The 144,179-nt window shown below is 38.3% G+C and overlaps 3 protein-coding genes and 1 long non-coding RNA gene across 4 annotated transcripts in view; 3 read left to right on the top strand and 1 right to left on the bottom strand.

The window, feature by feature from the left end:
- LOC139725421 (stomatin-like protein 1) overlaps positions 1-1,823 on the top strand; it is a 12,799-nt gene extending 10,976 nt beyond the window's left edge. The window contains exon 9 of the mRNA XM_071636496.1: positions 1,431-1,823. Within this exon, the coding sequence (XP_071492597.1) occupies positions 1,431-1,636 (206 nt within the window). The 3' untranslated portion in view covers positions 1,637-1,823. The remainder of the gene's footprint in view (positions 1-1,430) is intronic.
- Positions 1,824-7,230: 5,407 nt separating this feature from the next.
- LOC139725420 (glutamate dehydrogenase, mitochondrial-like) lies at positions 7,231-32,394 on the top strand. Its single transcript, XM_071636495.1, has 12 exons — positions 7,231-7,508; positions 15,489-15,619; positions 16,708-16,849; positions 17,528-17,728; positions 18,793-18,932; positions 19,425-19,559; positions 20,376-20,513; positions 21,477-21,614; positions 22,680-22,760; positions 23,298-23,421; positions 24,221-24,375; positions 30,796-32,394. The coding sequence occupies exons 1-12, from the start codon at positions 7,376-7,378 to the stop codon at positions 30,913-30,915; spliced, it is 1,638 nt and encodes a 545-aa protein (XP_071492596.1). The 5' UTR covers positions 7,231-7,375; the 3' UTR covers positions 30,916-32,394.
- An 11,653-nt stretch (positions 32,395-44,047) lies between these two features.
- On the bottom strand, positions 44,048-53,278 carry LOC139725419 (uncharacterized). The gene is made up of 3 exons (XR_011710549.1): positions 53,180-53,278; positions 51,516-51,780; positions 44,048-44,141 (listed from the first exon to the last, which is right to left on the bottom strand). It is a non-coding gene; the product is annotated as an uncharacterized lncRNA (long non-coding RNA).
- An 8,931-nt stretch (positions 53,279-62,209) lies between these two features.
- On the top strand, positions 62,210-129,899 carry LOC139725430 (tetraspanin-17-like). The gene is made up of 9 exons (XM_071636504.1): positions 62,210-63,065; positions 82,063-82,113; positions 83,262-83,408; positions 105,020-105,094; positions 124,645-124,743; positions 125,440-125,571; positions 126,630-126,686; positions 128,014-128,130; positions 129,221-129,899. The coding sequence occupies exons 1-9, from the start codon at positions 62,679-62,681 to the stop codon at positions 129,293-129,295; spliced, it is 1,140 nt and encodes a 379-aa protein (XP_071492605.1). The 5' UTR covers positions 62,210-62,678; the 3' UTR covers positions 129,296-129,899.
- The last annotated feature ends 14,280 nt before the right edge of the window (positions 129,900-144,179 follow it).

Genomic DNA, 144,179 nt, shown 5'->3' with positions numbered 1-144,179 from the left:
TATATATATATATATATATATCAGTTTTCCCTTTCTTGTTTCAGTATGTATTACAAAAAGCTGCATCGCTTCGGCGATCCCTCGCATTTATTCCAAAGTTGATTCACATCCTTTGGGTTTATGTCAGGTTAACGTGTGTGTGTGTGGCACACATACACACACTATAGCTTCTGACCACACGAGCAAAGAGAGTTAAGGGTTTGGGACGAATACCGATCTAGGGCTTTCAATAGCTCAGTCGGTAGAGCACCGGTCTAGTAATCCGGAGGTCTTGGGTTCGAATCCCGATGAAAACCCATTTTCTTTGCTCAAAGTTTTCACTATTTATTATTTGATTCTGGTCAGTTTTCCCTTTCTTGTTTCAATATATATTACAAAAAGCTGCATCGCTTCGGCGATCCCTCACATTCATTCCAAAGTTGATTTGCATCCTTTGGGTTTATGTCAGGTTAACGTGTGTGTGTGTGGCACACATACACACACTATAGCTTCTGACCACACGAGCAAAGAGAGTTAAGGGTTTGGGACGAACACCGATCTAGGGCTTTCAATAGCTCAGACGGTAAAGCAACGGTCTAGTAATCCGGAGGTCTCGGGTTTGAATCCCGATGAAAACCCATTTTCTTTGCTCAAATTTTTCACTATTTATTATTTGATTCTGGTCAGTTTTCCCTTTCTTGTTTCAATATATATTACAAAAAGCTGCATCGCTTCGGCGATCCCTCACATTCATTCCAAAGTTGATTCACATCCTTTGGGTTTATGTCAGGTTGACGTGTGTGTGTGTGGCACACATACACACACTATAGCTTCTGACCACACGAGCAAAGAGAGTTAAGGGTTTGGGACGAACACCGATCTAGGGCTTTCAATAGCTCAGTCGGTAGAGCACCGGTCTAGTAATCAGGAGGTCTCGGGTTCGAATCCCGATGAAAACCCATTTTCTTTGCTCAAAGTTTTCACTATATATATATATATATATATATATATATATATATGTATATATATTTTTTTTTTTTTCTTCATGATTTACAAAAACTGACATTCTTCTTTTATTAGTGCCTCTTCTGTTATTCACTAGGAACTCATCCTTCTTTCACACTGTTACCACATGCAAACTTGCCTGTTGTTTCTCCTCGTATTGTAATGAAAAGAGGTATACTGTAAAAGCAGAAATGTTCATGTACATCAAACTTTTGTGAATTCACAAAAGTAGTATGCATGCAAATGTTTTTATCTGCACAATGTAGTATACATTTTTTATGATTGGTAATCTATGAAAGTTACATGCTGAAAAAAAAAGGGCTGTCAGTTCCAATTCATGAAAGTTTCATGCTAGGAATGTGTCTATTTTTACAGTATGTTAATATCTCCGGGTGTCATTAGTGACCACTGAACATTGCTTTTTCATATGACGTGTCCCACTATAGGCAGCGGCAGTGTTGGGGTAGGGGAACCACCACTGACCCCTGATGTCACCCTCACCCTGAGACTGGAGGACATGACCGCCATGTTTGAAGGTCAGTTGCGGCCGGCCATGGCCTACATGATGGGTCGTCTGCAGTTGGACGGCGACAGGAATGTGGCGCTGGCCTTGGAGAGTGTCTTTGCAAGAATTCAGGATGCTCCATCCTAAGCAAGAAGGAAAGATACTGTAACATTTGTGGGTCCATCTGAGTTTAGATGTCTTTACTCAGTGTAACTTGTCAGCTTTGGTCATATATTAAATTGATGCAAGGTTTTGACATTGCTCATAGTAAAAGGCTAAAGTTACCTTGTCTTGTTGACTTATATGGATGGGTCACATCCATATGCTTTCATAGACAGTATCAGGGGCGGAATTAGGAATTCCGCAAAGGGGAGGTGCCTTTATAAAAAGTTAAAGGGGGTGCACCCCCCCCCCATTTTTTTCTTTTTATTTCTTTTGTTTTAACAAAAAATAAAATAAGATACTGAGTATTACAGTTCTTCTCCACCCTTTCACCTAATGGTTCATTTTATTGAATTACTGTTTTAGCTGTTACAAGAACTCAAACTTTGACAGGGTACAATCAGTCTGTAGAAACAGTGCGCAATCACTATTCGTAACAAGAAAAACACTTGGAGCTGATGAAGAATGCTTAAGTTGACAAAAAATTCTGGATCCAGATGGTAATCAGATCATTACCAAAATTTAATGATCTATTCTGTATGTCATCATCAACTTTTCCAGAAAGTTTCATCCAAATCCGTGCATAACTTTTTGAGTTATTTTGCAGACACACAGACAAACGAACAAACCGATGCCTGCAGAAACATAACCCTCTTGGCAGAGGTAATCGGGCTGCTGACAGCACCAAGCAATAAAGAAGATACACTGAAACTAGGATAAATTATAGGATACACACAGAGATTGAATGTGCTGATTTAAAGAGAATACCAATTTATTATCCATGATTTGCTGGATAAGATGAATGTAGACAGCCATTCAGAAAGTACCTAATTGTAATGATCAAGGATATGTTCATATCACCTGCATAACCAACCTCTTGAGCTGTTTTTCACTCTCTGCCAGGAGTCAGCATAGAAACTGTTTAATCATTTACCAAAGAAAAAGAAACATGAATACACATATATAATGAAAAGCGAGGAAAAAGTTTACCAAATCATACATGTTCTTGTCTGGGCGAGAAAAAATAAAAGTGGAAATACGTGACTATAAGCAGAGGATGATACCCTTCGTGAAATCTGTGTCTAACCCTCAAAAGACACAATCTCGTCCCTGTCAGTACATCTCACAAAGTATTTATTTTGCATAAGAGTGCAATCTGTGTATATTGTGTATATAGTTTAGTGGAAGGTAGTGATTGCTGTGTACATAATATGAATTATTTATTGAACAGTGTACAGAAAAACTGGTGGATATGAATGTACAGTACCCAAGTACTACCCATCCTCGTGTAGTGTTACTGTGATGATGATTGAGTAAAACCTCATGCACAGAGAACATATTAACTTGTGCCAAAGAAACTGTTTGTAAATGAATATGAAGTAATGAATTTCCTTTTCTGCCTGTATTTGAGCTATATGTGTCCAACTCCCTATGGGAAATATGGATATTTTTGGTGACAAAAAAAAAAGAAAGAAAAAAGGAGAAGACAGCATGCCTTGATAAATACTGTTGTGCTCCAGTGTATCACTTAAACATCTTATTTCGCTGAATGCTGTATGTAAAGTGAAGTCTGGTTAGAAAGCATGCATGTCTCAGCCACACATGCTGGAGACTGTAATTGTGTTACAGCACTACAGTTAGAATACACAGTAATTGCAGTGAGTATAAACTCACCAGTAGGTAATCACTGGTGCTTGTTGAATCAATGTTGATGAGGAGTGAAAGAACTTAAGTGTGCTCAGATGAGAAATAAGTGAAGGCTTGAATGGGGTCATAGTTATATACATACAAGATTAATAATGTGGTTGCAGTATTTTTTACTTTATCATCATTCTTTATCGATGGCACGCATGCACAGTTGTATGTTAGTGAAGGAATTAAGAGATACATCACATGTCAGAGAGTTAGTCTCAATTCCCCAGACTTTCTCTGGCTATTTGTGTTCTTGTCTGTAGTAAATCCCCCCCCCCCCCATTGTTTTCTGTACAGTACTCTCTATACCGCATGCTACAGATGTAAAACTTACATTCAATGTACTGTTAGTGTTACCTCGCTGTTTTGTGTGTGTTGTTGAGGTGCTATGCACAGCACATACATGTATTTTGGGTATTTTTGTGCATGTAATGTGTACAAGTTACACGCCTAGATTTGCATTCTCGAAGGGTGTAATGGGAAGTCAAGCATTTTTTGCCCGTTCTTTTAATCTCGTTCTAAGGAAAAAGTAAGTAAGGGAAATTATGTCAGTTTAATTGATACAGTCCTCCTGTACTAACAAAATCTTGTCAGTATTTTTAAAATTATTGAGTATGTTGTGCCATATACATGCTTGTTTTAAAATCCATTCCGGGAAATTCTCCTTGTACCAATGTTCACTTTGAAGCTAGGATTGGCCTTTACATGAAATGTTTTTTGTATTCAATTCATAGTTAGCTATGCACCAAGTCAGATCCAACCAAGATTGACATTCATATTTGTGTCAGTGCTTTGTACAATCAACTTTTGTAAATGTGCCAGGAGTCGTGATTGATGCCTATTATGTGTTAGACGTTTTTTATTCACCCATGATTAATAGTTCTCTTGAACCTGCGCATATTTTTCTCTCTCTTAACAAAGAGTATGCAGAATTGTGAAACCTGACAAGGAAAACAATTGTTGAGAAGCAATAGAGTTGCTACTGGTTGGAAAAGATACATCACTCTGTAACATTCCAGCCAGGCTTCTAAGAAAATGATACAAAGGGATATATCATGTTGGTGCAAGAAATGACGATGCCACTCTGTCTGAGTTTCTCTTTGTCCCTCTTATTGTGTGGAACATTTCAAAAGATTTCATGTCTGGGATAATGCCATTGTGAATATGGATTATGATGTGCAAAGGTGAAAACAGCATCCTCTCTTACTGTCACTCTGCATTTAAGCTTGTCATTCATGAGAGCAGGATGACTCCTGCGGGATACTGTAGAAGTGGTTATTTTCATGTGAGTAATTTTTTTTTTGTGCTCGACCGGGTGAGATAAATTTTGCATTGTTTTGATTCCGCCGAATTGAATGATAATTACTGGAACATGTTGGGAAGCAAAAATATTTGTGTGCTTTTATTTTTGCACTAGTTTCTGGTTTCACGAAATGCACAAAAATGTCCACTCTGCGAAACTTTCCACTTTTACAGTAGATGAACAGATAGTTGTAATATGATAGATACAGTATACACAGGGTCTGCAACACGTCGTTCTCTGAGGCAAAGGTTTATGCGAACATTGAATACACCTTGCTCTTACCAGGCGGAGGCTAAATGATCAGGTTTGAAGGCATGAGTTGCATACCAGAAATAAATGTCTTATTGTTTCATGATGTTCTATTATTGTTACATCATGACCACACAGTACTTCTCCAAGCTGTGCATGTCTCTGAGCTAAAATTGGATTTTTATTGTGCTGTGTCTTCGAGAAATCTATGTAATCAAATTTGATGACATCCATGTTATATTGAAATCTAATTCTCAGTTTCATATATTTTTGCTTTTATTATTCTTTCTTTTATTTTAGATGTGTCCTGAGTGTGAATGTGTAAGTCTATTGAATTTGTAGTAGAGGATGTTATGTGATATATTTTTCATAAATTGATGGGTGAAATATGTTGTTATAATCAAGCAACTGTTTCTCGTGATTTTTCAAAAGAATTCAATGCTCTGGAAGTTAGGTATTTATGTAAGCAATGAAATATGTGAAAGGATGTGCTGGATGGAAGCAGTCATGATTGTGATGATAATCATACATAAAAATATTGGATAAATATGTATAGGAGGCGTGTATTCGAATTTGCTCAGATACCGGTATGCACATTTACTGTCTGGATATGTATGTTTTCATTATGGATATATGCAATCAATTCAACATTTTATTGCAGAATTGTAGAGGCCACTGGAGCTAGTGATGCAACAACATGCATAAAACAATACATGCATAGAAGGGGAAAAACGTGTGGCTTGAGTGCTTCTATTCATTATGAGTGGATTATGGAATTTGATGGCATGAGAAATTCAGTCTTGTCAAGACTACAATTCGTGTCTTAGAAAATAAAGTATAACTTTTTTATAAAGAGGATGGGACTGAGTTAAAATGAAATAAAGCCTCAGGAGAACTGCTGACTTTGGAGGGAAAATAAACATCAAAATAAGATATATATCTATATCTTTTTGCAAAATTTAAACACACACACACACAATGAAATGCACTAACACACACACACACAAATGATATGGATTTTGGTGATTCAATTTGTCAATTTTTAAATCAAATTTTATTTCATTAAAAAAAATAGACATTTCACTTTCTTTGTCAACAAAACAAAGAATAAGGTTTCATAAGCAAAACAAAGTAAACTGAGAAGAGTATAAAATAATTGTGGAACCTTGTAGTAATTATATGTTGTCATGAAAACTGAAGTGATGAAATTGAAATAGCATTACACAAACTTTGAAAAATGGAGGGACCAACTAAAAAGACAAAGCTTGTAGAATGTGGGCCCCTCAAGTACAGAATGTTGATAGAAAAAATAAGTTGATGCAAAAAGGAAAAAAACCAAAGGGCTGAAAAAAGGTCTGGAAGCCCACTAAGAAGACAGAGTAACAAACAGACACACATACATACAGACATGTGAATGAACATGAAACGAGACTGGAACAACAATGAAACTAATAAAGGGAAACTAAAAGATAAAGTAAGACGAGACTAACGTGACAGGAAGACAACACAATGAACAAAAAGGCACCACAGATCCAGCGATCCTAGACAGAAGTATTCATCCTTGACAGAACTTTGATTCATCAAAGTTGTTTGGTGAGATACATTCAATGAGTAATTTTGGTTCTGTAGGCACAAGAAAATATGCAACTTGTACATATTTTCAGAGCTCGTTTGAAAAACAGTTTTCTACATGTAATTGCATTTTGTATCACTATTAAAATTGGAAAGTGCTATAAATTAATTTGTGCAAAATGTGGTAGAAGAGTGCAACAACAACAACAAAGGTTGATCTTGCCCTACTGTTACATAATATGGATGAAAAGGGATATAACAGGATCAAACACAAACTGTGATAAACAGGTTCAGCAACACCAGTGAGAAATAATGAAATGAATCACCCGGGGATGTGGAAATGAGTCATAACTGCCAAATCTGACTTTCCACTTGATCTAGATATGAGTGAGATTCCAGAAGAATCATGCGCCATAAAGGCAACATTAACTCTTTGATAGTAATGATACTGTATGATGTATGCAGTCCTCCATTGATAGTAATACTTTGTGGTTTATGTTGAACAGCGACTTTGTGATCCTTCCAAGAAGTAAAGTGAAAAGCAAGAATCTAATAAATAGTGCAGTGACCCTAGCGTAAGGTCGTGAACCCCACGAACCCTCACCGACTTACGATAGTACTTCCGTGTGAACCAGTTGTGCCTATTTACTACGTCACAGTTGTCTTGCCGGAAAGTTCACAGTCATTGGACGCTCGTGACACACCCCCGACATGCCCTTATTTGCATACAAATCACGAAGTGACCTCTCTGTGACGCCATTGCGCTGCGCTGCAACTGCACTGCACTACTGCCGGTATTTTTTTGTGCTAACAAGTAACGGTGTCCTTACCTTGAAATTGTCCATGTGTGTCTTAATTTATCACTGAGAGTATTACCAGGCAGATAAGCTGACGTGTTGGCAACAACTATGCTACGAAATATTGCATCAGGAATTTACAGGGAGTGTTCCAGAGGAGCTGGAACGCAGTCATTTTTACGAGCAAGCCAACAGGCAGTTGGGACAACGCATCGTCATGCATACTGCACAGCCAATGGCGAAGGTACGTGAATGAGGTGTGACATGGGATGGTGGTGGTCGTGTTCAATTCCGACTGTTCCGGCATTTGCTCGTGCTCCGTAGAGAGTCATACCTGTAGCGTAGCACGTTTGTCGTTAGCACCGGTAGTCTAGTGGTTGATGAACGCATGCATGCTAATTTTGTCGGCTTCAAATCTAGGACGATACCCAACAGCAACACACATTCATCAAGTGTTCATACTCTAGAATCTACTTTCACTTGAATAAAAGTTGAAGTCATCTCGATCTACAATTATCTCCTTGATCCTAGCTATTCCTAGGTTTCGGTAAAATCTAACAATGTTAGCACCAGCAGATGAGCACCATGACGAGCCCCATTACATTGCCGTTTCCGGGATCGGGAGTCAGTTTGGTTTAACACCATGTCAAATCAATAAATGTTTCTTCCATTGACATTTGTACAATTGTAATTTGTAAACACAATTCACATCACACTTATTGTCTCTGTGACAGATACGGTGAATGTTTTAAAGTTTAAACATAAATTATAAACACATACATGTACATGTAGACTAAATAATAAACTACAATGTAGAAATGTTCCAGTATGACTGATAATACAGCGTAAATTACACTTTTACCTCTGCTGTCATCACTCACCATCACATATTTGCCATGCTTGCTCCATTGTATCAAGTAGGACTGTAAGGCAAGCAGCCCATAATTCAACCACAATGCCAACCCTAATTTGACCGCCTGCCAACCCAAATTTGACCGCCTGCCAACCCAAATTTGACCACTCACTATGTGTAGAACTAGAAATCTACTGTAGAACTTAGGATGTGTTTTTATGCTTGGTTGAACCTTGGCACAGGAGGTCAAACCTTTGTGCGGGTGCCGATACTCTTCTGAAATGGAAAGACTTTAACAAAAGAGGAAGTAGTTATTCTAATTTTCAAGCCCAAATAATGCAACATTGCTCATCTGGGATCCTGTACTGGCTGGTGATTCCAAGAGCACAATGAGCATACAATGTGGAAACTTCTATTCTAAGCCTAATAGCTATATCTACTGAATTATATAAGCATGCTGTCTACGAAGTTAAAGGACAAGTTCACCTTCATAGACATGTGGGTTGAGTAAATGCAGCAATATTAGTAGAACACATCAGTGAGAGTTTGAGCAAAATCAGACAATCCATTAAAAAGTTATGAATTTTTGAAGTTTGTGCTCAGTCACGGCTGGATAAGAAGACTACTATAGCTTGTGATGTCACATGAGTACAACGATATAAAGAAAGAATAAAGAAAATTCAACATATTTCCATTTTTCTCGCATAACAAAAGAACAATCGACTTCTCTCTTTCAGAAGGCAGGGGGAATAATATTACCCTTAACATACATCAGTAACAAGTCGAAGAAATGTGCACTTTATTCAAAAAGTAAAGTTTTGTGAAATTCTCCTTTTATTTTCCTTATAGAGTTGTACGCATGTGACATCATACACTGTAGTAGTCTTCTCTTCCAGCAGTGACTGCGCAGATACTTAAGATATTCGTTACTTTTGAACGGATTGTCCAATTTTCCTCAAACTTTCACTGATGTGTTCTACTAATATTGCTGCATCCTCTCAATCCTTATATATATGAAGGTGAACTTGTCCTTTAAGGTGTTTTTCTTTCTTTCTTTTTTCTTGCTGTCAACGTAGCACTAAAGCCCTTTAGCAGGGCTGCCAACTCTCACGCATTGAGCGTGAGACTCACGCATTTTGGTCCTTTCTCACTCTAAAACTTTATTTCATTTGCATGCATTTCTATTGATCTCACTCATTTTGACTCCTAAATTATAGCATTGGCCTATGGGAGTCTCACTCTCAACTAGTTTCCAGTATTGGCAGCCCTGCCTTTAGATGTCACGGTTGCTGAGGGTCGGGTAGAAGATTTCACCTGCTGTCAAGTCTATTCACTATATAATTGGGACAGGTGTACATGTTGTACATCTAAAGTGGATGATCGATGAAAGACACATTTAACTAACGTTTTCTTCTCTCCACAGGGATGAGATATTTTCCACACTTCCTCTTCTTCTTGCGTACGAGGCAGCGGCAGCTACAATAAGTAATGCCCCTCAGGTGTTCTAACAACTCTGTATTGTCTGGGAAATTAATAAAATACATGCCACGTTCACCTAGATTTTCAATGTGCATAATTATCTCTCATAATATGATCAAAACCTGCATTTCATTAAGATAATCTTAAAACTGATAAGTGTCTATATTTGGAGTGAACCTGGATACAATGCTTAAAGTGAAAACAAAGTTCTGGTAAGGGCTTGAGAACTCGTCTGGCACCATTTCATATTTGCTTGCAATATATCGATAGAGTCTACAAAGAAACTTACCTGGCTGACGCGGTTTGCCAGAATGATGAGTCGTTTTGGAGTATTTTGAGAAAAATAATAAAAGTAGGTTGACCGACTTTTATTCCAGAAGGCTCCAGACTAACTCGGTGTCAGGGAAAACTCGACCCTATTTCAGACAATTTACACACAGTTCGTGATCGCCATGTTCATCAGTACTCTATAATACTACGGGTACCAAACGAGGCCTTACTGAGCAGACAGGAAAGTGCGTGCTAATCCTGTACAAAACAAATGGACAGCGCGCGGTCCTCAAGCCTACTAGTATACGCACATCACCTCAATTGCTGAGACGCGCGGTCTTTGAAGTTTTTGTTGTTGTTTATCAAGCGTCTTTGATTGTTTTTAGAGGTGCTTGAGAGTCGCACACTAATTTTGCATGCGCGCCAAAGAGGTTTTTTATGCGCGCGTTTAACAACTCGGACCATTACTGCGAGTAGCCAGAACGCTACAATGTAGTTTATACAGGCCGCTCCCATATGCATAGTACAACACTGTACAATCCAGAGGGACAACCAATACAACTCATCCCGCCGTCAAGCAAAGCGAGGCCGAGTTATCCCCGAGTCTGAGTCTAGCCTGACCCCGTTCGGGTAAGTTCTGAGACTGAACGTTTTTGGTTAATATTTCCCATTTTCGTCGTTACCCATCGAATATCTTGTTATTTTGTCGCAGCGTTATTCCGCACATTTCCTAGGCATACGTTCACATTTTGGAGCAAAATTTGACAACTTTTGCAGGCGTACCAGAACTTTGTTTGGGCTTTAAATGTACTGTGTTCATGGAGCATTATACAACATGACATCATTTGCAAGCATGCAAGTCTGTTGAAATAGACTATTGAAATCCTGAAGAAAAAATACATTTCAACTTCTTTACGTTAGTAAAGTATAAAATGTATAAATTCCTTGAGTACAGCTGTACCAGGTACTACACTGTACAATGTAATTATAACAAGTAATACTGTCAGAGCCAAAGTCATGATTGTTACAGTGTACGTGTACCACAACACTTTAAATACTGAAGTTTCTGTACCAAGTTGTTGTATATTTCTGTAGGCCTACATCTACATTACTTTTATTGCATGGTTTATTTTATCCTAATGAAACAACAAAGACAAATTAATGATAAGCAAACATTCATCTATTAAACTGATCAATAGTTTTGTACATGTATGGGAAATTACGAAATGTCTTGTACCTACATATAAAATGTGATGTGAAGTATTCAGGCTCTACATTGTAAATTACAACAAAGTTTGAAGCTTTCATTTGGTACGTGTATGTGTACATTTCTTGTCCCGCTTTACAATTTTTTAAAAAATATTTCTTTTTTCAATTTTATCCATTAAAGCTACTGGAAGTAGTAATACTCCTAGTAATTTTTAGAGTTCAAATCTCCCTCCCTCAAAAAAAAAACCAAACCAAACCAAACAACAAAAACGGAAGAGGGAACTAAAGAAACAAGAGTCCTGAGCAGGGACTGTTATTCTTGTGCTCAGTGTTGAGAGTACTTGTACTTGCTATTCAGGGCCAAAAGTTCCTGGAATTTTTTGTTACACCATTTTTGATGTACCAGCAGAATTTCCATGCTGTAGTGGCAATACTTTGTCTCACTTCTCACAAGTATCAACTTTGTCTCTCGACACATATCATTGTCAATGAAATACCATAGTATTGTTTTAGTAGTGCCAGTGAGGTTTACCAGCATGTATCATGTTTGGTATTCTAGTACAGTCCGACCTCTCCTGTCCGGACATGCCAGAACCAGCGCTCATCCGGATAAGGGATTTGGCTGGATATAGGAGACTCACTGTTTAATACATACTACTGTAAAAGTGGTTTCTTTCGCGTACAGAAACTTTCGCGGTTTCCATCGTTGCCGACTTTTTAGCGTGTGTTTAAATTCGCGGTCGGTAATGATAGCATTGTAACAAGCGATGAGTTCAAAACATTTTCGCGTGATGTTAAATTTGCGGTTCAACCTCAAAGCGCGAAAAGTGCGAAAATAAAACCACCGCGAAAGAAGCCACTTTTACAGTATTATGCAGCGCCTACCCAGTGGTAGCTACATGCGCATATAATTATATTTGTGTGAACATGTCACATCCTCGCCAACTGGTCTTGCTTTCAGAATTTTCTGATAATTTGCTCAATGAACGATCACCTGTAACGTGCCCTGATTTACTGAAAATTTTTCTGTCAGTTGATGTTCTTGCTGTGATTTGGGGGTAGCAAATGTCTTTAATGCCTGCTATTTGGATGAAAATTTGATGTGAGTACGTATGTTAATTATGTTGGGAATAATATGTAATTAATGTGAGTTTGTGCAGGAGTTTTGTCTGAGTTTGGAATCCCCCTTTTCCCCGTGATTATGAGATTGGAAAAACAAAATCATAGTGAAATCACGTCCAGATAATAGAGAGATCCGGATAAAGGAAGGCCAGATAGGAGAGGTCGGACTGTATTTCTTTTAACTACAGTATATTCACATAAAGTCAGCATACAATTACAAGAACCCAACACAGACTGAATATGCAAAATACATGTATTAACAGTAACTACATGTGTTGTATGTTTCTCCCCCCTCAAAGAAAACAAAACAAACAAACACATACACACACACACACACACACACACACACACACATATTCAATCATGCATTTTAAGTGTATTACATTTGAGGACTAGTTTTAGTCTATATCTGGCATTGGTCTTTGTGCAATTTTTTTTTAACTCTTCCCTGTCAGTAAAGCTATGGCTTCTTTCTGATCAATAATCAATTACTGATTGTAGGAATAATGCAAGTGCTGCATTTTGGGGGGCATTTTCTAACTTGCTTATAAGCATATTTTAATCTCTCTTCCACCTCCCTGGTGATAATATTATGTACATAGCACTGTGTAGGGTTATTGCACCAGGACGGTGTGTACACATACTGAAGGATTATCTGATATTTCAGGAATCCACAATTGATTTAGTCTTAGTATTCATACACTACAAGATACCACAGGGGTTACCCTGTACAGTGTACAACTGAGGGGGATGTGTTATCTTCCTTGATTAACACGATGAATGAGTTTACCGATAAAATAATCAGACACAATATCATTCTAGATCCAGCCCTACAATGTATATCTCATCAATGAAATGTACTCTTGTGTCGAGAGGCATCATTTGATATTTAGGCCATACTATGAACCCTACAGCATACAGCATGTACAATGTAAGTTACAGGCATTTAATGAAACCATTGAAAGTGGGACACTGATACTGCCAATTAGTGTCATGACTGTGATACCTTTAAAGGGATGGTACAGTATTGGTGGAGATGAGAATTGAGCTTTTAACTTTTTGCGAGGTACCAAGAAAACACTTATGAAATACATGTAGTACAGAGCATACCATTTTGAGAGGAATTCTAAGTTTATTTGATGAAAAATCGGGTTTGGAATGGCTGAAACATCCACAAACAAAGTAAAACAAAGCGATCGCAATAAAAGGTGGGTCCCACACTTCATTAGAATTGCTCTGTTCTGGATATCTCGGCCATTTCAATACCAATTTTCATCAAATAAATGTTGAATTCCTCATGGAATTACATGCTCTTTCATATTTCATAAAAGGTTTCTCATTATCTCACCAAAAATGTTAGAAACCTGAAATTAGGTCTCAACCAAAACTATGATCCCTTTAATGTACAGTGTATGCCAGCATTGTACCAGTCAAAAGAATGGTGGAATCTGGATTTGCAGTTTGATTTTCTCACATTTGTATTACAGCTTGCACTGTAAACAGTAGCTACACTATAACCTCACATGAGTCTGAGTTTGTAGATTGATGCCCTAACTGTTGAAGTTGAAGTTAGCCAGACTTTTTAAATCATTTTCAATTCGAAACACATGTACACTGTAGCTACATGCATAGTGTTGTTTTTGGATATTTTTCAAGTATCGTTATTGATGCACATGTGCATGGCAGTTTGCCCAAAGTTGCAGCAATGCCCACTATCCTGAGAATTGACCCAGAATGTTGTGAAATGTGTACAGACATGTTTATATCTAATATGTACAATTGTAGCATGCTAAGTACAGAGTTTAACAATGAGCCCTCATACCTGTTGCTAACTCTTCCATTAAAGTTCCATTCTTGGCTATTCTTGAAACTTTACCTACAGAGCATCAGCATTACGAGTCCTTTATTATATTATGGTACATGCATGGCACTAAGATTCTGTGCTCAATTCTGTCTGAGGCCAAAAATAAACGCTATGATTAGTGACACAGATGTAAATTGTAGATCTGTGTGTCAATTATCCATTACACTGCCATGTGTAGGAAGTGAGACCATGCTGAATAAATCCTCTACCGCCTCTACCGTATCGCAATACGGAGTCATTATACCCATCATGAAAATTGAGTGCTGCTGATTGTGCCCTAGTGAAGGAGGGGGAAAAAAGACCCTACCAATTATCTCAGCAAATAAATCTACTTGTAATACTGATTAAAAAAGGTCAGGTAGGCCTACACCAGTCAGGTACGCTTGCTTCACAATCTCATAATGATGCATATATGTACAAATGTGTATTGGTCTTCTTGCACACACTGTGCCATAACTTGCAGGCAGCGCTTGTGTGAGTACGTGGAGAATGCATTAAGTGCTAATGAGGAACATACAGTGTATGTCAATGGTGATAATATCACAATACAGAAGAATGCATCTGTGTGACATTCAGCAATCATACCTCAGCCTTCTGCCTCGTAGAGTGAGAGAAAAAAAAAATGTCTCAGAAATAGTCTTAATGTCGCTTTGTATATTGTAAGCAAGTGTTCAAGGTTGGCTTGTGATATTGGTTTAGCAAAATTTATCAGGGCCAAAATTAGTGTGCCATGTACAATGTACATGTGAATTAAGAGGAACCTTTTAGAATGAATGTTGTAATAGAAACCTGGGAAGGTAAGAGTTACATTGTAAACTGTAGCATGACAAGAGAACTGCTATTGTGCAGTACAATTTTGCATTCTTTTTGAAAAGCTACGAAGAAAAGTGATAGCTTTTGAAATAAGACCACTGTATTATATGTGCTTCATTAAGATGGGGACGTACGTAGCTACTTTGTATGTCATTGGACAGTATGTCACTCCACTGCCTCTCCATCTGCAAACAGATTGTAAATCAATGTAAATGTTAGAATTATGCTGCAGATGCAATTTTGAATTTACTGTTACAGTAGAACTTTTGATACATGCAACCACCAGGGGCCCGTTTCATAAAACTTCTCATCAGTGACAAGTTGTCATAGATGCGACAAGCTACTGAAATCCTTGCATCTGATTGGCTGAGAGCAAATTTGTCATAGAAATGTGGCAGTTGTCATTGATAACAAGTTTTATGAAACGGGCCCCTGGTCTGTCTTTTAAGACATACTATTCATGTGTAACATTGAGCAGTATGAATTATGATGCAAAGGAATGCTTCGTATACAATGTGCCGAAAGGATTGTGTGAATTAATGAGAATTTTTGCTTTCCTGTTTTGTTTCTCTCAACAACAATGACATCATTAAAAAAAAATACACACTCGCTAGTAGAAGTTCAAGATGACCCAAACTTTTTCAAGATGGTGGAGCTGTTCTATGACCGTGGGGCAGCCTTGGTTGAGGACAAGCTTGTAGACACCTTGAAGGGACCTGAATCAGCAAACGAGAAGAGGCTAAGGGTAGGTCATAGGTCAAAAAATATTTGCATTAGTTTTGTTTTTGTTTTTGTTTTTGTTTTGTCTTTCTGTATCGTGGATTTGCTTGAAGCATACTTGCATTATACAATACTTGCCTGCTGGTATATTAGTAAGTCAATCAACAATATATTAGTTTCTCCCTTGGTTGTTGATTAGTCTTCAAGTTTTAATGTTATCAAATAGATACCACGACAGCAAACATAGCAGTGATGTTGACTGAAAATGTCAACACATGTACGTAACTGCAATCATCAGCATAGGAAGGAGGATGCAGTCTTACAAATGAATGATCACTTTGTTCCATTAAAGGTCCTGTTTACCTTTGGGAGCAGTGATTTCAAAAATTTTCAAGATATCAGTTTTGATGCATATATGTGTAGGTCAGTTGTATCATAAAACATCCTACCATATGAAATTTTTGCACTGAAACCTAAAATGTAAGGAGATATCACTATTTTTCTTATGAAACCATAACTGTAGACGATTTAGTCTGGAAACATTTCTATTATAACTATTGTTCACATTTTGTATATTTAACAATACTTAACATTGATTATACTGGTTCAAATTTTTACACTGGTTATTTCTATCCCTAACTCACATTTTAGAACTATTTTGAAGCAGTAATGCTGGGTTTTTGTTTCATCTGCAAATGGTCAATTATGCCTTTAAATGAGGTACTAGTAGTTTTGTACTTTATTCATGGCAAATTATTGTTCTCTGGTAGGATAAGAAATTTGTTTTTGTTTTTGCTTTCCTAAAAGACAATATTTAGAAGAATTAATGACTGAGGGATGGTTTGCTAGCTTGTGAACAAAGATTATGGTGTAACATGATTGTCTATCTGTCACTTTCACAGTAGAACCCATTACTTGTCAAACAGGAGAGTGGTTCCAAAAACAACTTTAGACTTATTTTGGAGTTCAGTAATTTTTTTTTCAATTTTTTTTTTTTAATAACCAGCATGCACTTTCCAAGAAAGCTCAAGTCTACCGTTCAGGGGTCAATAAAAATCCACTGGTCAGGTACTGTTATATGAACTTGATGATGGTTTTATTTTGAATTCTTAGGTTCAAGGAATCCTGAAGCTGCTGAAGCCATGCAATCATGTGATTGGCATCAACTTTCCCCTCCTGAGGGACGATGGGTCCTTTGAGATGATCGAGGCATACAGGGCCCAACACAGCCAGCATAGAACACCCTGCAAGGGAGGTGAGTTTAGTCCCAGACACAATGGATTGTGTGGAGTCAGCCACCACATTGACTGGCAGATGGGTCAGACTCTGCCTTGACTAACTTGGTAGTTCAGGCATCATCTGACTAATTGATGCGTCACATATTGCCTTGACGACTGTTTGACTCGGTTTCATATTTATGCATCAGAATCAGTAATGACTTTTAGGTGCATGTATATGCTGCAAACCCCTGATGTAATAATATGCCACTTTTAATTGAACCTAAACTGAATGACTTTCTTGTTTGGGCTTTGCCTTCTTATGTGTCTCTCAAGTCAAATATTTTGATCTTCATGTGTATGATTCTGCTACGTCCTATACACACACACACACACACAAGAAAAAAAAAATGTTTTCATTATCATAAGCCATGAGAATTCCAATTATTCCTTTGAACAAAACACAGTACACTTACTGAGCATATGATGATATTTGCATGGTTGTTCGTGAAATGTTTAGATTCATTATGGTAACTCAATGTTGCCTTTTAGATGGGTTTGATCAAATCATGGCTGACATTCGGTATTAGATGTAGAAGAAGATGAAGAAAAAAAAAGACAGATGGCAATATTAGGTCACATTGTCACATGTCATAAAACACTTTATGAATGCAAATGCTAACTGACCCCTGTTGTCATGGCAACTTTGCCTCTAGGTATCCGCTACAGTGAGGATGTCAGTGAGGATGAAGTGAAGGCCCTGGCATCGCTGATGACCTACAAGTGTGCAGTGGTGGACGTACCCTTTGGGGGAGCCAAGGGAGGCATCAAGATCAACCCCAAGAAGTACTCCCTGAAGGAGCTGGAAAAGATCACGAGGAGGTTTACCATCGAGCTTGCCAAAAAAGGATTCATTGGTAAAAAAAAAGAAATAATTGTTGTCATGAAACATCAATGGCTAGATCTCACATATCGTCGCTGGGGTGACAAGACCTCGTATCTGAAATTTTGGTGAAAATGACTTTTTAGGATTAATGGTCAGATAATTAGTTAAGTGATGTCCTGTCCAAATCCTAGCTGTGTTACCCCCAAAATAAAGCCACCACGGCATGTCAAAGGAAAGGCTCTGCCATTTGATACAGTGCTTTGGCAGCCATGTTTTTTTGCTCTCCTGAACATCTGGCATTTTGTAGATACAAGGTCTTCTCACCCTAGCGACGATATACTTATGATCTGCAGCTTGTGTTTATGATTTCACTAAAGTTCTTTGACTTACTTTGATTATATATAATTATTTGTACTATGGGATGACAGAAAAGAGAAAGTTCCAGTGCTGAGAATGTATATCTTCTACTATAATGAGTGATACAGTGGATGCAAAGTGAAAGAGCAACGATATTCAGGGTCATCGGGTTTCAAACATTGACTATTTTACCTTGCCAGTACATGTAGGTATCATTGATTGTTTTGTGCTAGAAAGAACAGTTGCGAGTCAAATGTCATGAAGCTAGATAGTAGCTGAAATATGACTGAAAAACCATAATCACTGTTACACAGTGTGTGATGGTGATGTATGGAAGCTGTTTGCAGGTAATTTTTTCAGTATTGATACTCATACTGCAGTTGCTGGCAGCAGCAGTATTTGTGCCTTCCTGTGAATTTATTTCATTTTAGATGAATTTCTAGTTATCTCTTGAGAACACTATCGGTACTGTCATTATCATCAGCTCATTCATCTTGCTCATCATGTCCAGTTTGTGTCTGCTTGTAAGGATGCAACTATAAATCATATGAAGTGGCTTTGACCGATTAACTTTTAATTTCTTGTATCACCTCGAATTCCACCTGTCTAAGTGGATTTGTAATAGTGCTCATCTTGTGGAAGGAAACTCAGTGTGCACTGTTTAGATTGTACATTTTCTGGAGTATTGCCAAGAATAGATTTAAAGTTCCCAGTTCTTTCTTCAATCACCAATGTCAGGGCCTGGAATTGACGTCCCTGCCCCCGACATGGGTACAGGTGAGCGTGAGATGAGCTGGATGGCTGACACCTACGCCACCACCCTGGGCTTCAAGGACATCAACGCCCATGCCTGCGTTACAGGGAAGCCAATTACACAGGTGGGACTTGCACTGTGGACACTAACACCAGCAAAGACTTGTAACACACACAAACATGCACATGCATCAGTATTTTGGGACTTACACTGACACTAACACCAGCAAAGACTCACAACACAAATCAACATCTGCACATATTGGTGTTTGTACTTTCAGTTACACTCTTGGGAAGATATGCTTTATTGAGAACATTGGTACAACACTGTTGTTACACCCGCAGTCATTATGTCCTATAATTTTGATATCTCATTCTGGCATAGAATTTCATTTTGTTTCATTTCTATATTCACACACGCAATCAGAAATCCTATGTGGCATTTGATTAACAAAAAGCAGAATACATATTGGATGAGCAATTGAAGCTTAGATTTAAAGCTTGATTTAAGCAAAATGGACTAGTGGTATGCCCCATGATGAAATATAGCTTTCAAGCAGTGTTGACTAATCTTCACATGATTCACTAAAGGTGAATATCTTAATCCCATTTCTCAGGGTGGTATACATGGACGTATCTCAGCCACTGGCCGCGGCGTCTACCACGGTGTGGAAAACTTTGTCAACGAGGCGTCCTACATGAGCGCCGTCGGGCTCACACCTGGCTTTGGGGACAAGACGTTCATTATACAGGTAATTTAGACTGTGTGAAGGCGGTGTCTTTCAGTATGTGTCAAAATCATTCAATTCATTCAAATGAATCACGTGGTTCCCCTCGAAGTTCTATCATGTAAGTACCCATTATTCTCATGTCGTCTACAAGTGAATATAAACTGGGATCAAATCAAGCTCTCAATTGTTGTGGTAGTGATTGCAAAGGCTATAGCCACCATGTCAATGTGCTCAAAGTGCATTTTGCTCTTAGCATGCAGGTGACTTTTTTGTTAGAAAGATTCCCATGTGCACCTAGATATATATATAATTGTGCGTCCACAGGCAATAATCTGAGAAGGAACCATATGAAATGTATGCATTTTGCTGTGTATTTGCATTTCCCCCTCCTTTTTTTTTGGGGGGGGGGGGGTAGTGGGATTGGTATTGGGATGGGGAATCTCTTTATCTGTGAATTCCTGTTTCATTTTACCATCAAACTTACTCGCATTTTATTGCAGACCTCTGGCTTTGTGGAGACAAATGATTGTTTGTTGATATTATGCAGGAAAAAAACTGAACAAAATCCACAAATAAATGAATAGATTTCTAAGCCTGTGGCAAGCTTCAGAGGTTTGTCAAGTGCTGCTAAATTGGTATGGAAGTGTCCGTAAAAATATGCAATAGATATACAGTGTATATGTCAAAGATAAATATATATGAAATAAACATGTATTGAATATAAGCATGTGAGATAAAGTGATGACAGACAGCTGTTGGCAAGATTATTAATGTCACAAGTTGAAAGTTATGTGTGTTTATGATTAATACATGCATGTTTTTTTAATGATTTTGTAGGGATTTGGTAATGTGGGGCTGCACTCGATGAGGTACCTCCACCGCTTTGGCGCCCGCTGTGTCGGTGTCATGGAGATTGACGGCAGCATCTACAACCCGAGTGGTATCCACCCCAAGGAACTGGAGGACTACAAGTTGGTGAGAGAGACAAACAAGATTAACATTTTTTTTTTTGCGAATTAGAAGAGACAGCCTTTTTCCTGGCACAATTTTTTTTTTTTTCGAATTGACTCTGGCATCCAACGCCTCTAGATATTAAGGTACGGTAATTTTTCCCAAATCTTGGCTCTTGTGAAATATGTGACATTTAAATGCAAGTTTAACGTTCCTTGTTTTGCAGCATAGTTTCTCATATCTGGATTTGGCTTATGTCAGCTGATGCAGCTGAGTAGATCAAGATTCGTTGGTAGAATGGATTTCCAAAGGGTGGTTGGGGGGGGGGGGAACCTAATTAGAGAACAAAATTGGCAGAAATGGTGGATATGAGAGGACAGGGAACTGCACAGTCAAACGGATCTTTGAAGAGTATTGAGTGCTGTGTACTAGTATATGATTCTTTGATTTGGCATTAAGCTCATGCAGTTTCTCCTCAAGTCGTTGCAACAACAATAACAACAAAATCATGCGAAGCTCACAGAAGGGCAGACTGGCCAAATGGCAAAAATCTGATGATAAATGTTTGTAGCCTACATATTTCAAACTGTCCCAGTTCCTGTATGAAAAATAGATTGCATTGGTAACCAAGAAAACCAACAAACAATCAAACAACTCTCTGTTATTGTCACAGTATACATGCAGTGATGATTTGATGGGCAAAATATTGTGTCTGTATGAGAAACAAGGCATTTTAATGAGGAATTGAATAGAAATGAAACACTTTAATAGGTTAAATGAGCAATGAAAATTTCTCATACAAAGTCATGAAGCATTTGACTCACTTTTATTTAGTGCTCTAGTGCAGTATGTAATAGCGGCATCTCAAGCTATGAAATTGTGCAACAAATCTCTGCTGTTGAAGGGAGATGGTCAAGCACCATCCTTCCAGTTGGCAAACATATTTGATGTATCAAAGTTTGTGCATCTACTTTTTCTTTTCCCCAGGAACATGGGACCATTGTGGGCTTCCCAGGGGCAGAGGCGTATGATGGGGATCTTCTGACGACACAGTGTGACATTCTGGTCCCCTGTGCTGGGGAGAAGCAGATCACTGCCAAAAATGCTCACAACATCAAGGCCAAGGTAGGTTTGTCATGCTCTATGGCCCAACACTCTGTTTTAATCTCATTCTGCCAGGACGAAAGGGGGGGGGGGGGGGGGGGAGGGGCAAAGAAAGTTATGCACAATATCAAACGTATTCTGTGTGATTCCTAACTCTCACCTTGTGCAGGGCATCACCCCCGATATTAGGTCTTCTTCCCACCAGCCGCCTATCTATCCAAGAATCATCTTCATCTCATCTAAGGAGTGTTCTGTTGTTGGAAGAACTAAAAGAACTATAAAAAAATCTGCAAATTTATGTAATAACAGGTGTCAAAAGGGTTTATTATGTTTCTTAGGCAAGGCAGCAAGTCCTGAGACGCTTACGGCTATTCTGTCAGAGATGTTTCCTGATTACATGGCATGTTCATTTATGAAAAGAAGGTATGGAACTTCCCTTGGCAAAACAAAGAAAGAAATAGTTTGGATAGTCGGCTGGTACTGGTATTCACCATGTAGATGTACATAGTAGTCTTGCACAAAGTATCATCAATGTTTAGTAAGCTTAAGTTTTCCTAACTTGTAGCTGGATGATAGACAGAAACAGGGAGGAACGTTTCCAAGGGGCTCTTAGGTAAGTTAGTAAGCAGAATGACCAGTATAGGCCACCGCACACTATGCGACTTTGCCATGATTTCCTGATTGTATGACCTTAAGACGGGAAGTTTGATGCCATCAGCCTTGCCAGTTTTCAGTCGTATGACTGGGTCTTAGTGCCAGTCGCCGAGACATGACGTGTCAAATTTTCACGACTGGTCATGGGCTTTCAGCCAATCACGATGGAGTATAATTAATGCAAAGAGTATAGCAGCGCATACAGAGTCCACTGTGTGCGCTTTTATTCTCTTTGGTATGATTTACCAAAGCAAGAATGGTCATAACGTAAGCCTTGCTGCGCAGTCTGATTGTATAGTGTGCGGTGTTGAGTTTTGTGACTAATTGTATGACCTGGCTTGCCTCTCTAGTCATGCGACCAGTCTGATCATGTAATGTGCTGTGGTGAGCTTTAGTCTCATGTGTTCCACTGTTCTCTCACCTGCACTCCAGATCATCGCAGAAGGTGCGAATGGCCCCACAACACCTGCAGCTGATCAAATCCTCCTGGAGAAGAATGTGCTTGTGATACCAGTAAGTGTTAATGTGTAGTGAGGACCTGTCTCTTTGCTCTGATGATGAGCACTGAATTCCAGAATTAGGAAAAAAAGAGATTTGTGTGATTAATTGCATTGGTAAAAAGACTCCTTTGGATTTGGATGTGTTGCTTTAATTATCAATAAATACCACCATCAATATGGGAGATATTGGACATTGAATGCCATACAAGTTTATGTGTTGTTTAACTTCATAGTTAATCGTTAGAACTCATCAATTCCTTTGTATGGTAAATATTTCTAAAATTGATGTAAATGCATGGAGCATGGTAGATTAGTTAACCTGTTTGATAAAGAATAACAGTGTCAATACTTATGTTATTCAAGTAGGAGGTGATAAATTGATTTCCCTTCAATTTATCATATCTTCAAAATGTTTTTGTCAAGCTTTCCTGTTCTGAGACAGAAAATAAAGGGATGCTCTGTAAAAGATTTTCTGTGGTTTCTCAAAGCTTTGAAGCTCATCTCTAACCTATATGTGCCCATCTGGTCACTTTACCCCTCGTCACACCAGGATATGTTCATCAACGCTGGTGGTGTCACTGTCTCATACTTTGAGTGGCTCAAGAACCTTAACCATGTCAGCTACGGTCGTCTAACCTTCAAATACGAGAGGGACTCTAATCAGTATCTTCTTGGTAAGTTGTACTTCCTCATGTTAGGGTACATCACTTTTCTCCTTTTTTTGTCTTTTCCTTTTTTTATCATTTTCTTTTGATAATCCTTAATGTGGAGGCATTTTACCTCAGTTGGTTCTTGCAGTAGTTTTTGCAATGTGACATGACGGGAAACTCTTATTAAATTTTTGAAAATTAAACAGTCTGTGAATTATTTTCAGTGAGATGTGATTGTGTGTAACAGAATACTGTATACGCCAAATATTTCACGAGGTTCATATTTTCAAGAATTTCACGAGTCAGGTGCTATTCGCGAAATTAAAAACACATGAAAATAATGACTCTGACCCCGATATGAATGTAACACACATGTATACATTTATCCATTCAGTACAGTACTCCACGTCGCGAATTTAACCACTCTCGAAATCGTCGGTAAGTCCCGTTTCGCGAAAACTTAGACTCGCTAAATATATGGCGTATACAGTATTAAATAGGTGCAAAGAGGAAAGTCGTTGCTGCAGCTGGGTTCATGCTTTCAGGCATGAATGGTGCTGAAATAATGCTGCTGATAGCTGAACACCCATCCCCTCTTGGATGGATAATCCAAACATATATGACTAATAGCATTCAGGAATTCTCTTCCGAATTACATTCAATGGCAGCAACTTACCCAGTCATTCCAAGGTGCAATAAGCCAATTGCCCTGTAAGAGAGAACTCTATTGAATTTGGAATCTGATGAATTGAGAAGGAGACCATTTATGCCAAAGGTACACAGGCCAACTGACTCGTGAAATTGTTGGTCCTTTTTCTTGCAGAGAGTGTCCAGGAGAGTTTGGAGAGGAAGTTTGGTAGGCACGGAAGTGGCATCCCCATCCTGCCCTCGGACGAATTCAAGGATCGCATCGCTGGTGCCAGCGAGAAAGACATCGTCCACAGTGGACTGTCCTACACCATGGAGCGATCGGCTAGGGTAAGAGGGTGACAGAAACACACATGACACACAGATGAGAGACAAAGCTATTACAGCGTCTCCGAGATGCTATAGCTCTTACCTCTCACGATCATCCACAGAAAGCGGGAAGACTGACCTGTATGGGAATGTGTTCTTTAGCTATAACCTAAAGATGCTTGCTGCTGTAGGTAACTGAGACAGAGTGGTCAGTGTTAATGAAGGTTAATTAATATATTTCTTATGGATCATTGCAGATTTGATCATTGACATGATCATTATGGTCATATTTTCCAATTCACCAATAGTAGCAACTATCATGTCAAAACTGAGCCTATAGCTTGTAAAATGTGTTAATTTGACTTGGTTTTTACTGCAGTAGATGCAATTCTTTTTGAGTGACAATCATTGCAAAGTTTCACAAAGTGTGCAATACCAGTTCTGACTTTGCTACAGCTGATTCAGCCTTCTGATAACAGTACTCATGTGATGGGTAGAATGGGAGAACAAGTCACTCATGTTAGAAAGAGGAAGGACACTTGGAAAGGAAACTTGTGCAGAATGATCTGCCATATGAGATGGGGAAGAAATACACTAAGGGTGAAAAGTAAAGGTGAAATATTGCACCACTGCCAAACAGATATCTTATCGAGAGGAGTTGGTGAAGTTACTAGGTATGAAAACATGCAATTGTTGATTTTTTTTTTCACTGATGAGATAGTGCACATGAGAGTAAGGGGGTTAGCTGAGTGATTGTTAGGAGTGTGCAGCAGAAAAAGAATATCACAGCTCAGATGATGCCCAGGCCTGTTGAGGCATACATCAAGGCTTGCTGTATGAGGGAAGTATGTTCTGAAGTGTCGGTTATTCCCATGATCTCAGCAACATACAGCCATGCTGCCTGAGGCAGGTTGACATGAGAGTGGAGTGGAAGAGAGAGGGAGATTGAAGCCATGACCCGACTAAAGGCCACTGCACACTACACGACTTTGCTACGATTTACCGGTCGTATGTCCTAAGACCAAAAGGTTGACGCCAATGGCCTTGACAGTTTCAAGTCTTACAAGTGGGTCTTAATGCCAGTCATAGAGATTTGACATGTCAAATTTTCACAACCTGTTGTGGACTTTTAGCCAATCACGCTACAGTATAATGTACTGAAGCCAGAACGGTCGTAAGCCTAGCTGTGCAGTCTGATCGTATAGTGTGTCGTCGAGTTGTGTGACTTGGTTGTACGACCTGGCTCGTCTCTCTAGTAGTGCGACTGGTAAATCGTGACACAGTCGTGTATTGTGCGGTGGCCTTTGCTTTTACCAGCAGCAGCAGAAAGCGATCCACTTTCCTCATTTTGAGTTGGTGGAATAGTTCAATGTGTGCATGTGTGTTTAAAACATGTGTGTGCTTGTTTGTATGTTTTAAATGTATGTTTAGTGGACAGGACAATAGTAATTGCCTCCTGTCCTGGACGTTGTGGTTTTCTTGATGCTTGAGTGTAATATGGGGAAAATGTGAGTTGCGTCTCATTGGATGTCAGTGGGTTTTGTAAACAACAGGGAAGATATCATTGCTATTCGTGGAGGTGGAAGTGTAGATAGGTTAAAGGTAAATCACATGCACACATGGAATGAACCAAGTATTCCCTTGTATGAATATTTTTGGTGTGTGCTATCTTCCTGTAGGCTTTCAGGTGTGCAAGAAAAAATTCCAAAGTATAACATAACAAGAGAAAATGATAATACGTTGGATTGTTTGGCGAACATGAAGTAGATTTCCAGTGCATACATTATAGCTGCCAAATGAATGAATTATCAAATCACACTCCCCAAGCCTTACCCACGATGCACTGGTCGGTGCTGCCAAGCTGTTGCTTGCTGCTGATATTCTGCAGAGTTGAAAATGCACCAAACTTTTCATGAACCATCAATGGCAATAGAATGCACCACATGAAACTGGGCGTATATCAATGATATTCTGAGATAAAGATCGTGACAGATTTTCCAGTTTAAGCAGGGAATTTTGCCCCCCAAAATGTAACCAAAAAAAAAAAAAAAAAAAAAAAAAAAAAACCCACCCTTTTACAAAGTGATTAAGTTCACATGAAAACGATAAGTGCATCCAAAGCAAATCAGGGACTGTTGTCGAGTCTACTGCAGCCCTAGAGAAAAGGAAATTCAGCACTTTGATGTAAGGTTGTGATTTAATTTGGTCAAGGGCAGATTGTGTAGATAAAGTCAGTACGGGTATGTGACCAGTGGTGGGTATCTGGCATCAGGATTCATATGATCATTAGATTACATATGTAAGTCTCCAGGAAAAGTTTCATTTTTTCCCCCCCAGGGAAGTTGGTCAGTTTCATCATCACTTGCTTTTTCAATTTATTTCTTTGCTTTTTTTTTTTTTGCCTCTCCGAATTGTTGCATCAGTGCTTCTTCCTCTGCTCCCTGCTCTCTTATGTGCTTTTTTTTTTTTTTTTTTTTTTGGTTGGGGGGGGGGGGGGTATTTTTTTTTTTAAGGAATCTAACTGTGTTTTTTTAGCTCAAGCCTTTTGTGTGACCTATCAAGTTCTAAACCTTTCGGTTTTCTTCCTATTTGTGGTGTTCTACTCAGGGTTGACACTACAGTCACTGACCCTTGACTGACCGAAACTCACAATTAACTGCTGACACCTCAATAATCGTTCAATGAGGAGTTGTTCTCTGACCAGCATGTTTTTTTGGCAAAGTTTCTACTCTTATCCCCCCCCCACCCCCCCATCTGAAATACTTGCATCAAGTCTCTATCCTTGATGAAGAATTCTATACTTTATCTTTTTTTGTCTGTCCTAATGTCTTTCTCATGGTCTGCTGGTTGTGGTATTTTCTTCTATCTATCTTGAGATGTTCTCTTAATTATCACCCCTCTTCTCTGGCACCCATCCTACCTTTATTGGACAGCCCAATATTTGAGTTAACATTAATATTTAAGCGATAGATTGACTTTCGACTCAGAAAGATGCGGCAGAAAACCCTCCTGTCAACCATGTGAAAAGATGACTGATGGATTTGTCAGAAATAATGCATTCTTCCAAGGGTTGTAAGGCGAAATACTTGTCTTTTGTTTTTCTGTCAGTGGTTAGGTGATGTGGGGAATTTAAGATGTGGACAAAACAGATCATTGGGGACCTTCACGATGTGTGTTTTGTTGAAGAAATGCTGCCAATTAGCCCTTTATCCATGTAAATTTGCAGAGTATCAAAACATGCTGAAGGAAAATTTAAGAAGAAAAAAAAAGAAAGAATGGACTGCTGTAGTGTCAGTAACTTTATGTGTGTTGGAAGACTATGACCAGAGCTCAGCGTCTGTTACTATCACAATATCAACGGTGCTAGACACGAGTTAGGGAAGATTTAGAAACGTTAAAGAAAGTGATCGGATTGTGAGACCGCGGCTGAAATCGCACAACATAAGAGATTGAAAGGTGCTCACTGAAGACCTGCCTATTTTGGGTAAGCAACAAAGTTTGAATAGTTGTGCGGTGTTTTTGTTTTCTCTGCATTTACCTTTCGTTCTTTTGTTTTTCATCCTTCATCCTTGAATATCTAACACCACTGATAGTTTTGTACAAACCCTGCCATCTCTAAGTTCATTCATCTCCTAACTGTGCTTGTTTCGTATCAAATGATATTCTTCTTCAGCCTTTTCCTCATGATTTATGTTGCATTTGATATAACCCTTCCACCAAAGTGCTGAAATCATCACTATAATTCGCCTGTCTTTCATGCAAGATTGTATGATTCTTGCTTTAACCAACAAGGATCTTCATTGCATACAGTCCACTCATGATTCACTTCGATCTTCTATGAGTCAATTTCAAACTTTGTTCAACTGTGTAAGAATCAAGTGAGTTTGTACATTGAATGCTGCCTGTGTGTACTGTTTCTGGCCTGATCCAGTTTGAACAGGTTAAGGATTCAACAGGCTTCCCCTTACATACTTTTTGTACTTGCTTTTAAATGGACTATTCTGTGTGTGGGTGTTTGTGTGTGGCTGTGTTTATTGTTATTTTTGTTTTTATGTGGATTTGATCTATGTGCATTGATGTTTAAGTGCCAAACTGGCATTTGGCCAGTTTTGATGCAGCCGGTGAACATGATGCATGGACCATTTTCTGGCATTACCATACTGCCACAAATGAAATACTGTCACATTGATTGAGTTCTATCTGATTTTGATTGAAAGATAATATTCACATTGCCAGGTCAAATGTTGCTTTTCGTGGTAATTGATTATATGTTCTGATCTTTGGTACATATGTCTACTTCAGGTTGCATGTGTTGTGATATTCTCATTTTTTTTTTTTCTCTCTCTCTTTTGGCACATCCTGCTAGTAGGCCAGCTGAGTGTGTTTGACATAGGTCTTTTTCAGTTTTGTCTTTCTCCCCTGCATTTCTTTGTTTTCATGGATCGGACCATTCATTTCCCACCTTGTGATGATATGCAGTGTTGTGAACTGGGCGGTTACAAAGGTCGTGACCCTCTTGGTTGCCAGTCTGTCCAATGCCTGCCAAAGTTTATCTCAAGATGCTGGACATAAACAGAGACTCCAACTCTCCCGTTTTCGACGGGAGATCTCCCGCCGAAAACCCATTTTTGCAAAATCTCCCGTTCTCCCGCTTATGATTTAATTTCTCCCGCCCTGGCTCTGTGTCTCCCGTTGGAAAGGATTTCTTACTTATTGCTATCATATGTTGAAATAATAAGCCTTAGATAGCACTAGAGAGCATCTAGAACCTGGAAATTTCGCGCTTCGCGCACATCAACTTGGAATCTCCCGTTTGCTAGGGGTTTCAGGCGGGAGAATCTCCAGATCAGAAGGTGCTTTGGGTTGGAGTCTCTGCATAAAAGATTAGAATTTGGGGATTCACTTCCTACTGTACTACTCACTGGTTTGGGGATGAGAAAGTATGTTGTTTCTTCTATACAGTTGAAAGAGAAAAATATTCTGACTGCTGTTATATAAAGGGGTCATTAGGGGAAGGTTACAAATCCTACACCAAAAACAATGAGTGACGGTGATTGGAAGTCAGTCATTCATTAACGATATAAGATGCCACTCTATTATGTCATGGTGTTTGCCCCCTCTGTCCCCATACTTGGTTCTTAAAGTCTAATACTATAACAGTGCTCAGTGCTGAGCTACTACATACCTGATTATGTTCGCTACACATTTTCAATCAAAGTGCCTCTTTTCAGTGTTCAGCTGATGTTGCCATTGTGTTTCGTCCTTTCAAAATGTCAGATAACATGGCCATACAGATTCTATGCATGAGAAAGTGTTTTGAATGCACCATTTACTAAAAAATCTTCATTTTGACCATTTGTACTAGCCATTTCTGCATGCCCCTAAGATATTCAATGAGTTCAATATTCATGACATTTGATATAATTTCCGTGGAAGTACAAAGCAGATCTGCAAGGGGAAAATAGACATTTGATGTTTTTTTCGTATAAATGATTAAGACAAAATGTTCTTTAAGTGATTCTGTGCTATGGCTATGAACTGAATGTTCCATGACTCATAAAGTAGCCATGAATTTATTTCTGCTTGTGATCACAACGAAACTTGTTGAACTTTACATTTATTACCATCTTCTGAATCTCATGTGCCCCTCTCACCTATAGATGCTCTGAAAGTGAACAATCCAAATAATGTCTGTACTATAGCAACAAGACTGCAATTACAGTGTAGAATACCAAGCTTATACACTGATGATAATAGCAGAGATGTGATGATCCAATGCTAAAAGAAATTCTGGCCAGCCATATTAAAGTGATAGAATCAAATAAAGATCAACAAGAATCAAATCATTCTGACATATGCATTCAGCGCCACCAGCCCAATGTTGTTGTTGTCTTTTTTTTTTCCATTTCATGCCTTGATTTCCAGAGTTAACAAGAAGCTTTTCTTTTTCTTTAAAAAAAAAAAAAAAAATTATTTAAAAGATTCCACAGCTGCCATCATACTTGTACCATTGCATCAAAAAGTAATCAGCAATCCTAATTATCTTAACGTATTGCATACTAAAATTATAATTTCCCAGTTTCCAATATCTTTGAAAAGGCATATACTGCGTAGGCCTACTGATACAATAACATGACATGCTGACATAAGTTACTAATGTATGTGTCCTAAAATAGCAGCAATACTTGTTCATCCAGGGGAAAACCTCTTATTTTGTGTGATCTTGTTCATCATGACCTGCATCCCATATTCTCTTGCTCAATGTGATTGTATATCATATTCAAATTGTGTCAGTCCATTATCCAAAGATGTCATCACTGTCAATCATGTCATGGGGATGCTATGATTGCCTACCGGGTATATATTTTTCATTCACTGATTGCCAAATGATTGCCTTTGAATGCATTGCAAATGATGAATGCGTTCTGTTGTATCTTTCAGCAAATCATGAAGACGGCCATGAAGTACAACCTGGGTCTTGACATCCGCACGGCTGCTTACGTCAACTCCATCGAGAAGATCTTCCTGACGTACAACGATGCTGGCCTGACCTTCACATAATTCGCATCTAGCTAATATTTATTTGACTTTCAGTAGTGTAAGAACCCGAAGAGTAAGCATATTCTTGTTCCTCAAGTAGTCTTATGTGTTTTGTGCCCAGGAAACTTTTGTCTGACTAGGATGTGCCAAGCAAACCAAAGTGCATATCAGGTTTGAAATCATATCTGTACTTTGAACTTGTCTAGAAATGCAGAATAAACAAACAGAAAACAAATTACAGATCGTATTTAAAGCAAAAATAGAGTTAGTTGGTAATGCAAAAAAAAAAAAGGGACTGGGTCCTAGAAACATTTTTGTTTTCTTATAAAGCGTAACAGGGTAACGGGGTTGTAAAGTGAATTAAGACTTGCAAGTTTTTCAGGAGTGTTGGAAATGATATCACCTGCATACAAAAAGAAAACTACACATGATACTGTGAGAGTAACAGGCACTCAAAACAGTGATCAAAGAGATGCGCATTGAACATACTCGTGGACTGTTTTTCTGACCTACATTCCTTACATAGTAGATATTTGAACCCCAAGTAATCTTCCTCATTGTACTCATTATAAAAAAGCAAACAAAACAGTAAAATGACAAGTTGTTTAATGTCCATACTCTTTATAAGGGAGAACGAAGCACCCAATAAATTTGCCTTTTTGTATAAAGAAAGCAGTTTAAGATGGTTGTCAAGTATTTATGGTAGTATGTCAGCATAGATATGTTAATGAGCAGCATTTGCAAGCATGAATTCATGAATGATGATATCGGATGTTCTGGGCTGGAAGTTTGAGCTGCTGTACTTTTAAGGTGTCTATTCTTTATTTTGTTGTAAACACAGCAACTGCAGCTATGAATGGTTTCTCTCCAAAACTTACATGAGCATACATTGTACGGCTTTCCTCTGCTCTGAACATAAACTGCAGCTCTTTGAAATTTAGTAGCGAAACAAAACCAAATATACTGAAATAAATCAAATATGAAGAGTTGTACAAACATGAGCAAAAAATGGCAGCTGGTCAGTGTATAGAGCTTACATGTCAATATTCTGCATCCAGTAACTATACTTAAGTCTATTCTGTAATGATCAGACATTTTCCAGCATATAACTGGACTTTTAAGCACCTACACAGCTCTCAGAATTAAGCAGTTTTTGAATAATCATGATGGAAACTTGAGACTCTTTACTACAGTTTCAGACTTGGATGAACTGGGGATCATTCGTTAAAGTGTGCTTGTCGTTAAAATTCTGTCTGGCAAGATTCATTGTGATTGATATTCTCTTTGCAACAGCCAGAAAAACAAAAGGCACATTTCATGATAAAGCAATCTGTTTAATGTATTCATAGATAATTTGGATGCACAGTGCCCTTTTTTTCTATTTATTTGTTCATCTTTTTGCTGTGTAAGGGTTTTATAGAAAATTTGTATTTGCAGAAGTTGCTAAGAATAGTAATGATTACTCTTTTGTTTTGTTGTTGTTTTAGAGTTGTATTGATTTACTGTTGGGAATCTCCTGACTGTAAAGGCCCCATCACATGGAATTTGACTTGACAATACATAAGAAGACAGTAGGCCCTACAACATTGTGCTAGAGGGTGTTACTACAGACACTCTTGGGCAAAAAGTGTGCTAAAAAGTAGATCACAAGATTTTTACACAATGAACTGCTAGCGTTTTCATTTCAGCCACACGCAACGCTCTGTGCCGTCTTTTGCCGAGTGAAATTGTTGTGTTGTGCATTGTGTTATTAACTTTTGAACATAGCTATTAAAACAAGGCCTGTGTTGCAATGTCTTTAGATGTAGATGATACTTTGGAAGCACAGAATTCTGAGAATTTAAGAATGCCCTTCGGTCATCGATGTCACTGACGTGAGCTGTAGAATGCCCGTAGTAGATGCAAGGTTTTTTACATGTTTAGCTGCAGAATGTGACTGTCAGCACCATATGTTTCATGACTGCATAATTCACAAAGCTGCTCTTGTAAGACAGTTTTGCCAATGGATTAATTTGTAACAGAAAACCACAATATGAGCATGATTCCTTTTAAGTAGCGACATTCACAATATTCCACCTTGACAACTAGTATACAATTTGTTTGTGTTACAGGAGACATAATACTGTAAAGCAAGTTATTTTCGCCGCACAATTTTTTTTTTGCGAATTGCCCCTGGCATTCAATGCATAGTGTAGTTAAGAACTTTTGCGTTTATTTTAATTTCACGTATCTTGGCTTGCGTGAAATTCGCTAAATTAAATTTTATGTGAACATTCCTGGATTAACAGTATTAGCCTAAAGTTAATCTCTTGACTGTTTACTCATTTTTATTTTCAAAGAAACAAAATTGCCATGGAATATCTGGCACATATAGAATGCTAGAATGCAGGAGGGGAAATGAATAATCTTTCTTCATGTGCTTCATTGCATGAAATAATGCTTCTCAGAATTAGTAATTTCACTGATTATTTTCAAGTCATCCAGTAGCAGATCCAGTATATCAGAAGGGTATAGAAATGCATTTGAAGAGTAATCATGTTACATGTTATTGAAAAGACATTAATTCGTATACAATTTGTCCTATGTTTGTTGATGACCAAATATCTGCTTAATAAGATTGCACAGAGTGTATCAAGGATTTATGTTATTTTCTCAATACTGTTAATTTGGACAATGGGATATGGCTGTGTGTACAATCCCATTACAAATGGATAGTGATCCTACTTTCATGTAGTAAGAAAAGCAAAGATATTACTACATGTAGTACTGAAGTGAAAATGTATTCATCATTTAGTAAAGATATGGAAAAGTTAACATTTACATTCACCAAGTGAATTTCATATCATCCTGCATACATGTGTATCCCATCCTCAGTAGATGCACACTAAATCGAGCAAGTGCTGTATTTATGAGCTCAACTAGTTTTACACATTATTAATTATGTATAATCAGTGGATATAAAGTCTGATGGAAGTGTGTAATTTATTCAAATGAAATCAAGTTATAGTATTTTTAATAGATTATGCACAGATGCAGTAGATGACTTATTTTTAACAATGTATTTATGTTGACAAGTTCCTATAGTACATCCTGTGATGTATTCTTGAGGCTGTAGACATATCAAATGAATTTTCATCATGTCTCTGCTAAGAAGGGTGCCAAAGGCATTTTAAGGGTGTCATATACTATGTAGGACGATATTCACCGACAGGAGTCATTTTTGTAGGCTCTTTTCTATTGAGACAAGAGTTAGAGTGGACTTAAGAGTATTGGTTAAAGAAACCTTGCAAATGATATATGAAAATTATCTTTATCTTCATAATCATATGGAAATACCAAACACAAAACATTGATGTGTAGTTGAGACAGCATATTTCTTGATTTCAAAATTATGATATTTGACTAACCAATCCAATGTGTTTGGTCAGTTCATGGCGTGAGAAATATTACATCAGTCCCATGCACCCAAATTTTAGTGAGTGTAATCCTAGACTCATGGTATAATGTACATGTTTCCTTGAGCAAGACATGTGTCTCACACTGCTCTGGTCTCATATGACTTTGCTTACCCCAAGGCATTGTGAGTAAACATGCAATAGGATAACATCCTGTCCATATGTGAGGGTTTACTTCATGTATGATACTGTAGCAGAAACTCAGGTAGCAGTTTTTGATTACTCATTGAAGTGGTATCCATCATAGCTCAATACAGACAGTATGAACATGTACCATTGTGCAGCCTAATGATAAATTGCAACTCTTCTTCGTACAGTCCTTAACCTACTGAGCCTTGACACTCAAACTTCCATACCTTTATATGCTGCTACATTCTCTTTACAGCTGATGCCAAGACAAATAAGGATGTGATATATGTTGTATCATTTTGACAGAGGAAATTGTTCCATTTTAAAATCTGCAAACAAGTTTGTCAGGGTTGGTTTTGTATCTGCTTGACTGATGTAATGTTGTTACTTTTCATTCTAAATATCTGTGGCACTGAGAAAACAAAAAAACAAAATATAACATTGGACAGAATTTAAAGAGAAGCACAAGTGATTGTATGCCATGCATGTGGCATGGTGTAATGAATTCATTTCCAGGAAATGGGATAAGATAATAAAGAGAATATACAAAGCTATGTCAACCCGTGTTCTGCAGTCCTTTCATTGAGTTCAACTTGATGCAAGTTGTATTTTGTATATCTTTCTGACAGGTGAAACTCGCTGTTTCTGGTGGTCTGTGACTGTGAGTGGCTGAGAAAAGAAAATGATTATAGAATTACACTTGTAGATGGAAACTTTAAAAAATGTACTTTCTTCCTCAATTTTTTTTTTTTTTGCTTGTTGACTTCTTTTGGATGATGGACATTTATTATTTGTTATTCTTAATGTTTACTTTTCTCTGAACAAGTTGGCAAGTTGACAAGGAAGGGCAGTGTGCACTACTTCTGGTGTTTACTCATAATCTCATTAGTTTCCATGGTAAAGTGCTTGACGTCAGCTGCTGTTGTCTACACAGTGTCATCTTGCCATTCTAAGAACACATCTTGTTGTCTTAAAAAAAAAAAAAACATGAAATGATGCGTGGAAGAAGGTGGCAAGTCAAGAAGAAACTATTGTACTATGCAATACAGGACATTTCTTTTTCCCACTGTTTCCTTTCCATCCTGCACTACAACTTGTATTTCTTTTTAGACCTGAACTAGATTTTGGCATTGCTGGTGTAATTGCAGTATAAGGCATGGTAGTCTACTGACGTATGTCCTGCTTCGCCCCTATAGCAGCAACATGATTATGAGAATATGGGACCTGTCCTACATAGTCCAGAGCCGACATGATGTAATTACTAAAATTATCATTTAATGTCAGCTTCACTTATTTTTTTTTTTCTTTCGAAATGAAAGACCTTTATTTGGGTTGCACTGGATAAATACTTAGCATAAAGAGTTTTTCTTTCACAGAAATAGAAACAGTAACTGCATGTTTACCCATGAAACATGTTATATTTGCACGGGAGTGATTGAATACAAAGTGCCTGAGCCTTGTCTCAATGAAATGAAATGAAAGGTCAATTGTTTGTTCTGAGGTCATATTAAGTTCCATCTTATAGGTAGAATTCTCTTGGTGCAAACATGTTTTCATGAATATTCCTACTGCAGACAACAATTTGCATCAGAACAGCATGTGCAAATAAGGTAAAACTGCAGCCTGGCTTGGCATAGGGATCTTTAAATGAATGTTATGCTTGTTCACGTGTTTATTATAATTACCAAAGGCATCTTCCAGACTGCATGTTGAAAGATATTCACAAGTCAGTCCATATTGCACTTTGAACTTAATGTCAAAAGGCAATGTAACAGTTGAAATCATTTTTGTTTTGTTTTGGGTTTTTTTGTGGGTGTGTGTGTGTGAGAGATTTCAACACTCCTCTGCAAATGGGGGCCAAAAATAAATGAGCCTTCTGCCCCTTTTCTGCCTATTGCTCCTCTTGCAGACCTGAAAAGTTACAAAGGCAGCACCATTTCATGATTTGTCTCTCCAATATTGTTCTCTCTTTTGCAGCAAATCATGAAGATCGCCATGAAGTACAATCTGGGCCTGGACATTCGAACGGCCGCCTACGTTTCTTCGCTGGAAAAGATTTTCAAGACGTACTACCAGGCTGGTCTCTCCTTTACATGAGGAAATAACAGCCACATATTAGTTCCTCCTCCCCTTCCTCCCTCACACACACTCGCATTAATACAGTCAGCTCATAACTAGAATAAGAGTATGTGGTTTGATAGGTGTTTTTTTTTTCCCTCAGACTGAGATTCTCACCCTGCTGAGTGTGTCTTTATCAGTTTTGAGTGGAAATCAGATGGAATACAAATATAAGAATGAGATATAAGGATGTTGTGGCGATGCAGTTAAGAAACAGAAGGGTGTATGTACAGTGGATATGTGGATATATAACAAAGGCAGCACCCATGTGCTACACAATTTGTTTCAGTGCCTCCCCCCCCCCCCCCCACCCATCATGACGCTCATGTCTAGTAAGCAATAGAATCAAGATAGAGCTTTATTGTATAGATATCAATTTAAAGAGAATTTCAAACATTTAATACATGTATATGAAAAAGTGGTGTTCATGTGACATTGTGTAGGTTAAAGTGACTACATGTCGTACATGATGAAAAACTGATAATTGGTGAAGATTACAAGAGCAAAAAACATACAAACAACGAGTGATGGGCACTGTGAATGATGTTAAAATCATCCCACTGTGTGATACAATGTACATGTATTGCCTATTATTAAAATGCATGTATTAGATGATGTGTTGTACCTGGAATCGAGGCACCATGTTTCCATCAGTGGAATAGAAGAGACTTACCTGGAGAAGGCTTTGTGAATGGATTGCAGTCAGTAATTTTTAGTTCTTTATTATAACTTCATTGTTTTGCCACTGAAAATGTTTAGTACATATACAATTGTATATCATTAGTCTTCACCCTCTTAAGACCGCTGTGTCAAATTCCACTGTCGTTGTATTCGAGTTTTACGTTCAGCCGTGATCTGTTTTTTCTTTGTTTTTTTTTTAGATTTTGCAGAAGTAAATATAGAAATATTCTTTCTATCTTGACATCTTTGTCACAGCAACTTCAGTGTCATGTTCAGTGTCATGCATATTCTATTTAGGTAGGCCTAATTAAAGAGAGGAGGTACATAGGAATACTCATTTACAATACAATGTAGTCAAGGTGTCATACGTAAACAGTTTCTGTAATACAGAAACACCGAATCTGATGCAGCCGTCTCTCCTATATTTCAGTAACACATACAACTTTACCTATGTCTGAAAAGATGTTGTGCATAATATGTTCCTCACAGCTTTGTGATGTAAAGTCCAAACTAATGAAGAGAATGCTGCGTAAAGTTCGCTTTCAAGATGTTTAATTTCTTTGTATCTATATGTGTATGTGTATGTGTATATGCTCGATACTGAATTGTTCTTGCAGTAACAAACACTGTAAAGATTTTTTTTTCCCCATAGAAAGAGAATGTGAAGCAGTAAACTTCCTTTTTTTTGGTCTTTTTTTTACACTGTGTATTATGGTTGTGGTGGGCTATACAAGAAGTGACTCGTCCCCAAGGATTTATGTAGCTTTTTCTAGGCAATTGAACTTATATTTATTTATAAGTTTTTCGTAACAGCTGGTAATAAATGGCAACAGAAATGCAAAATGCACATTAACTGTCATGTCTTTTGTAAATTTCTAGATTTGCTGTCAAGTTTGTACACTGTACCACACGTCGAAACACACACACACATTTCAAGAATGTGTTAGTCATAACTTGCATATCTGTTACTCATTCAGAATAAAAGCATAATTTTGTTTTTTTGGAAGTGCACTACAGTACCTTGAAATACAGTACAATATGTAGTATTTGTGTTCCTGTTGTGTACATAGCACCCAATGGTGCACTTCAGGATTCCTTGGGCTTGCACTGAAGAGAAAATCCCAAGGCATTTTGTTGAATGCTATCCATTCATGCACTGTTCTGACCATGTAACTCTACTGCTGCTAGTTTCTCAAAATCAAGATTTCTATCATTCATATACAATATACTGTAAAGGTGAATATTTTCGCGCAATTAATTTTTTGCACTCAGCCAGGTTAAAAGAGTTTCGCATGTTTTTAATTCTGCGGAATCAAGACATCAACTACTGGAACATATGGCAAGCAAAAATATTCATGTGTTTTTACTTTCGCGCTAGTCTATGGTTGCGCGAAATGCGCAAAAATTTCAACACATTGAAAATTTCCACTTTTCCAGTATATATATATATCCAAATTTATGAAGTTCTTCCGTCGAGATGTTTTCATTGCAACTGATTGACAAATTGCCCTACATCGACGTAAATAAGTACTGAATTGATCAGTGTTTTAGTAGTAGCCATGATAAAAAATCATGGGCGTACATACTCGAGCAGGATTCGAACCCACGACCTCCTGATCACCGGACAGGCGTCATCTCCACTAGACCACCGAGCTTTCGCCCGACAGCAAGTGTTGGTTTGAATCCTTATAGCATGCAGCGGGTACTGCTTTGTTATTCAAATTTATGAAGTTCTTCCGTCGAGATGTTTTCATTGCAACTGATTGACAAATTGCCCTACATCGACGTAAATAAGTACTGAATTGATCAGTGTTTTAGTAGTAGCCATGATAAAAAATCATGGGCGTACATACATACAATCCATATAAGGATTCAAACCAACACTTGCTGTCGGGCGAAAGCTCGGTGGTCTAGTGGAGATGACGCCTGTCCGGTGATCAGGAGGTCGTGGGTTCGAATCCTGCTCGAGTATGTACGCCCATGATTTTTTTATCATGGCTACTACTAAAACACTGATCAATTCAGTACTTATTTACGTCGATGTAGGGCAATTTGTCAATCAGTTGCAATGAAAACATCTCGACGGAAGAACTTCATAAATTTGAATAACAAAGCAGTACCCGCTGCATGCTATAAGGATTCAAACCAACACTTGCTGTCGGGCGAAAGCTCGGTGGTCTAGTGGAGATGACGCCTGTCCGGTGATCAGGAGGTCGTGGGTTCGAATCCTGCTCGAGTATGTACGCCCATGATTTTTTATCATGGCTACTACTAAAACACTGATCAATTCAGTACTTATTTACGTCGATGTAGGGCAATTTGTCAATCAGTTGCTATATATATATCGTCGCTGGGGTGACAAGACCTTGTATCTGCAATTTTGGTGAAAATGACTTTTTTGGATTAATGGGCAAATAATGGGTTCAGTGATGTCCTGTCCAAATCCAAACTGTCTTACTCCAAAAATGAAGCCACCACGGCATGTCAAAGGAAAGCCTATCCCATTCGCCACAGTGCTATGGCCATCATGTTTTTTTGCTCTCCTGAACATTTGACATTTTGTAGATACGAGGTCTTGTCGCCCCAGCGGCGATATATATATATATATATATATATATATATATATATATATATACATATATATATATATATATATATATATATATATATATATATATATATTATATTCATAATGCAATACACTTAAAGACTATGGAATGCAACTTGTATCATGCCTTTCTGTTTTATTCAATCATCACAAAATATACAAAATATACAAAAATGACAAATGGTAGCCACAAAAGTGGTACATACTTCACTAAATGTTTAACACATGACGGTGAATGCCACAATACAGTACTACAGTATTGGTCTTCTCAGTACACCTATACAGCAAAGACATTACAAAATCAAATGATGTACTGTAAGCACAAATGGTAATAAATAAGACAGAAGATACAAACAAAGTTTGGGGAGAATTCCAAAATTGCTGTAAGCTCATCAGGGTTTCTGAGACACCAAGTCAATATGTGTGTCATATAATTATCACACAGCCGAGATTGACCAGAATTAAGTTAACAGCATGCATGAACACCAACCTTGTCGAACTTCATTTTAATAGCCTGTAATGATCCACTGGGAAGATCTAGAAGATATTTGGGGGGAAACTGAGAATACTTCACGTTTCTGTTAAACATACGGCACAGTCGATTCTCTACAAAACTGCAATAAACAAACACAAAACAATTTGTGATCCTCTGTTTGCATAGCTCAAGATGTATGTTATACTGTATGACACACAGACAAAAAAATAAAAAAATAACGTGGTACACTATCTGTTGCCATCTGTTGCCACTGAAGAGCTTCACTGACATCTGAACAGGCTGCTGATCAAGAATCAAATCCTGTCATAACTGTGAGAAGGCATCAAGAAAAAACTTTGTATATCTTTCATCAAACAGGTGAAAGGAGAAACCATGTCCAATTTGTAAGAAAAATTCAGAAGAAATATTAATGCCAAAGTTTCACAGGGTAATTATTGATCACTAAAATGAAATTGAATGATACAATGCAATTTATCAAACTGGTGATGTATCATTATGCAGGAGAACCATGTAACAACAGACATGGATTCAGTATTTTGTTTTTATTACAATGTATAAGGGAAGTTTTCCCTGGACAGGCATGGCTATGGCACAACTAATTTGGTATACCGGTACAGTACAGTGCACTCCCGTTACAACGAAAACGGTTATAACATAATTTCCTTATAACGAAGTAAATCTTCTGGTCCCAAAATTATCACCATTAAAGTCTATGGGGCAAAATTCGCTTATAACGAACACGGCTATAGCGAAATTTCTGTTATAACGAAGTTTTTCCGAGCGCCACAGACAAAGAAAAACAAAAGAAACGTGCTCCATTATAACGAAATGCGAATTGCTTTCGAAAATACGTAGCGGAACAAGCATTTATAGCGTCTCTCCATGGGTTAATGCTTCACACCACTGTGTGTTCGCTCCTTGTGACACGCACAGTTTCTGAGGGGAGCTTGCATTTATTATTGTAATACAGTTATCCCATCACATTTCACATAGCTTTCCAGTGTATGATGGGTATTCAGCAAACAGAATATGATATATGTACGTGGTTTCCTTGTTTTCGTTATACATTGTATTTGTTCGGTTATATCGAAATTTCGTTATAACGAAAGAAAACTGCCGGTCCCGAGCATTTCGCTGTAACGGGAGTGCACTGTACCAAGCTAATGTCAGAAACTCATTACAAGATTTCATGAGTAGGGTCTACAGGATTTTTCCAGTAAAACTCATCATGCTTGATTTCCCAATACATGTACATGCCTCGGGGATTCGCAATTAAGTGGTCAACTTGTACACTTAACATGCACACTGACATGTCACACTCATTGTAGCTCATCACACACAAAGGGAAGAGGCAACACTTCCTATGCAGTCTACACAAGTTTTGCATCTGTGTAGTGTAGCATGCAATATCGGCATACCACCTACAATTTTGTTCAGATTGTCCAAGGAGAGGGTGGGACTGATTCTTTGGTTGTGATATGCAGATGATTCCACTCTTGTATGGATGTGGCATGGATCAGTAGAAAACTTGCAAATGGAAATAAATAGTGGAATGTTCTGTTCCCCCCCCCCCCCCCCTCTTTGCCATGACCCAATTATTGCTAATAAGGAATTTCTGCACCACTGGGAGTACACTTGATAGCCTTGAACAGCTGTATACGTATATGAAATCAGAGACTGAAGGGATTAAAATCAAAGGGCACAGATGAAACAAAATTATGATAATGATTGGAAGATTTACCCCAAATATATTAACCAAAATGTCAGTATATGGACCATCTATTAAAAAATGATTGATGGTGCTATTCCAATTCAAAACCAACAATTCCAACAACTTGCCTCACTGAAGTGTGTGAATTGTGTGGGGATGATGCATAAGGTACCAGGATCCGAAAAATGACTGTACTATCTGCTGCCATATTAAAAACAACAAAAAAGAAACAACAACAAAAAAGCACATGAACAACAACACATAATTTCTCAAAATAACTACAAAGAAAGACTGCAGAACACTTCTGTTTATGAGTTCAGGGATGCACAACCCTCTATGTGGTAGAGATGAATTGGGAATGGGACTGCGTTGTGTGACCCGACTATGTAGCAGTCCCTGAAAAAGGCTAATGGCTTCACATGACCTGCTCATAACACCTCTTCGAGGATTATTCCATCAAGTGCTCAGCGGTAATACTCTTTAGAGCTGCTAGAAATTGAGGGTAACTTGGGGCAGTACTGGCTGTTTGAATGCTCCGGAACACATCCCTCAAGTGCTCTTTTGTGAAACTGGCAGTTAGGACGTATGAGTGACCCCTAGCGAGCAGTTCTGCCTGCAGGTCAAGAATGGACATAGTTGAGACAATGAGTCCTGTCTGGAATGGCTGCCAATTGTCTTTGTTCTCGACAGACATCATCTTGGTCACTTGAACCACTTGTTTAAGGTGGGCCACAGCTTTGTCATAAGCTTGCATGTTGTTCTTGCTCAGTGCCAAGACAGGGTGTCCATTTGACATCAACTTGAACCATCCATTCATAAACTCAAGAAACCACGCTGTTGTTTTAAGGGCTGGCTCACACCCTTCACATTTGACCAAGTGACGAAGAGCAGAACTGACTGAGGGACTAAGGAAGTTCAAGGCATCAGAGAAGTTTGTCTCCTGAGAGTGTGTTGACTTTGTGATGGCTCTGGTGATCTCTGGAGCAAGCTGCTCGTGTCCGTCTATCTGGAAATTTGCCAACTTCTGCAGATGCTCAGCTGTCACTTTGTCAGAAGGAAGTTTGAATTTAGAAACAGTCTTCTTGGGCAGTGTTATGGTGTTCCCTGTCACAAGCTCCATTCTCAGGTGCTCAATGACATGAGGGACATCTGCAAGAAAGTGTAAGTGCCTGTCAGGCCTACATGGGTGCGGAACCTTGTGTTTTGTTCTGTTGGACTTGGAGCAGCCAATTCCAAAACTTTTCCACAGGGCATGGTTGATACTTCCCATCGAAGAGGTCACTGCAGTAACATGTAGGCCAATGTTGTGCGCCCTCCGGATGACTTCGAGCACAAATGGCTTGACAGAGCCTTTATCCTCTGAACTTCCCGTGGAATGGAACGCAACAGTTTGTTTCCAGTGAGATGTGACTCCTGCAAGCATTATCACAAGAGCATTAGAGGTTGCTCGGGGGTGATTTTGAGGTACAGCACCCATTTGTGTACAACTGGAGTCACCTGCATTCTCAAGATCATCTCGTAGTCTCATTTCATCCAGCATCAGGCAGCATTCCCTTTCTGTTTCTTCCATAGCAGCCACCTTCAGTTTAAGAATGTGAAAGACCTCATCCAGCTCACCTGGTTCTATGGATATTTCCCTAAGCCATTCCCTCAAGGAATGCACAGTTGGGAGGGGCTGTTTCTGTGCCAGTAGTAACTTGTATCCAGTGGCACTGCATGCAAACCATAGTTGGAGTGCTTTTTCCATAGTTTCAGCAGACCAATCTGATCCTCCGTTGTTTCGACGGCCGAGTAGATCCAACTGATCTTCACTGAACACCTTGGCCACTCTGGCCTCAAAAGTTGCACTTTGCTGCTGGAGCAATTCCTTTTCTTTTCGCTCTCTACCCAATTTCTGCCGAAGACAGCGGATCTCCCTTTCTCTTTCCACACACTTGCAGGGAGCAGTCCCAAGCATGCTGGATGAACTATGTGAAGGAGACTGCGGTTGTTCTGATGCTGCTGCCTCCTCTCCCACAAAATGGTTCCCATCTTCTTCTTTTGAAGCTGCTGGATGAGGAATAAAGGCAAGATACAGTATTTCACAATTAAACAATACTTTGTATTATCCTCATATCCAATACTTAAGCCCGCTGCACACTACACAACTCACAACCTCACGACTGACAGACTTTGGATCTGAAATAAACAAGCGGTGTTTATTCTGAGGAAACTGTGTCGGATTCTGTCAGTCGTAAGGTTGTGAGTCGTAAAGTGTGCGGCGGGCTTTATGTTAATCTTGTCATGAAATACCACTGACACACCTTTGGCACAAGGGGTTATTATCTTGTTTACATTATTATTATTATCATTATTTTTATTTCATTATCATTATTGTTATTATTATTATTATTATTATTATTATTATTATTATCATTATTATTTATTCCGTATTTGCAAGACAGTACAAGTGAATGACCAAACAACAGACAAATAAACAAAACAAGTGTGATACAAGGGTACAAGATGTCAGGCTTTTCCTGACACACTTCCCTATGTTGCTGGATTGGAAAAAGACAATCAAAATCACTACATATGGCCCTTGCACCCAGCACCACATATTTTTCACCACAAGGTCTTATGATTTCCATTATTTTTTTTTTTTTTTTTTGAAGGAAGCAATCAAAATACATGTTTTTTCAAGTTAATGGGGTATGGATTTTTTTTCTTACATTGTTTGTACACAATTTTAAAAATTGTACAAAATACAGTTAAACTCGCATAAGTCAATCTTCTCGGGACTGAGCAAAACACATCGACTTAGGCGATTTTCGACTTGGGCGTAAGTCGAAAAAAATCAACTTACAGTTACACCACACGTTGTATATGTATAATGTACATGTACATGTATGTTATCTACTCTGGAGATGAGAGCTGGAGCGGTGTGCCCAATATTTGCCCTTCAGCAGAGACACTTTATCCACATTGATGCAGGCCAGGGCTCCACACTAACTTACCAAACTGATTGATTTGTATTTTTTGGTGGCCCGAAAAAAAGAAAAAAAAAACAAGCAAAACTAGATCGGTCCTACTAAACATAGAAAAATAAATAGTATTACTGAAGTGATACAGGACAGTACCCACATCTAAAATAAATAAATAGAAAAGTTAATCATCTTATACCGTTATTCTGAGTTCTAAGATTTAGCAAATAGACTTATAGATTATTATAAAAGTTGATGCCTGTTTAGGTGGTCAAAATTTATGTTTGAAATGAAAAAGTGGGAGCATTTGCAGACATTTGTAAACATCCGACATTTGTTTTAGCATCGTAAATAGCCGAAAGTTACTGTTATTTATTTCTGATTGTAAAAGCAATCATCCACCATTCACAAGTATTTTAACACCTTCCGGAGCCGAATGTTACCGTTGATCATTTTCAAATGTAAAAACAAGCAACCGACATTCATTCTAGGATCTCACGGAGCTGAATATCATCCTTATTCATTTCCGAACGCAAAATCAAATATCTGACATTAATTTCAGCACCGTACGGAACTGAATCTTACCATTATTTATTTCCAAAAGTATAAGCAAACATCCGACATTTATTATAGTATCATACAGAGTCGAATATTACCTTAATTCATTTCCAAAATTAAGAGCAAACATCTAACATTTATTCTAGCATCTTATGGAGCCGATTGTTACCACTGTTTATTTCCACAACTGAAGGCAAACATCCGGCTTTTTTGGTGGCCCACGGCGTGCGTTTTTGGTGACCCTGGTCATAAATCAACCATTCGCGAAATCGTGATTCGATTCACGAAAAGACTCCGCTAAATATAAGGCATAGACTGCTACACTCGGCAGGGGCTACATCGTCCTTTCACCAGGTCTCGTTACAAAACCAAAATCTCGCGTGACTTCTTGCGTTACCTATCGTTAATGTTAATGAAACATTGTTGATTTGCCCTAGGGATCGTTACTACAAACATTAATTTCCCCGATCGTTAGTTTGCGTTACTAACGATTCTGGTGAAACCGCTTGCATTAATGAAACATTAATGTTTATTAATGCAAAGTTTCTTTTAGTATATACTGTATGCAAACAAAAACTGGCGTCTCGTGATTTTGACAGTGATTTATTTATTTGACTTAGGCACAGTGAATTTAATGGTTTTTCCGTGAAAGTGTTCTTGGAATTACATCGACTTAGGCGAGTATTCGACTTTAAAAATTCGACTTGTGAGTGAATTACTACACGTAAGTCAATGGGGAAAAATCGGGACTTTTTAAAATCATCAACTTGTGCGATTATTCGACATATGCGACGTCGACTTAGGCGAGTTTAACTGTATACTCATATATATATACACTCTTCTTTAATATCCACTTGTGTTAACTGGTAACATCCATTCTTATGGCAATACCTTGAGCTTTTTCAAAATATGGGGAACATATTTTGTGACATTTTACCATTTTCACTTGACCTTTAACCCCATGGTCAAAATTTTCCCTGTACAATCATGGTGCAGTAATGCATGTATACACCAACTTTTATCAAATTTATGCATTGAGTTTTCTCTAAATAATGAGTAAAAAGTGCAACTTTAGCATTAAATGGAATTTAAGCATTTCAACCTGACCTTTGACCCTTCACCTTTGACCCCATGTCCCCAAAGCTCCCAAGAGAGTTACTGTCAGGCAGTACATGCATATGTACTAAGTTTCATGAAAATACCTCTTTGAAGCTATTTCATGAGATATAGAGAACAGGTGAATTTTTTGTATTTTCTCTCAACCTTTGACCCCATGGTTCAAAACTTTCCTTTGAGAACCTTTATCTTGGAATACATACACACATTACATTTAAAGAAAATGAGGGGAAATAGTTAAATTCTTAGAATGACATTGACCTTTGACCTTGAGCATGTGCAGGCATAAGTTGATAGGCACATCTTAGTTCACTCAGACATAATTATGCCAAGTTTTATTAAAGGATACCGTGACCAATTTTGTAATTGCGCTGTCCACAATTTATTTCGAACAAAAAGACGGGTGGACTGATGGACAGACAGACAAACAACCCAAAACATAATGCATCTGGCGACACTTCATGGCGGAGGCATAAAAAGACTAGAAATGTTGCTATGGCGACTGATGCCTCCGCCATAATGCATGATTCTCCAAATAGGTGTATAGTACAATGTCTTCACAATGTGTGATGACAGTTTCACATAACTGGTAAAAATTAATATTGAAATGACAGGTTTGTCAGAAAGATCTTGAATGTTCACTTTCCTTGAATTGGGTTTGTTATAATTGTTCAAGAGTGCAGGTACACATATTTGGGGAATTGAGAATTTTTACTTGACTTTAGACCAACCCTTTTATAAGTTTATGCATTGAGTAATTTTCAAGGTATGATGAAAGAGTGTAATTACAGTACAAAATAGATTCTTTCTTTTTGCATTTGAAACTGGCATTTGACCCTTAACCTTTGATCTTTGACCTTCTGGCTGGAAATTTCCCAGAGAATCTTGCTTAATTGCTTAATTCGAGTGGTGTCCTCGATCCACAATGGCACTCCAAGTTTGTCTGTCCAGCATTGCAGTTTTTATCTCTTTAGTGTCTAAACCAGTGTCTCTCTTAAGCATGTCAACAAAGTTGATCACTGGTCTGCCTGGTTTCCTGCTCCCATGCTTGGGCATCCAGTGTATCAGTTTAGAAACACACTCATTGCTCCTGAAGCAGTGGCCGGCAAAGTGAAGCCTCCTTATCTTAATCTTCTGGCTTATTTTAGGTAGATCCCTATACAGTTCTGCGTTGGTCATATGTTGCCTCCAGCTAACATTTTGAATGACTCTTAGCATGCGTGTGTAGCAGCCATCAAGTTCTTAAGCAATTTTTGGTGTGACCGTCCATGCCTCAGAGCCATACAGTAGTACTGTCTCCACTGCTGCTGCAAATAGTTGGAGTTTAAATTCTCTTGAGAGAGATGACTTCCAAAGCTTATTGAGTTTGTTACAGGCACGCCATACTGCCGCTTTCCTCTGCTTGACATCCCTAGCCATAGGGCCTACTTTCCATCCATGAGCCTAGATACTTGAAATCTTGTACCTCGTCTATATTAGCCCCTTCCTGAGTGTGTAGCTTCCCAACTCCAGCCTGGTTGCGTGACATAAATTTTGTTTTCTTTGCGTTTATCTTTAAGCTAACCTTTGCCACTGAAGTTTCAATTCTTTGCAAAAGTTCCTGTGCCTGGTGCATCTCTTCCGATAGCAGGGCGATGTCATCTGCAAATTCGAGATCTGTAACCACATCTGGCCCTATTCTTCAGGATCTTCGCTTTATCAAATGAAATCCAAGTTCTTCCTCTTTTCCTTTAATTGCAAACCTTAGGGCATAGTCTAGTACGATGACAAACAGGTATGGTGCAAGAGTATCCCCCTGTAGAACACCAGCTAAGATCTCAAAAAGGTCTGTTTCACCATCAGGAGATATAACTTTCGCCATAGTATTATGGTACATGTCTCCAATAGCATTCACAATCTGGTCTGGTATCCCATAGGCTCTCAAAATTTGCAACATTTTACCTCGATGTATGCTGTCAAAAGCCTTGCAGAAATCTATGAATGTGATGATTGCAGTCAGATTGTTTGCCTTAACCCCTTCCATAAGACGCCTCAATGCTAGTATGTACCCAACAGTTGAGCGCCCTACCCTGAAACTATTTTGGTTTTCTCGTAAGTGTTCATCTAGTTGAGGTCGAATCCTATTCAGGGTCACTCTGTTGTAGGTTTTGGCAACAAGCAAGCTAAGACTGATACCGCGATAATTTTCTACCTGGCTGAGGTCACCTGACTTTGGAATTGGTACAATATTCAGTATTGACCACTGACTCGGCTTTCTGCGATTTACGAAGGCATCATTGCAGAATTTCAGCACAATATCATCCAGATCACATCTCTTCAGGACCTCTGGTGGTATGTTATCCTCGCCACAGCTCTTCCCTTCGACCAGAGATCTCTTGGCTTAGATATATTCCTCATGCTCAAAAGGCCCTGTTTTTATGTCAAGATCAGTAAGTATCGGGTCTAGATCTTCATCTTCCTCACATATGTCTGGTGGTTGCCTAGAAGATCCTTGAAGTGATTGTACCAATTTTGGACCCTCTCTTTCTGCGATGATCCCTGGAGCATCCCTTTTGGTGATGCTCTCCTGCCTGTTATATCATTGATAATCTTCCAGCTTACCCAATGTTGAGAGTTTGTGTGTGCTCTTTCAACCTCTCATATCTTTTCGGTCAGATCTTCCTCCATCACTTGATTGTATATTTCTGACAAAACCTTCTTTGCTGCCTCATATGCCTCTCTATCATTGTCACTTGTTGATTTTTTATATTGCTGGTATGCATTCCTGATTGCATCCCTCGCTGTAGTGACTCTTATAGCGGGCTTTATGTGCTCTCTTCTTCAATGGTATGACTTTCTCTGTCGCTTCCTGGTTGGCCTTGATAAACCTCTCATATCTGTTGGTCGCAGATTCATCTTCAATCTCAAGGCCTTTGAATCTGTTTCTAACTTCAACCGCATATTGCTTGTGAATGTTGGCATCAGTACTAAGACATCTCCAGTCGTATTGTTTCCTCTTAGGTGCTGCCTTACTGGTCCTGAGCGATAGCTTTATACGAGCTGATACTATCCTATGGTCGGAGCCAATGCTTGCAAATGTATTACATGCCTCCACATCTTTAACACTGTTTCTCCATTTCTTATCAAGATGTAGTCAAGTTGGTACCTATTCCCACCTGGGCTCATGTACGTCCACAGCTTGCCCTCCTTCTTCTGGTACTGTGTGTTTGTGATAATGAGGTTCCTCTCCATGGCCAACTCTAGAAGATATTGTCCATTCCTGTTGGTTTCCTTGTGAGAGGGGAAGATAACATCCGCAGCACCAATCCTAGCATTGAAATCCCCGACAATAAGGAGAACGTTGTGGGCAGGTATAGCATCAATTGCCCTCCTCAAGTTGTCATAATGCTCCTCCATAATATCCTCTTCAGTTACGTTTGTTGGGCAATAAATGACAATGACCGTCACAGCTGGGTTCCCCTGGAAGTTGGCAATTAGGATTCTGTCAGTATGTGCCAGTAAGCTGGATAGTGATCTCCTCGCTTTGGAGTTCAGCATAATGCCCACTCCACCTGTTGCTGCTCCAGCCTTGTTCTTAGTAGCTGATGTTGTTATGAGCGTGCAGCCAAGCATGTCATCGTACTTGACTGGCTCGTCATGTACAATCCGATGCTCCTGTAACCCCAGTATGTCTATGTTGTGCTCCATAAAATTTGCGAGTTCTTCCTTGTGACATATTTCTCTAATGGTTTGCACGTTCATCGTAGACACCATGGTTGTAGATTTACAGTTTACAAGGTTCCTCCTCCTACAGGCACCATCATCACTCCTGCCCCTTCCAGGTGGAATCTGGAGAATCGCCATTAGGTAATACATGTATATTTAGTTTTAAAACTAATAATGTAATCACTGCATATACTACTAGTAGTATATGAGGGAAATAGTAAAGGTTGTGGAGTTGACCTTGACCTTTGACCCCCCTGAATATTGACCCATGACCCCTAAATTCCCTAGATAATCCCTGCCAGTCAGTACATGCGTATGTACCTAGTTCCATGAAGATACATTGAACCATTTGATATAAAAGTGATATTGCAACATTTTCACCTAACCTTCGACCTTTTGACCTTTGACCTTATGACATGAAACTCTCTACCTGGAGAATCGTTGCGCAGTAGTACATGTCTACACTAAGTTTAAAGAAAATACCTTCGGGCATTGCATAGATATGGGGAAATAGCAGCATTCTAAGCATTTGACTCTGACCTTTTGACCTTTGACCACTTGCCAATGTCACTAAAATCTACTCAACTAATTGTTCCATCATACATCATCCTTGGACCAAGTTTGGTGAAAGCTGCTTTATCCAGTTTTGAGTTATCACAAAAACAGATAAATTTTAGGATTTGACCTTGATCTTTGACCTTTGACCTCTGTCCGATTTCACTAAAAAACTAATCAAGTAATTGTCCCATCATACATCATCCTCTGACAAAGTTTGGTAAAAATTGCTCGATCCAGTCTTGAGTTACTGCGTAAACGGATACAATTTCATGATTTGACCTTGACCTTTGGCCTTTGGCCGATTTCACTCAAAATCTAATCAAGTACTAAGTAGTTGCCCCATCATACTTTATATTTGGACCAAGTTTGGTATAATTCCAGTCAATATTACTCAAGTTATCGCATAAACGAAAGCGGACAGACGTATGTATGGACGGACGTACGTAGGGACGTACATACGGACGGACGGACAACCCGAAAACATAATACCTTTGGCACGAAATAAAAAGACAGAATTATCAACCTGCTGTAACACTAGCTTTGCCATCAGTTGAAGACATCTGTGTAATATCTGGCTCAGGGAGACTGGTCTGTGCGGAGTAGGAATGTTCCTGATGGATCTGCTTCCTGCGAAATGCTTTATTCTGGGCAACCATACGTCTGCTTCTCCTCCAGAGAGGTTGGCGGTGGAGAGTCTTCACTCGTGGAGACAAGGTGACCGCATTTTTCTTCAACTTTTTAACATTTTCGGCACAATCTTGTTTGCACTCTGTGTGATCAGAGTGTTTCTGGGGAAAAAATATCAAAATGATCACAAAGTCAGTGAAATGTAAAGTGGTAGCCTTCTGCTTTGAATCTTATCTCAAGATCTAAACTGTGCAAATGGATTCTAAAAAGTTTTGTACATGAAACTCAACAACCTCAGATGCAGATATAGAACATCACATTTATCATTTGTAGACTCAATAAAGAATCGAAACAAATACGGAAACTGACAGAAAATACATGGCAATAAACAAAGAAAATTGGAAACAATTGAAATGGAATTCAATTTTCTTTGTTCATTTTCAATCAAGTTATCATTCTGTCATCTACATCTACATCGTACCATGGTGTTGCTTTAGTTTTAATGCCACTCTGGAAATGAATTCTTCCATGTGTAATTTCATTTCTTTTTTGCACAAACTTTGTGCTTAACTACATGATAAAATGTGGCATTCTGGCATTTTAAAGGGGCCATGCGAAACTTCTACCTCATTCCTACACTTATTGATCTTAGTTTACACAACAGAACTCCATTTTTTTCAGCTTTCCAATCAGTGTGTCAGACTACGATCCTAGATTTTTGCCATAAATATCTAAATGTTTATAACCATTCCTAAGAGGACACAGAAATCAATATTTTTTTCTTAATCATATTTAATTTACTCAATTAGAGCAAACAGGAATAAAGAGAGGGAGATAGATAAAGCAACAAACGAAACTTCATTATTCATTTGAGCCACCTTACCCCAAGGAAAAGGTCAATTTCAGGCATATATGAGTACATGCTCCTCACCATGATAGAGAGCAGAAAAGGTTCGCTAATATATTCATGCATTACATTGTATAGGTCTATGTGATGCAAGAACAGGTGTGAAGCAAGGTGGTGGAGGGAAAAAAAGAAATCCCCTCTGAAGTTCTGTGTCACTGCACATGTACACCATGAAGCTTCTCCGCTTTTCCTTCTACATGTACTAGAATTTAAAATCTTCTTTTTCCATTCAAAAGATTTCAATGTAATGCCTCAATTTTTGTGAGCATCCACCACTTTCTGTTTCCTTGCAAATCTATTTTGAATCAGAAGTCAGATACCCTTGATATGGGATATCTACACATTAGAAGTTTAGCAGAGCAGGGAGCTCAAGGTACGGTACTTCACAGAATATCATCTGTTGGCACTTATCTTACATGAGTGCTGCACTTGATGGACTTACCAGCTCTCTCATCAGCACTCCCCTACATTTCATTACGGCATCAAATCTGGCTGTGGAATTTGTAGTATTCTTGGTTGACATTTTGTACTAAGCGTATGTGGGTTAATCTTTCTGTAGACATAAAATTCATCTACCTTAGTGGTTTTCAATAATTATACACACATACAAAATACTCTATTTCCACTAAAAGGGTATGGTGGGGAACACTTACTCCAACATTGAAGGCAAACCTCGTCGGTAAGGCATTAGGCTTCAATTTCCGCAAATTATCAGCACGACCTTGCTCATACTGCGTTTCATCAAAGTGGTCCTGTGAAAGATAGAAGTAATCAAAATGATCAACTCTAGTCAGTAATATATGAGGCACTAGTCCTTTACTTTAACCCTATTTTAACTGGGGGGGGGGGGTCAAATTGACCCCCTCTCGACATTTTGCACCACGATTCCGCAACGCGTGAAGATTTTGCAGCGTCATTTCATGACTTTTTTCATTGAAGTCTCCCGCATATTTTGAGACCAAATTTTTGACGTCCAGGTACACCATTCTGAAGTTACGCAATGTTTTGCATATCTATATGCATGTCGACCCGAAAACAGCTCAAATTCATGATTTCGTGTGCAAATCCAATGCAAATTGTGTTTTTTTGTTTAATTGATATGAATTAGATTATTTCAACTTTTAACCGTTGAAATTAATCAATTCTAATATAGATAGGCTTGAAAAAGTGCCTGCAACAAATTCTAGCAAGAAATAATAGAAAACAAAAGATTGAAAAAAACAAAAAAATATATAAGAAATTAACAAAATACAAAACAAAAGAAACTGATTTTGATTGCATATTTTTTTACAAGCAAATTGTTTGATGTGTCTTGAGGAACTCTGACACAAAAATGTAGCAATCCTTCAGACTTTTTGATGGAGTTATAGGTGAAAATATGATTTCATGCATAAATTTGCATAAATAATTTATCAAAAAAATATAAAATCAACATTTTTCTACTGTATGACAATGTAATCTTGTAGTTGACATCCGGCTCTATGTTCGGGCAAAATTTTGCACATGATCGGCGGCCGAGATCTGATGGGGGTGGGGGTCAAATTGTACTTATATGACATCACAAGCCATAGTAGTCTTCTCATCCAGCCGTCATTGAGCGGAAACTTCAAAAATTCATAACTTTTGAACGGATTGTCTGATTTTCCTCAAACTCTCATTGATATGTTCTACTAATATTGCTGCATTCACTCAACCTACATGTCTATGAAGGTGAACTTGTCCTTTAAGTTCATTGACCCTTGCCTGTGATCTTTGACCCGGAGGTGACCTTCATGTTCGGTAAAACGTGTAACTTTGTATAACCACTCATCCCTCCAAGTTTGATTGAAATTGAAGCCCTCCGTAGAGAGTAATTCAAGTTTTTGTAGCGTTACAGACGGACGACGGACGGACAGACGCCGCAGGCGATCCCTTAGTCTCCCCTCACCTCTCGTGGGCTTGACAACAATGCAAAGAAAACAAAAAGAGAACTCCACAAAATTTAATTCTTTGTGAAAAGTAAACATTCCTATGACCTGTTACTGACATTATGATATTGTGATATATTCAATATTCCTCCAACTTTCTGAAAGAGCTAAGTCAAGTGGTCTATGCTAGGAAAGTGGAAATATATTATGTTAAATTTTCTTTACAATTTCTATGTATCACTGTCCATATGTGGCTGTGATGTCACAACTAGTCTTCTCACCCAGCCATGATGGCACTAAAATTGTCAAAACTCCTAATTTTTGAACAACTTGTCTATACCCGTTTCCTTTAAATTTCGTTGATATGTTCCATTAGTATATATAGAATTGCTGCATTTGAATGGAATTGAATCAAATTGAGTATATTTCCACAATTCACGTCATCAGGCATTAAAACAACAAACAACATTGGGAAAGCACACACAGAAAAAAAAAATAATAATACGTAGACCATATGTGGGTCTTATTTTCCTTTAATCCTGCCTGTTTTGGTCATGACCTTTGATTGTGATAATTTGGGAACAAACATTTTAAACTACTGTTCTAACGGTTAACGGTTACAACTAACAGTACGAAGCACTGTCGCTATCTCTAGGCCTACATACCGTACATACAGTAACTTCTCTCGTTTAACTTTAGTCACGCTTCGAACGGCTACTGCACAACCGATGAATGAGCACCGATACCGCGATACTTGGTGGCTTGGGGAGTCCCCGCCACGGCCCGGCGGCGCGGCGTGATGAGGGCGAAACACGGACGACTCGGGGCTGATGCGTGCACGAGTGTTCAGGAATGTAGATCATTATTTTCTATTCATTGAACAATCTCATAAACATGACAAGCTGTCAAGCATACTCACGGCACACAAGAACGATGAGTCTTTGGCATGCCAATTTTCTCGACAAACCAGGATTTCCCACAGCCGTCTTCTTTTAGGATCTCTGGGAAACCGATGCATTTTCGACCCTCTATCCGGCCTATTGGAGCATCCAAGCACAGCACAGCAAGGCATTTTCACTCAGATTTCAGCGAGATCAAAGGACAGACAAATAATACAGGGACCTCCTAAATATAGCTAGGATCGCTTGCAAGTGAACTGTCAGCCTTTCTCTTGTCAACCAGCAAAAAGGAAGACGATCAAGACTTCGAGTTCGACTGTCTGCTAAAAAGAACTAGCCGGACTGTCGGGTAACAATATGGCGCCCGATACGCTAAGAATGTATGTCACGTGATCGCGAAACGCGTGCTATGTGCGCAGCTGTATGGAAGCAGGAGCCCGTCAAAAACATGGATATACGTCGCGTAGCAATTCGAATTACTACGCGACGTAAATAATTACGTCGCGTCGTAATTCGAATTACTACGCGACGTAATCATTTACGTCGCGTAGTAATTCGAATTGCTACGCGACGTAATTCCGAATTACTGCTCAACGACTTAACGTCACGACATAAAATGAATTAGTGTCATGTTGTAATTCCCATTGCTACACAACGTAAATAATTACGTCGCGTAGTAATTCCAATTAAGACGCGACGCAAATAATTACGCTGTGTTGTAAATAATTACAACGCGACGTAATTCCGAATTACTGCTCAACGACTAACGCAGCGAATTAACGTAGCGACGTTAAATCAACCAATGGGATCGTTCCTAATAGCGTGTGAAAAACAGGTAGTGAAGCGCATGCAATCCGTTCACTGCGTGCTGGTGAAAACCGGAACTGACTATACAGCAGGGTGGTGGAAGTTCCTTTTCACCTCCCTGCTATACAGCGAGCCATATGCCATTTCGTTGACAGTACAATCCTATGAAATGTTTATAACCTAAATTATTGGGCCTACATTGCATCAGAAATATATGTATTCAAGGTATACCAGCTAACCAAGTACTCTGTACTGACAAACATGCTGTAGGAAATGAGTGTCTCGCCCTTTGGCACGTGCACCGTGATGCATCAATGAGCAAATAACGAACGATTTCATTGGTTGATTTAACGTCGCTACGTTAATTCGCTGCGTTAGTCGTTGAGCAGTAATTCGGAATTACGTCGCGTTGTTATTATTTACAACACTACGTAATTATTTGCGTCGCGTCGTAATTGGAATTACTACGCGACGTAATTATTTACGTTGCGTAGCATTAGGAATTACAACATGACACTAATTCATTTAATGTCGTGACGTTAAGTCGTTGAGCAGTAATTCGGAATTACGTCGCGTAGCAATTCGAATTACTACGCGACGTAAATAATTACGTCGCGTAGTAATTCGAATTACGACGCGTAGTAATTCGAATAACGACGCGACGTAATTATTTACGTCGCGTAGCAATTCGAATTACTACGCGACGTATATCCGTGTTTTTGACGGGCTCCTGCTTCCATATACAGCTGATGGGTACAGTACATTTCACACACAACAGAGATACCACTTTGTCACATACATAATATACTAAATATATCGCCCAATACTAGAGTTCTTGGTACAAGTGTATTCTTATCTTGTAAGTCCTAGTCGTTATACGGCTGCATGAAAAAAAAAAATCTCCCAAATGTACAGATGTTAGAACAACATTGAAAACAACACGACACATTATACCATAATTTTTGTTCAAGATCAACTTAAATTCTTTGCGAAACACCGCCAGCAGGGATAAAGTGGGAACCAAAATAAACATAATGACAGTGTCGTGTGGTTCAGCATTGCGGAGCAAAATCCTGACTTGGTAAAATTGCACACATTTGTATAAAGTAAGCGAGAAAAATAACCAAAACCAGAGTTGATTAAAGATAAGGTTGTGAATAAAGCCCGTCGGGCTTTATTAGCCCGATCCATTGTCGCCGATTATATACCCATCATCCGATGACCAATACAACATGTTGAGGAGTGGAAGGAGACTAAAATTAATCAGAGCAAGAACATACCGTTACCTGAACTCCTTTGTGCCTTATATAATCCATCCGGTTATTAAATTATTCGTAGACTATGCATCGTGTTTTAATAATATAGATCCTCAAAACATGGAAATAAATCACCTCTATATATAGCAGGTCAGTGTTATACGTTCAGTTTTAATGTTCAGTTGCACTCAGTTTATATCCCCCAATAGGCCTACACGTAATTTGTTGATAAATTACTCATGATGAGGTAGGATGTGTTGAACAATGTCTTTAATGATATTTTCTATCCTAGAAGTTTCATAATGTTGCTAAATAATAACATTGTCTGATGTTTCTCAGAGCTACATGTCATTTCAATGCTGTTTATGTGCATGTATATTCTGTGGTCATAACGCTATACAATATTCTTTGAAATATGTAGGCATAACAAATATTTTGATAATGATAATGATTGGAATTGATTGACTTGATTGTTACGGCTTAATAATGTTCGGTTTAGGAAGGTTCTGAAAATAGTGTGATGAGAAGGTTTGGATTTTTGTATAGTCGATGATACTATTTTTCAACCGAGAAAGATAAGAGTAGGATAACAAATATCGGGAGTATATGATAATTACTGTTTTTTTTTTTACTTAATTTTTATATCTTATCACATCCGGTGATTATATTTTGTATATGGTTTTGTATATTGTATTTCAAGACAAGGAAATAAACCACCCATATATTGCATGTATAGTTTTGTTGCATATACCTCATATCAGTTTTGTCGTATACCCCAAGACACCGAAATAAACCACCCACATCAGTTTTGTTGTATTCACAGTTTAAAAAGTGACATAAAGATATCTGAATATTTCAACATTAAAGTATGTTGTATGTTATTTGTTTCATTGTGTTTTGCAATGTTGGCAATATGATGTCTCTTATGTCTTATATGTCACTTAAATGTTGTTTATGTAATTGTATTTTTAAAAGCATGCGGACAAAACAAATATCCATGATATGGACAATAAATGAATGTCCATTGAAGATGGAAGAAAAACCTTTTGTATGAACCGCCATTCATAAAGAGCGAATATTTTACCTCCTTCATCCAGTAAACAGTGTATGATTTTTTTTTTATTCTCCCGTATGCTATACAGAGCCCGCCAGGTGACATGAGAAAAAAAAAACCTCAATGGATTATTGCGTTCCCTCGCAATCCATTGATTTTCTTTTTTCTTTTTCCTCATGTCACCTGGCGGGCTCCGTAGTATATGCCATAATGATATCTAAATTATGCCCCCCCCCCCCCCCAAAAAAAAAAAAAAAAAATTACAACTGGGCCCTCCGCAATGATATCTTTAAAAATACTGAATCAATCTAAATACAAATTCAGGGTATGAAACTATAACTCATTGCCCACATCTTACAGAAAACCCCATTCGATTTCCTCCAGTGGTCAAAGAGAAATAAGGAATTTTGTAGAGGATGTCGGGAATCTCTTCCCTCCTAGTTCTGTCTATTGTATTCACACACAAGATCATCGAAGTGCTGAACTTTGAAGAATCAGACTCATGACATGCTTTACAACAATCCAAATTTTTCTGTGACCGCTTGACCAAATCGAATGGGGTTTTCTGTAAAATAAAGCTAAAATGTTTTGCTTTAAGACCCTGAAGAAGCATTTAGACAATTGTACTCATACGTGTATGTGTTATCAATGCGAAAATCTGATTGCAATTTTTGGGGGGACATTATTGTATGATATCCTCATAAAACGTGTTTCTGTTTTTATTTCTTCATTATCAGTGGTGGATCGAGAGGGAGCGCACCCTCTTTATTTTTTGTTAAAACAAAAGAAATAAAAGGAAAAAATGGGGGAGGGGCACGTGCGCCCTCCCCTTTAATTTTGTAAAGGCGCCTCCCCTTTACGGAATTCCTGGATCCGCCCCTGATTATGCGTCTTGAATGGAGTCACGTGGGGAAGGAGTTTCAAGATTATAAACATGCACACAGATGCAAACAAAGAAGTCCAGGGAGACATGCAGGCAGGACACGGGGAAGGGGAGGGGTAGAGGTGGAGACAGGCAAGTTGGCAGGAAAGAAAAATTTACACTGCAGGTCTTTTACAAGGAGGAAAGCTATTAGAATATGAAAACGAGATTGATGCTTTCAAATAGTTTATGACACAATATTGATTCAAGAATAAAATGAAGAAATGTAAGAAACAATTTATATATTGTTTCTTCTTCATTTCATATATTTTTGAATCCATATATGGATAGTATGTGTAGGCCTATAAAGATAAATAAGCATAAAAACGGGGTTCTACGTACATCATTATGACACAGGCACACACACACAGTCATGAACGGGGACACACACGCTCACGCTCACACAAAATAACGTGCAGGGATACATGTTATACAGGAGTATACTGATGAGTAGGGGTCAAAGTGAAGGTCAATTCCCCCCCCCCCCCCCCACATGGGTCACTGTGTACTAGGAATAGTGGACATTATACACACCGAAGCAGGCCAGGTGAAATTAGACTGTATCGCATGTGTTATAGTGGTGCGATCAAGGCAAAGTTTATTCTGAGATATGGACCAAGATATGTTGATTTTATCCTTTTGTGTCTGTATTGTACACTCTCATTCAAACTCTAATAACTTCACAATGAAAGGTCATATTGATGTCTGGTTTTCACTGATATGAAGCTAAAAGTGCGCTGAAAATTACGATAGAAAAAAAAAAGATATTTGCCGACTTTAGACTGATTTTGCTCGATCGCACCACATCATAATCTCTACATAATTGAAATGCAGCACTTTGGTAAATCATAAGGCAATAGCTGTTAATTACTGAAAGTGAATTTTGCCCAAACAAATAAAATATTGTCTCTCATGACTGCAGAAACATTATTGAAACATTCAGTGACAGTTTTACTCATGGAGCTATCTGAAGTTCTTGTGACTGCCTTATGCCGCCCTCTCTAGTTATGAACTGCAGAGATCCGATGCTGATCGCTCAGTACCTCTGGAAAGTAGAACGATTACCTCAAAAAGATAATGCAGAAGGGATCTCATTAAATTAAACATAATTACAATATGATATGCAAAAGAGCTGGTGACAACTTTCATTTTATGGCACGAGGACGGTTACAGCTCGTTATTCCGGAGGTTCGTTTTTCCGAAGGCTCTTAAGTCCGAAGATTCGTTATTCCGAATGTTCGTTATTCCAAATATCATTTTTGGATTAATAAATCTTCGGAATAACGAACCTTCGGAATAACGCCACAAAATGTTCGGATTAACGAACCCTTTTTCATTTTCGGATTAACGAACATCTAGGTATAGGGAATTTGTGTGTTTGGGATTAACGAACCTTCGGAATAACGAACCTTCGGAATATATAGCGAACCTTCGGAATAACGAACAACACCCCACGAGGACCGATATTTGCCACAGTGTATACCTCAGCAGTACGTAAAAGGAATGTTTACATTTTATTTACCAAAAAACTAACGAACAAAATGCCCGGAGCATGAAAATGCGGGCAAAGTTATACATAATACTGATATCCAGTACATTGAAAACCGCCATTAAGACAATACAATTAATGTATGATATTGATGTATGAATGACACTAGAATGACTGAGGATGAAAACCACATGCCGTTTACGTCGAGATCGCATTTATTGAAACAGGACAGAAATAAAAAGGAAAACGTTGATGACGTCGTATGTCTTTAAAAAAAAAAATATCCCAAAACGCTTTTCAATGGTTTTTGTTTGCTTTATACAGAGGTGCATTTAATCTAGAAAGTCATACGAAGAGCGACCTCCCCCTCCCAGTTACAAGTTTGTGATCCAAATAGGCCTATTCAATTACTAAATTGTTTTTTGTATACTAGTATCACAATGTTTTATGCAATCCAATTATGCATACACAAACAAGCAATTCTGTTTAGCCTTCGAGAACCGAATAGTGTAGGCCTAGTACATGTAGGCATGCGTAGCTATATAGGCATATAGCTAATATTGTTTTGGTTCCCCGAGTGCTGACTACTGATAGTATTCAGGTTGACAGGGCGTGTCCCGATGTGCCTTCCTTTATACTCTGGAAATCTGACGTCATTCTGGTCACAACGTTATACTGGCAGTGCACTTGTACTATACGTGGATAGCATTTGCTAGTTAATACCCATGATGAAATGATTATTTGTTTGACTGCTTTTTGTTTGTTTGTTTGTTTGTTTTGTTTTGTTTTGTTTTGTTTTTAGGGGGGGGGGTGTTTCTGTGTCATATGTGACATCTGAGCAGGGAGGGGTGATATGGGAAAGAAACCGTACCCCACCTCCTTGATCGGGGTAAACTCGTGGTGCATGGTGATGGTGTCAAGAATGTGGTGGTCCACCCTTCTTGCAATGAGACACTAGTCAGGATCTAGGCCATCGCATCACTTGGTTGGGTGGACTGGGGTTGACGCATTTATTTCGAGTTATACATCAACGTCCCGCAATGACACAGAGGATGGGGAAAAATAAGAAATGTTTTCTTTTTTCGAACTGTAGTACAAAATCAGGTTTTTCATCAATCATGTGAGAATTCACATGTATCATTCTCTCTCATGAATATTACCGTACGTTGGTACGAGTATTTTTCATTAAATGTAGTCCTAGGAGGAGGTGCGTGAGTCCCGTGTTTTAAGTTTTTGTATTTTGAGTGTGGTGGGTGCAGTGCAGTTGTGTCATTTCCAAGCATCGCATTATTGTACACCGCTACCTTACCTGCGTGCTGTGCAGAGCCGAAAGATCGACGACGACAATAATCAGCGGACGTTATGCAGCTAGCTAGCTAAGCTTTACGTGCAGTTGCTTTGTGTGATTTCATTTTCATGCTGATCCGAGCGGAGTGCGCGTTGTGCATTTCAAGAGTGAGCAAAATTACTCGAGTTGCAGTTGACATGGGCATCTGTTTCTTTTCCACGCCTTTACTAATTTCATGAAATATTAGAGAAGCTATATTCTTTACTTTTTCAATGTAATTTGCGTCAATTAAGTGATTTGCAATAGCCAAACGACAGTGCTTCACCAAGTTTCACTTGATGACCGTGCCGTGTTCAGCTAGCTCACTGGGGACTGAGCTGAGTGAGCCGCTGGAAAACATGATGAAGATCTTTATCTGAAATTTCAGAAGGAAATACCGTCACTCGTGCATGTATATCCTCCGTCTTATCAAAGTGTAATATTACGTCAGTGTCTTCGGTTGACTCCATGTGAATTCTGCATCGTACATCATGGCTGATTACTACGGAAATCCACCTCCTTATAGTACAAATCCACCGCCTCAGTCCCATGCCTACGTTCCCTCCGCCGGCCCGATGTACTACGACGATTACCCGGGGCCTCATGCAGCAGCAGGCTACGGCGCACCGCCTCCACAGCCAGCGGCCTCGGCCCCACCTATCACTCCGACCTCGTCGGTGCAGAGACCGACGTCGGGTGTACCGCAACAGCAGCAGAATAGGGGTCGACCCAAGAACAAGAGGGGTAGCAAATCACACTCACAGGCGCCTCCTCCCCAACAGCAAGCAAGACCAAAAATGCAACGGGCAAATAGTGCCCCATCCGAAATAAGTCTCTGCACGAAGTACTGCTTGTTTTTTGCCAACTTTGTATTTTGGGTGAGTAAATTAAACAGTCACAGTGTAACTGTAACGTTACGAGTAACAGTTAATAAAAGTGAATTCTTAAGTATTTATGAGATTACTTTCAGTTCTGCTCCACTTCTACTGTAATGAGTCACTCAGCTCACAAGGCTCACACGGTAAATTTGGCCAGATGTAGCGGCACATCTTAGATACTGTAGGCTTCTATACGCTGTCATTTTCGCGTACAGACATTTTCTCGAATATCAAACGAGGTCATACACATTTTCGCGAATCAGCGCCGATGCTTACATTATAATGCTCTATTATAACACAGTAGTGCATGGTGACATTTTAGCGTGTTAAATTTGCGATCCAACTGTGATTCGCGAAATTTGCCAAAATTAAGCCCTCGCGAAAATAATGTTCGTTCAGCTTATTCAGTAAGAGGTCTAAACTTTGTAACACTAACACTAACAGCAAACTTGATGGACACAACTCATACCTGCCCTTGTTGAACAAAAAAGTCCAGTGTGTGTCTTCTTGGGATAAATTTTTTTCTCAGAGTGGGACAGTTTTAAAGTCATATGACACCGATGGATCTGACATTTAAATAAACCCTTGCCCAAGCTGAACAACTCAGTCTTCTATCACAAGTGAAGGTGGAATGTGAAGAAAATATCTTCCATGATTGCTCGGTACTCTGGGCTGGCATTGGATATGTTTCAAACAATTAAGATTGATCTCTGTCTGAGACCCCTTAAAACAAACCTTTTTTTTTTTTCTTCTCAAGTGAGATCTCATTTGTTTCCGTGAGCTGTGAAGTTTTGAAATTTTAAAGATGTTCTTCAGAAGTTGTAGACAAGATTTCAGATCCTTGTAATATGCTGTATGACTGAGACAAATTGTACTGTGATTCTTTGAGGTATGCATACATTCTGCATTAAAGCAAATTGTCCAAGGTTCGACCTCCCGTGCCAAAATTCGACCGCATGCAAAAGGCACAGGTTTTACATGTAGCGTGCAGTCAAATTTTAGATGACGTTACAGTCGAATTATGGGCGGCTTGCTTTATACATAATTGTTATGCAGTTTACACTATAACCTGCCTTCCAGAAAAAACAAAGATTGTATAGTTTGAAACTTGATGGAATTCTATGAGTATGAACACAATCATACAATTCATGCCATGATGTGTCATGACGCCATTTTATTTACTACACGTGTATACATGTATATTGAGGTATCATTTTTAGAGCCAAGTCTAGCTCTTTCATACATGTTGTATGTACAGTAGTGTTTGCGAACAGCCTGCACAGATTTGCAGAATACAATGTAGTCTGGCCCCCTGAGACATACAATGTACCTAGTAATCAAGTAGTACCGTATGTCAAAGTATACAATCCATCTGCGTGAAATATCTTGGATTTTAAATTGATACTTCAATCCAAAAGAAGCCATTTCATATATATTTTTGGACAAGAAAGTATTATGAGGAAGAAGAAAATATTTTACATCTGGAAGGAAATAGTTTACTAAAAAATAGATAGTAGGAAGGGTGTCAAATATAGTTGATGTAAACTGAGGAGTTTGTGCACAGGTACAGAAGAAGATGGACTAAAAGAAGAGAGTGAATAAAAATAAAATGAGAAGGATGAGGAGGAACAGAAGTGAAGAGAAGGAGAAGAAGAATATGCTTACATTGTAGGTACTGTATACGGCTTTAATATGTAGCGAGTCTAAATTTTTGCGAATCGGGACTTCCTGACGATTTCTCAAGTGGTTAAATTCGCAATCGTGGAGTTCTGTACTGAAAGGAGAAATGTATGCATGGGCGTCACATTCATATTGGGATCAGAGTCATTATCATTCATGTGCCTAAAATTTTGTGAATAGCACCTGACTTGCAAAATTCACGAAGATAAAACCTTGCAAAATATTGGGTGTATACAGTAGTCCTTTGATGCCACTTGGAACTAGATTCAAATTGAAGAGGCTGCATTCGTTCAGCTGTACCCCAAAGCAATATAAATGAACTCGAGATACATTTCTGTTTCCTCAGTAATTTTTTGTCTTTCATACAATTGTACCTGACTACAGTTAAGTATGTGACATAAAAAAATTGTACTTCCATACCTGTATGAGATGAATTGACAAGTGACAAACTTCTTGACTTGACTTGACTTAATTGCATAGGACAGTGTGTCCTTTTGCTCTCCTACATAATATGAGTGATCCTTCTCCAGTTTGGTCTTCCCTGGGCTTCAAGGACAAGTCTACATTGTACCTTCATATACATAAGGATTGAGAGAATGCAGCAATGTGAGTAGAAACATGATCAGTGAAAGTTTGAGGAAAATCGGAGAATCTATTCAAAAGTTATGAATTTTTTAAGTATCTGCCCAATCACTGCTAGATGAGAAGACTACTACAGTGTATGATGTCACATGCGTACAGCGATATAACGAAAATAAAAAGAGAATTTCACAAAACTTTACTTTTTGAATAAAGTGCACATTCCTTCGACTTGTTACTGACGTATGTTAAGGGTAATATTATTCCCCCTACCTTCTGAAAGAGAGAAGTCGAGTGCTCTTTTGTTATGCAGGAAAAATGGAAATATGTTGAATTTCCTTTATTCTTTCTTTATATCGTTGTACACATGTGACATCACAAGCTACAGTAGTCTTTTCATCCAGCCATGACCGAGCAGAAACTTCAAAAAATCATAACTTTTGAACGGATAGTCGGATTTTCCCCAATCTTTCGCTGATGTTTTCTACTAATAAGCCTATTGCTGCATTCACTCAACCCACATGTCTATGAAGGTGAACTTGTCCTTTGATGTTCAGCCTCTTTCAGGGGAATGCCCAAGTCTCTTTCAATTTGGTCTCTCTAGCGGGCAGGAGGGCGTCCTGGTGGTCTTTTCCTGAGAAAGTTATTCTTGAAGGCTTGGAATGGGATCCTATGTGAGGGCATACGAATTACATGCCCAAACCACTTTAATCTCCTTTTGGTTACTTCATCACAGATGGTGTTGGTGAGATGAAGCCTCTGTCTAATTTCCTCATTCCTTATCTTGTCAATGAGCCTCACACCAAGGATTACTTGTAGGCATCTCATTTCAAAGGTGTCTAATCGACGCTGGTCGGCTTGGCGTAGTGTCCACGACTCCACACCGTGGATGGCAATAGGAAGGATGAGTGCTTTGTAAATTCTCACTGTAAGTGATCTGGAGATAATCTGGTTCGTCCATATGGTGCTTTTCAGTTTGCCAAATGCCCAGGCCGCTAATCTGGTACGACGATTCACATCATTTGCCACTGTATATAGGAATGTTGTTACCCAAGAATACAAAATTATCCACTTTATCCACTCGATGTTTACTCCATTCAAGGATATGTGACGTTTGTCTTGTGACATGACTTTGCATTTGCTGGGGTTGATTTTCATACCCCATCTGCTGCAGGCCATATCCGCTTTGTTTGTTGAAACTTGTAGTTTCTCAAAGACAAGGTCCATCAGTGTGGTGTCATCAGTAGTCAGTATCTTTAACATTTAACTGTTGTTTTGAAATGGATATTATATTACACTGTACATTGAGATTGTGTCAATTTAAATTGATTAGAATTAAGAAATGGTGTAGACTGTGATTTTTTTTTCTTCAAAATTGATCCTGCTATGTGCACTTACATTGTACTACCATAAAACATCTAGATTGTGAATTTCATGAAATTGTGATTAGATACACTATATTAGTATGTGCCCCCTGTTAGCATCTGAAGAGAGGATGTTTGGCTCTCCAGTTTCCCTGTGGCGTGCAGGGTCAGGGAAAGGTGCTACTTCCTGAAGTGGCTTAGCTGTCATTTCTGCACTTTGTTTATCGCTCTCTTCATTGCCTTATACACACAATACAATGTGTACTGGGGTACTTCAAGATTATGAAGAGAGCTGCAATGAACATCCTATAAATAAGTCCTTAACGCAGGATGCAGGCACACATTGTGTTTACATTGATCACCTTGTGTGCTGAGCTAGAGCCTGTCAAGATCATGAAGGTGATATTGCAATATGACTGAAGAGTGCTTTGTGCTAATACACTACATGTACATGGAATTTGCCAAATTGATTAGATTGGGTTGGCATAGTATTATTAGGGCAATAATGAATTTTATTTTTGTTTTGACGAGCAAATAAGATTTCATCATGTGATTCTAGCACAGTTACACCTACAGTATATGACATTAGTTTGATTTAGTGAAAGAACTTGGACAGGAAATACACTACATACATACAAAGCAGAAACTGTTTTTTTCTATACCCTATCTAAGCTATTGGTGAACACAGACTGTACTGTTTGAGGTTGTGATTTCCATGGGATCTATCAGATAATTCATCATTTTAGATCAGACAAAAAAGAACCCCACCCATACACAGACTACGCTCTTTTTGGTTGATATTTCATTTTGTTCGATCCTTTTGCCAGAACTAATATTGAAGCTGCTATGGCAACAAATAATGTGCTCACACAACTGATTATTTATTCCTTTGTGCTGCTATGGAAAAACTTAAATATGATGATAATAAAGTGATCTTACATTGTACTATTGATATGAAGAACTATTGCCCATTCAGTATACTCCATCTTATACTGTGCTATACATACAGCGTAGGAACACATCTGTAGAACCAAGGAGGTTCGAGAGATGGAGTTACAACTGACTATAATTATTCAATCAGCTGTCAGTTTTCTATGGATGGACAAAAGAATTCCACAGGTGCATTTGTGCCTTTGATGTTCGATGCTTGAAACCGCCATCTTTCTGAGCAATCTGAAGATTCAGTTAAAACATAATATTGGGTATATGCTGCTTGTTTATATATAACTCAAATGCAATGAAATTTCACCTAATAATAAAGCATATAAAACAAAAGTCAATTCCGTTTGAAAATATGTGCAAAATCTGAGCTGTATTTTGTGAAAGTGTTTGAAATTTTACCCTCATGGAAAGCCAGTTTTATCATTTTTCTCCTAATTTCCGTAAAATGAAAATACAAATATGGTATCATCTTCAAGTATAGTTCTTTATAAATTGATATGTCAGCTTAGCGAACAGGCACGTACAGTCAAGTAATTTTGATATCTATTTCAGCAATATTTGAGCAATTTCTATTCGCGCACCTCCGTACCTTTACCATTGTCTACCGCCCATTGTTTGTAAGTAGGCCCTACTTACAAACAATGGGCGGTAGACAACAGGGATAGCGAAAAGTAATTACCATCACAAAGACATATCTTCCTTGGAAAGTGGCTGGTGATTATGCAATGAGACACGAGTCAATTCTCTTCACGTCTGAGCAGCAGATCCAGTTTGACACAGACTTCAAATATTTTTGAGTGGCGGCTTCGAGCATGGGATCAAAGCGAATAAGACTGTTGTGACTCCATTTCTGGAACCTCATTGGTAGAACAGTATTCTGTGCCACACCATATGCTATTACCATCTGTTCATCTTCATGAGGGTACATTATGCATACTAACTGCAGTCTCACCGTGAATATCTCATATGGTAGTCCCTATTCATCAGGACCAATAGGACGGAAAATTTGACATGTGTTGACCGATTCTGTGACGCGCTATGTGTATTTTTGGCATGGGCAGCGCCATTACGCGGTGTCTCAGCCGACCCCCCTTCCCACTCCCCACCCCTCTCCCTAAATTAGCATGCGCGCAGAATGAAAAACTGATGCATGGTTGCTTTTGCCAATGGGCGTCTCGTACTGAGTGTGCGAATGCTTGCTTAGTGCGCGAACCTTTGTTACAAGTGTGCGATAAACATGTTGCCGGGGGGGGGGGGGGGGGGGGGGGGGTGGGGGGTGGGGGGGGGGGGGTCGGCTGAGACACCTCATGGCTGCGCCCAGTGCCATAAAATGTCTGCTGCCCTCAACGAGCCCGAATCGGTCAATACATTCAGCATGCAGTTTGCAGGATTTTCTAAATACAATGTACATACAAAGTACTGTATGGTGTTTTGATATTTTGCAAGATACCTGTACCAAAGCCAGTATATGATTTTGCGAATATGTTAACTTAAATCCATATTATTAGCTTGCTGTAAATTAAGGCTTCATCAATAGCAATGTGCAGTTATAACACTATTAACAGAGAATAACATGTGATACATTGTTGTCTAATACTATACATACATGGGTAATTCCATGAAGTTGGGGCACAAAGTGTTACATTTTAGCATAACTCAATACTAATTATGCTATACATATATTGTTTATAGGCTTTACATTTGTATTGAGACCATACATTTTCCTGGAAATCTTGTGCCATTCAGACTCAATTTTGATGAAGTTATTTTAAAAAAATGTAACGGTGTCCTGTAGCATCGTGACGTGTCCATGTAGCATCGTGATAGTTAAAATCTGGTCCTAAAAGACAAATTAATGCAATTAGCTTGACCAAAATTTGATGTAATATGCATAATTACTCGATTAGTCAGATAGCTAAATATCTTAACTCTCCTTTCCACAGTCTTACTTTTACAAGAAAATTACAAAATGTGTCACTATGCTACGCGGTGTCCACCAAATGTAACAAAAAAGGACACCGCGTAGCATCGTGACACATTTTGTAATTTTCTTTTAAAATGAAAACTGTGTACAGGAAATTTGAGATATTTAGCTATCTGACTAATCTAGTAAATATGCATATTGCATCAAATTTTAGTCAAGCTAATTGCCATAATTTGTCTCTTAAGACCAAATTTCAAAATATCACGATGCTACATGGACACGTCACGATGCTACAGGACACCGTTACATATTGTTTAATAACTTCATCAAAATTGAGTCTGAATGGCACAAAGTCTCCAAGAAAATGTGTGGCCTCAATGCAAATGTAAAGCCTACAAACAATAAATGTATAGCATAATTAATATTGAGTTATGCTGAAATGTATTTTTCAAATATCACGATGCTACATGGACACTGCCCCAACCTCATGGAATTACCCACATACATTTTGCAATGTACACTCTGGTACGTTGTATACATTTGTGATACACTGCACCACTGATTTGTATGATACAATGTAGCCATTTCTGTTGTCAGGAGGTTTCCTGTCACTTCCATCTTGTCAAGGTTGATTGCTCATCCCTGACTGGTGAAGCATACTGGAAATGGTGTTTCTCTGCACCATGTGCATGCCTTCATCCTGCAATCTTTTGTTGTTGTTGTTGTTGTTGTTTTCCACTTTTTATACCTTCTGAATAGCAAGGGCTTTCACTGTTTTTGCTTGTTAAGTTAAGTTAGTTTGTTTTGGTTTTTTTTTTTTTTCTATCAGGACAAGGTACAAACTCACAAAGACCCTGCACAATTGTTATGTCCTATAAATGATGATATACAAGAATATAGTATACAAGTTGTATGTGCACATGTACAAGTGTAGTTCACAATCAGCACTGATGTTTAAATATTGGTACATGTGTACGTGTACTTCAAGAAATACATTATTTTGTATCGAATTGTATGATTATAGCGACAACTTTTTTTTCCAGAAGGGACCTATCCAATATGTCTGTATCATTGACGATACCAGTACTGTCAAGGAATAATGCTTTTAACCCACTGAAAAACAATTTGTTGTTTAATGCAAATTACTTTCAGACTGTTGAAAGTTTTAAATGCTAGTCTTCATATAATTTGTATTTTAGGATGCATACTCAAAGAGTTATAGCAACAATGCTATCCCGTGTGTATGCTCATATACTCACACACACATGAACTCACATGTATGTGCAATCTAGAAATAGGCTACATTTAGTGTTGGCAAAGTTTTCAATAAATCTTTCTAATGGTAAACAGAGCATTCCATACTTTCAGTTTGTAGAACCTCACAAGATCCAGTGGGCTCTTCTGCAATGTCACTGCCAGCAACACATTTTTGTCATTTCAACATGTTGCGATCAGACATTGTAGCTACACTGTAGCATACACTGTACAGCCTGTACTGTAGCATGACGCTTGTGGGTGATCCGTGCTTGTGTTCAGTGCATGGGGCAGGCCCTTCTGAATTGAATTTGAATTTAATTATGATTTATTTGAGTGCACTTTTGATTTTATGAATTACTTTACAATTTAATTTTGCTAACTTGGATTTAATTAAGGTATTCGAAAGTTGTAGGGAAACATAGTCCAGAGAGTCGAAAGTTCAAAAATTTTGTTCTAATAATTTATGTTGGCTCAGAATTCAAAACGTTATTTGGGTAAATAGAGTGAGACACCCCCCCCCCCCCCCCCCCCCCCGACAAAAAATAGATAAAAAATTAAATAGATAAATAAATAAGAGAGAGATAGAGAGAGAGAGAGAGAGAAAGAAAGAAAGAAAAAAGCCAGGAGTGTTAACATGAGAATGACTTTAAGTTGTTTTTACATTTTTGAGAGTTTCAGCTGTCTGTGCCAGTACAGGCTTCCTTCAAATCATACTTGGAAGTGAGGTTTAATTCAATTAGCCCAGACTTTGTTTACCAGACACACAGGGTTCCATTGTAAATCTGCCATGAAGGAAAGTCTGGAAGCATCCCCGTAGAAAAATACATTCATCTGCAACTTTTTTAATTTCAGCTTTAATGCTTCATTTTGTGGTTAGGTATAGTGAAACAATTTGAAAAATACTTCAAGTGGTAAACTTGCACATATTGTACTCTGTAGAAGTATTTGTGAAATACAGGTCTTGTACAGTGTACACTTTGCATGTACACTGTATGTATCTTAATCATAATTTGAAACACATTTCTAGTGATGCTTCATAACAATTGTGTTTCAAATTAAGCAGTATTGGTAGGTGTGAAAGCTAGGTTAGTTTGCAAAGAGCAGATCTTTTTTGTTTTCTTAAGGTTAGTCTTCCTCCCACATGATCCCTGATGTCAGATGATATACGAGTTTTGTGATGGGGCATTGTGTCAACATTGAGTTGTTTTAAGTGGAAACTCAATGCAGCCATCAATCATATCAATACTCATATGATGCCCCACCTACTCCTCCTGTACTGTATATCTTGAGCTTGGGCAGTGATGTTGTTATTTTGATTTTTAAGGCAGATGTGTCATTCAGTTGTTCATATTTACGCTATGATGAGCTGACTATTTTATTTGCAGTAGATGCAGAAGTACATGTAGCATGTTGTGTATAATAACCGTGACAGCTGCAGGCTTTTCTGCAAGCTTACAAAAGTGACAAGTTACAAGACTGCTATGTAGCAAAGTCAAAATCAACACAGATTTTTTATAGTTAATGAAAAGTTGATTGAAATCAAGTGCATGCAAATTATCATTAACTGCTACTGTGACAACCTGTAAAAAAAAAAAAAAAAAAAAAAAAAAAAAAAATGTCCATATGCTGTTTCAGTGGTTATGTGACTGTTATAAACTGACCTACCTCTACACCTGTTTGCAAAATGTACGTACCAGCACTTTACTTTTTAGCATCTGAAGTTGTATTTTTCTTTCTTCTTCATTTTTTAAAAATAGGAATTTGGGCTTGATTGAGTATTAGACCGGTCTATTGTCCTGCAGTCCTCGTAAAACACTGGATGTGTTGGTTACCCGAACTCACACATGACTATTTCTTCAACAATTCACATGTTGCACTGGTTGCCAGTCAAAGATAGGTTAGTTTATAAGTTACTTGTAATTGCATATAAATGTCAACATCAGTTAGCTCCTCATTATTTGCAACAGGTCCTCCAAGAATATCAACCTTCCAGACAACTTCGTTCAAGCACCAAACAATTGTGAAAACCGGTTAATGTATCGACTAAGTCATATGGTCAACGATCATTTCAATATTCAATACCTCAACTTTGGAATCAGCTCCCCAATGATATCAGAGAATGTTTATCATTAGATCAGTTCAAGTCCTTGTTGAAGTCTCATTTGTTTGTAAAGTAACCATTGTTCTGTAAATTGTTTAATGATGTGTTTTAAGTTGATATATATGACATTTTCTACTTTGTATTGTGTGTTCTTACACATGTATAATCTGTCTTTTCTCATTTCTAAAAGCGCTTAGAGACTTGAATGTAATTTGCGCTCTATAAAAATGGTTTATTATTATCATTATTATTGTACCACCTAGCTGGAGGAAATCTGCCTTCCTGAATGACTTTTATATCCAATAGCCCTCACAATATTCCAGATGCAAGATTTATGTACACGATGTACAGTGGCAGATTGGGGGGGGGGGGGGGGGGGGGGCACCAAGCGCACACCACCCCTACATGAAATCGCACGATGATGACCAACATAATATATTAAAAAATCTCCCTACCCACACCCTGCCCTCTGGCTTGCTTGGGCTCAGTTGCTACGCTCCCTCACTTTGCGCACCCCCCCCCCCCCTTTCTGGAATTCTTGATCCACCCCTGTGTATAGCGAATGAAACAACACTCTACTTACCCACCTCTGCAGAGCATTGTTAGTATGTTAAACAGCATATGGCTGTCTCATTTTGCACAGGGACTGAAAACAGATCAATAAATGCATTGACAAATGACAAAAGTGAAACTTGAACATTGGACAGACGGCTGAGGTGGCTCAATCATGAAGAGAGGGTGGAGTCGAGAAAAGGTATATTGACCCTACCACTACTAGAATGTAAATGTCTGGCTTTCCAATGTACTGATCTGCTTTTAGTATATACCACTCGTAGAAGAGATTAACAGGGTGTTATAAATGTAAAGTACAGAAACAAAACAAGACATAACACAAAGCATCTGCATTCATTATCGTCGTTAAATGTTAATGTTCTTGTCTCTATCTAAAATGTAAATTAGTTTAAATTTAAACACAAAGCAAATTGAATTTTAAGTATGGTACAAAGTATCTTTAACACCTTACATTTACTGATATGATTACTGATATGATTGTGTGTTGTCCATGAGACCCAGAATGCATGTATTACAGGCAGACTGGTGAGCCACTAAGAAAATGAGATGTTCTACTTGGGGAAATGTTCCCATATTATAATTTGCTCTTATCTTAGCTCTTTAGCAATACCTTTAATACAGTACAATACATCCATCATATTACTGAATAGACCACACACACACACACACACATACACATGGGGGAAACTTGCTTTAATTTGCAATCTACTTCTGCAAAAAACAACTGAAAGAATTAAACAGGCAATCACTTTTTGGGCAAAAGGACATTATGGGTGTGCATAGTAGTAGTGGCCAAACTACCGTACACAGGGTAGGTACCTACTGTACATAGCATGTGCCACTGTGGTACGATCAAGGGGCTTCGTGCAATCATGAGAATGGGCCAGCTGTAGAAAATCAGTGCTGGACAGTGCAGTCTGTACGGCCTTCCCCATCATCAGAGCCGGGTGTGGACATGGCAACAGGACAATGCAGCAGTGTGATTCACCCAGCTCAGTAATTGAGATGTATGGTATCATAGACGGTATGCAGGCGGAATCCACTTCATCTGCTCATGATGGAAAGAATTTGCTGGGGATCGGAAGTTTGTACGTTACAAGTAAAGGCAATATATTATGTATTGTATACCTGTAAATACACAGAGAGAATGTTTTAAGAAACAGATAAAGATAGAGAAAAAAAATGAAATGTATGTTGGCACTCATAGAAGATGAAAAATATGGGGATGACAGACAGAGAAGGGAATGGGGGGGGGGGGGGAGGGAGAGGAAGAGAGAAAGTGGGAGAAAAAGAAATAATATTAAATTTTCATTATGTGTAAGTATAAATGAAATAAGGAATGCCGAGATAATGTGTACATTGAATCAAATGTGCTATTCATATGGTATAGTACATGTGTGTAAATGTGCAGAGAGAAGGTAACACATAGCTACATAGATAGTAATTTACAATGAGGTAGGTGGGGAAAGGTCAAATAGATACATTGCAGATATCATTATATCGAGGGAGGGAGAGAGAGAGTGTGTGTGGAAAAAAGAGAACGTGATGATGATACACAGAAGTAACTTGTGATCTCATCGTGCTGAAGGATGAGATTGGTTAGTATTAAGTAGATTGCCCTGTGTGGCCGGCTAATGATTGCATTGCGGTGTTCACTCGGGGAAGAATGTTGCCAATCAATATGGACACAGTGCACCCCATGTACATTTGTACATGTGTAATTAGGTCAGATGCCATATAGAGCACCTCACCCCCTCCATTCACCCTTTCCCCCATTCAAGAATATTCAAAGAAATTTCAGACAGTGAGTATAAAGATGGCTGTTGTATTTTGCTATCTACATGTGTATAATATCCCTAGTGAGTAGTCTAATTCTGCAGAAATTAATTATGCTAATTACTATGCTTGGTTGTGCCTGGTACGTATTGAATGGCATACAATTGTACAATTTCTCTAATCAATGCTATCAACAGAAGTGTATGCACTGGTATAGTGCTACTGTACTCAACATGTTCTGTTTATACAATGTATGCTTTCAAGGCAATCACTCACAATGTGCCGTCTTCTGAAAAAAAGAAATAGCCTAGATGTGACCAGATAATTAAAACATCTAAATTGCTTGATTTAAAGGAACCCATTGAACAAAGCTCTGTCTGCTAATTATTTCACAATTTACCAGGTAATGATATAAGTCCATTCTGCGATGATTCACACAATTATAAATCATTATCTTTTTTTTTTTCATTTGTCAAATTCCGACAAGCAATCTACCGCTCTATTTTGTGATAGATTTTTTTCAGGCAGCCTGGTTTCCTGGTAATGCAAATGGAAGCATGCTGACGCACATTGATAGTCGTCCTGTTCATAGATTATGTGAGAAGTGAGTGTGTGATCGACATTGTGTTGTGACCCTCCACAGGCTGTGGGGCAAGTCCTGCATCCAGTGCACATTCTGCATGCTTTGAAATGCACTCTCCATAGTACCGAGAGTGACTCACTTGTTGCTTAATATCAACTGCAATGAAGAATGTATGTTGATGGATGGTAGTTGCAGACACATGTACAATTGTACCGTGAAATATACTGTATAAGCAGTTATTTTTGCGCATCGATATTTTCGCAAATGGGGAAGTTCCAGACATTTTCACAAGATGTTGTTTTCATGATTTGATACTGATGCTATTGTACCGGTAAAGTGGACTAATACCCTAGTGTATGACAACATTTTCGCATGTTGTCAATTTCGTGGTCCAACAGTGATTTGCAAAATTTGTTGATTAAGTAAACCCTCGCGAAAGTAACAGCTTATACAGTAATATGTATCCTACAAATACAGCATGTGCTTTACTAATGGTCAGTGTAATATTGTGTAGTACATAGATAATTTGACTATTAATGAAAGAGGTGGTACAAGTGAAATGGTCAGTGAATACTGGCTTGATATCCCAATTCTAGTTGCAGGGCTGTCAATTTGGGCAATATTGTTAGATTTGCCATTATCTCAACTTTTAGTCCATGATGCACATCATACAAATTTGTGAGATAAGGGTATGCCTATTTGTGGTGGCCACTGTCAACAGTTTTTCCACTGAAGTACCTCTTAGCCATTTAGAGTTTTTTTAAGTGTTGTGTAAATATAGCCAAGCACAAGGTCTGTGTATTATGCATGTGTGTGTGTGTGTGTGTGTGTGTGTGTGTGTGTGTGTTTGTGTGACCAGCGTATAGAAGAAGTGACTCACCAGTGAAATTTCATGGCCGATGAGGTGGTCTTACAAAGGGAATTTTAAGCATTGCCTTCAAGCTGGTTGATGAATAATAGTGATTTGCCGAACCAGAAATTTGTTTAACAGTGCATTTCAATTCCACAAGGTGAAAGTGCACAATATGTGTGATGACATCACAGGCACAAACATTATCCATACACAAAACAGAATAATTACACCACCCTTGTCTTTTCCTGTGATGTTCATCCATTATGGACTTGCCATTTTGTGTGGATGGTTGGTTCACGTATGAGCCAAACGCATCATGTTTGTATCCATTTATTTGTTCATTTTGCTCTTCATTCACTTTTTATTATTGCAAAGTGAAGTTGCAGTACAGCATTCTTTACCACTGAATACTCAAGGCAAATGTACACGTTAGTTTTGAATCGATCAAATTCTATGTTCAGGTATCTTGAAGGATTGAGTTAACCACAGAGATAGACTGTACATGTGTACAGATTTGTGTAGACTCCCATCTGTGTAGATCCTGATTCCATTAAAGGGAAAATCCAGTCCAAATATAAGTTAGTCTGATAAAGAAAGAATAGAATATTGCTAGTTCAACAGTTAAGTTTTGATCGAAATCGGATTAACAATAAGGAAGTTATGACATTTTGAAGTTTCACTAATTTTTGAGGAAGCAGTTCTTGAATGGTCATATGCAAATGGCGAAGTGTGCATGTTATCCCCTCACAACTTGCCATATAGTTTGTACATAAAATTTTGAAATTTCTGGTTTTTGATTCAAACACAATTATGCCTGAGGTTCAAATCCTGTGAAACTGATCAGTATTCTGAAGTTCTTCAACCACGAATAACATCATATTTCAGACTTCAATGACAGAAACGTTGAATTTTCATCATTTTTTGTATACGATCAGTGGAAAATTGTGAGGTTATGACATGGTCAGCTCACTCATTTGCATATTCATATCCACTGTACAAGAACTGTTTTGCAGAAATCAGCAAATCTTCAAAATTTCACAACTTCCTTATTTCTCATCCGACTTCAGTCAAATTTTTACCATTGAACTCATAAGATTTTCCTATTTTTTATTAGCTTAACTTATTTTTGGACTGGATTTCCCCTTTAAAAGTCGTCTTACATTCGGAACATGCTCCTCAAGGGTTTCTACAGTTCTTAAAGGACAAGTCCACCTTCATAAACATAAGGATTGAGAGAATGTAGCAATATTAGTAGAACACATCATTGAAAGTTTGAGGAAAATCAGACAATCCGTTCAAAAGTTATGAATTTTTGAAGTTTTGTGCAGTACCCGCTGGATGAGAAGACTACTGCAGTGTATGAATAACTTAGATGTCACATGCGTACAACAATATAAGGAAAATATAAAGAGAATTTCACAAAATTCCATCTTTTGAAAAAAGTGCACATTCCCCTGACTCGCTACCGATAAATGTTATGGGTAATATTATTCCCCCTGCCTTTAGAAAGAGGCAAGTCAATTGCTCTTTTATTATGCGAAAAAGGTGAAAATATGTTGAATTTTCTTTTATATTTCCTTTATACTGTTGTACGCATATGACTCACAAGCTGTAGTAGTCTCCTCATCCAGCGGTTCCAACACAAAAATTTAAAAAATTCATAACTTTTGCATCGATTGTCCAATTTTCCTCAAACTTTCACTGATGTGTTCTACTAATATTGTTGCATTTTCTCAATCCTTATGTTTATGAAGGTGAACTTGTCCTTTAAGCTCCTTTAAAGTATACAGCTGTACCTACTTGTACTCTACTCTTCTTGAGGAAATGAAACAAGGTGACAGATTTAATCATATTTCATTTTTGCAGGTATCACTTTCCACTGTGCTCAAACTTTCTGAATACTAATAGTAATTTGTTACCTTGATATAGTCTACCCCAAAGAAAAAGATGTTTTATTGAAAGCAACGACTGAAACGAAAAAAAAAAAAAAAAACCAAACAAACATACTAAATCAAACAAACAAACAAAGCTTCCATTCCCTGAAATAAAAGATAGTATGATTTGTTTTTCTATACATACAATTAAGTGAGGAGTTCCCATCACATCGCTGTCACTTGACTAGGATTTATACTCTGAGTTGCTGGTTAGCAATAGTTATTTTGCATTCATTATACAGCTCCACACATTTGCAATCAATTTTCATCACCTGTCTGATACAGCAAAGGTTTCACTACTTGTGTGTTTGTGTGTGTGTGTGTGTGTGCACGAGTGTGTGTGTTTTACCAAACGCTGTTTAAAAAGAAAGCCCCAGACCACCACATCAAAATATTAGTCAGACTACTCAGATTGAACACTGGCATATCAAAGTGTTTCCTTTTATCTTCCACCACTTTAAAGACTTTCGTTTGAAAACAAGTGACTAAATTGTGTTGTATGAAAGTACCATCAGTCTCTATGCAATCGATTCAATATATACACACAGTCCCCATTGTCAGTGATATTCAACTTCCTCATGATTATGATGGAGCTGTAAAGTATACAAAACTTTTCTCAGTCCCCACACAGTTGTGAAGGAGATTTCAGTTTCTGTGAGCACTTTCTCACACTCACAGTTAAGTGGACGGCCACTTCATTTTCAAAATGCTTCATACAAGCGAAGTAAAATGAATGCAGTAACCATACATGTATTCCCCTCTAGCTTTTAATTGAAAGCTCTTGTAAGTACCACTGATCTTGATCCCTTCTCACTGATAAACCGCAAAGGAATGGTCACTCTTCTGCAACCACTAGTTCTTATACATCAATGTGGATCCCATTTGAACTGGGGGCCTTTCAAGAAGTGTTTTGTCGGATATTTTTTCTGACGTATTTGCTCCCAGCCAATCAGATGTAAGGATTTCTGTAGCTTATAACAGTTTGTCAGAAAAAAAAGTATAGGACAAAATGCTTCGTGAATTGCCCTCCTAATTTCAGTCTCCTCTCACTTATCAAAAAGGATGAGAGGTTCCCATTAGCTCCACCAGTGGTCGTCATAAATGTAGATCTCATGTAGCATGTCTGCAAAACCCTTGTTATCCTAATCTAAAGACCCCCTTCACTGATCAACAGGGATGAGTGGTTCCCATTGGTGGTACCACTGGCTCTTGTACATCCCATTTGATAAACCCCTGTCAAAATGACCCCAGTTCACCGTCTCTAATCAACAGGGATAGGAGTGTTTCCTATTGACACCTCCATTGGTCCTCTAGGACCCCGTTTACAGTGCGAGGCTCGGCCGCGGCCGAGCCCACCATCATTTCAGTGTAAACGCGCAAAAGGACAAATGCGAGGCCAAAATTGGCCTCGCATTTGGCCACGCTCTGGAGGTGGTCTCGGTCGACCGCGGCCGAGCCCAGCCTTTTCTCAGTGTAAACGTAAACTGGGCCAAGCGGCCAATTTTAGTCTGGCTTTCAAACCCTCTTCCTGTACTATTTCGCTGTTCAGGATATTAACCCCCTCAACATCGAAAACTAGTATAGTTTAAGGTGGTTTTGTCCTGCAAAGAATTTTTTCCTTCGGCAAAGGCCTTTGTCTGAACGGCGACTTCATCACCACCAAATTCATTTGGCAAAGGGTCTGAAAACCAGACAATATCAAATTGCATTTGTTTACAAGCAGAGCGCCACTACGACATAATATTGAAAGGTTTGAATAAAAAGCGCGGCCGAGCCTGGCAGTGTAAACGGACAAAATTGCAGGGCCCGGCCTCGCAATTGAGGCTGGGCTCGGCCGCGGCTCGGCCCAGCCCCGCACTGTAAACGGGGTCATAGACTCCACCTACCATGTCACATATATCCAAGTTCTGTCCTTGCACACATCCCTAACATTGAAAGCAAACTACACAGACATGTTGAAATACAGTACCTATTGTTATTTCTATCTCTCTTTGTTCTTTCTTACTTTTTAAAAACCTTTTGTTTTACAGCATTGTTAAGTTTCCCTGGCTGTCTCTCCATTTCCAAATGGTTTCCCTTTGTGCTCCACCTGTAGCATTCAGGGGATGTCTGTTGCTATTGTCTAGACCCACCTGTTGCTGAAAATGAATTTAAAGTAGACATGTTGGATGATCATCTTAAAGGTCAACCAACATCAGTTCTGCTCCCATGACATCCCATTCCACAATGTCTTCTCTGCTGATATGATTAGGTCTTCACATCACAAGTTCAAGAATTGTTTGGTTTGAATACATATCACCTTTTTTCAATCATTCCATTTTCTATACATTTCTACTTTGCCCACTTACATTTAGCTCCATCTGTAAGACATCTTTCGTGCCTTTTGTGGTGTCGTCAGCAATAAAGTCAGCTGAAATAAGAATAACAATATCTAATGGACGATTAAATGCATCTTGCCATAACTCGGTGCTCCAACTCAAAATGGCAAAATAGGTTTTATGCACTGCAATTCCAAACTTCTCTTTGCCACAGACTCAGTCATGGAACATTATTCACCAAGCAATGACTATACTGTTTTTGCTTTTGATTTTTGCTTTGTGTAATAGTTGGTATCAGTGCAAGTCATTTTGGCTAACTTCATTTTTGATAGAAACTAAAAAAAGCATTTTTTTAAAGGGTAGAGATAAGTGGATGCAGGAATTAGATAATTGAAGAAAAGAATTTAGGATTAGGAATTGATGATAAAAATAATTTAATGCAGCAATTCTAAAATTTGTGATTTCCAGACTCAATCACATAGGCAGAAGCCCACGTGATTTCCAGACTCGATCACATAGGCAGAAGCCCACATGGAATGGGAAGTCATGGAGTCTTTAAAGTTACCTTGGTGTGACCCTTGTATCAGATCGACGCACCATCCGTAAGGCGTAAGCACTTCCAATCTAGCGGCATCAAGTTCAAGGTCCAAACATTCAGCCATCTGGAACATTAAGTGATTGGGGCCCAAGAAACTCATGAAATACAAGAAGCTGCTAAACACATGTGCCTCTCTGTGCAGGATGAGTGTAGATTGTGTACACATTATTTGATGCTAGGTCAGGCAAGTCTGAGTGGGAAAGAAAGACAGATTTTTTGAGATCACCATGCGAGGCATTCTTATTTTTCCTCAGAGCTGGATCAATGTAACAAATTTGGTTTGAAACTTTGTGTACATGCTTTCAATTACTTTAAATTAATATCTACCTCTAATTTTAGCATACAGCCAACTAATGTGTACTCAAGATCATCTGTAATTTTCTTACATTATGTTCTGTGAAAGAAGAAAATCAAAATGGATTTAATTGAATATATATGATAAAAGTGCATGCAAATATTTAGATGCAGTTTTTTGTTTTATACTAATAATTTTTCTTATTCCTTTTATCTTACAGCTGGCTGGTGGGGGACTTATAGGAATTGGAATCTGGGCGTGGCTTGATAGAGTAAGTTGGCATTGCAAGATACCTTGGCAATTTGCACTATGTTTTCATGAAGAAAGTGCTCTGTTGATATAGAATAGTGTGCACTGATGAGGTACCTGTATGTAAGACATGAAGCTGGTATTTGAAAGTTGTTTATATGTTTCAGTTTCTGTGTTTTTGCATGAGATGATCTGAGTGCGGCATTGCCTATTTACCTGATGTGTGCTTGTCACAAGACTGAAGTTCATTTAGCCCCTTGTAAACTAAGATCTTCAAAACCACACGATTCTTCTCAACTAAATGTTCAACAGAAAACTATGGTGAAGCGCATACAGATGTGTTTTGCCCCATAATGTTGATTGAAATTTAGGAGGACATGTGATACATTAGCATGGCCATATGCCACTTCAAAGTCAGTGCCAGGAGTGATAAATGGAATACTGCTGCATGCGATCTTGGTTTCGTATTTCAGCACATGTTTGATTAATGGTCTCGTTATTGTTCATCCCTCATCTTAAGTATGTGAGAGTGGAATTTGAGATTAACATATTGAGAACTTCACTAGTGCTTGATGGCAGCTGTGCAATAATGTTCAACTAAAATGATGGGGAGTGTTAGGAATTGGATGGAACATAGCTCGTAGGGACTGGTATGTCTTTATTTTCAGACATAAATGTCGGGTCAGTGATGTTTTATAAAAGGGGTACTGCTGTCAGTTAGATGATGCCTTACAAGTAATAAATGTATACGAGAATGATACACTAGGTTCATGAAACCTACCGAGTGTTTCAAATATTCAGTGAAATTGAAAAAAACATTTTGAAGAAGACACTAGAAGTGATAATTACGTTAAAGACTCTTGAAATATGAATTGATAATACGGGCCATATCTGAGCTATTCCTCTGAAATTGTGATACAATATTTAGTAGAAAATGCATACTTATATATTGATTATATCTTACCTGTTATATGATTTATAATTTTTGGTTTTCATTGTCTTAAATTTGTTTTAGAAAAGAATTCTCATCTAATATGAACTGTTCCGATGAAATATTTGACAAGGATGTGGGGGCTAAACGTCTAGACTTTTTATCAGAGCGCAGTCAGCGATTGCCTTCAAACCTTCTATACGTGCTTACAAGTCTTTGGATTGTGTTTCTGCCACCAGGATTTCTTTAGCAACTTGGATGAGCTAAGCACATCATGGTATGTGGACCCAGTTCTCTGGTTCACCATAATCGGGGCAGTCATCCTCATAATGGCCACATTTGGGTGCATCGGAGCTCTGAGGGAAAATATTTGCCTTCTAAAAACTGTAAGTACTGAGTCTACTTATACATTGATTGATGACACCAAGGAGTTATGCTGCTAAAGTGATGATGTGTAGATGTATTTGCAGATTTTTCTGCGATTTTTCCTTTGTTAGAATTTGTGTTTTCTGATGAGGCTCCTTTGACCACATCCTATGATTTTTCCCCACTTTTGTAATTGGTTTTCTCATGTAAATATATAAATTTCTTGTAATGTTTATTGTAATGCTAAGTGGGCATCATCTATAGGTATTTGTTTATTATGGAAGCATGCACACAGTCATAGAACATCCATATGTTGTTCTGTCAGATGCTCGTGACATAATGTCTTATTGCTCCGCATAAGGATATGAGATGATCTGAATTACAAATCTAATGAAAATTTTTGTAGTTGAGCGGAGATGGCGTGGGGAAGCCAAATGCTGATTTCCGAGTTTGCCTTTTTTTTTCTTCTTTTTCTTCTTCCTCACGCTACCCTTCAGAGATGGTTTCAGTTCTCTTTATGTTTGAAATTATTGGATGTTCAAATTTAGCCTCTGACCACAGAGTGAAGATGGTTTACCCAAACATCGTGATGTGTGACATTGTATCTCAGGAACTGCTCAGGCTTCAGGATGTTGCAACTAGAGCGCACCTTGACATGAATTTTTCATGCATCCTGCCTGAGCCTGCCAGCGAGTAAATGTCAAGGGTTGACTGCAGTTCTGCCCCATAGACATGGCTTTAATGTCATAGAGAATAACAGAATATGTTTCAGATGAACAAAGACCAATCTTAATTCGTTAAGTCTACACATATGTGTGTGTGTTTTTTTTTTTTAGAACACTGCACACCAATTCATTCTAAAGTGTGATCTTTAAAATTTTCTTTCTATACACAGTGGCGAAACCCACTTTGTCATATTTATATCAGTATCTCTTTAGTCTTGGATACAGTATGAGACTCAAACATAAGTTTACCCTTAGTTGTAGAAACATCTTTTGAACTGAATAAATCATTTATGTCCATCTATTGCCATAACATATTTTCAACTGAATTGAAGAAAAGAAAGAAAACTATTATTTACAAAGTGTAAACACAAGAAAAGAGTGAAATGCCCAGCATTCTTACAATTTTTCCCCTCTCAATACACAAATGCAGCCAGTCAGAAATCAGTGCACATGATTTTTATGTTAAATACCATCTTTGGTTAAACTTTGATATTGGATTTAAAAATGATTCTGCATCACATTTTCTGTATAGATGAGGATGCCACCATTTTAAGTGGTTCCGCCCGTAAAGAAATAATTGAGTACAGGATAGATTAGACACAGGTTGTACAACAATATTGAGGCATTCACAGAATACAGTTACAATACCAGGAAGTAAGGGAAAGGGGCTGCAGTATTACACGTAACTGGCTCTGCAAATAATGCCTTGCTTTGTTTGCTGGCCCATTCAGGTCATATACTTGCACCAAATGGTACCACTGAGTGGTGAATAAGGCATTACAAATATTACTGTGTGTTTCATTCTCTGACACGCCCTTCAAAACCAACCAAGCTGGACACACTCACTATTGTGTGGACACAGTTCATGTTGGATAGGTACATATTGGATTGCATGGATTGGGAAAAAAATAATAATAGGGAAAGAAAATCCTTGGTGCATGGTACAATGCAATGCAACCTTTCTTAGAATGTAAATTGTGCAGTAGTTTAGCTGACGTCAGAAATTTCATATTTTCTGCCGAGCTATTTCCTGTTTCAACTCTGCTAAGGCGTCAGTGACATCTTCCTTGAAACTTTTTGTTTGCGACATATCAAGTCTGGCATTTTCATTGCTATTCTGCGGGTGTACAATTTCAGTAGTATAATGGTGCCATTAGAGGAGAGTTAAGATGCAATGCCAATTTATGTTAAAACCACTAATGAATAGTGTGAATCCAATACATTTTCTTTTATTTTGTTTATATGAATTTATCAAAGTGTATATATATATATATATATATATGTATATGGGCAATTCCACGGTAACTAGGACACAGGTGCCAAAAATTCAAAATGATATTTGTTTCAAACACCATACATTTTCAGACAGTACTTGAGTTGAAGTTTTAAGAATCATTATGTTTTTCAATAAAAGTGGCCATTTTGATTTTCAAAATGGCTGCCAAAATATGCCTATAACTCAATGGTGAAAAGAGTGGATTGTGGCATAACTTACTCTCTGTATATCCACTTTATTAGTACTCTAAACAACAATCTTTTATATGTATGCAGTTACCAGAGAAGTCTTTTACCACACGATAGAAAAAAAAGCTGGTTGCTTTAAAGAAATTGATAAAAACTTTTAATTACTTTGACAATGATGGATGTAACGTCAGTTACCAAAAACAAGGAATTTTTAACTTTATTCATCAAAGAAAGTGAGCTTTATGATGTAACTTGGGATTTCTAATGTATGCCCATATGCCTTCATTTCAATATCAGAAATAAGGATACTTGGCATACTGGAGAGTCAAAATGATCACTACAAAATGTGTAACGTCAGTTACCGAAACGTCATACACGAGTATGTAACGTCAGTTACCATGACAGTAATTATAACTGAGGCAAAATTTTTGACTCTTGGCCATTTCAATACATCTGGGAAGTCAACTTACAACAAAGAGCAGCAATCCCTTTCATAGGGAATGACGTCATTACCATGGTATGTCCATGAATATATTTTTTTCATTTTATTTTATTTCTAAATTTATTTATTCATTCATTTACCATGATTATCTTTTTTTTTTGGGGGGGGGGAAGGGGGCTTGAGCTTTCGATTTTTGATTCAGCACAAGTTTAAGGCTAAATCATCTGGAAGTTTAGTTTGCCACATGCAGTATATGCACTCAAATTAGTACATTCCCAGTCCTATGGGATGATAAAGCTACCAAAGTTTGTAGGCCTAATCAGTGACATGATTGTTTTTTATAGAAAAGGTGGTTAACGTGCAAACTTGTGCACAGCTTTATACCAACAGCTACAATCTTCACCAATGTTTGCTTTTGCCAGCATTTTTCTTTTTTTTTCTGGAAACTTAGTGAAGTTTCTACCTCAAGGCAAATGCACAAACAGATATTTCTTCTCTTGCACTTAAATGTCTGGTGTAGTTAACATGGCGCATCTTGTATTATGGTACGTAAGGCATGTACTCATTACTGTTTGAAACTTGACACTGATGTTGCTCAAAGTGAGAGGGGATTCTAGGGTTTAAAAAAAATTGTTCATACAGTGTGTATTTGTTGATTACTTTATTCTATTCATGCAGGGATATTTTGTAATACAATACATGATAATTATGAACAGGAAGATTTTTTTTTTTTTTTTTTAATCTTAGAATTCTTTCGTTGCAAAGTCCGATTTCTTGGTATCTGGAATGTATTTGCAAGCCGTGATATATCAGTGTAAAGGAAAAGAAAACCAGTTCAATTACTTCAAGCAAGGAATAGTGTAAACCAATAATGCTCTTTTGACCAAAAAAGCATTTGTTTTTCTTCTTCACAGAGAAATATTAAAAGTGCTACACTTTTCATTTAGATTGATGATGGAGACCTTTTTTTTATTTATGGCCCTAACAATGCCTTGAAGGAGAAGGAGTAAAATAAAGAAAAGGAGAAGAAATATATCACAATAGATTTCATACATATTTATGCATATTTATGAGTTGATAAGTGTGTTTTCCCCATGACCTGAAATATATTTTGATTTTTTGATTTTTTTTTTCAAGCAAAAAAATATCCATGTTTTGTGTAAAGGTATTATGGGTGGAGCACTCTAGATATAGAAAATTTCCTGTTCATTAAATAAAAAAAAAAAAAACCCTTAGTCATGTCAATTATGCATGTATTTATACTTGGAACTGCTTAATCTATTAATGGCTCTGTGTAATCATAAATGTTGAATTAGAATTCAATCTTAAGACAAATGTCAAGAAATATCCTCTTGTGCATTTACTTTATTTTTGCCCAACTGTGTTATGGCATGGGGGGGGGGGGTTTGCCCCCTAAGGACCCAACCCATTTGTGTCTTTAGATTTTGTTTTAATTTGTTGCTAAGTAGTTGCATGGGATTGATACTGGTATATTGCAGCAGTATAATAACCTGTTAAAGAAATTAGTTCTCTGTAAACCCCATGGCAAAGTATGTGTAACGTCAGTTACGTAACGTCAGTTACTGACATGTTTACCTTTAAGTTTTCATAGAACACAAAGAAAATGGACTAATGTTTCATCTCATTTGTGTATTTATGACTGATGAACCAAGGTATGACTCCATATCAAACAAATCATTCTGAATGGTCAGAATTATGAAAAATCACAAAGCTATTCCCAATCATGATTTTGCATGTGTAAACCCTATGGCAAATGTAAGCGTAACGTCAGTTACCGTCATGCCTTCACTGAAACTTGCATGGTGCTAAAAGGAGACAACTAAAGTGCACATTATTTTGCACACCTGTTCCTAAGAACCTAAGTGTATTGCCATATTAAACACATAAAGGTTAAAAGTCAGGGACATGAGATATTTCCATTTAAATCTACACCATAAATTCCCATGTCCTTTTTCCGTAACGTCAGTTACCGACACATTTTCACTTGCTATGTGATAAGAAATGCAGTTTGAGAGAAAAACTTTCCACCTATTTCTTCATTCTCATGAACTCATTCATCAATGCTAATTGCAAGCCCCAGGTGCTTTCATTCACAAAACTACAAGGTAAACAATTTCATGAAAATCCTTACGCGTAACGTCAGTTACCGTGGAATTGCCCATATGAGTTTATCAAAGTCAAGTTGAAAAAGAAATCTTATTGCACCGTAAAAGTATTACTTGATGCTGGTTTTGTATTATTACAATATGACATCTGATTTTACTTTGTCTCTGTTCATTTATTGATTGCTTGATTGATTGATTGGTAGATTTTTATTCAAATTAAAATCAGCATGAAGTTCAAAATGGCAGGGTGGGTAGAATGGCACTTAATATCAATCTCTTGATGCTAGTTGTTGTTGTTTGGCACTATCAAAGTAACATCGCATACTAATCCATTTCTAAACTAGGTGTGATGTGTCCATTGCACTATTAAAGAGAAAATCTTTATACAATGGTATCAGGGCAATTACTGCCAAGGAAAATCCCCCCCCCCCTGCTAATTACTGGTTTATGGTAAGGTTAGAGTAAAGATTAGGGTTAGGGTTAGATTTAGGGTTAGTGTTTGAGTTAACATTTGGATCAGGTTCAGGATTAGGACTAGCATTAGGCCAGGATTAGGCCAGGGGAAGGGTCCTGAGTAATTGCCTGAGGGTTATTGCCCTAGGCCCGAATGGTAACATGTCATCATCATTTGACTAAGTACTAGTAACTTCACTTTCAAGGTGAACCATTTGAAGTTACTTTCATGTTTAGTCAAATGTGACTTCCTCTTCAAACATTGTAGTTTAGAATGTCAAGGGTGAAAGTGAATTGAAAAGCGGTCAGAGTTTTATTACCATGTGAGAAAAGTGTATGAATGGGAAGAGGGAGGGGCAGTGAGTAAGGGGTGGGGAGAGCACATGTTGATAGCTTTCTGATGATAGTTGACACTACCTTGACTCTGAGAGGTGTGTCTGTTTCACCTCTGACCTTCAGCATATTGTAATTTTCATTTTGCCTCCCCTGATCTAGAAAAGCCAGATTTCAGGCAGAAAGGGGGTTTTCCCCATAGAGACAGTCATTAAAGTATGATTTATCCTCCCCGCAGAACTCTGTCAAAGTGCTTATCATGCATACTACAGAATAGCCATAAACATGCTTTATTTTCTCAGAAAGAGACCTTTGCTGTATTGAACAAGCTACCCTGTATTTAGTACTTTTGTCTACATTTGTTTCCCCCCAAAAGTACAAAATTTAATCTTGTTGCATTTGCTTTTAGTGGTTAAGATTTTGACTATATCTATATATGCCTGAATAATTTCGCTGTATTATCTACATTGCAAGCAGGTGAGCTGGCCCACATTGGCAAGCTATCATGAAGAGTTTAGACAAGAAATACGGTCATTGTGACTTCCAGTAAAAGCAATAGTTGCAAAGACACATTTAAACGGTATGTCGAAATGAAATTTTAAATGACTGAATCAGACTTTAACTTTATGTTCAACCATCACGCAGTCAATGCAAATTTTAATAAAAACTTCAGCAAACACAGTAAATTCTCTCTGCTAAACCCACAGGCTTCGTCCACAATTTTGACATGTTTCTGAAACCAAATGTTAGCTTGAGTCACATACAATGTACTAGTGGGAATTTGAAGTGCTTCTTTTGTATTTTACCTTTAAAGTTTCTCTATGTTGCCTTACAAAGAGATGAAATATTTAAAGGGGAAGGCTAGTAACTGATCAGTGGGAATCAGTGGAAATGCTGGGAGATGATTGTTCCAATCCTTATGGGATTCATTCAAGAGTTCATTGTATATCTATTGTTGTGTGAAAATGATTTGCTTCAGAACGGTCTCATATTCAAGTAATGTGCAGATTAATGCTCCGTCACTGACCAGGGACGCTAATCTGGAAGCATTAAACTGCACATTACTTGAATATGAGACCATTCTGAAGCAAATCATTTTCACACAACAATAGATATACAATGAACTCTTGAATGAATCCCATAAGGATTGGAATAATCATCTCCCAGCATTTCCACTGATTCCCACTGATCAGTTACTAGCCTTCCCCTTTAATCTTCATGCAAAACTGTAATGACTGTTGTGAGTTAAAAGCTGGAATATGTTTGCTCTCTTAGTCATGGTCTTTGGCTGCTGTAAGAGCAAGGAAACTTTCGTATGATTAACTTAATACATTGTATGTGCTGACCAATTTCTGCTGACTCATATGATTTTGTACATGGAGTATATCTGTGCATAGCATACAATATTAGGCAAACATGTAGTCCTCACTTTCAGTATTCATGAAACATACTCCAATATGTGGATACAATGTGTATTTAATTCAAGATGGTTGCAGTGATTTTTAATTCAAAGCACATTTATGCAATGATCAGGTACCCATATTTTATATTTTTTCTTTCTTGTTCCTTTTTTTGTATTAGTGAATTTACATCTACAGTGTATTGTCATTAAGTTTTTTAGTGGTCAAATATGTCATTCAAAACTGTAATTAATGTGAGCAAAATAATTGTTGGCCCGTACATCTTTGACTTGATTTCAAAACTCTTTGTTGTCAGATTCTCCAGTCATTATTTCTTGGAAAATAAATGTCAGATTTTTTTTCCTAGCCTGGAAACCTGTACAAGATATGCCTTATTTCATATCAATACAGTTCGTGTAAGTGAATGAAAAACTGTTTTGTTCCTTATCAGTGAGAGAGAATCTCTGTCATGCAGATGTCCAGTTCAGAAGAAATCTTGTTTTGGCATTTTCTGTTCAAAATCAAGGAGTGCCATTTGGGTCACATTAGAATAACCATGAACACATCTAGGCTCTATATTCATTACCCATATCTTATATATTATATATTATATACATATAATATAAGATGATATCATTGGCATGCAATTATTCATTGCTCTGTCATGATTCAGTTGTACTCCATGTTTTCTGATTAGTTAGTCACATGTACACACTATTGCTTACATGAGGAATCATTTCTTCTGCGGGCAACTGCCGCTACAAGAGCCAGGCATAGCTTTTGATCCCCCCCCCCCCAAAAAAAAAATAATAATAATAATAATAATAATAATAAATAAATAAAAAAAATAAAAAATAAAAAATAAAATAAAATAAAATAAAAACAGTCACTTGAAGAAGAGCACCATAATCAGTTGTACCTGCAAGTCACTTTAGTGTTGACAATGATGTCTTAAAGGGAAATGTTTTTACAAGTGAATACTACTAGTAGTCATCAGTCACTAGCACAAAAAAAAAACAACAACACCTCACCCCATAGACCAATATCCTGTTAGAGGCAAATCAGCATGACAAAACATTTCTCACTGGATCTTCAAAACTTTTGGGGGATGGGGGAAAATGGATCCTCTGACCCTAGATTTTCCCTGGGTGCTAGTTTTGTACATCACCATAGCAATCGCAGACATTGAGTGTTTGCAGAATGCAATAAAAGATTCTACGAAAACTTGGTATTCTGATGTACCCGTAGCCAACTTTATCCATTGAGATTTGTAAGTTATCAAAGTTCTTCTCAGTGCAATATGAGGCGTAGACGTTGTGTGGATGGCTGTAGGTATTCCGTTTGTGTTTCATCCAAAATTGCCTCTGTCACGTGGGGATATTCAGATTAGTGAGAATAATGAGATGTTCAAGGCAAATCGGAGGGGTAGGATAGGGTAGAATATGGCCTTTTGTACCTATTTTATGAGACATCAACTTCCTGCTCTAGGTGATTGTTCTGAGAGAAGCTGACACATACCATGCAAGCCTTGATGTGAAGAAAGAATGACACGCCTGGGTAATCTGTGAATATACCCCCAGAATTGACACTCATGAATCCAAGGTAGACTCTTTACCAGCAGTTTACCTGGATGATATCAAGAGGTTGTGGTTATATGTGTTAATATATGCATGTTAAACTCAGTGGTTACCACTGGTGATTTGTCTGTGCCGTTTGTCGGTGTGATTAATAATGGACAGATAAAGAAGAAGCAGCCCTTTAAGAAACCCATTTTTTTTTTCTGCTCCTTCACTGTTCAAATGATCTTGTTAAGTATAATGTGATGTCTACATTCTTTCAGCTTCAAGGCAATGCAGTGTCATGCAAACGGTGTAATTGAGATTTATGAGGAGCGCAACTCTGAAAGTTGTATATTTTTGATGGTCACTTTTATACACACAGAGTAGTGATATTGTCACAAATGTACACACTAGTAGTTATGTACACGTACATGTATGATGTACTGTATGCCAGGCTGTTTTAATGTGTATGTACACAGGTGGACCAGATTAATGGAGAACATTCTATGTGGTATAGATATAGTACATACAGGCTGACCAGATCAGTGGAGAATTTTCTAGGTGGTATACAATGTAACTACACAGTACATGCATGTAAGAGGAAATACATTATAACTCACTCAATTTAGAATGATTTCACCCTTTCCAGAATTTTCTGGGAAGTGCTAACATATTTGGCTGAGTGAGGCACTGTCCCTGTAGCCCAATGTGATTGGTAGTTATTCTTGGCAATGATGTTTTGTACATAGTTAGGCAGTGAGTCATCCAAGTTTCCTGGAACTTAGACTGGCTAGTAGGTTGGAGAGAGTTATAGAATGTGCTAGAAGGGGGTGAATGGATAGTATATAAGCCAGAGAAATTCTGCAGTAGGCAGAGTACCCAACACCTCTGCTCTGAGAGTTACGTCACTTCTGGCTCTGAAGCGACTTGTTATAGTCAGTCCTGTGTTACCTGCTGACCTGTTATGTTTGTGGAGATAAGGCCTGGGAGACATTTTGCCTGCAGATAATTAATTTGCCTACATTGGAGAGAGACTCCATTTTTATGTCAATGGACATTGTTACGGCAAAGCTGTGGTGGGCTGGATTCTTAGCTGGACATTATTATGTGAATCATCATTCAACGCCTCAACTGGACGTGGTCGTCACAACGTTTGGATTCTGCACGTTTTCCCGTGGACATATATCGTGGATTTTACCCCGGATTTATACCGTGGACTATCGTAACCTGCGCCTCTGGAGTTACGTCAGAGGAATCATTCATCGGTGCATCAAGGATCATTCGTCTGTGCATCGAACATCGTATCTGGACACTATCAGGGAATTGTAGCGATTTTGTGATAGTTTGGATGCATGTAAGTGATTCCATTACCGATTTGTAATTGTTTTTATTGATCATTGTTGTACTGATATGACGCCGATTACCAGTCTGTACCCACAATATTACTGTTAATAAACCACCTGAACATCAGTTGATTGTTTCTTTTGTGCGATCATTCTCGGAGTGATTTTGGTCGTAACAAAATTGGGGGCTTGTGTCCGAGAAGTGAATTTAAGCCAAAACTTAGAATTTGGAACATTCCGGAATCCAGAATATTGGTACAGACATAATACCAGTTGAGTTGGTTGTTCAATTGTATAGTGTGTGTAATACAGTGTGACAATGTCAATCAGTACAATGGATGTTCAGGCATTTGTTCAGAGGACAGATTTGTCCCTCAAAGATTTGCAAAGGTTACGCAAATGTGATTTGACTGCTGTTGCACAGCATTTAAATGTGGATGTTCCACAAGGTGCTAGAAAGGCAGAGATTCTTGACTTAGTAGCTGGTCACATGGAGCTCAAAGAAGAAATTGACATTTCCGATCAAGCTCACATTTCAGATCAAACACGGCTTGAGCTAGCTAGATTGGAAATAGAGAAAGAGAAGATGAGATCAGAAAGAGAGCAAAGGGCTAGGGAAATGGAAATGCTGGAAAGGGAAAAACAAAGAGAAATGGAAATGAAGAAATTCGAAATGGAGCAGCAAATGAAATTGCGTGAGATGGAATTGACTCATGCACACGCTGTTGGAAATCGTGAAAGGGCTCCTTCTGATTTTGATTTGGCAAAGAACATTCGATTGGTGCCCAAGTTTGAAGAAAACAGAGTTGATGCATATTTTGTGTCATTTGAGAAGGTGGCTAACAGTTTGAACTGGCCACAGGAATTTTGGCCCTTGCTCCTTCAAAGTGTGTTTGTCGGCAAAGCAGCCGATGTGTACTCATCTCTCTCTGAAGAGCAATCACGTGACTATGCTACAGTCAAGAAAGCAGTGTTGAATGCTTATGAGTTGGTGCCAGAGGCATATAGACACAAGTTCAGAAATTCGTACCGCAGACCAGGCCAGACACATATTGAGTTTGCTCGTGAAAAAGAAATGATGTTTGATAGGTGGTACAGGTCCCTGAAAGTGGATCAGGATTTTGATAACCTACGTGAGGTTGTTCTCTTGGAAGAATTCAAAAAGAGTGTTGCTTTCAGTGTGAGGTCACATTTGGATGATCACAAAGTGACAAGTTTGCATAAAGCAGCCTTGATGGCTGATGAGTATGAGCTGACCCACAGAAATGACAACAGACCACCTTTCAGGAATTTCTCTGGAAATAAGAGAGACAAAAATCAGTCGAGCAGTCCAAAGAGTGCTGGTTCTGAAAAAGGCACGAGTTCTGAAACTTCATCGGCACCAAAGCCTCCATCTGATAAAGGGTCCAGTACAAGTGCAAATGTCATCAAATGTTTTCACTGTAATAAGACAGGGCATGTAAAGTCACAGTGTTGGAAGTTGCAAAACAAAACAAAGAAGGACATGGGATTTGTCATGTCAAAAAGTGTCCTACCCGAAAACAGTGTCCCGTTCAGTGAAACACAGGCCGTTGAAAGTCAATCTCCCAAATTCAAAGATAGGCTGAAGCAGGTGGATGAGAGCTATCGTAGCTTTTTGTTTGATGGTGAGGTGACCCCATGTACCTCTGGTGAGGCAGGTAAGCCAGTGGTCATCCTGCGGGATACGGGGGCCTCTCAGTCGTTGATGGTGGATGGTGGTATGACTTTTCCACCAGATAGTGCAGTGAATGCAAAAGTCTTGATTCAGACTGTTGATGGCAGTTATATGTCAGTGCCACTGTATAGAGTGGATTTGAAGTGTGACCTAGTTTCTGGTCCTGTGACTGTTGGAGTTGTTCCTGAGTTGCCCATGGCAGGCATTGACTTTTTGTTGGGGAATGACTTGGCTGGGGATAAGGTGGTTGTGTCTCCAGTTGTTTCGGATAAACCAGTGGTGGTTGCTGAAACTGAGCAGTTGCAGGAGGAGTTTCCTGGGATTTTCCCAGATTGTGTTGTGACTAGGTCTCAGGCTCGTAGAGCTGTTCAAGATGATGCGGATTCTGTTGATGTGGAGGAGAATTCCGGTGTTTGGTTGGCAGAAACCTTTTTCAAGGATTTGAATGATGGGGTTGCTGTATTAGGCTCCGAGGCTAACAGTGATGGGCTGTTTAGCAAGTCTTCCTTGGTTGAAGCACAGCAGGCAGACTCTGAGTTGAAAGGCTTGTCTCAGACGGCGTGTTCTGAGGCTGAGGCTGAAAAGGTCCCTGAGTGCTATTACGTCAAAGATGGCATTTTGATGAGGAAGTGGAGACCTCCCCATAGGCCAGCTGATGAGGATTGGACGGTGGTCCGTCAAGTTGTTGTCCCTCCTAGTTACCGCGGTGAGATCTTGAGGATTGCTCACGAGTTACCTGTTGGCGGCCATTTAGGCGTCAGAAAGACAAAGGATCGGATCATGAGGCATTTTTATTGGCCAGGGTTGAATGTGGATGTGGCTGAGTTTTGCAAGACTTGTCACACATGTCAGGTGGCTGGTAAACCACAGCATTCGGTGAAGCCGGCGCCATTGATTCCGATACCTGCGTTTGAAGAACCATTCAGTCGGGTTTTAGTTGACTGTGTTGGATCTTTGCCTAGGACTAGGTCGGGTCACAAGTATTTCTTGATAATCATGGATATGTCCACACGGTTTCCAGAGGCTATCCCATTGCGAAATATCACTGCTAAGACTGTGGTAGATGCTCTAGTGCAGTTTTTCATTAGGTATGGGTTGCCCAAGGAAGTGCAGTCTGACCAAGGGTCAAATTTCATGTCAGGCATATTTCAAGAGGTGATGTATCGTTTGGGTGTGAAGCAGCTGAAGTCGTCAGCTTATCATCCCCAATCCCAAGGTGCGTTGGAGCGCTACCACCAGACCCTAAAGACAATGATTAGGGCATTTTGTGAGGAGTATCCCGAGGATTGGGATAAGGGCATCCCTTTCCTGCTATTTGCAACGAGGGACTCCCCAAATGAGTCGACGGGTTTCAGCCCATTTGAGTTGGTGTACGGTCATGAAGTTAGGGGCCCACTGAAGCTCATCAAAGAGAAATTCATGACTGAGGATGATGAGGTCCACCTACTTGACTATGTGTCAAAGTTTTGTGAAAGGCTTTCAAAGGCTTGTGAGGTAGCTAGGGAACACTTGAAAGTGTCACAAGACTCTATGAAGAGAAAGGCAGACAAAAATGCCAAAGCCCGAACTTTCAACTCAGGTGACAAAGTTTTGGTACTGCTACCCATACAAGGTGAACCACTGAAAGCCAAGTTCAGTGGCCCATACTGTGTCAAAAAGAAACTCAATCATGTGAACTATGTGATCAGCACACCAGACAGATGCAAAGATCAGAGGATGTGTCATGTCAAAATGCTGAAAGAATGCTATGACAGAAAGTCAGTTGGTGTGACATAGGTAGTGGATAGCACAGTAGAATTTAAGGGTGAAAAGTTTTCACCTTATATCATTTCCAGTGTATGTGTTTAGCATATTCATTAATGTGTGCAAAACAGTTTGATATGATTGTATAAGCTCTGAGAATCCAAGCAATATCATTGTAAATGGTATCCATGAAAAGAGAACATGGAATTAATACAGCTATCCAAAAGGCATGTGATAGTATGTGATTATTGTTGCTTGACTTGGACTTTACCTCACATTCGTTGCAAATAACAATGAGAAATTGTGAAGGTAAAAGAAACCCTTGCTACAGCAAGGCTTTCTTTTTCCCATGGGGGATGGTGTCACAAATGTACACACTAGTAGTTATGTACACGTACATGTATGATGTACTGTATGCCAGGCTGTTTTAATGTGTATGTACACAGGTGGACCAGATTAATGGAGAACATTCTATGTGGTATAGATATAGTACATACAGGCTGACCAGATCAGTGGAGAATTTTCTAGGTGGTATACAATGTAACTACACAGTACATGCATGTAAGAGGAAATACATTATAACTCACTCAATTTAGAATGATTTCACCCTTTCCAGAATTTTCTGGGAAGTGCTAACATATTTGGCTGAGTGAGGCACTGTCCCTGTAGCCCAATGTGATTGGTAGTTATTCTTGGCAATGATGTTTTGTACATAGTTAGGCAGTGAGTCATCCAAGTTTCCTGGAACTTAGACTGGCTAGTAGGTTGGAGAGAGTTATAGAATGTGCTAGAAGGGGGTGAATGGATAGTATATAAGCCAGAGAAATTCTGCAGTAGGCAGAGTACCCAACACCTCTGCTCTGAGAGTTACGTCACTTCTGGCTCTGAAGCGACTTGTTATAGTCAGTCCTGTGTTACCTGCTGACCTGTTATGTTTGTGGAGATAAGGCCTGGGAGACATTTTGCCTGCAGATAATTAATTTGCCTACATTGGAGAGAGACTCCATTTTTATGTCAATGGACATTGTTACGGCAAAGCTGTGGTGGGCTGGATTCTTAGCTGGACATTATTATGTGAATCATCATTCAACGCCTCAACTGGACGTGGTCGTCACAACGTTTGGATTCTGCACGTTTTCCCGTGGACATATATCGTGGATTTTACCCCGGATTTATACCGTGGACTATCGTAACCTGCGCCTCTGGAGTTACGTCAGAGGAATCATTCATCGGTGCATCAAGGATCATTCGTCTGTGCATCGAACATCGTATCTGGACACTATCAGGGAATTGTAGCGATTTTGTGATAGTTTGGATGCATGTAAGTGATTCCATTACCGATTTGTAATTGTTTTTATTGATCATTGTTGTACTGATATGACGCCGATTACCAGTCTGTACCCACGATATTACTGTTAATAAACCACCTGAACATCAGTTGATTGTTTCTTTTGTGCGATCATTCTCGGAGTGATTTTGGTCGTAACAATATAGTGACATGACCATGCAACGTTTCAACATGAGAGCATTCAAACTACATGTACTGTAAAACCAGGAATGTTTGCATGCATTTTGATTTTGCAAATTTTGCGAGAGCCAAGATTAACAAAATTATAATGCTCTCAAAAGTTCTTGTCTACACTATGTATATGTGCGTTGAATGCTAGTGACAAATAGGGAAAATTTCAAGCCGTGAAAAAAAGCTGTTGGTTCCAATTCGTGAAAATTTCATGTCGCAGAAATATTCTGCTTTATAGTTAGTAGGCCTACATGCCCCCTGTTGTGACAGTGCATAGCAGTGGAAACTCAAGACTACCTTATTCTTGGGTAGTACATGTACAAGTATGTGTGTTTCGGAATGCTGTACTGGTGCATTGTGTTAAATGATGTCCCCTGCCAGTGATGGAAGGGGAGGTCGAGTCAACTTGGCACATGTCTGAAAATTATGCCCGGTCTTGTTGTACATCATTTAAGTACTTTGATATGGCACATTCATTCATGAGAAAATGTGATGTTATGTGGTGAGCAAAGTTGAGAAAATTGTGCTATTATGCAAAATGTAGTGGGGGAAAAAAATTGCATATAGGCCTGTACCAGGATTTACAAAAAAAAAAAAAATAAATAAAAAGAGAATGAGAATATAAAGTGGACTGCAAAGTGGTGTTGTGCAAAGTCATTTGATTTTAAAGGGTGTAAACAAACAAGAACCCTGCAGTCTGAATGGTGTCACATACATGAACCATGAATCCTGTAGAATCATACCCTCTCAGAAGTTCAATATTTGATTACCTATGGACCCCTGCAGCTATTATGCTGTCCCCATCTGATAAGGTGAGGCAGGAAGGGCCAGTTTTATCCCAGAAATTGAGGTCAATTTTCAGCTGCTGCAGTCCCCTCCTTTTAAAGGTGTTAATAGAAAAAGGCATCGAAACTCAAATTTAGACGAGAGTCCCTTGTGTGGTGTGTGTGTGTGGGGGGGGGGGGTTGAATGACAGACACCATTAGCAAAGAGAAAAATTTTAATAATGACACTTCAGTGTTGGATATTCTGTAGTTTATTTGTCTCCTTGGGTTGAATATTATCTGTTCTGTTGATTTCATTCTGTCAGAATGCTTCTGAAGCAAGAATGAATCGCATTTCGATTTACATGTTTATTTTGTGTGTGTGTGTGTGTGTGTGTGTGTGTGTCACACAAAGAGAAAAGAGCCTCATATTAAAGGTTTAATGGAAATGAAGGGGAAATGCTCACTTAAATACAAAACCAAAAATATGGAAATGTCCACCATCAACTGGCATCCCAAAATTTTCTTGAATGCATCTTCACTACTTGATGCAATCTATTTCGCCAGATAATGCTCTTTATCACAAATCATGAAAGCTGTTATTCATATTGCGCCGTTTCCTGTGGATACAGAGGGCTTTAAGAGTTCATCCCTGGGTTATTATTGGAGTCAAAATATGTACAATCTACTGAGCAGTGATAGTGCAAGCTCAAGGAGCACGTTGGGTTTCAGAATAGATGTTTTCAAATTGTTTTTTGAATTGTTCAACTGTTGGTGAAGATTTCAGATGAGGAGAGAGCCCGTGCCAACTTCCATCAAACTACATTTCACCTTGGGAGATATCTCGGGATATTTTCTCAGTTGGCTTGGTCTAGTTGCATCTTCAGATCTATGCAAATAGCACATTGATTTGTGATCAGGTTTGATGTCGCAAGTCACAAATTGGAGGGTTTTTTTAATTGAAACTTTGGGATGGTGCAGGTGCACTTATTACGGCTGACCTTGAGGATACTGTAATATGTACAGTGATGTCTTGGGGGGAGGGGAAGAGTATCTGGAAGTAATGATATGAAAGTTCTCATGAATGCAAATATTTAAAAAGTAAGACATGAATACCTCAAGCCATGAAGATTCAAATAATATACACTGTACATTTCAAACATGAAAAATGTTAAGCAACTGTATGAAAGTTAAGCTTTAGCAGTGTAGTGCTGTGCAGTGTAGAAGGTTTTCCTCATTTCTAATAGTGACAGTGAGAGGTTTGCCTTCTCTTTTCAAATCACGTAGAAGCACATGATCTGCCACCAAAGTCAAGGATAAACGGTTGTGCTTGTATGTACCCATGTGAGTCATTTCGGGAATTATCAGATTAAGTAAGCTTAAATAGCAGATCGACAATGTTGTTAAAGGCACAATGCGCCTCATGGGGAGTTCTTCACTGATGTGTACTATTTCTATGTAGCCGATGACGTGATTCCGGGATCTTATCTGATTTCATAATGTATCAAGGACACGGCTTTGAACATGATCCCCAGCACATTTGGAGAACCTCAACGAACTATCCTGCTTGCTGGAACCCCATCTACGGCAATGCTGCTACACCTCAATTTCATTTTGCAAGTGAGGCAAATCATAAAATTGGTCGCAGAATCTCTGCAATCTGATTATAGCCGATTGCCATGCAAAAATAGTTAAAAATATTGGGCTATGTGTTGGTGAAATTCTTCCAGTGAAATATTTCTTGTAAATTTGTGAGTCAGTTGTTTTTTGTTTGTTTTTTTCAATATGGTTTTGCCCAGGATGTGTGACTCAGTGTTCCAGATACACAATGGGATGCAAGGTGTAATCTCACCTTTGCAGTACTTTTTTTTTTTTTAATGCAACCATTTTATAAAAATGTGATGCACAAATGGGCATGCTTTGTGCGTTAATGGAATGGGATGCATTCATTAACTTTTCAAACTGATAAGGCACGGCAGAGGGACTGAGTATACATCATTCCAAAGCTTACTGTATGCATGTGTACCCAATTTTCACTAAATAACTCAAGTCTTTGCATCATATGTAGACCATTAAATGGAAGAAATTTGATAGATTGGTGCCATGTTGGCATCAATTGCAGAAATTATTATTTTCTGTATCTGTGCATCCATTAACTACAGTAATTGTGTAGTGGTTGATGATGTTTAGATAACTGAGAGCAAAAATGATTAGTATAAAACTTACAGTCCACAGAAATCCACATATATCTGTTAAAGTGTGATTTATTTTGTGGGAGATTTAATGTTCATGCATATCTTTGGATATCAAAGATTCCATCATGGCAGTCTCTTTGTTTTCTTTTCCTTTAATGGAAAATACTCTTCTAAGAATAAAGCCTGCACTGCTCAGGGGAATTCCCAGCATTGTGAAATTTGAACAACAGTATTACAAAGCATCATGTGATCTTGTTATGCATGGTACTGTGAGACCCTACAGTGTAGGTAAGTGAGCTGTCACTTTTTGAGAGAGATGTGTCAGTACACTTTGTAAGTGCCACTAAAATAGAAGTTATTGCAAATGAAGTGTCACTCAACATGTCATGTGTTTTTCAAAGCTGTTACTGCCACTGTTACAGAAGATACAACTCTCTTTTAGTGATGCAATTGAAAGCACAATTTAAACCATCATTAAGTTTCATTCACAAAATGTTCAATCACGCAAGGAAGATGAATTCCTGTAAAATCAGAAATTTTATGAACTTATCACGTACCATTCAGATTAGCAAAAGACTACATCTCCAGAAAGCAACCAATATTAAATGAATATATGGAACAGCACTATGTTTAAGTCTTTGTTCTTGATAATTAATATGGTTACTTGTTGTTTACACAGAAAATATATCCTGATTTTATTAAATTCTTTGGTTTGGAAGCATTTGTTTTTCATCACAACCCCCTTTTTGTGTGTGTTGTATGCAGCATCTCTTCTCCCAAATGAGTCTGAAATATACTGGAAAGTAAACAAATTTTTGAATGATTTCCTAAGACCAACTTTTAGTCTACAAAGATAGTGGTGCTCCTTCCAAAGTGTGTCACTTCCGACACAATGAGATGCCATATCATACCTTTTGCATACCTCATTACAGTCCATAATCGAGACATCAGGCACGTTTTGTTTGGCTGCCATATATTTGAATATATTGTTTGGATTTGCCAAAAATCAAAAACAAAAGCAGAAGAAGAAGAAGAAAAGCTGGCTGTCATCTTGGCCCATGTCAATTATCAGAACAGATGTTTTTGCCCATACACTAGTTGTAGATGGTTGAAAGCACAGAATATTGCAATGAATACCTTGTTGTAGATTTCATGCATATATGAAACTCAGCAGGAAAATCCAGTCCATGTACATGCTGGCTGTAGAAAGAAAGAGTGATGGGATTTTCATGCGAGATACCAAAGTACACTGTACTAGGTTTGTCATTAACTACTGTTTTGTTTTTTGTTGCCATTATCACGCATGTACCTGCAGTTTTAGGACACATGTCACATGATGGTGTGCATACATGTAATACAGGATATATTTTTTGTTTGTTTTTTAAAGTAGCCATGGCAGTGAAAGTTTGCTACTTGTATTTATTCCATTTTTGTGGTTAGTAATTTGGTTTATAGCAATGCAAGCAACTTGAATGTTATTTCCGCCGTCCATTTCTCGTGATGATGTCATGATTTTGATTCACAGTAGAAATAATAATTTGGTCCTTGCCGCATAGCCCACCAGGAAAGTGTATTGACATGTCGACTTTGTTTATTGTGGTCTGTGCTTGTCTGCTGGTTTTACCACAGATATTCTCCTCATCAGCCTACAAAGCAAATTATATGAATTCACTTTTGACGTGGTGGTGAGGGCAAATGATGAAAATGCATTAAAACACCCACAGATAACTTTAAAAAAAAAAATTATAAATCAGGCATTGTGTCTGTAGAGTTTCATCTGGTACAAACATAGAGTTTTGTGTGGCCCATATAAACCTGGCACAGCCTTTAACTGCATTGTATGTCAATGATTAAAATACTTAATGACACGCATAGATTGGTCAAACATGTATGATGCCGGCAGAATGAGGGGGAAAAGACCTTTCTCATGTACAAGCTACCTCCATATCTGTGGATGTGTAATGTTTCTATTGAGTCATGCAACTCTGCACCAATATCACATTGCAGAAGTACAGTGACATACATGCAAGTGGCAAGCCGGAAGTAATTTTGATATTGTTGGCCGTTGCCATGGAAACTACACTTGTGTATAACATTTAGCAATAAATTGCTCAAAATGCAAAGAGCAATGGATGGTGCATTGTAGGTACTGCAGATATTAAAGCTGATAAAAGCTACGAAGGAACGTGACTGGTCCCAAGTTCTGCAGGCAGACTTGATCAAATGAACAATCAGACAATCTAACGAATCAAATCAAGTTGTGCGCAAGTATGACAACGGCAGTCATGAATATTGGCACCTACGCTGTACCCCATTGACGGATTGCACTTACCCCGGCATCTACATTGAGAGATTGAATGCATTTGACAGCTCTGAGAACTGTTTTAAGGAGGTGGAATGTGCCAAAGGAGTTAATCAGTGTTGTGCTATTGTCTGTGACAGAAAAATGGACCAGCATGGTTCCATACAATGATGGCTGCTTTCATTGTTTTGTTTGTCAACAAATTTGTACATGTATGTGAGACTTGAAACAAGACTACAACTGTACATTTTGCATGTTTTGTTTTTTCACTTCCAGAAATGCAAAATAAACTTTGAATTCTGTGAGAAATGAATGCTGGTGTTTGACCTTTTGTGGGGGAAGGGGATAATATATATATTGTAGTTAAAAAGCAACTGTTGAAGAGAAGCTTAAATTCAAGTTATTGTATTGATGGGGTCATGTGGATAACACCCTTGAATTGTAGATAGTGATCGGATGCTGCTTTTAGACCTCAGGGCAGCATGTTGAGCTGTGTTCAAACTCGATATTTGATGCTGGTTTTAATGTGTTTCTGTTGTATTACAGAGTTTTTATGGTGACTGGTTATGCACTCCTGAGAGTGTGCTGATGGTCCTTGCTCTTTTATCTGCCATGTGACAGTGGTGTGAGGACACTTTTACTTGTATGGTTTCAGAGATTATGTGCTCTCAGTTTTCACAGAGGGCTCTCTCTTTTATTATTTGTCACAATTAACATACAATTATGTTGACTATGAATCCAGATTATGGCTAAAAGAGTAATCTGTTCTTCAAGTTGGCCACATTGTGCAGAATGGGAGAATGAGTTAACTGTGGAAACTTTTATGGGTGTTGGAGAAGTTCTACTGCACACAAGCGGGATATTTTTTTTTTCTTCTTCTTCTTTCTGTGTTACCAACTGTTTGTATTGATAGTTGGCAAGTGTAAAGGTATGGTATCATAACTTGGGTCTTATTTGCTTTCACACCATGCCTGCGCCATGCTTACACCATATCCTTTGTGAATGCAGTGAGCAAAATTTTGGAATGTACATGTACAGTGGAAGACAAATTGTATGGCCTCTAGAAGTTGTTGCACGTTCAGGCTTTATGTAATCAAAGGTTTGAGTTACTTTTTGCTGTTGATGAATAGAAGACCTTGCACCGCAGAGGTCAAAACTTCAAAATATACAGGGTACCCTTATCAAGTGCTTTGTTTTTTATTATTATTTCATGAGGGATTATTATGTACTCACCTGCTGATAATGCACTTTGGTTGAGAGTGGAACTATTTCTCATGTTCATGCCAACAGAAGAAAAGAGAGATAAAGAAAATACTCAGCCAGATAGTACATTAGATATTATTGCAGGTATCATAACATTAGAGCATGCAGAAATTGATTGATTCTACAGTACTGGGTTTCAATACATAGTTGTAAAATTTCTTGTGTTCTCATGTGATCATTATCCAGAACATCATAATGTGAGGTTCTTTGGAGTCTTTGTTACATTGTTATTGTTAAAAATTAACATTTATATGCCTACAACTAATAGACTATATTATGTTTTCTTTTCTTCTTGGCCCCACAGTACAGTACAGTTCTTGGTCTGATGCTGCTTACAGAAATAGGGGGAGCAGTGGCCATCTACTTCTACAGAAATACTGTAAGTCAATTAAAAAGGAGTTTTATCTGATTTTACACAAATACGAAATATGTAACTCGGAGAACCTTAAAGAATATATTCGTGATTAATGAAAGTTACTATTCAACAGGGAGAAGCAGAAGAAGAAAGAGAGAGAGAGAAGAGAGAGAGAGGGGAGAATGAAAGGGGGATGAAAAAAAATCAATCATAATGTCAGCTGAGAATCAAAAGGGCACTATCAGGCTCTATGATATGAGCATACATAAAGATTAAACTATCAATTTTTATGAAAAAAAATTAATCAAAAGTGAGTAGATTTATATGCATTGTTCCAAATATTGGATAAAAGAGCACCTGTCTGGTTTTGAATTTTAGATTTAACTGAAAATGAAAATAATATGAAATTGACACCATTTACATGTATGTACAGGAGATCAAGCTCTACAATGTGGTACCAATAATTCAGTAACCCCCTCCCCCCCAAAAAAAAAAAAAAATGTGATAATGGCCTTCTGGTTCTCAGCCAACGATATGTTGGAATGAACAGTAAGTGAAAGTTCAGCATATTACTGTAAAAGTGGAAATTTTCGCGGTGTTGAAATTTTCGTGCATTTCGCGCAACCAGAAACTAGCGTGAAAATAAAAGCATGCGAATATTGCTTGCCATATGTTCCTGTGCGTGATGTCTTGATTCTGCGGAATTAAAAACAAGCCAAACTCTTCTGACCCGGCCAAGCGTGAAAAATTAGTCGCGCGAAAATATCCACTTTTACAGTACTGCACTTTTGTGCATTTACTAAGTAATGCAATTGAGTACCTCAGTCGCCATTAATTACATTAGTTAAGTCTGGTGTTCTGTACATCTCTAATGTTCACCCTCTGTGACCCCTCATTGAGTTCTCACTGAAAAGGATGTTAATTGTTGGAAGCTTTCTGAAAATATGACCAAACTAGAGAGGGGCCGTCAAAGGCGGCAGACCCACGCCTTGTACAAAGTCGGGGTAAACATACTGTGCATTCGGTCATCTACCAGAATTCGGTCACTTAATTGCCAGTGTCCTTTATCACCAGCCAGTGCGTTCTACCAAAGATCGTACACTGAAGTGTACGATCTTTGGTTCTACAGTCACATCACACGCAAATCACATCATTTCACATACGGTAACACTCATTCACCACAGGAAAGTCCTTTAATCTCCTCCAAAAATCCATTGAAAATCCCAAATTCCACCATCAAAAGTGCAGATTCGGAACTTTTCCAAGCGCAGATTCGGAACTTTTCCAAGCGCGCGCGAATTAAGTCCAGTTTTAAGAGTATTGTCTACGCGACGGGTCGCCGAAAAAGCGCTAAAAATCGAGAAATACGCCGTTTTCTTGCGGGATATTTTGCTTATAGCAAACCGAGAGTGTGTTGATATCAAAGGTCGTATGAGTGTACGATCTTTGATGGTATCCACAAAAGCGCAAAAGAAAAAAAAATTTACGTACCCCCTAGGCAATTACCCCTATGATTAGTGTCTACGGGAATTATTCAATGCAAGGGTTAAATGCAAATGTCTACTGCACCAGTATTCGGTCACCAACGAGCGCCGCAACGTCCCCGATGCTATTTTGCACCAACAGGGTAGAGCGCGATGCATTTTCAGCGGCCTTGCACACGCATTGACATTGAGCGCGCATATCGTGCAGTGTGACTGCGACCGAGCAAATGCTCCTCCAACGAAAAAAACAATCAATTTTAATTTGAAAAATCATCAAAATATGGGCCAGTTTGTGACGACGGAGAACGAACTTTCATAAATCCAGAAGGACATAGTCCTTCAAATAGGCCTAAACGTAAATTTCGGAATTCTTACGAACATTTGAGCAGCGAAGTCCGATCGTTTGGGAGTTTATGTTTTCGTATGGTAGCGGAAAATCGCAAAGTGATAAACGGGAAATTTTCGGAGTGGTCACTATACCATGGGGTCAAAACTTAAAGGTCGCACAGAATTTGCAAGGGTCAACCGATTATCACCAAAATCTAATCGATTCTTTCCTGTCATTATCCAGACATCCCCTGAACATTTCATGCAAATCCGTTTACCCGTTCTCTTGTTATCTTGTATACAAACAAACAAACAAACAAACAAACAAACAAACAAACAAACACACAAACAAACAAACAAACAAACAAACAAACAAACAAACAAACAAACATATGGAACCCTTTACATAACCCCCTGCCGATTTTCATCGGCGTGGGTAAAAATGTGATGCTACTACCATCAGCTCAATAAGAATAGCAACGCTGATGCATTCTTTCATTGTTGTTTGGGATCTCCGAAAGAAATAGACTTGTTGAACTCGGGATGACATTTCATTGCACATGCATTATGAGAACTTGGAAATAGATTATGATTAATACAGATTTCTTTTCATTCTTTTATTCATTTAGTTTGTCATTATTATAACCAGAAAACAGTACAATTGAACTTGTATGTGATATTAATACTAGGCTAAAGCATACATGTAGTATTAAATCGATGCCAATTTGGACGAAATTTAAATGAAATTGGGACAAGTTGAAAAAGGAAGCTGCCTTTAACAGCATTAGTAATGCCTAATAGACAGACGGAGCAGGCAGGGATAAAATCTGAAGAAGAAGATTGCCTGTTGCAGTGAATTACCCTCTTCATACACACATTTAGCTGAGGTTCCAGATTTGCAGCGTGTGTATAATGTCAGTGTGTGCAGGTGCTGTTCTGTATAGGATGGTTGCATCGTGTCTTGTGTGCAATCAGTACATCAATAGAAAATGTCCAATTGACCAGTCGAGAAATTATAATGAGGTGGAGTCAGATTTAGCGAAGGGGGTACTGCCACCTGAAAATGACGCTTAGTAGGAGTTTGATTTGAAATAACAAATAACGCTAAAAAACAGGTAGAAAGAATCAAGACATGCCCAATGGAGAAACAGAACACACACATTCACACACTCACACTCCAACGCCAGGCGAGGTATGAAACATTATTCTGCCATCGTCAGGAAGTGCGCAACCTGCAGATGTGTGGAGAATGCAGCGATGTTAAATAGATGGGTTATTTTCAACCCAGAGTGCTGCTTTTAGCCAGGATGTTTCAGATGGAGATCGCAGATGGCTATCATTGCTTGGCAGATGTACCGGTAGCCACCGTGGTACAAGCCAAATCTCCAGAAAGTCCTAGAGAGCTACAACCAAAATGTTGCCATTCTTACATTGAAACCGAAGATTTTTGTGGGTTTTTTTAATGACCTGTGAATGTTTTTATGATCATACATACTAGTTCTACTTGCCTATGGATACACATTAGGCAGTTTTAAAAATGCTTAGTCAAGATGTAATATTCCTTGATAATGTTTATTTTGCAGGTCCATCCAAACATATGACATGGATTTTTGTCTTTTCAGACAGTAACTTGGGACAAATTTAAGTTTATTACTGTATTATTGATGTTTGTCTTTCAAAGAGAATGGAAACAGAATGGGCATTGAGGCTCGTAAAGTTTTCATGAAAAAAGTCACACTGCATCCAATTCAGATAGGAAATCAGAAGGATATGGAATTTCAGTTTTTCACACTTTTTGACAAATATTGATATTTGATTGCAGTTGTACATTGTATATAATGCCAGGTACACTCTGATAGATTCTTACACTAAAATAAAGCAATCAGATTTGTTGTCCCCGCCGAACGAGTTCGAGCAGGGGACTATGAAACGAGCTCCGTACGTGTGTGTGTCTGTGCGTCCGTCCGTGCGTCCGTCCGTCCGTGCGTCCGTCCGTCCGTGCGTCTGTGTGTGATCAAAATGTTCAATTTGCTACTTCTCTGTCATTTATGAGCCAATTTTGATTCTGTTTGCTTTATATGATAGCACTACATGGGAGCTTTAAAACTTCTACACAGAATTTCAGTTGTGACCTTTGACCTTGACCTTTGACCTATATTGTACATTTTGCTACAAAATGCTACTCCTTCGCCATTTCTAACCCGATTTCGATTCCGTTTGCTTTATGTGATGGCACTAGGTGAGGGTTTCAAAACTTGTACACAGAATTTTGACCTTTGACTTCTTTGACCTTTGACCTTGATTTTTGACCTATATTGTACATTTTGCTACAAAATGCTACTCCTTTGCCATTTCTAACCCGATTTCGATTCCGTTTGCTTTATATGATGGCACTAGTTGAGGGCTGCAAAACTTCTACACAGAATTTTGACCTTTGACTTCTTTGACCTTTGACCTTGATTTTTGACCTATATTGTGCATTTTGCTACAAAATGCTACTCCTTCGCCATTTCTAACCCGATTTCGATTCCGTTTGCTTTATGTGATAGCACTAGGTGAGGGCTTCAAAACTTCTACACAGAATTTTGACCTTTGTCTTCTTTGACCTTTGACCTTGATTTTTGACCTATATTGTACTTTGGCTACAAAATGCTACTCCTTCGCCATTTCTAACCCAATTTCGATTCCATTTGCTTTATGTGATGGCACTAGGTGAGGGCTTCAAAACTTCTACACAGAATTTTGACCTTTGACTTCTTTGACCTTTGACCTTGATTTTTTACCTATATTGCACATTTTGTTACAAAATGCTACTTCCGGCGGGGACATATATTACGCACCGCGTAATTTCTACTTTTCCTTGTTGATTATTTAGCGACTGCCACCCTTATACTCCTTTGAAAGTTATCATTTTTCAGTTTCTGCAGAACTGTATAGTGCTTTGATTCAAAAGATTCATGATACATGTATTCATATTGCTCTGATTTTGAAAGAGGAAATATGATGCAAATTTGTTTACATGTAAACAAAGACTGTATGGTGATGACGTCATAGCTTCATCTGATTGCAGTTTTATGTGCTTGCCACTAATGTTCCTGTTTTTCGAAAACATGAACCATCGAAATTCTGTAATTAGGCCTACATTATTTCACTTCCCATTTTAATGAAACTTCAGCCAATCTGTACATCAGTTGTTGATTTTAACTCTAATTATCTACATGTAAGTGAGCTGAAGGTTGAGTGATGTTGTACTTTAAGAGAGAGAGGTGTGAGTAATTCACACAACAAACTCCTTGCCAAGATCCCAGCATGATGTAAGGTTCTTGAATAAGGAATGAGGTAATTTCTGTGTCCATGTGTGGGCAATCATTCCCAGTAGAGCGTGGAACAGATGAAATAATGAAAATGTGCAAGCATGGTGCGGTGTGGGTGTCAGGAAGGGTTGTCTACAGGGGTGTTTTGGAATTAAAAAGTTATCGTGCTGTAATTTCAGGCCTAACGTGTGCATGTATTTCAGTGCAAAATCATTTCCCTCTTGTGATATCTCCATAGTTTTGAAATGCAAGCACGTAGAGAGGTTCTCACTGCTTAGCAGAATACAAAGTGTCTGTTCTTTCACAGCTTCACCAAAGCATGACTGCCAAGCAATTCAAGCAGAATCTTTCAGAGCAATAAAGTGACTGTATTGCTGAGAAAAAAAAGACCAGGGATCATTCTGAGGAGCACAACACATCCTACTATGCAAACACTTGCATGTTTATTTCTCCAAAATACCTGTGTAATTTACACCAATCTTTGTTGACTTTGAAGCAAGGTTATTCATTCCGAAGTATCAGTGTTGTGTGTAGTTTTCGATTTTACAGTGTATATTCATGGCCAACATTGCATTCCACATAGTTGCTTTATAAGCAAGGGTTCAGCATGGAATGTTGGCCAAAATACACATTTGAATATGTTATGACAACATTTGAAAAAACAAAACAAAACAAAACAAAACAAAACTGATGGCCACTGGCCAAGTGTGAATGATGGTCGCCATCCACCTTTTTCATTGTTTGAGATTTTTTTTTCTTTTTTAGGGGCAGCCAATAGCAGATATATCTGCCATTAAAAAGAAAAAATGGCTTAAACAATGTCAATACTCAATGTTGGTCCTATCTTTCATACTCTCTAATTAGTTCAAAATTCCTACTAACTGCTTTATGATGCCACTTTTGGTATGCTGCTTCTTTTTAGACACAATACTGCTTAGGGATCAAACCTCTTAAAGATGTTGTACCCATGGAGCTACCCACACAGCTTCTCCATGTTACATCTACTCAAGCAGTAAAGTACCTTAAGGGTACAAATGGCCACATTTACCCTGTAAAGGAGCTGGAGCTGCCTCTAACCCCCTCCTCCCATCAACCTAAGACTCCCCCCCCCCCCCCCCCATTATGTCTTATCCATTGTACCCACATAATGCTGCATTTTATCTTCACGTTGGCTAAACGAGCCCTATGCTGTTATCCTTCTAGACATCCTTGTTCTACTCTCTGCTGGGAGGGCTGGGATGCTATTTCATGCACTCAAGTTGTCTATGACAATAAGAGTAATATCAAAAGGAGACAAAAATTTCTATGTATTTGAATATAAGAAGAGAATAGTATGGGGTGTGAAGATGCATATATACACATCACTGATTTTGGCTACAACCAAACAGATGATGAGAGCACAACTTCACAGTTATCCCATAGAACCCACAGATTGACTACACAGATTAATATTGGCGAAATTTCCTGTGAACGAAACTGAAAGCAATATCACAAGTATCCTGTACCATGTGCATCAAATTACCACGATGTTGTAATGATAGCAATGATAACTTTTAGTGAGTTATAAGGATTGTTAATGATGAAGTATTGACCCCCCCCCCCCACAAAAAAGAATCTATAATGTGTTTGTATACAAACCTACAATATGTGTGGGAGTATTGTGAGGAGAATTTATCTCCTCAAGGTACTTTGGATATTACGATAGAGACTCTTTGATTTCATGCCCTGGACGTGGATGCCGATGTAATGACGCCATTTTTAAGGAACTGCGCAGGATCCAAGTTCTCCAGCAAGTCCAACACCAGAATTGTGAACGCATCTTCTAAAGACTTCATGTCCTCCTAGATTCAGGACGGGGATGACGCCATTGCTTGGTGCACCAATCGCTAGCCCTCTGGAGGGGACGGGGCCATGACGTCATAACAGTACGTCGTGAACGGCGTGCACAAAAATCAAAATGGGTGATAACACCACAAACATAACAAGTGGACTGCAACCACTTTGAACTGCTCTAGTACGAGAATGGCGTCCTCATCCACACATTTGAAAAGTCCCTAGTGTAGGTTGTGGACAGTGACACTGTTTTTATTGAAAACATACGTCTAAAATTTCAGTATCCCATAATTTCCTACTCTATATGTCAAGTGCTAATGATACTTTTACCACTCTGCTTACATTGTACAAATGTATCTGATTCACTCTTGATGTGAAGTCAGTTAGAAGATGGTTGTGTCATATTCAAATTTTACAGTGGTTGTCTCTATCCCAGACTCACATTTTAGAATCATTTTAAAGCACTAATGCTGGGTATTTGTTTCATCTGCAAATGGTAAAGTATGCCTTTAACCCTCTAACTGCCCTCTAGAAAACTACTAGTAGTCCTCATCCTCAAGACCATTTTTTCTTCCTGTCATGGTTATTAAGTATGCTGAGAGGCAATTTCAAGTAAGCATCCACAAGTGAAGTAAAATGAAAGATTTGCAACTTTTTAAAACTGTTTGAAGAAGACACTCTATGTAGCCTCTCACTTTGCGCATTCCTTGAAATTTGATAAAACAGATATTGCACCCTTTTTGTTGGCACGCATTTTGTTGTTTCAAAGCCAGCCCAAGGAGGAAGAATCATCTTCACTCAAAACATGTGTGTCCATTTACTGGTTCAGAGTTACCAATTTGCAAGTCTCATCGGCAGATCAGTGTCAAAAGAAAATATACATCGTCAGCTGTGTACATAGTGGTCTTTGAAGCTTACGTTTCTTTGACCTGTGCTTTCCCTTTTGGAAATTTGGTGACCCAACATTAATTGTTAATGCCGTTTGTCGAAGATTGAAATTGATTCTTTTAAAGTCAGCTTGAATGTGGTGTGGGATAGTAATATCAGAGCTCCTTTCTGATCTGGTATCCAATTCTATACCCAGCCAGCTAGAAAGTGTACAATGTCCATTGTTCAGCTAAATATGAATCACCAGGCATCAAATTAATGAGCCAGGAAATTTTCCCCACAGCTGGTTGTGTGGCATTTGGTATCCTATGCAGATTTGTCATTCAACTCCAGGAAATAAATGTGTTTGTGTTAGATTATGATACGGTGGATTGAATGCCATTAATTTCCTTGTGCTACATGCAAGGTCAGAGTGATGTATGGAATTATTTTAAATATGATGAAAGCAATGAATGGACTGCAATAATGATCTGTCATCATGGTAGAAATGTACATTTTGTAAGTTGCAGTTGTTTTGTTTTATGTTGACAGGATGTTTTCATGTTTTTGTTTTTTTTGTTTCTGCCAAAATATTTGCAATGTACAAATGAATTTAGGGATGGGTGTGGGGTGTTATGTTTCAACAGTATCTATTGTAATTAGCTTTTAACTGTAATCTTGTCATGCATGTCACATTTCAATAGTACCCATTGTGATTAGGTTTTTTTCAAGAATGCATGTTGAAATTAACCATTTTATTCTGATTTAAGTCAGTGTAGGGCACTGGTGTGGTAATGACCCTTCAAGTAACTTTGTACACCTCAAGCAGAAGTCAACATGAATACAGTATGTTGATAGCAAGCTTAGATACAAATGTGATGCATTCAGGGAAACTTCAGAGACATAATCCATATAAGATGATAATATACTGGAAGTTGCAGAGATGTAGCTGCAACATCTCTGAGATGTCTTGGAGACCTTGCATATAAAATTAGTCTCTCCGACCAGCTAGAAACTGGAAAGAGCCTTAAAAAAAAAATCAAATGTGTTCAATTTTCTTACGGTGTGTTTATGCTCAATTTGCGAAGGCAGAATCAGCATTTTGAAACGTTGATTCAAAACGCCGTTCATGGGAGCACTGTTTATGCTCACTTTCTTCGAGCCTTGGAAAGAGCGTTTGCGATTGCTTCGCTGACCTCAGCAGAGGCACGTCAAATTGGGGCGCGCGCTGCGATTGGTGGCCTGGCCTGGGAGAGCAGCTGGGAAAGACATGCGTATACACAGTACATGGGAAAATTGCACAGGCCAGGGTAGCTGGCTGGCCGGGCGCGCGCTTTTTCACGTGAACCGGAAAGGCGTTTAGATGACGTCACTATAAACGCGTTTAGAAACGCTGTTGCGTTTATGCTTCCCCGTCAAACGTGATTAGTCAGAAACGCCAATTGTAAACGCACCTTTTTGTGCGTTTTGGATCGGCGTTTTGAATCAGCATTTCTATCGAAGTGAGCATGAACGCAACAGCGTTATGCACTAATCACGTTTCAAAACGCTGATTCTGGCCCGAAAAGGGGAAGCATAAACACGGCCTATATACAACGCTGCGGAGACTCGGCTACATTCCATGAGACCTCGCGGACTACTCTGGGACCAGGGAGACTTGAGTTGCCACCAGGTCGCCAACTTTTCCCCAGCCCAATGAAATACCCACCCACAATTTACCGAGACTTTGTATCTGACAACCAGAAAGCAAGCTTGCCCTATGCTTGCCCGAGGCTTGCCTGGCATAGCAACAATGACTGCATGCAAAGTGGAATCAAAGTATTGAAATGCATCAAACATAATTCTTCGGTGGATGAAATAGCTTAAATATAAGTAGTTTCTGAAGGAAGAACAAGGAGTGAACTGGCCTATTGCCTTCTAAGGCTGATGTTGACATACTCTGGTTGTGAAATGCCAAGATTGTCTCTATATACTGTACCTTGTATCATTGACTCTAACCGACACAAGCACAGCGGACATGTAGTGTCTTCGAGTGCTCACACTGGTCATGATTCATACAATGTATAGATCTCTGTACACACACTGATAGCCTCTGCTAGCTAACATGACAGAAATCTTGCCACTGCTCACAAGCTAGAGCTGGAAGTCTATCAGCTGTAAGAGTCATGTGTGATGCTATGACCTCTGTAGTGAATATCCGTGCTTCCAGGTAAAGAGGGTGTGGGGGGGGGGAGGGGGAGGCAAATGTTATGTAATTGACATCCTCAAGGAGAGTGCTGCTGCCTCAGTAACTTGTGTGAGGAGACTTTGCTTGTGATGGTCACATACACATGTAGATTGCTTATCTTTGCTTCAGACTTGTGTCATTAGTAATGCTCCCATTTTTTCTGGAATTGCACAAGAGTTTAAGTGATCTTCAATACAAATAGACTTCAGCACATCTGATTACAGACTGTTGTTTCACCTCATGCTTAAAAAAAATTGCATGCCCTTCACAGTCCATGTGACATCAATGCGAAGATATTTGTGGAGTCAGTCGTGTGTGACTCCAAAACAAGTTTTTGGAAATTGAGCATTATCGTAAACAGCAGCTACAGAATGTTGAGGGTATCATGAACCCCACCCCCAGTTTGCCAGTTACTTGACTACAGGGTATAATGCAGTCTAGTTTCATCATGAGCAGACCACATCATTTGGCGAAGGAAACACTCTTGTATACATACGTGCAACAAAAATGGTTTACATGCATGCTTATGATAAATTCATGGCTTTATTGAGAAGAGTGAAGATCTCATAGTGCTACTTTAACCCATCAAGGATCGCCACCTCAAAGAGTGGCATTCACTTTGTGCACAGACAGGTCACCGCTGGTGCCTACAGAGTTAACCTACTCATCAGTATTGATATGGTTGTCAAAGCACTGCTGCCACAGCAAGGCTCGTGTGCGTCATTAGAGATTTGCGATATCGGTGGCCGGGAGCATCGATGGGATTAAGATTGTCAATGGCACAATGTGGCTGTGCTCACTTCCTTTCATAACATGCAGGGTTTTTGTCCCTCTTGACTAGCATCCTAGTACATGTCAGTGCCATGTATATTAGGGAATACAAAGCCAAACCCACAATATATTTTTGTCAATGGACCACTTTACTAATGTATTCAGATTTATGAACATTTTTCTTCCGAGCCTATTCCATCCACTGGTACGCACTGAATGCATTTCCATTTGTTGCCAAGATGAGCAGGCCTTAGCAAGCCTTGGTAACAGCCTTTGTTAATAAAGGTATGCATAAAATGTTTTTGAATATCCTTGCTAACATTCTGTCTCTCCGTGCATTATGCATCATTGTACGAGATTTGTTAGCATCGTGCCTATGTGTAACTTTGTCAGTTGAATTTGTTGTATTAAACCCATCCTCGGTAATGATTACTAGAAACCGCAGGAAGCCTAAAGATATCACATGAACTAGAAGAACTTGAAAAGTCGAAAACACAGACGAAACTCGGGATAGAAGCAAAACAAAAAAACCAACAACAACAACAAAAACGGACAAGTGTGGGCGCAGACTACCTCTAACTTGAGATTAGAAATGTGATTGCATGCCTGGATATGTCATCACAGCAGATAGTCTGTTGAATATCTAATGTGTTTCTATCTCAAGGGTGGGAATATCCTGCCCCTCCTCCATGTGCCAAGAAACATACTGGATCATGAGGGGGAAAATAGATATAGAAGCGAATGTTTGCCATGTGTGTGAAGGATTTCATCAGCTTTTTTTGTTTTGTTTTGTTTCCAAGCTCTCACTGAGTGCTTCTGTACATAATATTCCAAACGTATCCGACAATGGCCATATTTACAGACCATAATGCCAGTTTGCTATAGAGTCTTGTTGAACACAGTTCAAAGAGGCTTTTCTTTAAAAAAAAAGACCTTTGTGCCAGAGTAGGGATCAGAATATTCAGTGCCCAGGCCAGCTTACTGTCAACACATCGTCATTTCACAATGCATACATGCATCACAGTTGTTATGGAGCCTAATCAGGGCTGCTGTAATACAGGAAATTCAAGTTCCATGCTGACGAACTTTGTCAGGCACAAAGCAGCTACAAGTGAACGGACTAATTTGTTTGTGCGACATCCTCATGCACCCCTTCCAAATGCATAAGTCTTGTTAGTATATCTTGTCTGTTTTTCTGAGCCCCTTACATTTATTACTCTTATACGGTAAAAGAATAGGACTAACTCACTGTATGTATGAATACAAAGTAAAGATGACATTTCAGAGGATTTGTGTGACCTTGTTTACAAAGTCCTATCTGTATCAGCCTGATTCAGACTTGAAGATTTGGGGGAGTATTGAATGAAAAACAGAAAGGTAGGATAAAAAGGTCAAACACAGAACAAGCATTCCAAACTGGTTCCAGGATTTACACTCTCCTTCCTGTTCCCGCTTAGGAAGTGCTGCGAATCGCCACTTGACGTCATATGTCGGCTTCTTACGTAGGCCCGTGCTTCGATCTCCATCGTGAGTCACGAGACAGTGACCTCACCGAGCCCAATCTGGCGGTGACAAGGCACAAACAAAGCCCTGATGTCGCCCGCAGAGAGTACGCTCTCCGAGCGATGAGAAGACTCGACTCCGCTCTCGAGAAAATGCGCTGGCACCACACGGGGGACGTAGCCCGGGATGTCGCATGGGAGTATACGACTCCCGCAGTCGGGTTGGTCCACTAATGTGCTCTGGTCTCGCTAATGTCGGTATCCGCTTCAATGAGGTTACGCGCAGGATGCTGCAAAAATGAAGATAATACTGTTTTAACTTCTCATTCACCTCCTGCCTCTTCGCTACTTCCTGTAAAGAAATATATCTACCACCTGCACACAGATATTGGATTACAGTTTGAATGTTCTGAAACATGGACCCATGGGTAACCATGTAGTGTGTGTAATAAGCAATGATGTGAGAGGATGTTACATGTTGTATCACTGGCATTTTTCTTAAAGTACTTCGCATTGACAAACAAGTTTATATATTTTGCAGTAATTAGAAAGTTATGTATCAATCACGTATCCGCTCATGTAGTAGGTGCTGTTGCTGTACTTGCACATTGGCGAGATCGCGTGCATGATCTGTAGAGTCATAGACGAAGTGAAAATGACGGAACTAGCCTTGGATTCGACCCTGTCACCTACTGCTTGCAAGGCAGTGATGTTGTCAACTGAGTTTGAAATCAGGTCATAGTGATGACACCATGAACTTGGAACAAATACCCGAGGGCCTCCATCTTGTTTCCTCTTTGTTCGATACTCATTGTCTCATAACAATGAAATGCTTGTACCCTTTTTTAATGCATCAATTCACCAACCTGTGTTCCACACAGTAGAGGCAAACATCACTCAAGTGGAATAGTCCAGTCATCAAGCGCACAATTACTGCACACACTGAATATTTCATGTGGTTTTTATTTTCGCAGATTTTGCGAGTGAGGTGCTATTCGCGAATTTAAAGATGTGTGAAAATAATTGACTCTGATCCCAGTATGAATGTGACGTGCACGCATACATTTCCCTGTTCAGTACAATACTCCATGATCATGAATTTTACCACTCTCGAAATCGTCAGGGGAAGTCCCGATTCAAAAAAATTTAGACTTGCTTGATATTTGGTGTATACAGTATTTCATTTCTGCCCAAAGTGGAGAAGACTTTGAGCCTTTTGTGTGTGTTTTTTTTAATCAAATTGTGGAGAGATGAGGCAGGTTTTTTTTTTTTTTAACTTGAATTATGAAACCACTCTCTGGCCTTTGCGATTTTTCCCAGATTTGATTCTTTTTTTCTTTTTTTCCCGTGGAATTAGCTTGTTTGTCAGCATGCCAGGAATGGCTGATTAGGCGCATGGGGAAAATGGAAGCAGCAGATAATGCCAGTGGTAATGTGACTTTCACAAAAACAGTAATCGTAGCGTGCGCCATGATACATCCATTTTTGGCTCCTTGAAGTCCTTAAAGGGAAGTCTACTAAATAGTTCCAAAGAGACTAGCTGTGACTGCTACTACATTTGTACTACTGCCACCAATGCTGCTGCTACTACTGCTAACATTACATGTTATGGTAGAAGTTATGATGATGATGTTAATGACAGAATAATGATCATATCTACTCTAGTAATATTAACTTGTTGAGTAATTACAATTTTGAATCAAATTGGAGAAATGATGATATACTGATCACATTGGTGGTCTTTAAGTTTGCTGTAATGGTTGGTATCCTCCTTAGACTTAAAAAAAAAAAGACATTTATTTTTTGGTCATTGTTTTTTCCGTGAGATTGAAAAGTTCTTAAGATATTTTCTGATCAACTTTCGTGATCTAGAGTGTATGTAAGATTCTATCTATTCTTCCCTCAATTTGAGACTTACTGAGGGCCTAAATTCATTCTTTTTAAAACAATAAAAATTTGTTAGTTTTAACAATTGAAAGTTCTCTGGCAGTGATGTGAATATTCATAACTGATTGGTTGTTTTTGTGGCTGCTGCCAGATTAACTGCAATTGTTGCACCTCACATTGTCAACCTCTCAATTCAAAGTGATCCCCTGTCCTGTCCTCCAGGGACACTTTCATGTGCATCTTGCACGTATTGGTGGTGTAGTATCTCTTTGGTAGTATCTATTATACAATGAGCTTATTGTGAATGATTCACCTATAGAGAGCCTTGATAAGGTAATAATGCCCAAAGAATATAATGGGTCGTGGGTGCAAGCGTGAATCAGTGGCCTTTGACTTGCGACGTCATGATCAAATTTAGCGGGACTTTTTTTCTCTCTCTCTGTGATCACTCTTGGGCTTGCACCCATAGGGAAAAGAAACAGCCTTTTCTACTTTCCTGGAGGTGTGCTTCCCCTCCCCCTCCCCCTCCTCTTCTCCCTTCCCCCAGACTCATTTCCAGGGAACAAGGACTGCCCGCAAAAACCTATTCCCTGAAATGCAGGAAGTCCAAGTCTCCTTTAAGGAATTAAAACACTGCTTTTCAGTGATGCATGCAGCATGGTTTATGAACAGATTGTACCCTCTGACTGTTTCTGATGGGTGTAATGATTACTGCTTCATTTGATAGTCTATGTATGAGATGAATTCAGGAGTGTATCCTCTGTACAAAGCAAGGTCAAAGGCCACTCTTGCTCAGTAATTAAAGTTGTAAAATTAAGAGTTGTTCACACTTTGAGAAGGCAGAGGCATCCAAGTCAACTGCATATATATATTGCTCTTCTGTTTTTCTGATTTCATATTCACCCCTCATTTTACAATGAGAACATATTTGCTAATCTGATGCATTTTATAATTTGAATGGATTATATGTAGTCTGTATTTGAAGCTTCATTGTATGGTGAGTCTGCTCTTGTAAATTTTCTCAACCTCCCTCAAAATGTAACACTGCAAAGTTGCAAGTAATTACTACCTGTATAGGTGTTGAAAGTTGTATAGTGTGACAGAGAGCAAACCGAATGGCATTCTTGACTACATGATATACAAGATACCTGACTGTGAAGTGAAACTGGAAAGGAAGTAAGACATGGAGACTAGCAAAAATGATTTTCAGAGATGAGCTTGTATGAAAAATTGTGTCCTTTGAAAGCACTTTCAGCGTGTCAAAAGTGTATGGGTCTGTTATGAATTGCAGTAGGCCTATTTGCAAAGTGCTCTTCAGTAAACCTTCCTGGAAATGCACTTTATAATTGAGATGTACATTATATGTTATTGATGGCAGGATTTTTTGTTGCTTTTATCATTAATGTCCTTTGAAGGAATGGGGAAGTGTCGTAGTGAGGTATTCTGTACTCGCAAACCCCATTGAAAGAGTGATTAATGCAGTTAAATGGGCTGAAAACAAGGCTAAAATGAAAGTGATACTTGTGTTTGCAGATCAAGGTTTCCTCTTCATTCTCCATCTTTCAACGTAAATCTCCCTCTATCATTCGGATCAGCTGTGATTTCCTTTGCCATTTCAACCGTGCGGTTAGCCCTGTCTCCCGTACCATCGTGTGCTTACGCAGGCACTAGCCTTGATTACGGGCTCTATAAGTTATATATCCTCTGGCAAATGAAGGAAAAAAAAATCTTCTATTGTACTTCAGTGTAAATAACCTAAATACAGTTTGCACTAGTTATTCATATATACAATGCAAGAGCAACACAATAGACAAATGAGTGTTGAAACTTTTTTGTTTGTCTGCATGGAAGGCCTTTACATCATGAGTTAACGAGGTTCCAGAACGTTACATCCTCCCACGTCAATCACCTCTGATATTTATATACTTATTTTCTCCCTTATGTTTTCGTTACTTTCATATTCAGTGCCAGGCGCAGATTAGCAATTGATATCCAGGCACTGTAACATGAGTGTTGCTATGTATTTTGCATAGCAATGAAGGCTGTGTAGATGACATCCACAGACAAAGCAGCACATGAGAATTGAGATTTACAGATCTAGATTGATGAATATTATTTAGAGCATGAGATTGAAAAATGAATCAATAGATGGACAAGTACAGTGTAGTTGACACATGTTAATGAGATAGTCAGAAACATCAAAAGAAATTATCAGGGAGTAATTCTTATCTCTCCAGTTGAGCATGGCTGGAAAAAAAACCCAAACAAACAAGAACGAAAAGGCATTGACAGTCAGTAATGCAATATTACATTGATTTCTTCTTATGGTCCTCTGTGCATTGTTAGTAGATTGAAATGAAATCAAATGTCTGGCTGCAGCTCATACTGAATTGTGTTGGGGGAGGCTATAAGTGCCTCTTTTATGTCTAGGAGAGGCAAAAGAATGGTATTAGCTATCCAACACTGGGGAGCCACAAGATTGTGTTTTGGAGTCGTCCAGTTTAACCGCACCATGACCCACACCTCTCTGTGTTTGCTCACACATCCTGTTTTCTACCTCCAAGCGGTTTATATTGCCTTCATTTTTTTTTTTGAATGCCTCTCGGGTATCTTGTTGGTATCCTATATCTTTGTGCAGAGTGTTGATATGCTGTTGTTTATTTAGATGGTATTGTCAGCCTTGAAAGCGGAAGGATGTTAACATCGTAATCTTAGTAAACTGGTTATGCCCTTCTACCTCTTTAAACTTTATGATGTGATCACATTTGATGCAATAGATGGGTGTGGTGGTATTCTGAAACTATCACAAACAGAGTGAACAGTCCATGATTGTCCTCAAAACAGTAATCTGATCATACACAGATGCCTTTTTTCTTTATCAAATAGGTACTTGATAGCCTCTGATGTTTATATTACCAATGCTTCTCAGATTACAACACAACCATGTAAGCTTTAATATGAATACTGAACTGAGTGCTGCTAATCATATCTTCTGTGTGTGTGTGTGTGTGTGTGTATGTGTGTGTGTGTGTGTGTGTGTATCATGTGCTTACTTTTCATTTATTTATTTCCATACTTCTCAAAATATAATGAACTTACCTAACAGAAATTTAAACAGATTTTCATATGCAAGAATAAAAACAAGAGATGTAATGGTGCGTACATACATAAAATCATGGTTGACTCAACTGCAGGTTCCTTCAATTTTGTAGTCAGTAAGATTATGCAGAATGGATTTGTTTGTTGTGACGTCCACATCAAATTTTATTTCTTTTTCGCCTCCCCTCGAAACAATCTCTCAAGCCAGGCATTTGCAGTCCAAGCTTGAATATTTGAATACTACTCAAGGCTGGTTGCCATGGTAACTATGTTTCACAATAAATGAATGGAATGCAGAATCACTTGGAGAGCTCCAGCCTAGGAAGGGCAGTGCAAAGTTGGAAGAGCGCCCTCAAGTGGCTGTTGGCTTGCATTAGTCCTCTCAGATTGTACTGTGCTGAAATTGGTTGCAGTTAAAGTTTTAACCTGTTTTTACACACAAAAAAAAAGACAAGAAACTGACAACAGATTGGAGTGAGCAGTATGCAAACTTTTCGCTAATGAAAATGGCAGAGTTAGATGCACTCGCACTCTTTTGCAAGTCATGCTAAGTTTTCTCTGTGGTCTTGTATTTCCTTCAAAATTGGTCTGAACTTTTGATGAGGGGGAAATAAAGGTACCTTTACAGATAATGTTGAAAATCTTTTGTGGAACTAGTGAAATGACTCTAACACAAATCTGTGTGGAAAGTCATATATTTTTTTTGACAGAGGTTAGTTGACTCGTTTTGTTTTGTTTTTTTTCTTCTTCTTTCTTTTTTCTTTCGATCTTTGTCATTGTGAGTTCTGGGTATGAGTGATCTTGGTTTACAAGGAAGAATGCAACATGATCATTCGTGGACTTTGTACAGGCGGGCATGTGCGGAAAGCGTATTGAAGGCTTTGCCATCTCGTGCTACTTATTTTGACCAACAGAAAAACCACCTTTTCCTTCAAAAAGAAAATAAGCCATTATTGATGCATAAGTGCCAAAGATCAGTGAAAAGCATAACCACCATGTTAACTTGTTAGCCATAATAGCCAGTGGATCACATTGTTACTTTCTCAGTTCTTCTACTTTAATGGCTGAACATATGATGGGGTTGTTGGTACCTAAGGTGCCCAATAAAATCTGCCATTTGTTTAATTATTATTATTATTTTTCTTTTTTTAGTGCTGTATCTTTGTTACCCAAAATGGGTGAAAGCAATTTCAGTGCTTTGTGCAAGAAGATTTTGTAGCTATAGTAATACAAATAACTCTGTGAATTTGTTTTTGATTATGGATCTTGGGTCTTCCGTCGTAAGTCATAAATTGTAAATTCAGTTCTGTTCATTATCCAAAACAGAATTTTAAGTGTCAAGTTCTATTATTTGATATTAAAATAATGCTATATATTTAAAGTGTGAGCACTTCCTTTACGTTCCCTTAAAACCCTGCAACTTTGACAGGCTTTTTCCTTCCCAACCACTGGTATGAATGTAGGAAAATATTGGAAATTACCTACCACCTGCACAGAACAAATGAGCCAGCCTAACATTTTCTCTATCATTCCCTCAGTGATTATAGAAAAAAAGGTCATTATTATCAGTGTCGTAATTATGTTAACACATCATAACAGTACTGAATTGGCATTTGGATAATTATTGAACACATCATAACAGTGCTGAATTGGCATTTGCATAGTTATCGCAGATTGATAAAATTTGGCTGCCATGATAGCAATGTGTAACTGCACATCTTACAAACACGAGATGGCGCTACACAATGACTGTAACCTGCGGTATGACACTACCCTGGGGTATGGCTTTCAACATCATACGTATGACACGTAACATCTTTAGAGTGATTTGGTGACTTCAGAGGACAGAGCACAGGGGGTTATCTGTTGTGCATGATTGACAGATTACCCTACATTGATGTAAATGAGCACCAAATTAACCAGTGTTTTAGTAATTAATAGCGATGATTGATGAAATTTTTGCATCAAGTTGTTTTCATTCAACTAATTAATGAGTTGCCCTTCACTGATTGAAATAACCAACAAATTGATCAGTGTTGTAGTAGAAGCCATGCTAAAAGAAGTATGCCCATTATTTTTTTTTTTTTATCATGGCTAAACTACTAATACACTTGTTAATTCAGTGCTTATTAGGGAGCTATCTGTTACTTTAATATGATGCCACCATGACCTGGACCCTTCACCAAGAAATCCAGTCTTTCCTTACAATTAACATGTCTTCGTCTTCTCTTTTTTTTTTTTTTGTCTTTCCTTTACTCTGCAGATCCTCAATTTTGTGACAGATAAGCTTGACGAATTTACCATCAAGAATTACAGAGAAAACGAAGATTTCCAGGGAATAATTGATGGATTGCAATCTGGGGTGAGGATTTAAACAAGTACTGGTGTTTGTTTTAATCAGACTGTGACTTATAGAAACATTTTGTTGTTCTGGCCCTATTCATTGATAATGAAAACGAATACTTTTTAAATAATATTCTGTATCTGTTGGACCTTTATTCATAAAGTGTTTATTTTTTGTTCCAGTGATGACCACAGATTCTGAAGTGACCTTAAAATTTGCCTTCTATGCATCAATCTATTAGTTATTTTAGAGTGGGTACTTGTAGGTGTGTTGTAACAAAAGTATACATTTGATGAGTCTTATTTTTGACAAGTTATAGGAAATACCAATCATACAGTTTAATACGGAATATATGAATGTATGAATATATAATGATAGAGACAGCGCATGCATCGCACTGTAAAAAAAAATATTGTATGTGATGATGTGGAGATACTCTAGCATGACATATACCTTTTCACTCTCTTTTGAATAGGTCCTTGAGGAGGGCTTAAGAAGATTTGATATGCATAGATTTATTTTGCTCAGCTAACTTGAATGCAGACCTTTTTGGAGTCCTTCTTCTCCCAAAAGCTTATCTTTAAGCCAGAGCTCAAGTTAACTTTGTTCACATTGAAACTGCATCACTTTTTCATTTTGGTCATACAGATACCCCTCTTTTGCATAGATTATGACACAAATGACAGTCTTTTCCCCTATCATTTCTTTCAACAGTTGAAATGTTGCGGTGTGAACGACTATAACGACTGGGACAACAACATCTACTTCAACTGCACTCAGGCCACCAGTCGCTACAACCCGGAGGCGTGCGGGGTGCCTTTTTCGTGCTGCCTCCCCGATCCCGCTGTAAGTCAAGAAGTCGCCAGCGATGGCGCTGTGTAGAGCAACAACTGTTGTGGACATTTGCCACAGGAAAAGAGCAATTATTTTCTCTCTCAGCCAGGATGAAGGGACTGTCTGACTCCAAGTTGCTAAAGGATTTATCCTCTTATTCCTTTTTTTTTACATGCTTGCTTAATTTCCTCAAAATTTTTGAAGACATCTGAATGAGAATAAGATAACATCTATTTCGGCAGCCTCCAGATACCTCTGCGTCAATGTTTATGTCATTTCTCATGATGATGTTGCCCGATGACCGTCAATCTTGTGATGACCATGAAGGACACAGTAGAATACATTCAACAAGAGATCTGTCATTTTGTATCTTTAGGTTTAGATTGAGTGGTCACCTCACGTGTCATTAACTTTATTTTTCTCTGTAATTGAAGGCAGCAATCGAGTGTAATTTTCTTTCATTTAGAGATGAGGTCATGTGACAATTTGCTCAAATTTTGCTCATGCTTTTATGGTGCGTCGAATGCCGATGCATGTTGAACATTTTTGCAGATCAGAAACATATCATCTCAATGATGTTCAGATGAAGTCTTGAAACCAAATATTATCTCCTTTGTGTATGTCTTCTTTCAGCATAGCTTTCCCTTTGGGATGCTGCTCATGCATAATTCATGGAAAAAGAAGACTAATTTATCACAGTTTAAACTTCAAAAGTTATTCGTGTTATTCTTGTGGGTATCTGCAGCTGTCATATGAAGATGATTTTGCCAGAAAACTCAAAATAAATCGTGTTTACCTTCTCTTGAATTCCTTCTATCATCAAGCTGAGGTAAATTGAATGTCCTTGAAAATACACCCTCATCAACCTTTCATGTCAGTCGTATAAAAAAAAACTTATTGCATCTTATTCATAGATTGTGACAACAGATGTTTCAAGTTTCCCTCTCTCATGGATGTGGGTAGGATTTAGAACTGAGCAATATTTGTGTGACAATTATGATTATTTTATGACATTCACATCCCCAATATCCACACTTTCTCCCATCCTTTTCTCTCTACCACCAAATTAGGATACAAGTGGTGTCATCAATACACAGTGTGGATACAACGTGAGAGACCCGTCAAAGGTAAGTGGACAAGTTTCCAGATTTCTCAGCTTCTAAGATACATTGCACCAAATTGTTAAATTAATACACTGTAGATAGTTGGCAGGAGTGCTGTTTAAAGAGAAGTAATCTCCTAGATTATGTGCATGTGGTGTGTGGTAGGTGAAAATAGATAACTTCTCCACTGCAACTTGCTGCATAGCTGACAAGCCAGACTCAGATTGTTTTATTTGCTGCCCTCTTGTGTTCCAATTGAGACATTCAATCCACAAGGACACAGGTACAGGCTAAGAAAGTGTAACAGCAGGAAGTCTCTGGAGACTTGGAAATCCACTAGATGGTTTGATAAGTTGCACTGACAGCTTTTTCATATGAAGTACTCCTTCCAGAGGAGCATAGGGGATAGAAAATAAGATAAGAGATGGAATACACTTATGAAACTCCCGACAGTATGTGTTCATCATTCTGTTATTACCACAAGCTCTCATGTTTCATTTAATTTTGTCCAGGGAGCATTAAAAAAAAATATTTATCAGTAGTTTAAAGGGAAGGTATAGTATTGGTTGAGGCAAGAATTCAGCTTATAACTTTGTGTGATATATTTAGAAACCACTTTATGAAATGTAACGAAACCTACAATTCTAAAAGGAATCCAAAGTTTATTTGAGGAAAAGAGGTTTTGAAATGGTTGAGATATCCAAAACAAAGTATACACAAAACAATCCTAATAGAATATATGGGTCCCGCCTTTTATTGGGATTGCTTTATTTTGGATATCTCAACCATTTCAAAACTAATTTTATACTTAGAATTCCTCTCAGAATCATATGCTCTTTCAAATTCCACAAGAGGCTTCTCACTATCTCAAAAAATCGTTTAAAAAATGTTGGAAACCTCATACCCCATCTCAGTGGAAACTATACCATCCCTTTAATCGTTTATGTGTCACATTCATATTTACTCACCTCTTGTCAGAGTGCCGTATTCATTTTAAGTTGCTTATAGTAAGAGTGCAGCCTTCCTGTCTTCATGCAGTTGGCAGTACAGTTGCTGTCTCTGTTTAACATTCTTGTCGGATTGCATCTAATGCGTGTTTGATTCCACTGTGGGGATAATTGCCCAGCATCGAAGATTCACTTTGTTAGGGCTTATGATACCCCTCTCTTCCAAGAGTCAACTCTTGTTACTTATTCAGAGTTATTGAATGAAATCCACTTCTAAAGGATTGGCACCTTTATAGGGCTGGATGGGAAATGCCTCAGTGGGCACATGCAGGGTTGATTAAAAACAAAAACAAAAGGCAGAATAAGAGTAACCAATGATGGATTGAATTTTTCTTCCTCGGCAGCGCGATGATTTGTCCACCAAGATTTACACAAGAGGATGCATTGGTGCCTTCCAGAGTTGGCTGTCCACTAATCTGGTAGTAGTAGCAGTGGGAGCAGGAGCTATCCTACTCGTCCAGGTATGTTCATCTCCAAGTTGGTTTTCTGATACCATTGCTCCTAATATGTTAAGGTCCGCAACTTTTGCAACTTCCATTAAGATGTGTACATCTCCTTTAGTTAGTCCTGTAATGAAGGATCTGGAAATCACTCTGTTTCAGGTTTGTAGCATGGGTAACTTTAAACCCATAAAACTGTTTCATGAATGCTAAAAAAAGGAATAGTTTTTGATGTTTTTTTTTGTGTGTGTGTGATGTTATGTAAATCATCTCCTATCACATGCAGCCATACATCCTGTTCATTGAAGTCACTAATTTACAAATAGTGGATGGTCACCAGTGCGATGTTACAAGATTTCGCACGAGGCGAAAGATAGAGGTGCTCTATTCAACGAGGTGAAGCCGAGTAAAATAGTGCACCTCATCTTCTACTGAGTGTGAAATCTTGTTCCATTGCACAAGTAAAGACCATACACCATTTGTTTTATACAACACCTTCAACGTCAACAGATGTGGTCCACACAGATTTTTGAATTTATAGCACAGATATGGCAACTATTCTCCAAGAAAGACAAATAAGTAGCTGCCGCACGGTCACAGTCATTTTGTACATACGTACATGAAACTGATCCGTTGAAGCTGTGTACAAAATGAGTGACAAAAGTACGCGCTTGTAATTGTCGAGTGCACGCGCCAAATATTTGTTTATTGTGACATCAAAGCCGTGCAATGGAACAAAAAAATTAGAGTCAATCGTGAGTTTAACATGGGAGTCAATGGAAATTGGTGACGTCAGCCATGTGCTATCCATTTTTGCTCAAACAAAAAATTGCACAGCTGACAGCCACAGCGTGCGATGGTACTTTTAGCTCCTGAATGTCACATGGTTGGCAATCTACCAATCGGATGGCTACATTCTATTTAGATGTTGTATAATATGTTGTATGTTGTGGCCTTCTTGAAAAGGTGTGCAGATTTTTTTTTTTACTCTCTTTGTGCCTGTATATCAAAGCAAAGCTTCTGTGCCTGTATATCAGAGCTTCCCAAGCTTAATCTCTGCATCTCTTTTTTCTCCCCCTCCTCCCTTTCTCTCTTACATGCATCAATTCAGATTTTTGGCTTCTGCTTCGCGACGTCCCTCACGAGTGACATCAAGCGACAAATGGCCAGATGGAGAAGACACTAATTCTCGTCCAGGGGCCCCATTTCACGAAGAGATGTGTAGATAGCAACTCCTGCTGGAGTGGCTAATGTCATGGTAATGACAAAAATCCAGCGCCCAGGGGGGCGTTTCATCAACGAGTTCGCTGGAGGTTTTCACCGACAAATTTGCTATCAGCCAATCAGACGCAAGGATTTCAGTAGCGTTTAACAGTTGTCAGTGTAGATCACTGACAAAAAGTTTCATGAAACGGTCCCCTGATTGTCTGTTGCTATGAGAATTTGCTATTCCAGCAAGACTTGCTATCCTGTGCATCTTCTGTGAAGTGGGGCCCAGATCAGCTCTGACAATGTCTCCGTGGATGCATTTCGGCACGTGCCTCAATCCGGAATGCCACAAAAATTTCCAAAATGATTTTCAAAAATCATCTTAGATTGTCACGCTCTCTGTGAGGTCGACAAGAAACCAGTGATGGAACTCCGGGATTATTATACTAGTTGGAAATAATGTATCCAGTGACCAGGGTAATAATAGCTTGTAAAGCACATTGAACTTCTTAACAAGTCTGAAATGCACTATTATAAAAACTAGCTATTATATTATTATTCTATTAAACCCACCTGGACATTGGATGGATGTGTGTGATTTGTGAGCATCCTGTCGACAAGCCAAACATTGGCGTAGGATTTGGGTGAAATGAAATCTCAAAGCTTCATAATTCTATGGCAATGAAAAATCTGTTCATCATGTCTGAAGCAGTCACAAAAATGTTGGAGTGCCAAGAAATATAGACAGAAAATTATAGGCTACCATGATTGGTAGGTTTTGTATATGACAGTGAAGTTAACACACATCAAGAGCTGCATGATCTGATGTAAGCAGACCCCATCAAGTGTAGTCTCAACTTCTTTCTTTTTATCAACATGGCACCAGTAAACAGCTCAAGGGAGAAATAATGGAAAAGACATTGTAAATATTCAAAGCCATTTTTGTAAAGCGAGAAAACAATAAGTAAAATTGGGCTGATTCGGTGAAGGAGTTTTTGTTTTGAAGTGCTGCACCGTCTTCAAAGGGTTCTTGCACAATGGAATGTGCGCCTTGAGAAAGAATTGTGTGGCTCTGTGACATGTGTTTATATGTTGGCATTTGTGGCTGTTGACATCCATTTATGATTACGCTAGGCTGAGCTTTCTGCAGGGCAGACGCAAATGAAATAACCTTTTTTTAAAACATTTCAAGACAGGGCTGAAAGATATTAGCTGTTCAGTTTCTTTTTATCTGATGACATTTTCAAGTACCTAGCCTAGACAATCAAGGAGGAATGGTATGTAGGGCCTACCTTTCATGTGAAGGCAGCAATTCTTGAAAACCACTGCACAGCTGGCTACAGAGGGCAGTATTCACAAAGTGGGTAACACTATGGCAGCTTGATGCTTTGTTTGGCAATCATTTAAGAATGGAATCCACGCCATGTTGCAACTGGCTGTAACCAAATTGGCCAAACTCTGTGCATAGTCAGCTCTGCCAGGCATGTACAATTGCAAGTCATATTTCCTCCTAGCACATGAAATAAAGAATGAGGCTTAACTTAGAATGTTGCTGAAAAACATGCTGGAAAACATCCATTGTTACCTCAAAATGTAGAGCCCACATTCTCAATTTTCTACTTGAAAGCTCGTGTCATAATGCTTTTCTTTTCTTTTTATGTAGTGCTTGAACCATCTAAGTAGAAAGCCCCCTTTATAATTTGTTGTGTATTTTTGTATATGTGATCTACGTTGTAGTGTCAGAAATACAACAAAAAGTCATACATATGAATATCTTAAATATGTGTCTTTGTGAAAGGTGCAGATTTTGTTCTTTTTTTTGTTTCTATTTTCTGAAAAAGTAATCCTTTACTATGAAAGCTGGATCTAAAGATTAGACGTAAAAACTTGACAACAGTGAAGGAGGTGTTTTTTAATGAGTTTTTAAGATTTAAAAAAAAAATCATAGTGATAAATGACAACTAAATATACTAAGGTTCTGGAAGATCTGGTAGTGCATTTGTAGCAGTTACTTTGAAATTTAAAATCCAAGAAATTGCATTTTCTATTACTTATTTCAATTCATTGGGAGCTTTTAATTTTAGATTTGATTGTTCATCGTTTTAAAACTGAGATTTTTATTTTTTTTAGAAGATATGCCTAAAGTTACAACCTCATATTTTCAAATTGTTGTTGTACAGGTTCACATTCTTTATTTCTCTGAATACCTGTACTTTGTAGCCGATGTTTGCTTCAAATTATTGTTATGTTTTCTGTTCAGTCAAGAAAATTTACTCAGAGTAGAGTGAAAAAGGAATACCTGTGAGATGTACACTGTGTTTGAGATGTCTGCAATAAGCTACAGTACCATACGAGTGTCCAAATATTGCTGTTTTCAAGCTGGCACATGCATCATTGGTTTTGTGAGATATTCGTGATGAATTGCAAATTCAGGGAGAAATTCGTAGCATGAAGTGTGACATCAGTTTCCATTTCCTTGCATGGCAGTTGGATATAACATTGTTGCAGGAATTATTCAGACAGAGCACTATGAAAAGTCATTTTCTCCCGTCAGGCTGGTTCATGTGTTAAAACCATGTCCCTTGATGCCTAGTTCATGTGCATTGGCATTATTCTGTGAACAGCATTGAAGAGTGATTGCTATAGCAGGTGGCAGGGTAGCTAGGTCAGGGGTGTGTCTGCCCTGCGGTACAAGGACGTGGGTTCAGGGCCCAGTGGGTCTAGCCGAGCAACATTGTGTGTTGTGCTGTCTTGTCTGGAAGGAGGGAAAAAAGACACACACACACACACACAAAAAAAAAAGAGACAAACCCACCTTCAACAAAACCTCAATGAAATGCAGATTTTTGGTTATGACATGAAATGGAGGTCCCATGGGGAAGGGAGAATAAAAATTTTCTCATGAAAGTGCTTCCAAGAAAACTGCGAACGTGATGAAGTGCTCTGTCCCATACTTACCCTAAATGCATAAAGAAATAAATAATAGATAGTGAATGGTGCCGACCCCTTGTGGTGCACTTCAGGTGGCGAGGAACGTTAATCATGGAGTACAAAGGAATAAGTGGATCCCAGCATGACAATCCAATCTTTCCTTTTTCTTGTTCATTTAGCCTTTGTATGTGATGCTTCTATGTTATGTGGTATACCAGATTTTTCTTTCATACTCTCGAGTAAAAATGTAATGTTTGTAAATGTTTCTTCACATGTGCACAGAAATGATACTACATCCTGGTGATAAGCCATAAGACTTATCATACAACTTGTATGAGTTCAAGAATGGAGACAAGTCCTCAGACTACATACATATTGTATCCCCCATTTAGACAGGACAGTAAGAGTACTGGTACTCCTGGAGCGCTGCTGAATCCCTCTAAACTCTCTGTTAACAGACCTTAGGGCTCAGGAGCGCTCTAAAGTTATGCCCCTCTCGAGGCTAGGCTCAGGAGCATTCCTTAAGCTCTCTGAACTGAACACAAATAATCACCAATGTTTAGAGCACTCCGGAAGTGGAATGTGGCGTGCACTGAGCAGACAGGTTGTATGTGAGGAGTTTCTGCGCACTCAAAGGTCACCATGACAGGTTTGTCCTCTCGGCCATGTGGCGTGTGGTCTCAGTGATGGGTGATTCTCTGTATTTAAAGATGCAGAAGGGCATAACTCGAAGCACTTCAGGAGCACTCCTGGGCCCGACTTTGTGTATGAATGGGGTATGAGACCCATGTGGTTTTCAGCTGATGCTGTAGCATATTGCTCACAAGAACACAAGAACTCAGTGTCTCAGAATCAATACTGTGTATAGTTTGGTCATGACTTCTCTTGAGGAGTGTCTGGTGTCAATGGAAAATATTGCAGACAGCATTCTTTTAACTGACAAGCAGCAATTATGCCATGACAGTGGTAGTTCAAGTCCAGCAGTTGTACTGTACAGTAACGGTAAGAATAACAATTACATTAATTAGAAGTGTAGAAAAAGAGCAAGTTGTGGCCCAAAATAGTATGTGTTCTTTGAAAAGTGTCACATAACAAACTCGCAGTGGTGTATTTTGGGGAGTACAAGAAGAAACAAATTTAGATCTCTTGCGCTGAACTCTGTCGCTAATGCAAGAATTGAATGTTCACTTGAGGATATAGGTTTTTGATTTCTCCAGTGTGAGGCTGACTTCTCTCATATTGCCCGAAGTAATCTGTTTGTTTTGGGACTGGAGAAGATTGTGTTGTACTGATCAAACAGCCCTCATTGTCATTTTGAAGGAACCAAATATAAATCAAAGTCTGCTAGTACATCAAATGGGACAAGTGCCTTTCAGTTGCCTGTGTTTCGTTTTTTATCACACAGTTACGAAGAATTTCAATATTGCAGTTTCTCCAGATTGCTGGTTCTACAGGGAATGAAGTCAGTTATGGGTCAGATATGTTTGTAAATGCACAGAATATATACATGTACATATAACTGTGGAATGGTAAATCAAAGCATTTGCAAATATGTTCAATGATAAACACAGAAATGGCTTACAAAGCTTACATCTTATGTAACATATGCATAATTATCTGTATTCACAGGAATGTAAATATGAATTTGGTATCTTGGGTCAATAGTGAAATTGCCACACTGTAAAGTATATCAGTTATCAAATTTTATGGTTCCCTTCTGTGTTAGAATATCCCCCTCCCCATATATCAGATACCTTTTGTGTACCATACTTAATTTTCCTACTTTTCCACACTTATTTTTGTACAGTTTCCACTTTCATGTATACTTCATTCATGAGTAATGTTTTTTGTAGCCTTTGTCGTGAAGCACTGTAATTATTTAAGCATCATATTTCCTGAAGAAAGCACATGTGTTCTCCATTTATTTTGCAGTTTTATAGTAATTTGTTCACTTCAGAACCAAATGACCATTTTTAATTGATGTTTCTGTGAACTAGTGTAAAATTGATATCAATTTACAGCTTAGGACTGTCACTTAAAAGAATTCATAAACCTCAATGGATTGAAACACAGCAATGGTAATAAAGTGTATTTTCTGGAAGGGCATGTTGTCCCTGGGGCAATGAGACCTGCTATCTCAATTAGCATTTATTTAAAAATCACCTTACTCAGTTTTGCATATCAAATATAATGATGTGATTTTTAAAACATACTGATTATTAGTGTAATCCAAAACAATGTCTAAATTTTGTTTGACATCAACATTGATGTCATGTTGCTTGAAGTTTTTTGCTGTCCTAAAAATACATTATTTTGACATGCAAAATCTCGTCACCCCAGACATGATATTCTAAATCAGGACTGGAAGCTTTCCCATTTTTAGTTCGAAAGCAGTGGCTGGAAATAAATTTCTCTGTTTGTTTTTTTTTTTTCATGGATTTGTTTTATGTATTTAAGAAAAGTAGAAATCATGCTAGTACTAATTGTGAAAAAAAGATCAATTCACTCATACCATTTCAAGTATACACAGTTTGTTTTGCTGTTTTGTTAGTGTTGTGTTTATGCATTTTATTGTGTCCTCACAGTGTCTTTAAAAGTGGAAACTATGAAATATGTACGTTTCCCATTTTTGTTGTTACATGTTTATGGCATGTGGTTGGGTTGTCTTAGTAGAAGAGTTGCAGTATCATCCTGTGTTGTCTGCACATGTTTTGAATAATTGAAATGTATATAATGACTGTTTTCTTTCTAAAAAAAATAAATCAACAAAACAACTGTAATTTTTTTAGTTTTGTGTTTTCATGAAAGAGTTTATATTGTGGTAGATGGAAGATATATCACTTTGGGCTGTTTCGTGATATTTGTGTGTGTGTGTGTGCGTGTGTGAGGGAGTGTGTAGTACACATGTGCTTGTCAGCCATTCATGTTTGGGTGATGGAAGTGAGGTAATTCATCAGCGTTGATACTGTCTCCTTATGATATTTATTTATTATGACCTCTTTTTGAGACATGACTATTACTTGTTTTACTGAACAATATACCATGATAAATAAAATTTGTATAAGATCCTTTGTGGAGGTATTTTTTATGAGCCCCCTTGCGGAGACATCCAATATGAGCCATTATAGACATTATATTGTATATCTGATAATAATGTTTGATTTCCTTAATATTATGGTCTGATTTTATGTGAGTATTGTTTGGGGCAAATTATTTAATTTTGTTTAATAGGGTCCCATTTTTTCTCTCTCTTCGTTTCTTTCAAACACCAACAGATGGAAGAAATGAGAGAAAAAAAGGGAAGTAGATGCATCTTCATGTATGTGGTAGAAATGTGTGTGTGTGAGTGCGCGTGTGTGTGTATATATGTGCATGTGTTTGAAAGAAAAAATATGTGGGTGTGTGTGTAAATATATACACTCAGCAAAAAAAGAAAGTAAACACTTTTCCAGCACATATTTATCATAGAAGTTTTGATCCAAACCATTGTGTAAATACCATATTAAAGATTATTTAATTGGCTATCATCTAGTAAGGTTTAAAGAAAGGAATTTCATGCCAGAGTGAACAGGTTGATTTTTTTTTGTCTTTCAAGACACGAAAGGAAAAATTGCGAAAAATTTTCATTTTGTCATTCATTAGCAAACACCCTTCACAACAGCAATGATAACAAAAGACAGATTTAGCACAATGAAAGACCAAGGTGTGGAGGGGAAAAATAAAGAGTTTTCTGTTGAATCTGACTAAAAAAAAAAAACACAGGGAGTAAGCCACAAAGGTGATAAAATGGACAGACTTTCTATATTTCATTATTTTGATTCAGGAATTCAAGGATTCATGAGACAAATTCAAGAACCAAATATCGTTTTCAAATTTCTGAATTTGAAATACCATTTGAAATTTCTGCAATTTTTGTTAATATTGCCTCTTTCATGCCATTTGAATTTGGATTTGACAGGAGATTCTAATTTTTCTCTATTATTTTTTCACCTTTCTTTATCTTTGCAGGTTACAAAGTTATTATAGAAATCATAGGATGATTTTTGAAACTTGATTTGTATACTCTATTGTTTTGGATTGTCTTTTGTTGTCATTGTTACATGGAAGAGCACATACGCATGTAATACAACTTGTCCATTTTTGCAGTTTTTGCTTTTGTGCTTTGGACGAGAAAAATGAATGTGTTCACTCCTTAGTAAAGTTTGCCTCTTTATTCACCTACCAGGTTGATAGCCAATTAAATTACCGTGAACATGGTATATAAAACAATACTTAGCCACATTCTTAATAAGAAATGTGAACTTGAAAAAGTGTTTACCTTCTTTTTTTGCTGAGTGTGCAAACATATAAGCATACATGTAAACATATAGGCATATTATATGCAAACATATAAGCATATTATATGCAAACATATAAGTATACATACAAAAATACAAGTATTGCATGCAAACATACAAGCACACATGCAAACATCACGTAAGCATAAATGCAAACATACAAGCATACACGCAAACATACAAGCATACATGCAAACATATATGAACATCTTCCAGTACGGTGCGTGAATAGACAGAGATAATGGAAGGGAGAAAAAAGAAAACTTTGTGGGTAGATATTGCCTGCATCATCGTTAACGTGCAATTCTACACTATGGAGGATGGAATCCCACGTCCCTGTCCACACTACGTCCAAGCTGTATAATAAAGTAAGATAATACGATCATAATGACAGGGATTTCATCATAATCAGACAAAGGATAACGAAGTTACTGAATTAATTTTTTTTGTTTTGTTTTTGTTGTTGTTTTTGTTTGTTTGTTTGTTTGTTTGTGTGTTTTGTTGTTGTTGTTGGTTTGTTTTTGTTTTTTTTTTTTTTTGGGGGGGGGGGGTTGTTGTTGTTGTTGTTTTCCGAATAGATTTTGATCTCAAGCACCTGACCAGCAAGTGGCCAGATTATGTACATTATCAGAGGTGGTGATGGAAGTACTTCATAATTCTCCCATTATTTCGTGCCAAAATATTACGCATACATGAGTCAAGTTTTTGATTAGTAATGATGTAAGTTATAGTATAACGTATAACCTTGTTACTGTTAAAAAAAAATGAATTGAAAGAAATAAAAAGAGAAATCACATTTGCTGGATTATCTTATTACAACACGACAAAAATCTGATGCTGAATACGCAAGTATTGTTTTGGTCCTATGTCTGAAAAGAAATACAGTGAAAACTTTGATTTGGGTCAGTGGGAGGCTGCGAGACCATGACATCATCACTAAGATCTGAAGTGGATACGCAAACATGGGTAGTTTGTGGTTGCTATACTATTGATACTGATATCTTTCTTCTGATACAGTTGTTTTCTTTTTGACGTTGTAAATCTTAGTTTCTTTCTGTGATATAACGAAATGATATCACAGCACATTGTATTCATTAAATCCAATTTAATCCCATCCGATCCAATCGAAACTAATCAAATCAAACCGATTCAGCGACAACGGTAGAACATGCGTTTAAACCTCTGATACAGAACTGACATAACAATATGGAATGGAAACCACCGAGACACACCCCTTTTGCCCTCTATTAGCGCAGACCTAATTTCATCCAAATACCCGCAGGGCTTCGACTATACCTCTGGTAATATCCTGCTTTTATTTGTAAGAAGTTTTCCCAATTCCCCTACAAAATAATGTATCAACCATACCAAGCTTTAGATTGTCGTTATCGGTCTCTCCTGTCATTCGTTCTGGCGTTTTTGTTCGTTCGTGTGTTTGTTTGTTTGTTTTGAGTGTGTGTCTTTTAGCTATCATCAAAAAAAAAAAATGGTCCCATAAATATTATTAATGAAATGTTCGCAGTCATTGACCGAGTACATTACTGAGTTAAACTCACACACATACTTCCCCTAATATATCTTATAGTTTCTAAACTTAATAAGCCCCTAACCATAATACTCATTCCATCTCACCTGCACGGATGTCTAATAAATCGTGACATTGTACTTCTTAAATAAACGCTGTGATTGCACAGAACATTGTACATGTTTACCAGTACGATGACCACAATGTTATCATACGTAAGCATGACAGCATGATGAGATCGTTCCGCTTACCTTTTGCTTGATCTGACAGAATTCATTACAAATCTGGTATCATAATCGCTGTACACGCAACCATGGATAATATGTATTCATAAATGTATATCCCTGAAATCATACCTTACTCTTCGATGTCTTTATTCATCTAATTCACTCGTCCATTAATTGCACTTTTCAGTTGTTCATCGATTCATCGAATAGTATGTAATTGTCATTGATTTCTTATGCAACCATTCGTACTCTTTTGCAGTACTGCCAATAAAACTGCAGCGATTGCTAAAAAAACACGAGCAAAGCCAATAAAACAAATAAACAAACAAATGATAAAAAACTAAGCAACAACAACAAATGCTCACCACGGTGGTCACGTTCTACTCTTTTATTTCATGTGTCATCGCCCCTCAGATAATCCAACTCTGGAGCGCCAGTTTAAAATGAGTTTTTACCAAAGGAAGAAAATCTTACGGTGCTCTCTTGGGAGCAGAAAAAACAACAACAAAGCTAAATGATTGAAAGCTAGACTGCAATTTACCCTTCACAGCGATGAATAAAACATGGCGCCTTTCTAGCCTGCCTGCCCGCCACAACTATTACGCACAAATCCTTCGTGGGATACTACGATTAAACCGCCACGGAGCGATGTTATCTTTCGTGTCTTCTCTCACTGAGCCTCCGTGATATCAACTTCCTCTTCTGCCGTTCATATGGATGGCGCCCTCTGTAGTGTAATGGTGGACCTCTTATTACACTAATTTGTTTATCTCCACTTTCTACCACACATTTCTAACATTTTGCATACCTAAACAACCTACTCGTTAGTATATCCACAACAATCCCACCTTGTGTTTGCATTGGGTTACTTGAGTACTTTAGGATAACCTGATGTTGGCAAAATCGCATTCCAGCGATTGAGAAGAAGTCGAAACATACGGGTGGTTCATCTCCCGGCATTAGTCCCTGAACTTCAGTTAACATATATTCGCTTTTTGGTGACGATTAACAACAACAACAACACCACCACCACCACCAACAACAACAACAACAACAAAGTGGTAAGCAACTATATTTTCACCAGTAGAAAATACACACACACACACACACACACACACACACACACACACACACACACACACATATATATATATATATATATATATATATATATATATATTTCTCAGTTGTTGTGTATTAATTCTTTTGTGAATTTACTTGACAAAAATAGTGGTGCTTGTCGGTTTTGACCATCTTTCTATTTAACAGTCGATTCCGGTATCGTAAGTGGTTCGAAACAGTCCTGATGAACTTGGTACTAGCTTGAGTGTTCATTTTCTATTATGTACAGGTTGTCAGTAAAATAGCATATGAAATACAAATGTTCACATACATTCAGTGAACACAGGACTGTTATTCCGATAATGATTCCCTAAGATGGACCAATGCTGCTCTCACACGAAGGGAAAAAAAAATAAAAGAGGGCATCAGATAGAAACGCCTGACTACAGTGTATATGGCCACTAAAACAACTTATAAATACAGCAAACTGTAAGTGACACAGATTGAGCAATAATTATAAAAGCATAACTCACAATGTGAAAAGAAGAGGATATCTGAAAAGCGAACTAAAGAAAGATATGGTTTTCTGGCATTAGGACTTTGATAAGGCAAGCTGACAGAAATAATCAGAGGACTGTTGATTTAAAGTTTATCTTATGTTGATGTGGATATAGTTATTCAAAGAGTGGACCATTGGATCTTATTTAGATAATTATATTTGTGAATTGTTAGTAGAGAAGAAAGCTAATTTTATACGTCTTCCAGATTGTCTGGGCAAAAACTAATACGACATATCGAGAGAGAGAGGGGGAGTTTTAAGAGAAACATGAGAATTTGGAAGGAGTTTATCACAAACATGTATGTCAGTTTGGGTTATCACATTGAACTTTCTTCATGTATCCCATTATTTTGATGAATCGAAGTCAACCGTTTCAATCGCTCGATACATTGAGAGTGCATTTGTTGTATTAGCCAGACGATTTCAGACAATTATTCATGTGCAGTAACGTGTCTATAAAGATGAATGTAGTTGATATATTTCATCTTCTTCACCATATATCAGTATATATTTGCTATCAGGAATGCAGCGAAGTAGAGGATAAGCAAGTCAAGGCCTGTGAAGTTTGTCCGGAAATTGGGCGTCTGCCAGCCGATCTGGCTCATCAGCGAGTGTCTCAGTCGATCATAAGTCCCATCCATACTTGCGAGAGGCAGGCTCTTTGAAGCAATCAAACAGTCATCCATTTAGAAGAACGCATCAAGTTATTCATGCGCATGCACTATATTGTGGCGAGTCATGCAAGAATAGAGATTACATTGTATATTTCATTATCATCATCACTTTATTCCGCATCTCCTCCCCCCTCCTCCTCCTCCACCTCCTCCTCCTGCTCCTTCTCCTCCTCAAAAACTGTCATCTCATGACGTCAGGACATAAACAGAATAATTCAGCACTTCATTCCTATTAGTTAAGATAAAACAAACCACCTTAGTGAATAACCACCAAGATAAACAGACACTTTATTTTTGATGATGATGAAAATATGGTGGATTCTTACTTTTAATCCTTCTCTCCCAACACATCACAACAACAATGTTAGAGGGCATAACCCGAGAAAATTACGGTGCAGTGAGATCACTTGCAATTGCAGATTATATATATATATATATATATATATATATATATATATATATATATATATATCCCTAGTTGGCACCTTAGGGAGACATATTGGGGGGAAGTGTCTTCATTAGGGAGACAACTGGTCATTAAGGAGACAATTTTCGTGTCTCCATTGCGTAAATTGCCATTGAACATGTATTTTAAAATTTGCATATAAAACAAATGGAAATGTCTTGTAAATGACCCATCTAGGAGTATATATATATATATATATATATATATATATATATATATATATATATCTTTTGAAAGAAAGAGAGAAGAAAGGGAGAGACATGCACAGACTGAGATTTTGGACCAATGTTATCGATCACGCCACAAAATCACACATTCAAATGGTGATGAATATACAACAAAACTTGATACTTGAAAACTATCAGCTCATTCTACCGCATCTGTATACAGTGTCAGCATACATAGAGCGTATCGTCTGCCTCCCTCCGCACGCCTTGCGAATTTCGTGTCGATTGTTGTAACACGAACAAATAACTGAAGACCGATTCCCCAATGTCTGCTCAGTCAGTTTCCTCGTAATCGTCCCACACGCAGCCCCCAATTTGCAAGCACGAACTCAGATTGAATTTCAAAATGAATATTCCAAAAAAGCGCGCCAAACGCCCTGTCCCTGAACACATCCGTTACATCCCTCTTCCCGTCGTCTGTTGTTGCCCGACGAACTATCTTAACTTATGTGTTCTCATGTTCCCCTCCAATTCGCATCCTCCTATTGGAGTAATTACAGTGACTTATTGACGAAGCTTCCACGATTGCATGTTCACGTTGACCTTCATTATTAGAGGCAAGCGGTTGACAGTTTAGTAGAATGTGTGAAGTTTCAAGATTTATTTCACGTCTCATCCACTCTAAATCTTCAAAAGAAGAAAGTAATTTTCCCCTACCAATCATCTGTGAGGCCTTCCTCAAGGTATGTTACCACAAAGCGTTTTCATACAGCTTTGAGGACAGAATCTTGACAGTGCCCTGGCTTATCTTGAAAGTGTTATTTATTCATGATTTACTCAAGGTCAGAGCTACCAAGTCTCACGCATTCTGCGTGAGACTCAAGCATTTAGGATCCGTCTCACGATCTCTCGCATGACACCCATTTTTCTCACGCATTGGGTGAAATCTGCAACTTGGGCATATCAATAATGAGCATAGCTCAAAGGATTAAAGTGAGGGTTGCAATTGAAGGTATATTTCCTTTTTTTCTTTCAAAATAAGTAAAAAATAGTCACCTAAGTACGCACCTGATCGCACCGTTAAGAGAGCTAAAAATTGAATAAGCTCCCTGCTAACCCTCCCACACCCTCGTTCGCGCGCACATGTACGCGCTGAGACGTTGAGTCATGAAAATCTCACTCATAAAAATGTTTTGAACTTGGCATCCCTGCAAGGTTGCTCGTGAAAATACAAGATCATAACTGACGTTTTTGACACAATTGCGTCATGATCATAGCGCAGTTTACCTATCAGTTCTGGGAAGTCCATGTATACCAACTAGCATCAATTCAGCATCCCCATGGTTTTATTTTTCTTTCTTTACGTCAAATGAGACACATTCAAATCCAAACTGAACACGTATTTGTTCCTTTCCCGGTGAGGATTACTCTGCAATCTATAATGTTCAGAAAATGCTCCTCATCAAGTATGTGTTTGCTTGTAAGTTTGTTTGTTATTTTCTTCCCTGTTCTCATGTTTTGGGAATGTATTTTCTTTTGAATCGCCATGAGCACCGAAAGGGGGACCTGTAGGGTACACGTCACGAGTTCGACGCCCACGAATCATGCAGCTACGAGTTATACAGCCCACGAGTTATACAGCCCACAAATCATACAACCCGTGAGTTTGACATCACACAAATATGGCCCTTGAGGCCGACAATAAGCAAACAAGGCCCGCCAGTTTGACACTAAGCAAACATGGCCCACGAGACCTACTAACTCACTACGAACTACTACTTTTGGGCAGTTTTTTCCCAGTGTCGAACTCGTGGGCCTTGTTTGCCTAAAGTGTAAGACTCATGTGCTGTATGACCCGTTGTGGGATGTATATGACTCATGGACTATTTTTAGTGTCGGACTCGTGAGCCATATGACTCGTGATTGTCGGTCTCGTGGGATGACTGCAACCTGTGAGCTATGTAAATAACCACTGTTATTATCATTTATGTTTGGAAATGAATAGCTTATCCTCTCTATAGCGAAAATCCCAAGATTTTCAATATCTTCATTATAAAAATTACATTTTCCGACTCAAGGAACTCAAAGTATAGTAACAAGTGAAATGAACAAAATACCTATAGGAAAATTTCAAAGCAAATCAATCGTTATCTATCATTTTTTTCTTTTTTTTTTGCTCAATGTGCATGATTATGAAATATAGATAATAAGGTCAAATATAAGCATGAGATTGGTATGAGACTATAATCGTGCAACTGTATGGGCCAGGAACATTCCACTCTATTACTTTTAAACCACGACCAAAATTGTAATAAAATGAAATCAAATAAAGGATAAGACAATGTGTCCAGCCATATTTTACGTTTATTTTTAGAACGGCAAAAGAAACCGAACACCATCGACAAAATTAGACGCATTTTTGCAGTCGGCTGGACTCGTGTAAAGGTATCGTTTTCCTTCCTCTAAACTAGTTCAAATGCACAGCACCGTTCACGCACGTGTGTAGGCATAATAGTGGGTTGTCCAAGTATGTTATTATATTCTCACTTTGTAGAGTCTCTATCTATGTATGTATTAAACAGAAGTTATGTGTGCTTACGCATGCAAGCAAGGTAATACTACACAGTGTTCCAAACTAGGCTTTAGTGTTTGTACTATTCAACTTTCAAGACGTCAGTGTTCCCGTATCTTATTGGCTTGTCTTCCAGTCTTAATAATGTTTAAGGCTGTCTTTGTATACTGATATGATCTCGAAATAGAACGACGACGTTGGAAATTTGCCACAAACTCGAATCTCGATGTTCGCTGGTTAATTAAGATGGGACATTGCACTCACTTCTTACCCTGCTGCGGATTCTATTAGATTCAAATAAGACAGAAATAGAATGCTTTCAATACATAACCCGCGGTACT

This window comes from Diadema antillarum, unplaced genomic scaffold, assembly GCF_040938485.1.
Source record: "Diadema antillarum isolate AM-2024a unplaced genomic scaffold, OU_Dant_1.0 seq00000041_RagTag, whole genome shotgun sequence".
NCBI lineage: Eukaryota > Metazoa > Echinodermata > Echinoidea > Diadematoida > Diadematidae > Diadema > Diadema antillarum.
The sequence above is the reverse complement of the archived record's forward strand: the minus strand, read 5'-3'. Positions and strand labels throughout refer to the sequence as shown.

Excerpts from the sequence above, each read along its gene's own strand:
- LOC139725430 (XM_071636504.1), top strand. The coding sequence starts at position 62,679 with ATGGCTGATTACTACGGAAATCCACCTCCTTATAGTACAAATCCACCG. Across the intron at positions 105,095-124,644 it reads TCTACTTCTACAGAAATACT|ATCCTCAATTTTGTGACAGA; the intron begins GTAAGTCAATTA and ends TTTACTCTGCAG. Across the intron at positions 128,131-129,220 it reads GAGCTATCCTACTCGTCCAG|ATTTTTGGCTTCTGCTTCGC; the intron begins GTATGTTCATCT and ends GCATCAATTCAG.
- LOC139725420 (XM_071636495.1), top strand. The coding sequence starts at position 7,376 with ATGCTACGAAATATTGCATCAGGAATTTACAGGGAGTGTTCCAGAGGA. Across the intron at positions 7,509-15,488 it reads CTGCACAGCCAATGGCGAAG|TAGAAGTTCAAGATGACCCA; the intron begins GTACGTGAATGA and ends CACACTCGCTAG. Across the intron at positions 16,850-17,527 it reads TAGAACACCCTGCAAGGGAG|GTATCCGCTACAGTGAGGAT; the intron begins GTGAGTTTAGTC and ends CTTTGCCTCTAG.